The sequence below is a fragment of the Phoenix dactylifera genome, chromosome 4, assembly GCF_051530095.1.
Source record: "Phoenix dactylifera cultivar Ajwa chromosome 4, Ajwa_hap1_PhDact_Kaust_v1.1, whole genome shotgun sequence".
NCBI lineage: Eukaryota > Viridiplantae > Streptophyta > Magnoliopsida > Arecales > Arecaceae > Phoenix > Phoenix dactylifera.
The window spans coordinates 47,329,384-47,434,626 of record NC_143193.1 but is presented as its reverse complement, the minus strand read 5'-3'; the positions used below and the strand labels follow the sequence as shown (position 1 = coordinate 47,434,626).

The window sequence follows — 105,243 nt, the reverse complement described above, 5'->3', positions numbered from 1 at the left end:
TGCTCGATCATGTAAGTCAATGTCATCATCGCAGGAGGTTAGGCCGGAGCCTAAGTCAATCATGGAGTCATGCCGTCATTTATGGGCGCGTGAGTTTGCCGTGAAAGGCTGGACGTCCGTAGGCGGTGGAAGCCATACGCCTTAATTGTTGAGTAAGCTGAGGGCCTGTGAATGCCATGCGTTTTAATTGTCGAGTAACCTGGAAGTCTGCACGACTCGTATACATCGGTTGTTGGAGAAGTCAACACGTAATCTCCCAACTAAGCTGTGGGAGGATGTGGCCTTAGGATATGGTTCGGGCATCCTTGGGTTGGCCAAGTGCTGCTGGGTCAGGTCCCGCCCAGGGGTCCGCTCGGCCGGCTCCTGGTCGGAGGAATGCGCTCGGCCGGCTCCTGGTCGGAGGAATGCGCTCGGCCGGCTCCTGGTCGCCTAGCTATAGCGGTTTTTCCCTTAACACTACCCCCCGACTTCCGAGCTCGAGCTGCTCGGGAGTTCGAGCGCGGGAAGTAGAAATATGTTTAAGAAAATTTTGAATTATCGCGCGCTTCAAGGTGCTTTAAATAGGCGACGACTTCTCTTCCCGAAAACGTTTTATCAAGGTACCCTTCCGCCTTTCAAGGCGTCCTCGCGTTGTGGACTCATAATGAGACTGCACGGCCTGATGAGACGTTTCTGCGTTTGAGACGTCGGTTCGGATTGAGTGCGGCTCTTTAATTTTCAGGCGGACGCGCGTCATGATCTGAACGGGGAGCAGCGCTCTGCTCCGCAAATCTGGTTCGTCGGAAGGGGCTATATATACACACTCGTTTCTCTTTCTTCCTGCTTTCTTCCTGTTTTCCTCCCAGTCCGAAATAATCGTTCTCCGGCGAACTTCCGACAGGTCCTTTGTTTGCTCGTCTTTCCTCCTCTTCTTTTCCTTCCTAATGGGGTCCGGTCCAAATGATTTTGGGTCCACCATGACTGAGGTCGAGGTCGGGATAGTCGAGGAATGGTTTTTTCCTCGGCGGGGGTTCCGCTTGGAACCCGCCGGACCGGAGGATCGAGTATCGAACCCTCCGAAAGGCCGGATCGGAGTGTATCGTGAGGCACTCTGGGCCGGCCTACGGTTCCCTCTCCACGGATTCTTGAACCAGCTGCTTGCGGAGTACCAGTTGGTTCCGGGGCAGCTCGCTCCGAATGCGTGGAGGACGATCGTCGGATTCCTATCGCTGTGCTTGGCGCATGGGATCCTGACATCGGTCAATGTCTTCCGGCGGCTTTTCGTGTTAAAGTCGAACCCGGGAGACGGGGAGTGGCTCTACGTCGCCCTCCGGGCGGGTCGGCCGCTCTTCCACGGTGCTCCCTCGTCCATTCACGACTGGAAGAAAAAGTTTTTCTTTCTGGCCTCTGAGCGGACGTGGGGGTTCGACCCCAGGTGGAGGCCGTACCGACTCAGGGCCGCTAATAAAATCCCCAGGCTCTCCACGCGCGAGCAAGAAGCCCTCGACTTCATTCGCGGTCTCGGGGACGGAATTCTCCTAAACGGCCTCATAAGCGAGGACGCTTTGGTGAACGTGGGCCTGAGCTCGGCGCGTCCTCATGGTAAGGGCAAGAGTAGAAAGCCTTTATTTTTTGTCTTTTGATACTTCGGATCCCTTAGGGTTTTTTCTCTTTCTTTTTTTTTTTGCAGACGTCGCGAAGATGGTTACCAAAAGCGAAGTTATGTACGCTCGGTACAGGAAGAGGGCGGCCGAGCTTGGAGGGGAGCCGCTCGAGTCCAAAAAGAAGGAGAAGGTCGCTCCCCAAGTCAACCCTCCCGAGGTCGCCAAGGGGGGATGTTCGAGCTCCGAGCCCGGAGGCTCGGGGGAGGCGACCCTGGCGCTCCCGTGTCCGGCGCCCATCCCCCGGGCTCCTGATCGGGTTCCTGTTCGATCCGAGGGCTAGGGGTCCGAGTCGAAGAGCAGCCAAAGGGCTGCAAGACCAGAGGTTGCGGGTGCGAGCCTTCCTGACCCGGCGGGAGACCAAGAGCGGCGATCTTACGTCGTCGAGTGGACATTGTTCGAGGACGACTCAGCCCTCGAAAACATCGAAACGGCGCGTCAACTTTTCCGCGTCGTACTCCTTCCGGCCGACAGAGCGAGGATTCAGGCCATGAGCCAGAATTAGTTCTTGGACTCGGCCCGCTTCTCCGCTGTTCGGGTAAGTCTAGTATTTTCTTCGCACAACTTTTCCTTCTTTTTTCTCTCCCCCCCCCCTTTTTTTTTTAACTTTCATTTTGTTTGCAGCACCTCCACGAGACCGAGACCTTGATCGCTCTCGTCGCAGACTACCGAGATCGGGCCCGTCGGAACTCGCAGGCACGGGAGGCGGCCGAGAAGAGGGCGGAGGAGGCCGAGAAGAAAGCGGCAGAGCTCGAGCTCCATAAAAAGGAGCTCTTGCTTAGGGTGGGCGCTGCGGAAGACGAGGCCAAGCTCCTGACGATGGTGCTGGACGAGGAGAAGGCTACCCACTCTCTGGCCAGGTCAGAGTTGCGGGGGGCCGAGGCTCGTCTGGCCGAGGCACGGTCCTTGCTCACCACGCGTGAGCAGACAATAAAGGAAGTGGAGCTTAAGATCAAGGAGCTTCAGGCTCAGCTCGGAGCCCAGGAGGAAGAGGCCTAGAGGCGGGCGGTTCAGGTCTTCCGGGAGTCGGAGGAGTTCCGGGAGCTGCTCGAGGAGGAAGCCGTGAATGGCCTCGTTCAGGGGTTCACGGACTTCCGCAACCAACTACGCCGGCTCTGTCCCGACTTTGATCTCGACCAGCTTCAGCCCGGAGCCGGGGTCGAGGGCCTCGAGGGGGAGTCGGCCGAGGCAGCCTCGGAGGTCCCTGGGGGAGAGGCAACGTCTTCAGTCCCCGAGACTGCGCCCGAAGGCGATGAGGTCGGCGAGCCCGAAGCTACCGCCGAAAGGGTCGAGGCCGAGGGCACCGAGATCGAGCCCGGGGAGATTCCGGCCGAAGATGCCGCGCTCTAACTAATAATATTTTTTTTTTTTGTAACTCGGGGCCGGTCCGCGCTTGTCGCACGGCCGACCCCCAATTTTGTACCATAGCCTTTGGGCTTTTTCCAATGAATGCGCTTTTTCCCAACTCCCCTTTTTTTCTTTGACTTCTCAAATGTTCGTTCAAACCACCAAGGCATTTTAGGTCGGGCTCGGATTTGCCGAGCTCCTGAGTTTAGATATTCCACGATCGTAGGGCTCGGAGCCTTAGGGAGCGTCTTGCTCTGACCATCGAGCCTCGAGCTCGGCCGCGAAACCGAGCTAAGGTTTAAGTAGACGCGTTTGACTTTTGGCCGAGGACCCCGCTACCAATCGAGGTCAAGGATATAAGAATGAACGGAGCATGCATATCGAACAAGGCGAACGCTATTGGGGCGTACCTTTTCGGGGCTATATGCCCCGTGCTGCGAATTGGTCCCTGGAGAACGGCTCCGAGCTTAGTCCAAGGCACGGGGTCGTCACTTTCGAGCTTGCACACGGAGCAGCTACTCTAGCGCCAGGTTCAGGATTCCTGGATCACTTGAGCCGGCGAGGATAGGCCGAGCATAACGGCTGTGGGGGATCGTGCCGAGCACGATGGCCGATGGAGATCGTGCCGAGCACGATAGGTAATGGAGATCGAGCCGAGCTCGATGCCTGATGGAGATCGAGGCGAGCTCGATGGTCGATGGAGATCGTGGTGAGCACGATAGGTAACGGAGATCGAGCCGAGCTCGAGGCCTGATGGAGATCGAGCTGAGCTCGATGCTTGATGGAGATCGAGCCGAGCTCGATGGTCTATGGAGATCGTGCCGAGCACGATAGGTAACGGAGATCGAGCCGAGCTCGATGGTCGATGGAGATCGTGCCGAGCACGATAGGTAACGGAGATCGAGCCGAGCTCGATGGTCGATGGAGATCGTGCCGAGCACGATAGGTAACGGAGATCGAGCCGAGCTCGATGGTCGATGGAGATCGTGCCGAGCACGATAGGTAACGGAGATCGAGCCGAGCTCGATGGTCGATGGAGATCGTGCCGAGCACGATAGGTAACGGAGATCGAGCCGAGCTCGAGGCCTGATGGAGATCGAGCCGAGCTCGATGCCTGATGGAGATCGAGCCGAGCTCGATGCCTGATGGAGATCGAGCCGAGCTCGATGCCTGATGGGGATCGAGCCGAGCTCGATACCTGATGGAGATCGAGCCGAGCTCGATGGTCGATGGAGATCGTGCCGAGCACGATAGGTAACGGAGATCGAGTCGAGCTCGATGGTCGATGGAGATCGTGCCGAGCACGATAGGTAACGGAGATCGAGCCGAGCTCGAGGCCTGATGGAGATCGAGCCGAGCTCGATGCCTGATGGAGATCGAGCCGAGCTCGATAGTCGATGGAGATCGAGCCGAGCTCGATGCCTGATGGAGATCGAGCCGAGCTCGATGGTCGATGGAGATCGTGCCGAGCACGATAGGTAACGGAGATCGAGCCGAGCTCGAGCCCTGATGGAGATCGAGCCGAGCTCGATGGTCGATGGAGATCGTGCCGAGCACGATAGGTAATGGAGATCGAGCCGAGCTCGATGCCTGATGGAGATCGAGCCGAGCTCGATACCTGATGGAGATCGAGCAAAATGGAGATATCGGCGTTCCGAGTTTTGGTGGCGGTCTCGCCTCGCTCGGTTCTATTTACATCCGAGCAGGGTCGTATACACGAACTGGGCCGGGCCATCTGGGAGCATGTAGGCACCAGGAGAAATTTACCACAGTTAGATAATTGTAAATAAGTCTCAACTTGACAATCGATGTGGGGGGATCCTTCGGGACATCATTGGTAATACACCCGAAGATTTTCGGAGCTCCAGCTCCGAGGGATGGGAGTCCCATCAAGAGATTTTAGCTTGTAAGCTCCGGGTCGCTGGACACGTGCGATCCGGTAGGGTCCTTCCCAGTTCGGGGCCAGCTTCCCCTGCTCGGTCGGTTGGGAGGCCTCCGCCCTTCTGAGGACGAGGTCCCCCTCTCTAAAGGATTTGATCTTGACTCTGGCGTTATAGTACTGCGCCGTCCTTTGCTGGTATTTTGCCATGCGAACTCGGGCGGCCTTTCTTACTTCTTCGACCAAGTCGAGATTATTCCTGAGTTGCAAGGAGCTAGAGCTGGCATCAAAATGCTCTACCCTCGAAGAAGGGAGCCCGACCTCCAGGGGGATGACGGCTTCCGTCCCGTACGTCAGATTGAAGGGAGTTTCGCCGGTGGGCACCCGGAACGTGGTCCTGTAAGCCCAGAGGACGTTGTACAGGTCTTCGACCCATTGTCCTTTGGACCGGTCGAGCCTGGCCTTGAGCCCCTGCAAGATTGTTCGATTTGTTACCTCGGTTTCTCCGTTTGTCTGCGGATGCGCGACCGAGGTGAAACGGTGGTCGATGCCGAGTTCGGAGCAGAACTTCCTGAAGCGGGCGTTGTCGAATTGGCGGCCATTATCTGATATGAGGATGTGGGGGAGCCCGAACCTGCAAATGATCGACTTCCAGACGAAGTCCCGCATCTTCTGCTCGGTGATTCGGGCAAGCGGCTCGGCCTCCACCCACTTCGTGAAATAGTCAATGGCGACAACGATAAATTTTCTTTGTCCAGTCGCCAAAGGGAATGGTCTCAGGATGTCAATCCCCCACTGGGCGAATGACCAGGGGGAACTGATTGAGGTCAGTAGGGCCGAAGGTCGTCGTTGGATGCTGGCGTTCCTCTGGCACCGGTCGCACTTCTGGACGAAGTCCAGGGTGTCCTTCTGGAGTGTAGGCCAGTAATATCCTTGGCGCAGAATCTTGTGCGCTAGTGCTCGTCCCCCCAGATGGCTTCCACAAATCCCTTCATGGACTTCGCGCATTGCATAATCCGCCTCGGACGGGCGGAGGCACCTGAGGAGGGGGGAGGTGAAGGACCTTCGATAGAGATTACCTTCGTACCATATGTACCGGGTGGCCAAGCGCTTGACTCGGCGAGCTTCTCGTTCGTCGCTGGGGAGGACATCATCCCGCAAGTAGCTGATGAGCTCGTCCGTCCAGCTTGGTTCAGCTTCGATGCAAAGGGTCGACTCAGGCTCCTCCGTGCTGGGTCTTTGGAGATACTCCAAGGCCGCTGCCTTCGGGAGTTCGCTCATGCGGGAAGACGCCAGCTTTGAGAGTTGATCTGCTCTGGAGTTTTCCGTTCTAGCGATGTGTTGGATGTGGAAGGAGTTCAGAGCCGAGGTGAGGTCCCGCACCTTCCGGAAGTATTCTTGCATAGTGGGCTCTCTGGCCTCAAAATCACCCAAGATTTGGTTCACGACCAACTGGGAGTCGCTGAAGGCCCTTAGGTCTTTCACCCCCAGCTCCCTGGCCAACTTGAGCCCGGCGACAAGTGCTTCGTACTCTGCTACATTGTTGGAGGTGGAAAATTCGAAGCGCAAGGCCTGCTCGGCGATCACTCCATCTGGACTGGTGAGGACGAGGCCTGCTCCGCTACCCCCCGAGTTCGAGGAGCCATCGACATGTAAAGTCCAGATCGGGCTCGGGGTCTGCTCGGCTGGAGCTGGCCTGGCTTCGGGCTCGTCTGGCACTGTGCACTCGACTATGAAGTCGGCGAGCGTTTGCGCCTTAATCGCTGGCCTGGGTCAGTACTCGATGTCGAACTCCCCAAGCTCGATGGCCCACTTTGTGGTCCGACCGGCGCGATCTGATCGCTGCAGGATCTGCTTCACCGGTTGGTCGGTTAGTACAGCTATAGTGTGGGCTTGAAAGTACGGCCGGAGCCTTCGGGCTGAGACGACCAGGGCGTAAGCGGTCTTTTCCAGCTTGGAATATCGGGTCTCAGCACCCCTCAAGACCCGGCTTGTATAATAAACCGGCTTCTGGAGCTTGCTCTCCTCCCGGACCAGGACTGAGCTTACTGCTACAGGAGAAACAGCTAGGTACAAGTAGAGGAGCTCGCCCTGGTGAGGCTTTGTGAGCAAGGGAGGAGAGGCGAGGAGATGTTTGAGCTCCTCAAAGGCTTGCTGACATTGGGCCGACCATAGGAAGTTTTTGGGCTTCTTGAGGGTCGCAAAGAACGGGAGGCAGCGCTCGGCCGATCGGGAGACGAATCTTCCGAGGGCTGCGACCCGGCCCGTAAGCCGCTGCACTTCCTTCACCGTCCTCGGTGGCGTCATCTCCTGAAGCGCTCGAATCTTCTCGGGATTGGCCTCGATTCCCCGCTGAGAGATCACGAAGCCAAGGAACTTGCCCGAGGTGACTCCGAACGCACATTTGGCCGGGTTGAGCTTCATTTGGTACCTCCGGAGTATGGAGAATATTTCGCTGAGGTCGGTCACATGGTCTTGCGCCACTTTACTTTTTACTAGCATATCATCCACATAAACCTCCATGTTTCGGCCTATCTGATCTTTGAAGATCCGACTGACCAGCCTTTGATAAGTCGCTCCAGCATTTTTTAAGCCGAAGGGCATCACCTTGTAACAGTAGGTGCCCCCATCAGTGATGAAGGCAGTCTTCTCCTCATCCTCTGGTGCCATCCGGATTTGATTGTACCCGGAAAAGGCGTCCATAAATGTCAGCAGCTCGTGCCCCGAGGTGGAGTCCACGAGCCGGTCGATGCTAGGGAGCGGGAAGCTGTCTTTTGGGCAGGCCTTGTTCAGGTCGGTGTAGTCCACGCACATGCGCCATTTCCCGCTAGCCTTTTTGACAATGACCACGTTGGCGAGCCACTCCGGATAGGATATTTCCCGGATGAAGCCAGCCTTGAGGAGCTTATCAACTTCCTCAGCTACCGCCCGCTGCCGCTCTGGGGCGGTGTTACGCTTCTTCTGTCGCACAGGCTTACAAGGCTTCACCTGGAGTCGGTGGACCGCGACCTCTGGATCTATCCCCGGCATGTCTGCCGGCGACCAAGCGAAGACGTCCGCGTTGTCCCGCAGGAAGTTGATGAGGCGATCCCTCTCGCGAGCGTCAAGGCCGGAGCCGACCTGCACGGTTAGCTCGGAAGAATTTTTTTGGAGGGAAACTTGAATGAGGAGCTCACCAGGCTCCACTCGATTCTTCTGCAGGCCGACCCGCGCCTCTAAGGTTTCGGCCGGGGGTTCATCTTTCGCTGTGGTCGACGCCTCGGCCGGCCGCCTCGCCTCATGGGTCGCCACGTAGCACCGTCTAGCTACCATCTGGTCTCCGCGGATTTCGCCGACTCCATGGCTGGTGGGAAACCGCATGAGCAAGTGGCGGGTTGAGACTATGGCTTGGAGAGCGTTGAGTCCTGGTCGCCCAAGGATGACATTATAAGCCGAGGGTAGGCGCACCACGAGAAAATTCATCTTCACGGTGCTCTCTCGGGGGGCGAGTCCGACCGTGACCAGGAGGTCGACCTCGCCCTCTACTGGGACTGAGTCCCCAGTAAAGCCGACCAGCGGGGCGTTCATCCTCCGCAGTTGATTTCCCGTCCTTCCCATTCTGGAATAGGCATTGAAATACAAAACGTTCGCCGAACTTCCATTATCAATCAAAACACGTTTTACATTAAATTTGTTCACAACCATGGAGACGACCACAGCATCGTCATGGGGGGCTTCAACTCCCTTCAGGTCCTCATCTGAGAATGAGATGGCCTCCGAGGCGCGTAAGCGCTTGGGGGCAGTTCCTTCTGGAGCTCCTCCAGCCGAGGCCTCGCCTCGGATGGTGTTGATGGTGCCGGCGATGGGCCTGTTGGCATTTGGATCTTCGGGCTGTGGGGGATTCTCCACGGGCCTTCCTGCGGGCCGGTTCTGCACGAACCGGTCGAGCACTCCTCGGCGAATGAGTGCTTCGATCTCGTCCCGGAGCTGGAAGCATTCCTCCGTGTCGTGGCCGTGGTCCCGGTGGAAGCGGCAATACTTACGGGGGTTGCGCCAGGCCCCGGGATCCCGCCTCGGGGGCGGGGGTCGGAAGTAGTCGCGGCCCTCGATCTCCATGAGGATCTCGGTCCGGGGAGCGGTAAGGGGAGTGTAATTTTCGTACCTCCCGTTGGGTGTGCGGGGCCGTTGTGGTGGCCTCGGGTGAGGAGGGGATCTCTGCCGAGGCGGTCCTTGCAGCCGGGGTAAGTGCTTCAGGCGAGGGGGGCGTTCGGCTTGGTGCGGGGACGGGCTTCTGGGGCGACCGCGGTCCTCGCGACGCCTTTTCTTAGAGGTCTGCTCGGCCCCGCTCCGCCTAGAAGCGACGGCTTCTTCAGCCTTCGCGTACTTTCGCGCCCGAATCAACATCTCCGTGAAATCAGCGGAAAAATTCTTCTCGATGGAGAAGAGAAATCTGTAAGACCGGGCCCCGGTCTTTAATGCCGACATGGCGATCGACTGGTCGAGCTCCCGGACCTCCCACGTTGCAGCAGTGAAACGGTCCAAGTAGTTCCTGAGAGACTCTTCCTCCTTTTGCTTTATGTCAAGGAGGGAGTCGGAGGTCTGCCGTTGGGGTCGGCTAGCGGCGAAAGTGCTGGCGAACTGCCTGCCGAGCTGTTCGAAGGAGGAGACGGTGCTAGGCTTTAGCCCAGTGAACCAGAGCCGGGCTGCTCCTCGGAGTGTTGCTGGGAAGGCTTTACAGAGCAGGGCCCCCGTGGCTCCCTGCAGGGCCATCAAGGCCCGATAGCTTTCCAGGTGGTCAAGAGGGTCGGTCCTGCCACTGTAGGGCTCCACCTGGGGCATCTTGAACTTCGGCGGGACCGGCTCGTCCTCGATTTGCTGGGAGAAGGGGGACCGCGTGCTGAACTCGAAATCACCATTGCGTCCCGTCTTCCTGCCACGGAGCGCCTCAATCTGACGCTCCAGGTTCTCGACCTTCTTGTCAAGCTCATCGCTCGGCGGGATCGCCGCGACGGTGCGCCCTGGCGCAAGTCGTCCTGGGACCGACTCGGCTTCCGACGGTAGTGGCCAGTCTCCGGGGCCCCTTACCGGGTGTTCTCCCCAGGGGGAGACGGGAACACGGTGATCTTGGCCGGGGAGGGGTGGTTCACTCGCAGAGGGCGCCGGTTGAACTGGGGCTGGAGGGGGCGGCATCGTCGGGACGCCCCTGGGCTGCAGGCCTTGGACAACAGCGGCCAAAGCCTGAACCTGCTGTACCAGGGCGTCAAACTGCTCCGGCCGAACTTGGGGAGTTGGGTCAGCCGGAGGTGGCGAGTTCTGGACAGAATGTCCGGGGCTAGGTGGAGGACGTCGGGAGGCATTGGAAGCTCCCTTGCTTCTCAGTCTCATGGTCGCAACTCGGGCCCTTCCTCTAGCGCCAACTGTTGCTGGAAATTGGACCCGGGGGCGACCGTCGTCCGGAAGGGGGAGGCTCCGCCGCCTGAGTGGGGAGTGGCAGTTCGCCGGCGGGTGGCGTCTTCCTGGAGACCTGCAAGAAGCCGGTGGCCGGGCTCTCCGGCACCGGCCCTCCGATGCCTAAGTCAGCACAGGGGGAATATGTGGAGAGAAATGGAATGAGCGAGGGAGAGTCAGAGTTCGAGAGAGAGAAAGAGAGAGAGAGAGCGAGAGCGGAGGGGGTCCCTCCTTCAGTGGAGAAGTGCCTCTCTTATAGGAGGGAGCCAGTCCACCTGTGATGTGATAGAGTTTGCCGTACGATCAGTCTTTTAATGCTCGATCATGTAAGTCAATGTCATCATCGCAGGAGGTTAGGCCGGAGCCTAAGTCAATCATGGAGTCATGCCGTCATTTATGGGCGCGTGAGTTTGCCGTGAAAGGCTGGACGTCCGTAGGCGGTGGAAGCCATACGCCTTAATTGTTGAGTAAGCTGAGGGCCTGTGAATGCCATGCGTTTTAATTGTCGAGTAACCTGGAAGTCTGCACGACTCGTATACATCGGTTGTTGGAGAAGTCAACACGTAATCTCCCAACTAAGCTGTGGGAGGATGTGGCCTTAGGATATGGTTCGGGCATCCTTGGGTTGGCCAAGTGCTGCTGGGTCGGGTCCCGCCCAGGGGTCCGCTCGGCCGGCTCCTGGTCGGAGGAATGCGCTCGGCCGGCTCCTGGTCGCCTAGCTATAACGGTTTTTCCCTTAACAATAATAATAAAATAAAAAAAGCAAAATCTACACTATATATATCATCTAAATTTTTGGAAGCATTTAAAAAGTGCCGCTAAATAATAAATTTATGGCAGCTGCATAATGTCGGAAAAAATAAAAAGAAGTTATTGAAATTTAAATAAAATAGTGGCGGCATTTTGTACAAAAACCAGCAAGTCTATTGTAAAAGTAAATGCCTAATGGAATACATATTTATTGGCACACATAAATATTGTTAATATACAAACTTCGGCCAACATATCCTAATATGTCACACATGATTTATTATCGATATATATAAGTACCGTAAAAATTCAAAAAAAAAGTTTGATTTGAATATTTAAGGGCACTTTTCTATGCCATAGAAAAGCAGATTTGTGTTGGCATTTCTCAAAAATATCAGTAATTAATTGCCGACACCAATGTCACATAGCAAAATGCCACAAAAATGCCCGTAAATATATTTGTGGCATTTTCCCTTGCGGCACTTACAAATGCCCCTAATAAGAATTTTTGTTGTAGTGCTATAGATTGATGGTGATTTATCAGAGAAAGAGTCTATTTACTCTTGTGCATATTCTTCAGCTACAAAAAACAGTAGTGGACTTATTCCCTGTCCTTCAGTAAATATGTATTTGGTGTTGCTTCAATTTTATAAAAAGAGAAGAGAAGCCATAAGCTAGCTAGACTTTCTAGCTCATCCTAAAGTGCTTTTTTGATATTTTCTTCTTGTAGAAGCACTTTCCAGATGATATTACTAAACAATTATTTTTAGAGAAATATTATGTTGCTTTAAAAGCCAGAAAACACTTTTTTTTTGTTTTGAAACAGTACTACTATACCCTAAATAGTTTTATCATTTCCAGAAAAAATGACTAGCTTGTTCTAATTTTTGATTTATTTCAAAAATTTTAACAATCAAATAGAATCGGATATGGCACCTGGCATAGCTATTCCACCTTGTATAGCTTTCCTTGTTTCCATTTTTCTTATGCTTCTACAAAATACAACCTAGAAGCTCACAATTACTCCAGCTAAGCTTGATATATGGACCCAACCCTACTCACTTGCTAAACACTAACCAAAATCCAAAAGTATAGGACAGCAAGCAACCACAACTTTGATTTTTGGAATAATCTTACATATTACAAGGTTGGGATCCTAGATATTATTATACCATCACCTTCCTAGGACTAAAGGAGAAATTTTCATAGACCTTCCTTACCTTGCACTACAGCCAGTTACCCTGGTCAAATATTAACACCGTTATCCTTTTGTGAAAAACAAAACTTTAACAATATATCTGTTAAAATTTTTCTTCTTTAGGCATTTCTAATAATAAATGTCATGAAGAAAATTTATACTTATGCATCTTATGGAATTTAGTTTCCTAATCCTCAAGAACTTACATATTAACTCTTTTTTCTATTAATTTCAATTAATCATCATGGATATCATGTGTTTTTAATGTAATGCAGTTGTGTCATGTATAATATGTGATAAATTTAAGTAATGGTATCCAAGTTCCTCTCATTTCATATGATTATTATGATTATTTTACATATTGTATATTAATCACTCTTCTTATTATGTATGAGGTTTCATTTTGATTTTTTATTCCTTTGCATAGTATTTATATGTTTGCATAACTGTTTCTATCTAGAAGTTTGATGCACCTAAAACTTTATGAGATATTGGAGGAAATTAAACTAAACTTTAAGCCATTAACCATGGGTGATATCAAATTGGAAGAACAAAAGCGGCCTGAGCTACAGATAGGCTGTAGCCTGCAACCTACTGTTTAGCCGTGAGTCTCCAAACAAGCAATTAGCTCGCCCCGCAGGTAAATTTAAAGTGCATCCATCCTTCCTACTATTCTTTCCATTTGAAAGAATGTAAATTGATGGGTCTAGATGGATGAGCAACTTCTCCTTCCAACTCCATCCATTCTTCGACTCCAATCAAACATAAGATTAAGAGAGGATATAAGTATAGCACGGTAACAAAATAATTAAATTATTACTATATTATATTAAGACATAAAATTTCTATAAGATATTAAAAATAAAATTTGTAAATATTTTTGCACTAAAATTAAATAATTATTATACACTGCATCCATTTTAAAAAAGAGGGAAAAAAAATCTGCATGACATTAGTCAAGCACTTAACATTTTCTTTATATCTTTGGAATCAACGTAGCATATTAAAAACTTTTGATGCCAAATTTAAAAAAAAAAAAATTCTGCAGGCACTTGGCCGAGAACTAGCATCTCCGTATCTAGTTTGAGCCCAAATGTTGATCTCAGCAATCAGCCGCCGTTTGATCTCAATTCTCGAACACATTTGACTTGGTTTTGACCTCCTTCAGGAATATCTCATTGAGATTTGTTTACTCTTTTCAACCAACATTAGTGATAGAAACGTTGAATCGGTTAGAGTCCCCATACATCCCAATAAAAAAACCCAAGCTAATGCTTCCAATCATCTGACGCCACATGTCATAGAGGGTTTTTTCTATCATAGCATTGGTTTGCTAAGTTGGGGCCGCATAGAAACAGAAAGAGTACCGTAGTCATAATACCACAACAACACCCACCCGGCGAAGCAAAATAAAGTCCACCGCATGGCCGCATCCGTCCAATTTCAGCAGCTCCATCCCCAAAGTCTTCTCCTCCCCCTTGGTATATATCCATCCTATCCCATTCCTCCATATTTCTTTCACTTAGGTTGATGGATTTGTAGATCATTCAATGCCAAATCCGATCTTTGATCGTCGAGGATGTCCCAGGCGGACGTCGCTTACAGGTTTTCTATTTTTTGTCCCCAATTTCCCACCTCTAATTGAGGGTTTTACTCTGCCTTTTGTCTTCGATTAGGTTGGATTTTGCTTTATTTTTTTTGCTCTATCTGCTTCGAATTTGAGATTTTTATCACCAAAATTCTGATGTAGTTTCATGATTTCCCTGGTCAATGTTGTTTCCTGAAATTTCTTCCAATTTCAGGTAATATACCGTGATATCCAGATATCTATATATCTCTATCTAAGGAGTTTTCATTTGAAATGTTGTATAGTTTAAAATTTTTGGGGATTGTCTTTGTTCTTTTATGGTGCAGTCTAATTGTTTAATTTTGTAAATCTAATGGTGGAAATGGAAGCTATTTGTTTTGTTATTATGTAATGCCATGTCATTCAACTCCTATTTGGTGGGAAAAGAACTGTTGGTTGATCGGTCCAGTCTCTTATTTGACGAATTGTATCACATTGGTTATGTTTGTGCGCCACGCTCAAAGGTAAATTGCTGTTGTAAAAGTTGAAGTGATTTTTGAAGTTATGATAGGAAAAGGTATAGTAATGTGGCTGTGAATTTTAGATACAGAAAAGTGGAGCTCAAATCCGATTTACTATTGCACATCAAATTTAATCAAGTTGCAATTTTGTGTGTATATATTATATATATATAATTGGCAAGTGGTGTTAGACCTTTGAGGAAAGTAGATTCTTAGGTTTGATTGCTTAATGATTCTAGCGGATGTGCACAACATGGGCTAAGATACTAGAAGAATTTCTAGCAATGTATATTGTTTCATGTTGAGTTTCTAAGTGGGTTAGCAAGCAAGGTGTTGGAGCTATTAAGAGCAATCCAGATGAAAAACAAGACCCAGATATTTTGAAGATTCAATCACTTACAATATAACATATGTTACTTCTGATAATACTTGTCTAGCCCAACTTTTAGTCACTCTTAACAAAATTCAAGATGGTGTAAATTTTGGTTCATGTCAAAGCTAAATGTAGTTATCTACAAGGATATAAAATATTCTGACAATGGAAAGACATATGGATATCCAATTTGGGCTAACCAGATAATACCATTGTGGCTATTAATGCCTTTTGGTTCAATCATGTCTTTTGACCCTAGAGTTCATCCTGTTAATAATTTATTAAGTTCAGAAATGAACTCAGGAAGTTTTATCTTTTTCTGTTCATGCATTGCCCCAGACCGGTCAACCTATCAAACAAACCCTTTTTTTTTAATTCCTTAGTTCTTTTTCTTTAACTTGCTTGTTTAACCAAGGAAGTGTTTGGCTGCTAGGTTTGAGCAGCTAAAATTTTCCTCGAAGTACATTTGGTTCTCTTTCATTTCTCAATTCCAAGTCCATGTCATTTCATATCACTTAGCATAAAATGAAATTAAATTTAAACCATGTAAAGTTTCTTATTGTAGCTTATTTTAATTTTTGATGTATTCTTCTTTTGAACACTAAGAACCAACTTTATGGTTTTTGTAGAGCATAGGATTCATATTAGCTATTTTTTTGGCTTAGCATTTGCTTTTTGTAATTTTGCTTAATTTCTTTTGGTGAATGTCATCTTCATATTCCTACTCCTTAGGAGCAGTTGATAAGAAAACATGGAGATAGAAAAATAGAACTGTTGATAGTATTTATTGTAGATACTTCAGCAGAACTTTTGTTTAATCCGATGCATGGCAACATGCAATATGCATGTTGGTTCTTAGCACAAATGTAATTAGATGGTGTTGCATCATATAAAACTTTCATTTTAATTCTTTACTGGCAAATAAACACATTTAAGTTTGCAGATGCTCATCTTTATATATTGAACATCATTAAGTCTTCATATGCATCTTGTTACTCATAATTTGAGTTTAAAGCACATCAAAGCCTGAAAGTTCTTCTTGTTGAATATTATTGTCTTCACAGTGTTTGCAAAACATCTTGGATGATTTTAGTCTGATTTTAAATCACATCAAATTTATTTATTTGTTATTAAATTTTTTAACCATTATTTCATGAGTTACATTATAATATTATGAATCATTTGGTCATCCAACAACTAAGGCTCAATATTTTTTCTATATGCAGTTGTGGATCTTGTGGATATCCTCTGAACTTGACATCTTCTAATAGAATCACATCTGGAATAGGCTCGGACTATCAAAAATCCATCAAGAAGGGTGTGATTTCTTTTATTTCTGTCGATCTCAGTCGATTTACTCAAGTTGATGAGATAAATTGTTTTCCCATCAATCTGGGTCGTTATAGACCGAAAACTAAGCTTCTTTGTCGCAAATGTGGAGCCCTCATTGGCTATGGATATGGTGAGTCAGCTGTTCTCTGTGGCTTTGACTCTGTTGGTTCATCCTCTTCAAGTTGCCAAAAGTACTCAATAAAGATTCGTGCATTACAGCCTTCAGCTTAGAGTTAGTTTTCCTTTGATTTAGTGATGCAAAGAATGGATTATCATTTAAATAATGTCGAGAGCTATCTACCTGATGATTGCTTGCTTATTATTTTTCGGAAGCTTCAAAATATTACTGATCGAAATGCTTTTGGCTTAACATGTCGTCATTGGCTTCATATTCAAAATTTAGCACGCAGATCATTAATCTTTCAGTTCTCTTATAAACCAAATATTTACCAAGGGTATGCTCAATATATACCAAGACTATTGGTCCGCTTCCCCTATCTCAATTCAATATCTCTAGCTGGTTGCACAGAATTACCTGATTCAGCATTGGCTCGACTGAGAGATTCTGGATCAAACCTTCGGTCTCTTTCTTTATATTGTTGTTTTGGCATCACAGATAATGGTCTTACTCAAGTATCTACAGGATGCACTCATTTGGTATCTATTACTCTATATCGTTGTAATATCACAGATGTTGGTTTAGAAAGCCTTGCTGAGTATTGTCGGGCATTGGAGAACATAGATCTTTCCTATTGCATATTGATTTCAGACCGTGGGATTAATGCAATCGCCAAGAGCTGTTTGAAACTTCATACTTTTATGATTTCATATTGCAAGGGCTTAACAGGTATGGGATTCAAAGGATGCTCGTCTACTCTAACTTATTTAGAAGCTGACTCGTGCATGCTTACTTCAGAAGGATTGTTGGAAGCTGTCAGTGGAGGTGGGCTTGAGTATTTAAACGTGTCCAACTTGAGAAACTGGGTTGGCATGGATGGCTTGGGTGGGATTGGTACTGGATCTGCTCCAAGACTTCGATTTTTAAACTTGAGAATGTGTCGTTTTGTTGGTGATGAATCAGTGGCGGCCATAGCCAAGGGCTGTCCATTACTTGAGGAATGGAGTGTTGCCGTCTGTCATGAGATCCGTATTTCTGGATGGTCAGCTATTGGATCAAATTGTGGAAATTTGAAGATTTTACATGTGAATCGGTGCCGAAATCTATGTGACCGAGGATTGCAAGCTCTGCAAGATGGTTGTGGCCGACTTGAACTGTTGTATATGCATGGTTGTCGTAAAGTCACTTACCTGGGATTAGAGACATTCAAAATTCAAAGACAGGATGTACATATCAGAAGAGAGGAACGCGTCTCCATTGGGCCTTATATGGATAGCTTATTTTCATGGTGATATTTTTCAGAATGTAGAGAACTTAAACAACAACAATGATTACATTTCAAAAGCTGCTCATTTCTCCTTGTAATTTGATTTAAAGCTATATCCTCAAAAAAAAATTCAATGACAACTTAGCTTCAAACAAGCTCAGGTTTTTTCAGCTTAATTTGATTTATGTTTTAATATAACTGTTCCATTTTAGATATTGTGGCATGTGACCTCTAACTCAGTGCAATTACTGGTTGGATGTCATGATAAAGTCCATATTTTATTTTGCATACTTGGTAATATAAATGTCAATTTTATTGCCCGCGCCGTAAAGATGTTAGTTCCAAGTTGTTATTCTGCTGATTAAATTGAATAGATTGTTTGAGATTAAAAAAACTTTACCTACTTTCATACATATCTATTTTAAAGGCCCAGCATTAGTTGCCAGACAACTTGATTACAGGGTGATTTCATAGTTATGTACCATTTCTTTGTTTGGTGTTGGTTCAAAGAACTCTATGTTGCCCCAACCAGGGCAGGCTGATAAAATCCGAAATATGCATTTGATCGGCTTCCGCTGGATCTTCTTGTTTGAGTACCAGAGGATACATGTGAATACATTCAGAATATTTAAGCTACAAATATGTCCTTTTTGTATTTGGAGAAGGGCTTGTATATTAGTGCAAGACTGCGGCCATAAATTCATTGCTCACTAGGGCTTTTCAGATTAGTGCTGGGTAGATTCACTTCTTTCATCAGGTATGGTGAACGCATATCAACTTTGGATTTGATGTCAACAGTCCTTTTATTTATGGGTGTATTGGAATTTAAATCTTGGTCTTTATGAATCTAGAGCTTAAGCTGTATCACTTGGCTTTCCAAGTTCTTTTGCAAATTAGCTATGACAAATCGAAAGAAGTGGATTGTTTCATAGTCTGGTGTTACAGATTTCCTCTTTCCAATTTCATATGGGAGGAAACTTTTTGAGATCCTTGCATGTATCATTCCTCATTCTGAATAGATTGCGAGTCCTCAAGTAATCAACAGTTCATTTATCAACCACCTAGATCTGTGCATCTTCTAATATCCTAATGTCAGATATGTCACACATCCAACTTTATATCCTTCTATATCATCTGGGCTTTCAGAAAACATAAAGCATATCTGACAAGCCTCATCAATCCTTGCGCTAGCATTTACATCCTGCAGCTGGCGTTCACCTCAAAAGAGCCCTAAAAAGACCCCCCACTTGCTGAAAAAATAGGGCAAGTGAAATCCAGCTGACTTCATTCACCCTGACTGGGGGAGGAGTCGGTCCTAAAGCACTATGATGATGCATGGTATAGAGTAGTAACATGTTCTTGTAGTACTTGAATGTTCATGGTAGAGTCAAACAAACATTAAATTTATTTTTTGTTCTTATAGTAATTGAATGCTCTTGTATATCCCCCCCCCCCCCCCCCCCCCCCCCCCCCCAAAAAAAAAAAAAAAGAAAAAAGCTTCTCTTCTCTTAAGAACCAACTCCAGCTCTTCCCCTGGACGAATTTATCTCATAACATAAAGTGCTTCAACTAAACCGACCAGGATAAAGGCTATCTATATTGGTGCAAGCAAAAACCTGAAGATGGGGAGAGGTGACAATAAACACCAAGAACACCTCCAATTATCAAAAGACATTGTCGAAGTAAATAAAGTTAGAAAAAAGTTATGTATAATGAGCGAACGAAACAAAATTAACAAGCTGCTGAATTACTTGTGAAGAGCTCAATCATTATAAGTAGTTCAGATAATTGTCTGCCCAATGAAAAATTTAAGTACAGAGAGGAGCTTAATAAATATATGGCACATCCTCCTCGGTTCCACTGATTTCAGCTTACAGAAATGTCATTGTGTTTTGCAATGGGATGCCATTGGTTGGTTTGCATCAGAATAGAAGAAATCAAAAGCAAAATATCCACATGCTGCAAAACTAGAGGATAGAAGGTTTTGGAACGCTGAGATTCACAATTTAAGACATGAAACATAAAAATAGCAAAGCAAAACCCTGATCACAAAATACTGATACGTATTGCCAATCTACAGATTAAGACAGTTTCACATAGTTCCCTCTAGAAATTTATTTTGCAAAATTTATAACCTTCCCCTCATAAACATGGAACCAAGAATTGAAGAAGGTCATGAAGAAAGAGAAAAAAGAAAAACCTTCGTTCTTTTCTTGTATATACACAAACATCACCCACTGTACCAGAGCTGTCGATGCTCTTAATAACCAGTCCGAGATGACAAAACAGCCACAATATGAGATTGCAGGCACCAGCATTACAAAACCCCTTAAATACTGCAACTCCAAGACTTAAAATGAAGAGCGGACTATGACTGGGTCTAGCGGTGCTGATCTTCAACAAGATGAGCCTCTGTCTTGAAGCATGGCTGAGTAGATTTGGGAACATTCAATGAATCTTCTGATGGAGGCAAACACCACTTTGAGAATAAAGTTGCTGTACCTTTTGGCCTGCAGCTCTCGTCTGTCAAAAATGATGAATTTTTTTATCAGCATTTGTTAAGTACAACAAATTTGCCAGCAGCTGCAGAATGAGTGCCAGTTACTAGGTCCTGTATATTGTAATTGCATGAGATCTGGAATTATATGTACAGAGAACTCCTTATACCTGGAGAATTTGACAAGCCAAGCCTATCCAAAACCTCTTTCTTAACCTGTGAAAAATTAAAAATGAATTTATTCTTGTATCATCTTATCTATTTCAGAGCATTGGAGTGGAATTTAGCTCAAAACTATGCCTTTCCTCCTAAAAAACATCATTACAGACCAATTTCAGGTTTCGTATTTCCATAAAAAAGATAATTCAAAGATAATACAACTTACCTGCCAACAATTATCCACAAAATCTGATATCTCACGCACTTTAGTTCTCAAACAGGACTTGGTGCTGGATGGGAATTTGCAGTGCAATAAATCTACCAACTTGCTCATCCCATGAGGGTATGACTGGATGCACTCAACCTGCATGGTCAATGATCTGTCATGCCAAAGGAGAACATTAAAAAAAAGAAACAATCGCAAGCCCAATCACCATTCATTGATTTTTTTTGTTCTTTTATTCTTCTTCAGTTCAGGTCGAAAATAGAAGAAGTTAAGTCGATCCAAGTTGGCAAGGAAGCAAGTTTAATGAGAAAATACAAGCACTGTACATTTATTTGTAGCACACTTACAAATTCTGAGAGGTTTGAATCTGGAATAACTGCTGCATAGACTACAGGTGTTGAGCTGCTCTTACTTTGGGGTCGGCAAATCTCTTGGTCCTTCGATGAATTGTGATTTATTGATTGATCTATGATAGAGCCTCCAGGGCAGGGTTGCATGCATAGTGCTTGCAAACATATCTGCTCAAACTTTGGTGTCCCAACTAGACCCACTGCTGAAATTAGTTCAACTTTTTCATGCATGAGATTTGATATGACGAATGGTTGATTCTTTCGGAGAGCCTGCTCAGTCACAGTACGAAGATACTTCTGATGCCGGAGCGATGCTCTGAATTCCTCACTTTCAATCTCAAGCTTAAAAGAAGATGAGCTTTTGGCCTCATCCTCCATGACATATGATGGGCTGTCAACTCGAACACCCTGCTCGGTCAAAATCAGATTTTATTTTTTAAACCAGCACTGAGTGTGATGCACATGAGTAATTGCGATATCAAGATCAAGATATTTGAAATTTATGTCAGATGGTAGACACACTCCTAAACAAAAGTTGTTAAACAGAGTTTACATAATAGTAGACATAAACAGGATGCCTTATGTAATTTATCTGAGATCAATCACTCACAATCAAACTAACGGCAATTCATTTCATCTCTACATCTAACTTTTTCCAAAGGGAAAAAATCATGATCCATGATGCCTAATTAGAAGTTTCTTTATTGATATTGGAAGAACAAGAATAAAACAATGGAAACAGAATCTTTCAAGCAGGCTTGTCATAACTCTTTTGTTTTTTCTTTTTTTTTTGACCGAGATAATATATATGCAGAAAAATGAAATAAAAAGTATATTTACAAAATGGATTATAATTTTTTATCTAACTGATCAAACCCACTCAAAAAGATAAAATATTGACTTCTGCATGATATTATAGCATTCCAGTCATACGAAATTCGCTGAAACAATGCAAAATTTCACATTGATGGATAGTGGTTTAGATCTAATGAAGATACCTCATCCTCTGAGAGATAACCATCGGGCACAAAGAAGCTGTCTTCATTTTCATCTTCGTCCTCCCTATTTAGGCTTCCTTCATCTAACAGTTCCTCCTCATTGTCCTCGTTGCAATCTGACAGGCTTTCACCCGGATCCTCCTACAAAAAGAAAACAAATCCTAAACCAACTACTGGAAATGATCTAGTTTCATCGAAAGAATAAGATAAATACCTCTTCCCATTCCTCATCACTGTCAATGTCATATTCCAAATCTGGGTCCTTCTTAAAGGGGTGTCGTGGCCCAACAACACTACTAAAATTTGCAGAAAATCAAATATCAATACAAAAACAATCATCAAGTTTGTGATGATAAAAGGAAATCAGATAATATGAGAGCAAAATCAACGACATTGAGCTTGCCTTTTCCTGTGCCATGTACCATAATATGCAGGCCTGGGACTCTTGTCAAACTGCAGTAGCTTTTTGATCATTGACCGGACACAAGTTGGAGCCACATAGCCATCAGTCTGACATGAGATTTCATTTGGGATAGTTTCCTCCCATTTATCAACCAGCATATCCGTGGTTGGTTCACCATTACCGTTCAGTTTATTACAGGCAAGACCCTTATTTGGAGAGGGAACTTTTCCAATGGATGATCCTCGCAGCTTAAGTTCTTTAATCAATTCAACCTTTGGATTTCGCCTTACTCCCCACCGGTTGGATCTATTGGAATAACGTGCTTTCTGCCAGCTAGCAACATGCAACCTGAAATGTGCGACCAAAAAGTCAAATTTTACTGGATCTCTCAAGTCCAAAATTATTCAGAATATCTTTCTTTATGTATTTTTCTAAAAATTATCGACATGGAACTGCTCCTCTTTGTCACACTATTTGGAATGCTCGTCTAGCCCATGCTGGCAAAGCCCTCAAGTCGTATATTCTAATCGTGCAATAGCAGCATGGAAGGTTCCTAGGAAACAGTCCTTCCGAATGTAAACTGGACTGTAAACTGACATAGGCAGATGAAAACAAGGATAGAAAGAGTGACCGGCAAAGATGTGCAGCTTTAGCATTCCAAATTTAGAAATATACAATCCCATATTTTAACAAACCGTAAGTTTCTACTGAAATGGCACATGATATTCCTATTTCCCCTAATATCTATTTTATTGTCTCTGGCGTAAACAAATTCTTGCCTGAACTTACCAAACCTTGACCAAGTTACCCATTTTTACCGAAATCAATTTTCTTTTAAAACTTCATGACCACAGATATCATGAGGGAAAAAAATCAAGAAAAAAATAATCAAGAATGAAAGGAAGAAAGGAAAGCTGCAACTAACTTGCGAAGGCCCTCCACAGTAGGCAGGCTCGCTTCCTCAGAAATGACACGGTCCATCATTTCAACAAGATCTTCAGTTTTACAAGGTGATCCAGATACTGGAGCTTTTTTTGGTGGCACTTTCTTTGAGTTGTCTGAACAATCATTGCTCTTCTTACTTTTAAGAAAGCGATCCATAATTGTAGCTTGCTTTTGTAAGGCAAGTTGCTTTCTCAATTCAGCTTCTTCCTTTTCCCGGCGTCGTTGATTCCTCTCAGCTTCTTCTTTCTGCCTTTTACATTGTTTTCTCAGTTCAGCTTGTTCTTTTTCATGACGTCTTTGCTCTTTTTCAGCTTCTTTTTGTAGCCGCTTAAGTTCCTTTTCCTGCAAAGCAACAATATATATTTAAGGTTGGTGGGATTGCAAGCAAGATAATTCACATATGGTATAAAATACTATCAAGGGCTGCATATGAATTCTTGAACAATTCAAGCTTGGATCTTGGCTTGCCACGAACTTATTTGGGCTCATCCAACAATTACACAGATGAAGCTCAACCTCACTAGACTGATTATTTACGAAGCCAAACTTAAAGAAAACCTAGTTCAGCTCAATTATGTTTGTAGGCTAAACTTGAATTGTATTAACATAAAAAATGAACAATAGAAAATGTTTGGATTTTGATAAAAAATAAGCAAGTTTTAGAGCTCATTATAATCTTTTAATCACTAAACTTGACACTAGAATTAGGAGAGCTAGAATCTAATTCAGTTTCCATACAGAGAGAAGCTTGGTTTTGTATATGTTTAATCCAGTCCAAACTTGTTCACAAGCGCAACCTAGTTTTTTTTTTTATATAGTGCAATCCAGCATCCATTTCTATAAACCATCCATGGATTAACTACTTGAGTTTGGTTTGAGTTGCAGCTGTAACTTTCGGTTTCAATAGTTTCAAATCTAAATTTTAGAGTTTTGGCCAAAATAATTAAAAAACAAAAAAAATAAAATTGTTAGATAACATTTTAAATTATTTTCAATCACATATGTTCTTTATGAGTAGTTTTGGTAGTTTAGGACGAATTTAATATTATATGTAGTAAAATTCATAAAGTATACTAACAATATCATGCTGTAACCGTACATATTATTTACTTATTGCACTTCAATTGTTCAAAACTAAATTGTAAAATTTAAAAGCCAAGTGTATTTTCTTCATCATTATATCGCAGATCTTGAAAAAGTCTTGAATTTAGCATTTCTTTTTTATATTTTGCGGCTAAGAGGCCAGTTAAATAAATTCATGTAATTGCATAAAACTATTATTCATTTTATGTAAAAAAATGTGTTAATTATGGTGAATGATGGTTTCCTGTATTTAGTTGTCCATATTAGTTCTTTCATATTAGTCTCTATAAAATACTATAATGGATCCTGGCTAGCATTTATTAAAAGTTAACATTTATTAGAAAATAAGATAATATTTCTTAAAAAAGGGGTCGTCGTTGGTTTAAACTGAACCCGCCCACGCACCTTTTTTTGAAGGGGGTTGAGTTGTTGACTTCAACTTGCCTCTTCAGAAACTAATAAATTTTGATCAAAACTTCAAACCTTGAAATTATGATAAAACCTCAAACGAGCTTCCTAAAACTAATTTGCCCAATCCTCAGATGCCTTGTTAATTGTTTTATTTGCGTAGTCTAAGCTCATACTACTATTTATCAAGGTTTTTTTGACTCTCTACAGGTTTGCCCAGATTCAGTTGACTTCTACAATTGCAACAAGTTTTGGAAGTTTCAGCCTAAATTGACCAAACCTACTTTTTTTTTTTTTTAGAAAGTATATGTGCTTAAATGTTTTCTTCTGCTCTCTTTTTCTTTGAATTTCATTACTAATTAGATTGTATTATATGTTGCTATATCTCTCTCTTCTTTTTTTTTGACTTGTTTACATGCTTCCGAAAACAAAATGTAATAATGAAATAAAATGGGGTTTTTATTTAGATAGGCTTCTCATGCTTAGTCAGGTCATTAAAATCAAATAGAATAATATATAATCAGACAGATTTTTTTTTCTTGCTTAGATAAGTTATTACAATGAAATAAATTGTAATATGCTTAAATGGGTTATTAAAACGAAATAAAAAGAAATGTGTTTGCATGTCTTTTCCTTGCTTAGATGGACTGCTAATTTTATACTCTTGTGACCATGAATATGTATATACAGATGATTATATGTTCTTTATTTTCAATTGAATGATGTTTGGTATTTAAACTTAACAAATTATTATGTTCATGCCATATACTTAATGCATTAAACCTCAATAGTCAACATAGTTCAATTTAGGACTAAAACTACCTAAACTACAATAAATAACTCAAAATATAATAACAACTATGTGATATAACTTGCCTTAATTTATTTTACCTTTCTCTTAGTTTTTCTATTTTTCTTGACTTTCTTAATTAAAACTCCAAAAGTCGGAGTAAGACTACCATATCCGAAACTCTATCTAGGGGACCAAAAACCGAAACTAAGTTTTAAAACCTTGCTTTATTCACTCAACCCATTGAATCTTTGATTTTTAACTTCATCTATGTGGAAAAATTTATCAACATTGGGATAGTTCCTTATAAAACCTTTCATGACACTGAAGCAGCAAGATCTCACCATCATATTTGTTTTACACAAAAGCAATATACACTTGGTTTCCTTCATCATGGCCTTCTTGCAAGGGTATGAAATCACCTAGGCAGTCCAGGGAAGTAACGTCTTTTAAGGTCTAAGCGGAATGCCTATCCATGTGGATTTTTGGAGAAAACATCATTAAAAATGACAAAAATCAGTTCATTTCATAAATAGAATCATAGATAGCCTTGCATGATCTAATGATATATGTATTGTACATAAACATTGATTAAAGAGCATCGTATTGGTAAATGGTAAGGTCATTAATCACTTAAACTAAGCAATAATGGCATATTTGGTTTATCACAGTGGTTTTATTTACATTAATTTTTTATGAGCGATTCAAATATCTAAAGCTTCCTAGCAACATAGCATTGTCAAGCATCACTTATTGTTTATGGGTACACATTGTAATGCATTTGCTTCTCTCTCTTAAAGTAGATATGTGTTTAATTAGAAAGAGAATGAATCAAAAAACGTAAGGCCCTAATAAATTAAGGAACAATGTGGTTGCTTAAGACAAGGTGGACCCTAGGCAGTCAGGTGCTCTCCTAGGTGCCAAAATATGTGCTCAGATGACAATCTCACTTGAAGACCTAGAAAGTGCTAGTGCCTAAGCAATTGGGTTGCCTAGGCACCTAAGCAACCCCCTTTGACAACCTTGCATTCATGGAGCACAAACAGTAGCTTTTCCTATAGAATTTCTTAAATATTATGTAGGATTTTTCTGACCCAAAAAATGATCTTTTAGATGATGCTTGTTTGTATCCGCAAGACCTCACTAAAAGCAAGACACGGCATTGTATACTAAACACATTTTAAGTCTTCTACTGAGCAAACTACATTTGGACATGGACATGAAACTGCTATGACATAAAGAGATTCCAAGAGAAGCGAATCCTATTTCCTCTTCTAATAAACTTGATGGCCTACTACAATCCTTGCAAGTTATGCAGCGATTACGTGTTGAACTTTTGACTGTTACACAAATTGTAGACTTACCAACATCTTAGAAAATGAAGAAATATAATGTCTTGTTCGGGTCCTAAGCAAAAGTTATCATGACATGGCCATGGCCTCATACAAACTTCAATGGTTAAACTACCCCTTTAACAAGCTGGGAGAACATCTTCATAGCTGTATGGCATTATATTGCACCAGTCATGCTACTTTAGACATTATTGCAAACAAGTACTGAAATCCCAGTCCCAATGCCTGTAAATTGGACATCTGGTTGGCATCATACTGGAATGCCCACATGTTGACATCGTACACTAGCATCCCTACCAGGATCGCTTTCTTTCCCTTTTTTCATTTATCTGATGTTTGTTAATGTTATTTAGGGTTTTTATTGTTTGTTTAGGTTATGTGAGGTTTTTGAGTTTTTAGTGTTAATACTGATCCTAGCACAATTTGGCCTGGATTATTTTTTAGGTGTTCTTTTTATGGTGCTTTAATTATAGCTAAGCTACTCTATGAAAACATAGTCATAAGCTAACTTTGGCATTCCCGAAACTAACCTTTTTCCTTCTTCTTCCTCTCTTTCCACCATCTTTTCTCCTCGCACTCAAATGCAAAACAAAGGAAAAAGCCAGCCTGACATTTTTTGATTGCATCCTGGAAGTTCTCGAGACGAACCAGCTAGTCCTGCTTCTTTTCCCACTTGGTACCAAGTGAGGCAGGACTATACCAGCCAATCCTAAGTTTTCAATGTCCCAGACTCATCCCACGAAGTGGTCAATCACTAATCTATCCAATTTGTATGGTATGGCAAAATATCAACTAGGACATAAATCCATGGTTGCAAATAACGGCCAGTTGAAAGGGGAGCTTCGTCACTAAACTTGCAAATGTTTTTACTAGACCTCTTGAAAGATACATTTCAGCAAATCATCAACTTGATGGGCATCTAGAACCTTAATGCTCCAACTTGAGAGAGACATAAAGAAGACTGACAGCTTTCTTCTTATTTTAGCTTGCAGATAATCAGGCTCAAATGATGGCTCTCCTTTTCACCTTCACTGTCCATTCTTGTCAGAAAGGAAAAAGTTTTAGGTTGCCATATTTGGAATCTCCATGGAAAATTTAGTAGGGAATGGGGGTCTGCAGATTAGATCTCATGCCCCCTGCCAACATGGGTATTGCTTGTTCCCTGCTTAAGATAAGGAAAGTTGAGACAAATAGGAGAAGTCAAAAGGTGGGGATCGGCAGGTCAGGTCGATCTCAGGTTGGGCTGATTTCATGTATCAAGTCCCTAAGGGCCTGTCCCACAACCAACCCGCAGTCAACCCACCTAACTCGCATCTAACCTGCTAACCCATTTAACCAATTCAGGTTTATTTAATAACTTTTTATTGTATCTCCATGCTATTTATTTTTCACAATTTCCAGGGTTATTCATGCTACAAATTATTTCAAAATCCTCTTTTGCTATATCAAATAATCAAGTGATTTCAAAATGCTGATGTTGCAGGTTGTTCTTATCCTAGAACATATTGGGGGAAACCCCTGCATCTACCAAAAGAATATATTTTTTTGCAATTAACAAATAAAATCATATTAAAGATACAAATAATGGTTCATGTCATTCAGTACATGAAAATTAAAATATATAATAAAAATATAATGACATAAATTCCTCATGACATGATAGATTGAGGGGTCTTGACCCAAATCTGAGCCGTTGGGGATTCGGGGTTGGCAAATGCATACCTGACTCACAAACCCAATGGGTTGGACTAGCCGGGTCTTGGGTTCGCCATCAGGTCTAGGACAGGTCAGGTTAGGTAAAGGGATCCAGGTCAAGATTGCCACCCCTAGATCTGATCCAATAGTTTTAGTCACCTATTATGGAAACCTCATTGTTTCCTATTAGAAAAGCACGTTATGTACAAACCCAATCATCTTCGTATGATTACCAGCAATCTTTGAAAACTTCTCATACTATTGGGAATCCATTCAGTAAGAACTTGCATCTACATACATAGGATCAATATGAATGAATACCCAGGAATTATAGCTGAAAGCCTGAAACTTTGTTCTAAACAAGTTAGTCAAGCTTAGGTAATGCTTGAGACAAAGGCGAGCTCAATTTGGGTTCAACCAGATGAAGCTTAATGAATTTGATACTCAGCTCAGCTGGTTTGCATCCCTTATACCATAATGCTCAAAATCAGCAAGTTAATTAAGATTTTTTTTCTTTTTTTTTCGCTTATGTAGTTATTTAAGAAAATTAACTGCCTAAGCAACCAATAAGCAGTACCTCATGTTTAAAAAGTAAAACATCTGACAATTCTGACCAACTACTTGGTTGTACAAACAGTTCGTGCCAGGGCATGTTATTTCAAGTAAAAATATCTTGGGTTGCCTGTTAGTGCACATGAAAAGTTTAGGTCCAGATAATGCTGACATGGCAACTAAGCATTCAACCAACCCCCCATCTATGCACCAACTCCTAGCACTAATCCCCTCATGTCATGTGGCAGAGAAAACTTTTTGGGTGCATAAAACCAGTGCCCCCAGCACTGTTGGATAAATTCTCAGGTACAAGAAAGTAGCAACATCTTAAAGCAGATTAGTTATATGTATTCCCATGGAAGAAGGCAGTGAACTTTAATCACATGTCAGCATATACAAGAAATTTGTAAGCTTGGAGGGTTACAGGCCCTGATAGAAGTAGGCTTCCTAACTATTACACATAAATCTTCTCTGAAAATTTTGATATACACATAACTCAGTAAACATATGATATCAATATAACATCACATCAGTGAACTTAACACTTACAGCTTGACACTTCTCCTTCTGAAGTTCACGATCCACTCTTTTCTTCTCATTCTTAGGGTCAAAATCCTTGATTAACACCTCGTTTGGCTTGGCTTCTCTCACACACCTAATAACAAGTGGATTTTGCATTCAGTGGTTTAAATATCCGTCCAAGGAATATAAAGCAAGAAAAAAATTAAGGAAAACTTGTCACAAACACGCATACATGTCAGTAACATTCTTTTGTTTCAACCTTTCAACCAGTGACCTGATTCCCATTCCATTTATTGCTTTTCCAAGCTTTTCCAATGCTTTCAAAAGCTCAGTTTTATAATTTTCATGGCTTTCTGGAATGGACAATGCTGACAGTGTTGCTGCAATAAGAGAAACATTATTAATACCCAGAGCTGAAAATTACAAAGGGAAGCTCTTTGTATGCATAGAAGGCAATATTACATTTTCAGCAAACAACCATGTCCCCAGAATCTATTAGTGAAGTACAGGAGGAAAATGAACAACAGAGATCTGCCATCTTTCTGTTAAGGGAAAAAAAGATGAGAGAAAAGGCACAGGGTATGAAATGAAAATGCTATTGAAATCATAAAATATTCAAGGCATCTATATCAGTTATTTGGCAACAAATTGTGATTTGTATTGCATCAATATGCCTTACATAAATGATACAAACCTTATAAAAATATAATTTACCCAACTATTAGAAGGAAATCACTCTAAGCCAAATAGATAAGTGGGAAAAAGTGGGAGAAAATGGCACTGGAAAGTTCATAGTGTGCATGTAAATATATCTGTTAAAGGATAGCATTATCACACCTGCTCCATTATTTCAGTCATTAAGTGCAAATAAACCAGAATTATAGACATTGTTTTCCACAACAAAATGCAGAATAACTAAGTCACCAGTTTAGCAAAATATTGTAAGCCCTAAACTCCTTGCCATTGTTGAAATCTGGTAGAGGAAAAAGGCAGATGATGAATCATGTTTAAGAATTTAGAATCAGATTTGGTGCCATGAGGTTTCATTTAGACTCACTTCAGCGAGAAGCAATATCTTGACCAGGACAGGTTCTTACCTGAAAGAGCAGAAATCCTCTCATGAATTTTCTCCCGACCTATGCGCCGAATGCTCAAAATCCAATGATGAGACATGGGAAGCAGCTTCATATCTCTTGTCTGAATGGTTAAGGGCATCAAGAAAAAGAGTAAGAAGAACAGTGTTTCATGCCGGTCAATATCAACCAAAATAGAAGATAAAAAAATCAACCAATAGTTGAGAAAAAAATGATCAGTGGTATGACCTCCCAACACCAGAGGCACAGCTGAGATTCATCTTCTAATACATCAGCATCAGGATTGGCAATCCCATACATCACTCTCTGCCCAATGAAAAGCACTGTACTACGGACTGATGCCAATGTAATCCCCTCCCAATTCCCCCCTCTTGCCTTCAACTTAACATAAATCTCATCCACCAACTTGGAAAAGGGGAGACTGCTCTCCTCCAGCAAGCAGGCAACCACTGAATTGTTCGACAACAGAGCATAATCATCCAAATGCAACTTATAAGACGAAACCTCATTGTAGTACTCGAACAGCTCCTCAAGCTCCTGGCGATATTTTGTGATCAAAGACTCCTTATCTGCACCAATCACATTCTCCTCGACTGAAGCTCTTTTCCGTTTTAAAGGTTTCTTAGCCCCCTTCTCTTGATTTATTGCTGTATCTTGCAACTGTTTAAATCTCCCAGAGGGAGATTTATCAAAACCATGTTCTCTCATCAATTTGAGGCCCATTCGAGCATTCCACTTCACAACTATTTGATACAATCTCAGCCGTTAAAAGCTTTTAAAGTTTCTCTACCAGAAGCAAAACAAGACATGGTGGCAAAGAGAAATGAAGCAGAAACGTAGAAGACTTCAAATTTGTATGTTTTCTTCTTATAATATGTGGAAAAATGAAATCTTTACCCCATTTCTCCCCAGGGAACAACAGCACTGACACGAAAAAGGGCTTCTTTCCCAGAATCTAAGTATTCATACGGGTTTAGCGATCTCTGCTCTTCCCCACTCACCCCCAGCAACCACATCTTCAGTACCTGCACCAAGAACAGATTAAATCCAAAACACAACAAAAAACAACATGAAACAAAAACAAGGACAGATCAAATGAATAAAATTAGGAAAAAAATCAAATATCACTTCAAAAAATCGAAGAATACAACCATTCAAGACCTCATTTCCCCCGTTTTCAGCGATTGTTTTCACCAAAAAAACAACGTCTTATTGGAAGCTTTACCTCGACATTTAAACCCCGAACCGATCGGAAATCCGAACCCAGCGACGCTGACGTTTCGACTACCACTGTGTCGAATTTTTCCCCCTCCCCCTTCTCTTTTTTTCCCTTCCCTTTTCACACGTCGCTCGGTTTAGTGGGAACGAGCAACGATGCCGAATAAAACTCTAACGGCGTTAGCCTGATCGGCTTCTGTTTGGATCGTACGGCTCTTGCTTCTCCAAGACCGCTTGATCTCCAGATGAGGAATTTCAACCGTCGGATTCAATCCGCGGGCGTGTGAATCCAGACAAGGGTAAGAAAACCCCTTCCCGCCAATTGGACTCGTTTTTATTCGCCCAGCGACCAGAATACGAAACGACGGTTAAATGTCCTCGCGGAGTTGTTTGCTTAGATCGTGACAACCCCAAAAGTCAGACGATCCTGACCGTTAATTTCAGGAAGTGACTGTTGATGTGATGTTGGAAGAGCATGGAGATGCGGGCCAGTGGGATACACTATGGAGAGCACATTAATGGCAGGATCGTTGGATCAATGCATCTGGACCGTCTGACATTGCAGGTGACCGGGAGATAATGATTATAATGGTATGGTGGTGATTGTTGCAATTGATGGGTGTTTTAAAAAGTAAATGAATTTCATTTTTTTATTATGACACTAATAATGATACATTAAATGCTATAAAATTTCAATCGTATAAGGGTTACGATAGAAACTCAATTACAACAACATCCTTCCAAACTGATATTGTATTGTAAAATGGGTGGTGGGATTTTAGAATATTTTTTTGTAATTTATCTGATAATATTTCATTAAAAACACCATGCAGTCATGGCCAGGTTATATCTAGCTTATCCATACATGCTATGAGTATGCACAAAAATAAATATGAATTATAATTCCAATCTACATCCATTGATTTTTCTTTCTTTCTATCCTACCAGATCTATTCAGGTTATGAATTTTCTTCTATTTTTCCAATCCATCCTCCCAAGATAATTTTTTGGCAGCATCTAGAAATCCACATGAATTCATTTAGGTCATGGATGGGTCTCCTCCCCTCTCTGTCCTTCACAATTCGTTGTTGAAGATAAATTTTCAGTACATGTTTAACTTTGTAAATTTCCTTTCCAAATTTGGTGTCTTTTTAAACTTGAAAAATATTAAAAATTTGAAAAAAATTGGATATGGATGTTCTTTTTTTTTTTTTGTTATCTTATACATCATATTTTATTTTTATAATTGTATATATATATATATAGATATTTATATATATTTATATATTATTTTGTTTCTTTTTATATAGTTTAGTATTTAAGTTTATATTTATATTTTATTATTTAATATGCATTGCACCTTCTTTTTGTTAAGAAGAGATCTCCTGTTCAAAATAAAGAGATGTTGTCCTAAGTATAAGACATTAGTCATTTCTTTTCTAGCATGGCACTCTCATTAACAATTCTCAAATGAGGAAAAAACTTAATTTTGTTTATATTTATATGCAACTGTAAAAGAATTAACTTGATTTTATTGTCAACTTCTAAGAGGGCGTAACCATTATTGCTTTAAGAATCAGCCTAAGAAATCAATTACAATTTTGCAAAGTCAAGTTGAGATATAGAAAACCAAATTGAATCTAAGTTCACCTTGTCTTTTATACGCATCTCGGAATTATTAGACTGTTGCACGTGTGATGCATGTAATTCAAATCCATTGAAACCTGAAAATGAAAAGCGTAAAAGAGAAAAATTAGCCAACCATGAATGGCAACCAGGTAGAAATGGTGAAATATATGCAAATAGATTAATATGTCCCATAAACCGTTATGAGAAGGTTTGCATCATTCAACAAAATAGATGCCAGAATAATCAAAAACATTTCCTGTTTCGGCCTTGATTGAATAGCTCCAATTCTACCATCACGACCATCCATACATCACATGATGATTGTGATTTGATGAGTCCTAGTACCATACATGAGATAGCATGCTTTAGGTGCAGCAAAAGATGTAAATATGTTCAAATTTAATTACAAATACTAAGATCAACTCGTGGTCAAAAGACTAGTCCACATAGGTTATAGACTATGTCTGTTCTGACACTATTTGTAATAACTTAAGATTTCATCTAAAAAATTTAATTAGAAAGTATTATTTAGGTTGTATAAATATTCAAGATCTATCCAATACAGAGACCAAACACATGTGTGTATGACCTTCACGGTATTGTGAATAAACATGGTCTTGTGAGGTTTCTTTTCCAATAATCAGTCAAGGCTGACTTGGATCATGGTCCAGCAAAATCAAACATAAATTGGCATGCTGATGGATTTTTAATCCGAACCAATAGCGATCTCAATCTCGATAGCTCGAGTACTAGGCTTGGCCATGAACTTGTTTCTTAGGTTTCATGAAGTGCTTGGGATGAAAATCCTTTAGGTATACTTTAAATGCCCATGAAAACTCATGCAAGTTTGGCGTACTTCAACAACTTTGTCACACTAATTTTCGTAATTTACACCAATCATTTTATGCCACAAGGAAGGAGAATATTTCATGCGCATGAATTAGGTTCCACCCACAGCGTGATAATTGATAGGGTCGACACGGTATGTTAGTTGTGTATATTAAACACCCTCGGCCCGTAATCATGTCCACACATCAAGCAATTCTCTCGGTGTAGAGCTGTAAAGCGAAACCGTGTTGTATTCCTGCAAATTATAAAACTAAATAGATTAGCTTCGATATTGGTACAAAAATTTATTTATTCTCTATATTTATTCTTTAGTCAACATAACCTTGTCTATTAGTGCATACATGCACCCAAATTTAGGGCTTCAACCTGAACCAGTTTAGTCTAGATTGGCCGAAACCCCTAAAAATCAGGGGATATCAACAAGGTGGGCCAACTCTCTCTCTGAGTGGGCCAGGCTTGATGTCAAGACCATAGGCCAGACTTAAATGCTCAATATTTGCCCAAAGAAATCATGAATCTCCAATACTGGATAGATGTTCAAAACTTAGAGCATGCAAAGGTAACAACCTTCAATCTTTTCGCAGAAAAAACAAAAAATATCCCATATTTGATTATTTTTTTAAAAAATAAAAAATAGCATTTTTATGAAAATAAGATTTTCATATCTTGTAAAAAAGAAAAATCTATATAGGATATGGAAGATCATCAAATTGTCAGCATTTGAAAATTAAGATTTTTTTCTTTCAAATATATCTTTTAGCTTTTAAATAGAATGTGATAAGGTTTTTTCCTTTATTCAATGCATAATAGATATTTTACACAATTTTTTCGGTAAAATAGATGCTTAGTCACTTTGAAATGTATCACTTTTTCATTGTCAACTAAACATATAAAAACTATTTTTCTAGGTATCATATATCCAGATATTAGCTTTTCAAAAAGAATATTTTAGGACAGAAAATTCTTTTCGAGAACCAAATGAGTTCTATTTTTTTTTCTTCTTATCTCAATTTTAATAAAAAAATCACTATACATACCAAAAAAAATTCTACTCCATGGTTCATTAACCACCTATTCTTCCCACAACCAACAGTGATTTTCAATAGAACTTTTTATAAATGTTCACTTGAAGCATCAGTGACAAAGGAAATAGGCAGGAAAAAAGATTAATGGTCTTCAATAGTATGTAAATTAGTGGAGTAACCCAAACGAAACACACACACACACACACACACAACTGCAGTTATTTTTCGAAACTTGGTTTGGAGATCAAATGAACCAATAAGTACACTCTCATATTTTTCTTCTGTCCAAATAAAAAGGATAAGTTCTTTCTACATCAAGTTCTCATGAAGAAATGAAAGGAAGCTCCATTTGGAGTGATCCGGCAATTACATGCTCATTTCAAGGAGAAATAAAAAAGAGATACCGCAGTATCCGTCGAAACTTCAAACTCAAAAGCAAAGAACTACTCTTCTCCAGCCATTACCATCCTGCGGAGAGGACTGGGCCCAAGTTTTTTCCTTCTCATGGCATTCCTCTTCCTCACAAATTCCATCTGGTTCCTCCTCCTCAGCTGCATCATTGCTTCCTCTTCAACCACAAATCTTCTCATCAAGATGTCGTCGGTTAACGACTTACCCCTGAACACCCTCCGCCCTTCCACCGAGGTTCTTGTGTTCATGACTCTATCAGGTGCCACAAAAGATTTTGATCTCGATAAGCCGTAGCTTCTTCGCGGTGGGACGGCGGCTCGAAACACCTCATTGTAGGAAGAGATGGGAGCACAGAGACATGCTCGAGTGAACGAAGAGGCCACCTTTAGAGAAGTGCATTTCCTAAGCTTTGGCTTGTTGGAGTTTGCTGGAGTTGCATCAGATTTTGTTATTGGAGACTTTGCTGCAGGCTTCAATAGAATCACAATCTCCATCACCCTTTGGTACCACGGTTTGCTGAAACATGAGCATCTCAATGATCAAATGAACCCAAGCACGGAAACATAAAACACTTGAAGACTCTTTTAAATTCATTCAGTAGATCAGAGCAAGGATAGAGACTTTCATGATAGTTGCAGACAACTGGAGAAGTCGTACGTCTTGTTTCGACCACAGAGAAAAAAATCTTTATCATGTTAGTTCTATGAACAAAATTTAGAAAACTATAGGCATTATGTTTCTAATCTAAATCATGGAAAAAACACAAACATATACAGGAGAAGAGTAGATAGTGGGGACTTTATCTTGCCTTGTTTGTGGGATCTTTTGATCTTGCATGAACAAGGAGTGGAGAAACATGGGAAGAGTTGATGGGAATGATGGAGTTCATCTGTGGAGTAGGGTGGTGTGGGAGCTAGAATTTGTGAAGTATTTCTAGAGTGGCATTGTGGTCCTTTCCCTTTTCTTACTTTCTTTTCTTTATTGTAGGATGCTTTTGCTTTGGCAGGATTCCTTGCAAGTTGCAACGGAGATAGAGCTAACTATTGAAAACTGAATTTGAACACCACCAGAAAAGCTGAATGCCCTCCTCAGCTCCTTTAGATATAAACCATGATAATAGGACCCTTTAACAGCCATCTAGGCCCCATAATCTTATATAACAAAGCTAATGTGGGTCAAATCTAATGACCCCAGTGGTCCATGCTGTCGGTGTAACCACAAACACTAAAGATCGACATATTGTAGACAAAAAAATTGGCCCGTGACCATTGGTTGTGACCGAAATATTCGATCAAGGCAAGCTATATAACTGTGGAGAAAAACAAATAGAAAAAGAAGGTCAAGGTGATAATTCATATAAAGTACTATGGTTACTTTGTGTAAATGCTGAAACAAAAGGAGCCTCCTGTTGTTGAAGAAGAAGAATAGCACTTCTTAATAATTGAAGTATTTTCACATAAAGAATCAAAAGCTTGCTGCTATTCAACATTAAAAAAGAAAAAAAGAATCAAAAGCTTCACCCATCATCTTCCTTCTCTTGTTAGATGGGGAGCATTCTCATTGCCTTGGTAGGATGTATGGAGAGGTGAAATGCATCATAAAGGCAGCACACCACACAGTGATTAAATATGTGTATCTTAGACATTGATAAATGCCAATGGATGGCATCATGATTCCCTTCTTGGTGATGTTATCTCTAAAGGCTAAAAAAAAAGTGGAGAAAGGAAGGAAGGGGACATTATTATTTAGACTCGGGTCTTTAGGACACTCAAGATCTCCATATGATGTTTAATCCTCAAAGAATATATCTAAAAAGTCCGACGAGCAGCACGCCAAGATCTTAAAGAATGGATTTAGTTGGCCAATATCATGGGTAGAGATTGAAAACTCATTAAGTAAAATGTTGGTAATTCCAAAATACGATTGAAAGATCCTATGAACACTTTTGGTTTGTGAATTGCGATGTTCCTATTATTTTAGATGGATTGCCCACAAAGTTTGGACATGTTTTAAAGAACCTAAGGCCACACATATGGATCAAAATTAGGGGCAAGCTCTATGCCTCTATCTTAGCTGATAGCCTGATATATATCTTGAGCAAGAACTCAGCTGACACCAAACCTGGTTTGATTGCTAAGACCAATCCATGTCAACAGATTTTACTTCATGCCCGACCAACAGACCAAGTATGTGCCCAAATTGACCAGTTTTATAAACCCTGTCTCGGCCTTGATTTTGTGACCTCATCACCATGGCTCTGGTGGGCTCCAAAAGAAGACTACGAAGACAACCATCTATGTGAACTTCAAAGTTCAAACATATCAGAGCTCATGGTGAGGTCGAAAAAACAGGATCCAAGGATTTGCTTTGGGGACTACTTGAGCTGCTTAATTGCTTTACAATGGTCTTTGTGTTGCACAGCATAGTCAAGTTCTAATCATATGGGTACAAAATTCTTGGGGCATCCAGTTAATGACCACTATCAATTTTGCCTAAGGTTTTCAAAGAATGCAAGATAAGAATAGGATGATTTTTTTTTTTTATATATATATAAAGTTAAGAAACTTGATGGATTATCTTTAATCAACACATGGTGATAATATAATTCTAGTATTATTGTTATCTCATTTCAAAATTTAGAACGAATTTGTAACTAATGTAATTACTAGTCAAATTAAATTACAAAAGATAATAAGGCATGGTATCTGTATTGGTTCATACAACCATTTCATGATAATATAGTGATTTTTACTATATTTACAATCTACTTTTTTCAGTTATATATATATGTATATATGAATGTGCATATTGATATATTTGATTTTTGGGATTTTATTTGAGTATGTCAAAATCCAGGTACAAGGAGATTCTGTAAAATTATAAGATTTTGCTGCATTTTGATTCAAATCCTCAAGCACAATCCTACTGAATTAGTTTATTGGAGTATGTATTGCACCTAAACATTTATGCATTTGAGCCAAATTATGTGCAGAATCCACCGAGGACATCAGGGGAACTCCATCACAACTTGGATATGCAACCAAGAATATCACAACTATGAATGATGAGGATAAGAATGTGCGATGAGGAGGAGGAAGATGATGATGATGAGTGCTGTTCGTTCTAAAAATTATTTGAATAATGTTTTTAGACTGTGGAGTTCGAAATGTTCAGAGAAACCAACAATTTTAGGATATAGTACTATATGCTAGATTGATGTTAAAATTTAGATTTTTTAATATTATGCAAGGTCCTTGAATTATTTCATTCATTTTGCAATTAGGGTAGCTAAGTTAGCATAGAGGAGGTGTGGATTCTTCACAAGAGTCTAGAGATTGGAGGAGAATACGTATAGCTACGAGTTTGTTGCAAAAGCATGTAAACATCACTAATCTTTGCTTACAAATTGGTGGCTGGGGTGGATGGATAATCTCTTCTTTTCGTCCATCATTTCTAAGATTTTTTTGAACCAAATGGTGCATAGAGGCCATCCATTTAACCCCATTCATCCTCTCTTTCCTGACCCCAACCAAACACAAGATAAAGGTGGTAGAAGAGAGCACAACAACCTCCTCGGCTGCGATGTAGATATCACCTTGACTTGCTTGCAAACCCTAGCTTGGGATCTTTGGCAATGATTAACACAGATGAGAGACAGCCAATACTCAGCTTTAATAAGGAACAACTATTGTGCTCTCAATGGACAAGCTTTGTTTAGGCTGGTTGGGTTGCTATAACAGAGAAGCACTACACTATTTGGTTGGTTTCATGGCCAAAACAACCAACAAGGCCTAGGTGGCAACACCATATTGCTACCACTAGTTGTATTTTTGGCAGTTAAGCACAATATGCAAGTTATGTCTTTGAATGGTCTAGGTTCCAATTGCTTTGTTGGCATTCTATCATTATAGAAAGAAGGTTTATGTATCCAATGCATGATGTCATAATTACAACTAAGGAAGCTAGATCCATGTTTAAAATTTTGAAGCACCTCAACAAGACTAGAACATCATACCTCCTAAATGGGAAGACATACCTGCCACTCTTATAACTTAATTTCCAACCACAGTCTAATGGAGTGAGAGAAAGAGAACATCTATGATAATCTGTCGGACATAAAAAATATATTTATTCTACTATTAAAAGCCATATTCTGTCACGCCCAGAACTCAACATCCAAGTTCGACCATGTGACATGGCTACACACTCCCTAGAGCTCTAGGATGGTCGTGTCACGTGGTCGGACCCGGGTGTTGGGTTCGGAGCATGACAGAAATGGTATCAAAGCATAAATTTAAGATCCCTAGGAATTGTGACAGAAATGTATCAGAGCTTAAGGTTTAAGATCATTAAGGATGTGGCTTGAGTGACATTAAATTTTTGGTTTAAGATCACTAGAGGTTATGACATATATGATATCAGAGCTTAGATTTAAGATCATTCGAGATTATAACAAAATTAGAATCAGAGTATAGGTTTAAAATTACTAGGGATCGTGACAAATATGCTATCAGAGCTTAGGTTTAAGATTATTGGGGATTGTGATTGAATTGGTATTAGAGCATAGGTTTAAAATCACTAAGAATTGTGACAGAAATATATCGGATCTTGAGGTTATAATCACTTGAGACATGACAAAAGTTGCAGAAATAAATTCACTACTTAGGTGTAAGTTCACTAGGCATTGTGATAAAATGTATGTATTAGGTTTGGTATTCGATGAGTACAGAAGGACTGGATGATTTATCTCTGATCATGATAAGAGAGGTTTGACCTAAGATAAGTGTAGGATGGTTAACCATGGCATACCATATTAGTTTATATTATACCATGTTTATTTGTTCAGATGTTGTTTAAATGAGTTAGAAGTTCAAACTTGATATCGGTGTAGATATATGTGATAACACTTTTATTTTTGCTGCTAATTATTAGAATATAAATTGTGCTTGGATCTATCATATTATTGGAGTGAGCTAAGAAAAAATTTTCATAGTCTTATAAAAAAATGTTCTTCGAGGTTAAATCTATATATGGATTATATTTGGAATTGGCATGTTTGGATACTGCAAATAGGTATATTTATATTGGTGGATTTAATTGTATATCTAAGGCCATAGAGTATGCATATTGATCGAAAATTCTAGTGATTTGAATTCTAGTGTTTTTCATAACTGTTGGAGACTATTGGATGTATTAACTTAAACTTAAGTCTAGGTTTATGATTTAAGTAAGGATCTTTTGTCATTGTTGATGAAACTACTAGTAAAATATCATATTGAGTAGAGATGCTTACATGAGTTATCACATATAGCACTACTGATAGATATTCAGAATTTTGGTGAAGATAGATTTGGAGGTTAATAGAGTTTATTCTACTTATGGTGATATTGGCTCAAAGACTTCTAACCCATTGAATTTGAAGTAAATCCTCTTGGAAGGAAGATCAATCTAGAATATCTACTTTAAACTAAATCTAGATATTTTGGGTTCTAGAAAAATTGTGGAGATCATGCAATGACCTTAAACTTGACTAATGACTTGAGGCTTAGTTATGATAAGTACACACTACATAAATTGACGGCAAGGAGATTTCAAGGTTCTGCTCTAGTTCTGCTTAAAATTTTGAAATTTAGATTTTCTTAGTCCCAATGCAAAGATATATTTTGGTCAGAACTTATTTTATGGCCGCAGAGTATTTGTTGGGTTAGATCGGAGTAGAAATATGGTGGTTTGAGTTACTTTAAAACTGGTTAGAAATAATGATACTTTGATCCGAAAGGTATTATGATAGAAGACTTGAGTTACGAAAGGAGAATATCGTAAATCTTTGGCTATGGAAGGTAGTTATGCAATTTTTATCAATGGGTTCTTCTATAGTTGACAACTCTTGAGAGAATTTTTGATCATTTCAAATTTAGCGTTAATAGATTGATGGTTCCATAGTTAAGCTTAGATGTGGAATGTTTTAACATAGATCTCTCTCTTTTTAGCTCTAATATGGTTACTTCATCAATTTGAAGAGGTTTGAGGTTTTCCTAGAATAAAAATCTAATTATTAAATCATGTCGACGTTAAGAGAAGAAAGAGGATTATAGATTATGAAGAGCATTTGATGCTAAAGCTTTCTCGTATTTCTGTTAAGTCGATTATGATTTATGTGTGGAATTAATTAAGAGCAATTAATTTCTTGGGCAAAGAATTATAGCATTTAAATCCAAGGTTGGGAGGTTGGCATTCTTTTGAAAGAGATCAAAAGAACCTGCTATGTATTATAGATAGGAAGAATCAAGTTTTGAGATGCCATGATTTTGCATGTTATAATTCTTTATGTCAAAATTTTGTGCACAGGCACTTTGAGAGGAAGACTGTTAGGAGCTCAAGGATGATATTATGGTTGTATACTTTTAAAGTCTGAAACTTCAGGTGTATTAATTTTGAGGATGAAATTTTTAAGGGAGAGGGAATGTAAGGACCCAAAATTTTGTTGGGCCTGGGCCGACTGCTGGGCCACATCACGTGCTCAACACATGTGGCAAGGAGGAAGACTTCAGATTGAAGTATTCCTCTTCTCCAGTTCTGATTCCTCCCTTCGATTCCGCCGGGAGAAGGAGTCTAAGGGGACCAAATCCTACCATATTAGGGCCAAGTTTCATCTATAAAAGGACCTCTCTCCTTCTCCTTTAGCATCAACCTTGGGAGCTCTTCCAATTGAAGCTTAAAACTCTAAGTTTTTCATGGGAGATACTCGAGGTTTCGCCGTCAATCCGACCGGAGGAAGTCGTCGAAGGCAAGGTAAGCTTTCTCTCTCCACTCTTCGATCTTGGGGGCCACTATTCCACCTTGAATCTGGCTGGCAAGTCGTTGGATTAGTGATAAATAGGGACTCCCTTGTTTCTTTTTTTTCCCTCTCATTTTGGCCGGTCGTCTCTGTGCGTGGCACACCTCCGACATCGCCATGGGCTGTCGACTGCTGGAGGTCGCCGACAACAAGCGGCTATTGTCACCGAACACCTCCACCGCTCGGGAAGAAGAAGAGAGAGAGAGAGACTCATGGTTCTCTCTTCTCTTATTTCCTCTCTCCTCTCTCTTCTCTCTAGTTTCTCTCTCTCTTTATGCTTTTAAGTGGACCAATAGAAAATCCTTCTCTCCTTTGTTCCTCTTCATGCTCTTTGGTCAACCCCGTAGAGGATTTTGGATAAACATCATTATGATCATCCTGAGTAGCCATGCAGCATATTGGCCCTCACCAGAGCACTTACCGAGTACGTTTGAATTTCATCATCATCAATCTTTATTGAGCTATCTATACTGTAGCCTGACTCTTATTCTTGATTTGACTTATTAGACTACCTGGATCCGATCAATCTAAGCACCTGGATGTTACTACCTGGTTGACCCCAGTAGAGGGTCCTAGTCTAGTATTGCTGCGACTACCCATCACTCTAACTTTAGCATGACCATCACCAAGTATTGTTGGACTCTATCATCATAAATTCCTATTGTGTTACCTATACCATGGTCTGATTCCTTTTTTATGAGTTGACTGATTTGATTAGCCAAGATAGTCCGTCCGACATCCGACTATTGCCAGCTACCATTGAACCCATAATTGATAACCCCTAATCTATTACCTTTTTCTTAATTGGGATATATGTTTCTTGATCAGATGGATTGAGTTGCGTTGTGCCGACCGATTTGAACAATTGAGTGTTGTTATCTAGTTGGTCTCATATATTTTTCCATATAAGTCTATTTTCATAGTCACCCTCGTTTTGTAGGCTATAGTCATCCGAAAAGGAAAAAGCCCAACGAGATTCTATACTTTAGTTTCTAAATTCAGGTAAGGCCTTAACCCTTTATTTTAATTAAAAAAGAGCAGAGAATATGGGTAATTCAAATATTAGAACTCTAAAATTAGGTAATTATTGAATAATTAATTCATTAATATAGCGAGTAATTGATAGGGATAAGTTGGTATTATATTGATATTAAATTGACTGCACATGTTAGGTGTGAATTGGTAGTGTTGTAGCTGTGTTGGATTGCGATAAAGGTAAGAATCCCTATACTCGGTCACCAATTATTTATCTCTCTATATATATATATGTGTGTGTGTGTGTGTGTGTGTGTTTATTAGTTTGTACCATTGGATTTGCATCGTGAGATTTACATTGATAAATTTGATTTAACGTGTGATGACATATTTTACATAATTTCTAGTACAAATATATTTGTATGGTTATTGTACGTATCAGATATTCAAAATATGAATATGTGAACAAAAATACCTCGAATTTGAGTGAAATTCATTATATAAGTGGAAACTGATTTGACAATAGTAACGTGTAAATCAAATAAATAAGATATGATTTGGACTAATCTCATCATGGGATAGTCTCCACGAGCTTATGCATAGGATAGCCTCCATAGATTTATGCGTGGGATAGCTTCTGCAGATTTACACGTGGGATAGCCTTTACAAGTTTATGAGTAGGATAACCTCCACGGGCTTATGTGTGGGATAGCCTCTATGAGCTTATACGTAGAATAGCCTCCACGGGCTTATGCGTGAGATTTTGTCAGTCTTGGACTGGGTCATGATCTTGGTTCGTCCAAAGCCGAAAGTTAATTAATAGAAACATGAAAATCAAGTTAATAAGAAACAGATGATATGACATAAAAAACTGTTGTTGAATAATTAGATACATTGATATATATATATATATACACACACACACACATATGCCTTTATAATAAAATGATGATGTGCATATTATTTGTATGAGTTTTTCGAGTATTGATATGATATTCATTTTATCTGGTATTGCTAATTGATTATTTTCTTATTACTTATGGTGTAGTGATTTAGGATTTTTACTAGGTCGTAAAGCTCACAACCCTCTTTTTCTTTTTCTTTTCAGAGTTGCAGAGTACAACTAGCTTAATACTTGGCTATGGTTGAGATTATATGGTAAAGAGATGAATTGATAGAGTATCACTAATACTGGTTGAATAATTAAATTTTGTAATTTGATCATTTTTATTGTTATGAATTGAGATCATTATTGTTCACGGATATTGAGGTTGTGACAAATTTTTCAGGCCTAGCATATTCTCTAAGGCTCTGCTCTAGGAAGTATACGGTCGTGTCATGTAGTTGGCACAGGTGATGGATCTGGGGCGTGACAAATGAGATTGCATATCTCCATGCATTGCACATAGCAAATTCTAGTTGGTTCATAACACGCGTAATTTAAGCCTTTACTAATGATGCTAGACCCTTCAAATTCTTGTGGGAAGGACCTCGCATCTTAAAAAAAATGAAGATTGAGCCTTTTAGTCAGGAAACGTGGATCGATTCTTTTTTTCGATGGAAAGGAAATATTGCTAGATATGGCTCCCTAAATTGTTTTGTTCATATCAATAGCATCTTACTTAGTCCAGTGTTTCTTTATCATAGTGCAACAAGAGGAATGCACCAACTAGAATTCAAAACTTGTTGAACAACATTGGAAACTTTGGTGTTAATGCTTCCTCTTATGAAGAGGCAAGCGAGGTGGCCGTTTTTTTTTTCTTTCAGCAGGACTGCAACTTTTCCCAATGAACCGCAAACAAAGCTCATGTGATTAGCTGGTCAAAAAGCCTTGAGAGGAAAACAAGTCGGTTCGGCTGAGCCTTTTCCTTTTCCTTGAACTCAGACACACAGAGAGAGAGAGTGAGACCATGGCATGATTAGGTCCACCAACAGCTCCAGGCTCCAGGCTCCATCCATCATCACAGGTAGGTCCGAGTTGCCGCACGTGCAGACTGGCACTCCACTTCCACTCTCTACTGTAGCTCGCACGTGCGCGTGCGGGGTGGTAATTGATGGCGGACCCCTGGAGAGACGAAGTTGCTGTGGGTCCGGGTGTTGGCCGCTGGACCTGAACTGCACCCCATTTGGAGAGCTAGCTGAAGCAGAGAAGCTGGTGGCACTGGCAGGAATGTTTCAAGGCCAGCCCTTCCTACTGAACATAATGAAGCACAGCACTCAGTGCATGAACAAGACTTCTGACCTTGGCATATCTAGTGGTGTTATCTGATTGCTAAGCAGAGGACTATGACCATTGACCGAAAAGCCAAGCCACACCAATGGCATGCAATGTGGCATGAGAGGATTGATACAAATCATGGTGAAACACCAACCTTTTACTATGAGGGATGTCATGTTGCCACCTAAGTATGGTATTTTTCTTGCAGTAAACTACTAGCAGGTTTGCACCTCGCAGCAATTCTCTTGTTGATGTACAAGTTTATGGGTTGTTTAAATAGAAATTGCTGTTAGAACAGGAAAAGGAGACTGCGTCCCCACAGGAGGTGTTGTCCGCTCTGAGGCAGGGTACGACATAGGTCTGCCTCCCTCATGGCTTTGCCCTTTAAAAGAGTCTCTTGAGGGAAGGGTAATCGAACCTTCCATTTAAGGTACAATCCTTTCCGCTACTTAATCGATGTGGGATTAAAGTCTCGGGTCCCCCATTCGCCCCCCAACACTACCCCCTGAGTGGAAAGGATTCGTGCAGAGTCCAGCCCCAACACGACCACCCGAGAGGATTCGTGCGAGGAAGTTACGGCAGAACCCTTCCTCTAGCGCCATCTATTAGAGCAGGAAAATGAGCCTACATCTCCATAGGAGGTATTGTCCGCTTTGGGGCAGGGTACGACACAGGTCGGCCTCCCTCACGGCTTTGCCCTTTAAAAGGCACCTCCCTAGGAAAAATCGAGCCCTCCATTTAAGGCACAATCCTTTCCGCTACTTAACCGATGTGGGACTAAAGTTCCGGGTCCTCCATCTGCCCCCCAACAATTGCTATTGGCTCATTATTCTATCATAACAGCCATGTTATATGATATATTTATACTGTTCATTGTGTTTTTCTACTGATACAATGAATTAAGATAATGCCTTTAATTTAATATTTTAATATCTTTACCATGTTTAAATTTTATTTATGCTTCAAAGTATTCTTAAAAAAGATAGATATGGAATGTATAGGCTGATTCAAGACTCCATCATAATAAAATGTCTTTTAACTGGGGGTAATGAAGCAGATCAACTCCTCTCCTCTCACACACTCCAGCCATATATGATCAAATCTATAAACATTCACCACCAACTATGAGACACTCCCAAGCTCATGTCTGTGTAACAATGCAATGGGAAGTTTCCTGCATCTGCATGAATGAGTTGGCCACAACAAACTCGATGGGTGAATCTAGTTCCTTCTTTATCCTCTGAGACTAATCTATTGAAGTTAATCACTCTGGCAGAAGGCATGCCCAAGAAACACATGGGGTGAGATTGGTTCGCTTGGCCAGGGTTGTCCTACAGCCCTTGTATTGGTGATTAAATTCCCTTACATTGTTCATTTGTGGCTAATTTTGTTGCTTTAGCTAAAAACAGAAGAAGTATGCCACTATGTTGAGTTAATAAAGTCTTTTGTTTTTTTTAATATTTTTCAGAGAGATTAAAAGGATAGGGAGAGTCAATGAAGTCACTAGATAGGCAAAATGCCCAACCAAAATAGGGATTAGGGTTGGATGGAGGCCAACACACTGGTTTATAACACCTAATGAGCCCAATATCAACACTTACACAGTTGAGTCAGCGTGCTGAGCCCAATTTTTTTTTCTGATTTTGATTAGAATTTGTCCCAACCTTGTTCTTTAATAAAAGAACAACAACAGCAGCAACAGTAGCATCATCAACAACAACACAACTTTCTACCTACTACTGCTATGAAGCATCATTAAGCACCAAATTGTCAACTACTCTTCAATTTAACCCTCTTTCACTAATCGAGTCCACACTTTCATTTATCCATCTAAGATGTTTGCATGGACAATTTAGCGACTCTAATTGTTTCATAGATTTTTAATTTTTTAGTGCCAAAACTCTCATTTATTTAATATCTAAATACTACAAGATACAAAGGTGTATGCTCATTATAATTAGCGGATCAAATAATAAGGTAATGCATTCCGAAAATACTAGCTTGCAATCTAGTTGGCAGCTCTACCAATGCATATAAAGTGAAAATTTTGATTATTTTTTAGTACAGAATCATGCTTGTGTGCACTGTATGAATAGAGTAGTATCACACTTGCTAGATGATTAGTATTATCCTTAAATTAATATCTTTACAACGCAGCTCACCATTTTAGCACCTGCTGCCTCTTTCTCCTTTTTCCGCTTTCGGCTCTTCCAACTGCCAAGCCGCCGGGGTCCCCAACAACCACCGGTAATCTATAGCCGCAGGATGAATGTAAGCACAATATTAATTATATATCCACAGTGTACTCTCTCTCTCTCTCTCTCTCTCTCTCTCTCTCTCTCTCTCTCTCTCTATATATATATATATATATAAAGGTGGCATTAATTTTTAATAGTTATGGCTTGTGATTATTTAAAATAATAATTATTAGGTGGCCCAGATTTGAAATGCACGGACGTCGATTAAATTCGAGGACCGGATGCCCTACATTTGGACGCTGCCGGTGGAAGCGCTACTGGTTCTCTGGTACCAAGGTGGCGCTAGGGTAATATACTCACACATGAATGATGAGCCCAGTGAGGGGAGCCCATAGGTCGGAAAGGGTACGCGTAAATTTGCGGCCTGTATTGAATATTCCCTAGCGGAAGGGGGGCCCAAAGAGGGCTGCTACGCGGGTGAGGTTCGCCTCTTCCCTCTCCTATTTTCTTGCCAAAATAATAATAATAATAATAACTATTATTATTATTATAACAATAGTTATAAATAAATTATAATGAAAAATGATGGTCTATAAAATAATAATAATAATAATAACAACCTAACTTATTTTTAAAGTCATTGTTCATGATTCTCTAAAATTTTTTTATTAGAAAATAATATAAATATCATTTATTACTTTTGTTATATAACAACCATTATAATGAAACAAATGGTCAAGAAAATAATTATTAGGAGTACGCATGTAGTAACAGCCTAACAGGTACCCTCTGAAACTGTCTCTCGTTATTTTAAACCATGATATATATTTTCTCTTTTCACAAAAGGCATTGCGAAGCCTGGAAGGAGAGAAACGTTTGATCTTTAGCACATCCGCGCGGCACCAGAACTTGCCCCGCCCCACGCGGCTAAAGTAGTCCTCAGAAAAAATTGCAGCCTATAATACCGAATGGTGGCATTTCTAGAATTTTCATATAAATTGAGGGGATTCCGTAACCCCACTCTTATAAATAGGCTCCGTCTCCGTCTGCCCCCTCGGTCTTTTTTGAACTTTCTCTCGCTCGCTCCCTCCAAAGCCGGCCGTGTTCTCGCCTGCTTCCTTCGGGCGGTGGATCGGTTAGAAGATCAAAATCCAAGAAATCCCGCATCCGAAACCCTAGAAACCACCGTCTCGAAACCCTAGAATTCGGTGCTCTCGGATCTTTTTGGCGAGAATGGTGGAATTCTGGCTGGATTTCCTCTTCCCCTCATGGTGGGAGGTCGAGATCACCGTCGCCGCAGCGCTCTTTGTGGTCGCTGTCGGGGGTTTGATATCCGGAGCTGGTGGAGGCCAAGGCGACCGGCGTCGCGGTGGCCATGGTCCGGCGGTGGCCAAGGAGCCTCTTGTTCTTGAAACAGAGGACAGGAACAAGGTTAGATGCGTCATAATGTCATTATCTTGGAATTGTTTTCGTTCGATCTTATTCGGATATTCTCTAGAAGGAAAGGAGTGTTTTGGGATTTTTTAGACAATTAGATTACTTCATGAGTTTCAAGAAGTGTTCATAAGTAGATGGTGATTAGAGAAGGGAGCTTAGTAAAAACACCTTAGAGAGAAATCATCAAAATTTGGCCAGAATTAGAAATAGAATCCATTTTCTTGAAGTTATGTTCATTATATGAGTGACGAGTCCAATTTATAAATTACACTATTTATTTGATTAATTCGAGTGTTTTACTTACTTAGACTTTTTTGATCTCACATACAAATTAGTTTAACGAAATCAAGAACTTGAAAATTTAAAACCCATCCCTTTTTATGATTCAAAGGAAGTTATCAAAAAATGGGTTCATTTAAATTTGAACCAAATTTGAGGCTTATAATGACAAAAAATCATGGATGTTTAATAACATGGATCATTGTTTATATTACAGTAGTAGTTTAAATCAATTGTTAAATTCTTAATGTAGCTGCATGAAAAATGACATATATGTCTCAAGATCCATCACTTTGGACAAAACTTTGCTCTCTCCTTTTCGGAGGGTGGAATGGTGGTTAAAGCTTGAGGATGCAGCTTGCTAGACGTCCGAGGAACTGTAAAATTTAAGCAATTTTAGATTGTGGTCAGTTAGGAAGTGTATTAGCTCGATAGGGGCCTAGGACCAGGATTGAGTATGGGAAAAAAATATCCTCTTTGAATAATTTCAGGTATTAGGCATAGTTTTAATAAATTGCTCCTTTTTCACATTTCATTGGAGAAGAATACCATGTTGGCGGGAGATTGACAATTTCAGTGAAATGCAGATTATTGATGGCAAGATGCTATCAATTCCTTGAATTATAATGATGGGATGTTTCTTCTTTAGATCTGGAATTTCCTGTCAGTGAACTTAATTCACTGATATTTCTTTATTTTTGATTTCGAAGTAACTCTTGAGGTTGTCTTGCATCACCTGTAGGCTGGTTCTTTTCTGATCCAGAATAACATAATTTTTGTTGGAGTCAAAGTGAAGAAAACTGCATCGTATCCCAAAAATGGTTCTCAAATAATTACAGATAGCTAAAAAGATTGCCAATCTCTAGGGATTTGTACTCATTCCTCCTGAAGCTGCATTGCAGCATTGTGGTTCTCTGCAGCTGTTGGCTTAATAGAAGCCTGTCTTTACCCTCATTGTTTAAACGAATTTTTCTTAACTTGCAAACCCATCTGAGACATTTATTTCTTTTTAAAAAATAAATGTTCCAAACTAACAGCGAATAGCTGAGAATTATAATTATTTTAGCTACTGCTGATGTCTATGAAATTTTTATGTAAACAGATCTATCTACCCCTTTGTGAGGCATGATGGTATAAGCAGATTATCAAGCTATCAAGCTGTTTGGTTTTCTGAGTATTTTGTGGGATGCTACGACTTTCTATTGCATTTTTCACTTTATGATTGCTTAACTTGTTATTGATGCCATGGAATAATTTCCGTATTTGTTTGACATGCAGTCATCCACTTATTTTGTAAATGATCCAGTTAAAAAAGATGACCCTCAAGACACCTCTGTTTATGTAATTGAGGTATTCTTTTTTTGTCTTGTTGCATTTGCAGTAATTTCTTGAATAACTTGAGAATTGGTGCACTTTAAAGCACATATCTTGCTTCTCAACCTTTTCTCAATTTTACACTGGAAAAGTTTTGATGTTTTTAGGATCGCATTTAACCTTTTTAAAAAGTAATATGTCTGGCTGTGTTATTGTATTACAGTTGGAACTACTAGCTGCCAAAAATCTAGTTGGTGCAAACTTGAATGGCACATCAGATCCCTATGCTGTAATTGCTTGCGGTGCACAAAAACAATTTAGGTGACCAACTATTACTTTTCTTCATGATGATTTGTTCAGAAACTTTCTATTACTTTGTGCTCCATTATTTATTCATAAAACTTTAATTTGCCTCATGTTTTTTAATATTTTAGTGCATGTTGTTCTGATAGAACTTTAGGTCTATTGCTTGTAGATGTATAAAAATAACAAGGACACATGAAATCACAAGGGCAAAATTGAAGCTGAAAATAAAGATTTCAGAAGTAGAGGCTCTGCCCGTCCTTTTGTTTTTTTTTTTTTTTTTTTTTGCTAAAGAAGGGAAAGATCATAAATGTAGTTTGTGAAACTTTTTTTTTTAATAGCGAAGTGGGCACTATTTATTAAAATACAATAATTTGCAGTACTAGAACCCAAAAATTTTGACAAGCAGTAGTACATGCTATGGGTAATTTGTCCTATTATCATGGATCCCTTCATATTCTAACAATTAGGCAGTCTTTTGGATTGAATGATTGGCCAATATAAGCAGGTGCAAGCATGCATTTATGAGCATTCTTCCTGCTGGTGTTTTTATCCGCACTTACATACTTGAAGACATGCAGATGAAATATGCAAGCAAATAGTTGTTGAATTTAGCTTGTTCAGAAAATGTTTCAAACTTTGATGAAATGAACCTTGATCTTTACATGTATCTCATAATAATGAGTCAAGGATGTTAGTAAAGTTTGATATTTCATTTTAGTAGTGAATGATGGCCAATTTGTTGTTCTTTCTAGAATTTTTTACATGGATTTGTATAATTAGCTGCTCTAATCACATTAATAGATGTTAGATATTTCTTGTTTTAGTTCATTATTTGTTGGCTTATTAATTTTAATTGCTCTGGATATTAAAGGTTATCATTAATTTTTGCACTTCTAGCACTAATAGTAATTCGATTCTGAATGAAGTCTCTTTTTAAATTTAAGCTGTCATCTTGAATTATGTTGGAATAGAACTTATTAGTCAAATTCTGTTGGAAACTTTTGCTCGTCAGATTTTTGTTTTGGTCCTAGATACTGAGTAGTGAATTGACCCTTTTTTTTCAAAAAAAAAATCATGCTGATGCAGCTCGATGGTTCCTTGTTCAAGAAACCCTTTGTGGGGAGAAACATTTCATTTCTTTGTTGATGACCTCCCTGCCCAGGTTATCTCTGGCTCCATTTCTTTAACTTATTTTGTGTAAATGTGGAATATGTGGACCTTCAAAAAATTTGTACTCATTTTTAGAATACAATAAGTTCATATCAACCTTGAACTATATTATGCTTATTTCTTTAAAGTGCTGCAAAAATGCAGCCCACCTCTTCTTTTCCTGTCCCATGGTCTTCATAGCTATCTACTCTTCTTGCAGATGCATTTAATTGGAAAAGTTATTGGTTTCTCATCTATTTTAGTTGCATAAAATTAAAAAGGACTATCTTTTAAAGTCGCTATTAACAAATGGCATTGCTATGAAGTGCTGAAATAGATCCACATAGCATATCTTTTTATTCTGCCATGCTGTCTGTAGTAACCATATTGCACCATGATCAACACATTTTTAATTCGTATTAAGCCATTTCATAGTAGGGTTATTCACATTGCTTGTTATATTTGTCATATAAAGTGTGTTGGTTATGCCAAAAAATTGAAATATCGAGTAGTTCGTCACGTACTGAGACCTCTGATACGGGGAGGCTCAGTTTGGATAAAAGTGACTGTGAAGTGATATGCTTGCGTAGTGGTCGAGAAGTGGAATAAGGGTGATTCCTTCTTGTTTTCCATCATTTAAAATTAGAAATGAGAGGAAGAAAGAGGGAACAAGCTGCTACAATGTCATTGCACTGGATTGACCAGTCCAAGATCATTTTTGCACTAGTGATGGCACATATACCCAGAATTTAATTCAAAGTTGGTGTGATATGGCATGCTCAGGTTCCATCCAAACGAAGGTCCAGAGTTTATAAATTTCAAATTTATCATCTAGATTTGATTAATTAAAAAAATGTATATATATGTGTAAAAGATGTTGTCAGATAACCCAAAAAGGAGATAAACTAATGCGAACAGATAAGATGAATGCTTTGAGAAACTGCATTCAACAAATTTGCATTTCAAGGCATCCTATAAAAAAAATTGAGTATATAAAAATTAATTAAAAATATGGATAGGTAAGCTAGTGCCTAGTACATGATCATTGATAATAGAGGTGATCATTTGAATGATTGTAGATTGCAGTTGTTACTATTGTTACATATTATTATAAATATACTCTTTCTTTGTTTACTTGCGTTTGAATTGCAATTTTAACTCAAATGTCTTCTAAATATATTTTAGTTTGCAAGTTATGTAATGTTATGTCTATGCATGTTGATGATTTGAGCATTTAGAGAGGACCTTAATTAAGGAATTTAGCTCTATTCTCCTTTTTTTTCCAACAATATAGCACTTAGACAAGGGAACATGATGAAAAATTCAAAATCAATGTTTGGAGACCAGGAAGGGCCATATCAAGGGTTTTTGGGATGTACCATAACCATTGACACCTTTTGTTGATGCTATCCTTGATATGGTGCATTCTATACCCACCCTTCGTTGATAGTGTATCAATCTTGGGTATTCTGAACCTTGATTGTAGGTTGCATTTGTTACTATTGTTACATATTATTTAAATATACTCTTTCTTTGTTTACTTGCATTTGAATTGCAAATTTTAACTCAAATGTCTTCTAAATGTATTTGAGTTTGCAAGTTATGTAATGTTATGTCTATGCATGTTAATGATTTGAGTATTCAGAGAGGACCTTGATTAAGGAATTTAGATCGATTCTCCTATTTTATTTTTTGCAACAATATAGCATTTAGACAAATGAACATGGTGAAAAATTCAAAATCAATATTTGGAGGCCAGGAAGGGCCATATCAAGGATTTTTGGGATGTGCCATACCCATTGACACCTTTTGTTGATGCTGTCCTTGATATGGCGCATTCCATACCCACCCTTGGTTGATAGTGTATCAGCCTTGGGTATTTTGAACCTTGATTATGCCATACAACATACTGAGACCATCATGTAAAGTTGTAAGCACATCATTAAGACTTATGTTAGGGTTGTTGATGGGCAGGGCTGTCCCTAGCAATCTGAGGACCTTACCTAGAAAGAAAACCGAGCCAATACAGATGTTTGTAACCCTAAACCCAATCAAGCCCAGAAACTAGGGGGCATTTTTTGGGCTGGGCTGAATCTTGAATTTCTAGGACATATGAATTGGGCGCTCAAACTAGGGGGCATTTTTTGGGCTGGGCTGAATCTTGAATTTCTAGGACATATGAATTGAGCCCTCATTCAAGCTCGGCCTAACCTGAATCATGGCCTTGTTTCAGGCTGGGCCAAGCTCCGGGCTCGAAGTTTTAGCTGTGGGCCAAATATGCTTTGCTTGACTCAGCCTGACACCCCTGCCTTGATGCTTTGGTCAGATCTCCTGTCAATGGAGGTGATTGAATACGAGATTAGGTTGCAAAACTCATATCTTCAGTGTTGAATCTTTGGTACTATGTTGTAGTTGAATTTTCTGCAGCAACATGGTCCCCCGAGCAGATATATTATCCTTATGTGTATCTCTCTATCTATATCTATAAATATGATCATCTTTGAGGGCATGAATGCTTTATAAGGTTCCCATAAATGGTCTGTCATACATGGCCTGTTAACAAAAATTATGGAAGCCATTATGAGTCATAGAACTGATTAGGTAGAAGCAAGCTTAAAACCTGGTAATGCCAGTAGAACAACAAATTAACCAAGACAATTATATTAGAAGTGCTTCAAGTGGAAGATAACTGCTCAAGTCATTTTTACTATTGCCATCTAACAAACCAAGATAGTTATATCAAAAATCCTTCAATTGAAAGACAACCGTTCGTGTGATTTTTAATCTTTTAATCTAATATGTAGTTTTGTAATGGTGCTTTGTAGAATTCTTTATATCTTCAACAAAATCTTGAATTCAAGGATTGCGGAACTATCCCAAGCCGCACGGTTCGGGGCATACCGAGCCATGCCGACAGCGGACCGGGATGGTTCCGCCATTCAAAATGAGAAACTGGTAGGAGGGGGAGAGAGAAGAAAAGAGAGAAAGGGAGAGGGAGATGGAGAGGGAGGGAGGGCCGTCGGAGGCCTCCATACGGTGCCGGAGGGCTGGAGCAAAGGCTCCGCCCTCCAAGCCCGTATTTTGTTCAAAATAGGAGTCTATCGGGACTCCTTTTTTTATTTTAAAACATTTAAGTGAAATCAGCCTTAAAATTTTTAAAATAAAAAAGGGCGCAAATTTTTAGTAAAGTCGGCAAATCACTTAAAATTTCTAAAATAAAAAAGGGGCCTTGATGGACCCCTGTTTCAAACAAAACAGGGGACTAGAGGGTGGAGCCCCTGCTCCGGCCCTTTGCGGCCCTCCGAAGGCCTCAGTGGCTCTCCCTTCCTCTCCCTCTCCCTTCCCCCCCTCTCTCTTTTCCTCTCTCTCATTCTTCCTCTCCCTCTCCCTCACTCTCTTTGCTATGTCGGTATGGGCCCAGCATGGAACAATACTGTGGCATATCGAACTGTGCCACCAGCCGACCGGTACGGGCTCTGGTACCAGCACGACGAACCTTGCTTGAATTTGTTGAGGCTGTCATAGTTGGACTGAGCTTGAAAGAATGATCTAGCAGATTTTCTTCTTTGTGACTTGTGAGATGGTGAAAGAACTTCTTTGTATGTGGGGGATATCCTTCCTTTATCACTAAATGCATCAGATTTGAAATTCAAAATTCCGCTGTATCTTTGGTCTAATATTTCTAAGATACTCCTACTACGACATATCAAATTAGAAGGGGGTTCAATGTAGAAAGAAAAATAGAAAGAAGAGAAAAGGAAACAAAAAAGAAATGGAAACAGAAACTTGGTTTAATTCAGTTTAGATCCTAGCAACTGAAGTGTAAGTCACTAGATCAGATAGACATATCTAGATTTTAAAGCAGTCTCCACATTGGACCTTCTAGTGACATATTCTACTTCCTAGGCAATAAGACACCTTTTTTTTTCAAAAAAAATAATACTTAACTTTCTGTATGATATTGCTATCAGGCAAAATTTGTGTTTGTCTGCTAGCAATGAGTCATCAAGTACCAATGAAAACGTACATGTAAGTATGAACTTCCATGTTTCTCTCTATACCTAGTAGTCTGAGGGCATTTACATGACTTCTTCTGTAATTTCTAATGTTGGTAGTCAACCCCATAATATGTTGACTGACACGAAAACCACATTTAGTCTTCCTCATGAAGATATGGTACTTGGTGCCTGAACAGATAGGTCATTTGTTCTCTTCTCATTTAAGGTTTGGAAATCTGCTTCATGTAAATGTTCAATACTTTAATTGTTTCCAAAATATTGTGCTACTTCTTTCTTTTTCTTTTTTCCTTTAGATTTCTGTAACAATTTATGACTGGGATATAATATGGAAAAGCAAAATTCTTGGATCCGTGGTAGTTCGAGTCGAAGGAGAAAGCCAAAGTGGAGCCCTCTGGTATACTTTGGATAACACACCAGGACAGGTGCCACATTAGTTCATGCTGTCTTCTCTATGATAAACAAGAAACTATAATAGGTTTGCTTTAAATTTGCATTTTTTCTTTTCTCAGGTCTGTCTTCATATTAGTTCCTACATACTACCTGCAGTTTCATCTAGGTAATTTCTTGCTTTGGTACTTTGTAGTTTTGGACCTTTTTCCTTTGATGATTTTAATCTCAAGTCCGTGTTTATAAAGCTGAAAGTTCTAAAGCTTATCGCATTTAAACTTGGAACATATTTTTGCTTAGGCTGGTTCATGTATGTCTGGCTTGAACACAGATATTCTCTTTATCTCATGCTTTTTTTTTTTTATTTCCCATATTTTTCTTTATCTTATGTCTGCATGTGTACATTCATCTATGCACATCCTTTTTCTGAAAACTCCAAGTTGATTGCAAATATATCTCAAGGAAATAAAAAAATTAGCCAACCAAGAGAGCTAGGCACATGCATTTAAGCTTATATGTCCTATGGCTGAATCAGTTAATGGAGTGCACTGAAGAATATTCATTGAGCACGAGATGTTGGGGGTAAGAATTTGTGAAGATTGAGAAATTCCAAAATATATCTTCAAATCCTACAATGTTTGTACGTCACAGTAGAGACAAAATAATGTACTTTTAGGAAATTTTTTAGAAAAAAAGGTTCTGGCTTCATATGCTCACTTCAAAAAAATCATACCCTATTGACAGAATGCCATTACTTGAGGTACATGGAAGAATCAATGCCATTATGCTCAAAAAATTCATTGGAAGGTATGTGAAAACTCAGACTCCTGTTGCTTGAACGGTTAAATGGGGCCACGTATGTCTTCTTCAAACTTCTTCATTTCAAAAGTACTTGTTTTGGGGTCCTTCTGGTTTATGTTACAAATTTTACCAAATCAAGGGAGAGATTTACTTAGAGCTTGGCAATATCCATGATGATTGAGAGAATCAAGGTGGATCCCTTACAAGAGACAACAACTTGTGGTACTGGCTCTTTTAAGTCTATAATATGTGAATTCTTGTTTTAACTAGATGAATGATCAGATATGCTGCAATTATTTTGGAATATAGCAATGCTTACTCTTTTTGTTTGGGTAGGATATCAAGAAAGCCCTAGCTTTGTTGAATTATTGCTCAACCATTTGTTGGTGACTCTTAAACAAAGGGTTGGTTGGGGATCAAGTATGCCCCTAGGTCATATATTATGGTGATTGGTAGGGAAACACATGCTTACAGGCATACAGATAAAAAAAATCGTGGCAGGCAAACTTTCAAATCTAAAGAAAAGGAGCATGCAACTTCATAGGGCTATTAGGAAAAATCTGATATCTGCATCTACTATCAACAGGCTTTGATGGGCTTGAGATCTCTTGGTTTGGGTTGTACATTTGTCTTTTCTGGAGTTGCACCTATTTTTTTTTTCTTACTGAATCAAACAAAAGGGTGAATACTGTACTTTACATACTAAAGTAAGAGTTTACTCATGCAGATGCATGAACCAAATTTTGTAAGCATTCATATATGTTTTTGGAATTCCAAGCTGACAAACTTTTGAATCCCATTAGAATCTGCTTAGTGGCTTCCATCGTTACCCCTAACGTGGTGTAGAGAGAGAGAGAGGTGGGGAGGGGGGTGCTAGGGGTCATGGGACAATCAAATATCAGCTTGGAGGATTGCTTTATGTTATATATCATCAAACCTTGGTTATTGCGTGATGATACCTGATAATTCATTGCTTCTCAAGATAATATTGAGTATGAAGTTTAGTATAACAAAAGAAATTGCTTAGGGGTTAACTCTTTTGATGTTGATGAAGTGCTTGATTTGGAGTTCACTTATCATTCCCCAATTAGGATGTTTTGCAGTAAGTTGGGACCAAAATAGCGAATTGAACTTTTCAAACCCATGCACTTTATCATATTGATTGTGGTCTAGGAGGAGAAGAGGCCGAGTTGTAGGAAGTGGAAGGAAGTCAAAACTAGGAATGCATATAGACTCCACCTAATCTAGACCCAGCCAAATTGGACCTATCTGGACTCAAAGTTATGCAACCTATAGGAAGTGGAAGAAAGTCAAAACTAGCAATGCACATAAACTCCACCCAATACATACCCAGCTTAACTAGACCTATCTAGATCAAAATCATGCAACTTGACTGATTGATGGCAACTTATGGCACAACTTGACTGACTTGTCCAAGTGGACCTAGTCGAAGTATATTCAACCCCCCGTCCAAGTGAAAAATGGTTTTAAAAACTGCTAAAATGGGATGGTATGACTAGTACCATACCATTTTGACACAACATTCGCACCGGATGGATGCTGGGATGCCGAAATAACTGTACCAATATGTAACAAGTTAACAACTATATCGCTCTTTACTAGTCCATGTTGGTGCATAGCAGCAGTATCACACTGGTCGTGCCGATGAGTACGACGGTCTTCAATTTTTTAGAATATGTCAGTTTTAGTATGTATCCTTAGTACTAATATCATTCCAATACCACCATTCTAATGGATAAACTGTACAGGTTTGGTGTCGGTTAGGGTTGGTGGAACCATCCCAAACCAGACGGTTCCAGCCGTTTCGAGTCGTACCGGTGGCTCACCGGTATGGTTCTAACAAAGGAAACGAAACCCGTTATCGGAGCCGAAGGAGAAGAAAAGAGAGAGCAAGCGGGAGAGGGAAGAAGAGGGAGAGGGCAGGAGGCTAGCGGAGGGCTGGCGGAGGTTGCAGGAGGCGAAGCCACGGTCGGTTCCTCTGTTTCAAACGAAACAGGGGTTTGGCTGCGGCTTTGCTTCCTGCGGCTCCGCCAGCTCTCCGCCGGCATCCACTACCCTCTATCAACCTCCCTTCCTCCCCCTTCTCTCTCTCTCTTTTTCTCTCTCCCACGGTTTGCGTGCCTTTTCCTCCATCGGTATAGGCCTGGCATGGCCCGTACCGACTCATGCCACCAGAGAACCGGTACGGTGCTCGGTACCGGTTTCGCTGACCTTGGTACCGGTATTTAAAACCTTAAAGTGAACCGAACTTGAGCTAACAAGATTTGATCTGAAGCAAGCCAAATCTATTTTGGTGTCATAACCATTTCAAAACTGATAATATAGCTACAAGCCTACAACTGTAATTCCAGTTCTAGTGACTTATATTATGATAGACACTAGCCATGAAGCTGCAATTTTTCCAACTCTAGTTATGCTGTGTATGAAAATTACATGAAATGTTGAGTGTATAACATTTCAAATGTCATTGTTTTCATACGATTATATAATTTCATAATAAGAACTTTTCTATTGGATAACTCGTACATCATGATTTATGTAATTTTTATCATTAATCAGTCATAAAAAGTTGGTTATTACTTAGTAGTGCAACTTTAATTAATTATTTCAAGAATTGTCTAAAAGGATATGTTAAGGGTAACACATTCTTTGAGCTCTATGTTACCTTCTTTTTTTCTTCCTTTTGATGATCTTTTAGCGGTTTGATTTGGTTAATTTTACGATCTATGTGTTTGAGGCACCTTTATTATTTCTTAAACAAAGCTGCAAATCCTAAAATATCAGAAGAAGAAACTTATTTCTACACAGCTTTCCAAAATGTCTTAAGTCAATCAATTTTTTGATTTCTGTTACTATTGGTGGCTTTTTGCTGTCGTCCTTATCCATTATTTCATGCCTACTTGCAAATACAGTGCATGCCCACATACCTGACATCTGACACAATGCACATACTTGTCAGGTTATATGTAATGACTTTGCTAGGTGAGTCCAAGCACCTGAATGCGTCTAAGTTTCTTCCCACACTGCTAATAATTTACTTCAGAAATCATCCTTTCTAGTGCAATATGATGCTCTCTTAAATTTGTTCTATGTGATCAAGCATGAGATATTAATATTTTTTTAAATTAAATATGAAGTACACCTTTCTGAAATTAGGTCATTTGCTTGTTTTGTAGGACACTCAATGCTTTTACTGGAGCCTCTGCTCGGAAAAGTATTTTGCCAGACAACCAAGGCCTGTTGCTGGTTAATAAAAAACCTGGGCCTCTGCAGACCTTATTTAACCTTCCTCTAGATGAGGCAAGTCACTCCATTTTGTCAAAATTATTCACTTGGAATTCATGCATTAAAAGATTATTTGAGTTATATTATGACTATCTTTCTAAGCATATTTTTTTTTTCAGGTTGTTTTTCACAGTTATTCGTGTGCTCTTGAAAGATCTTTTTTGTACCATGGGCGCATGTATGTTTCTGCGTGGCACATTTGCTTCCATTCTAATGTTTTTTCTAAGCAACTTAAGGTTATGTTAATCCTTCTTCTTGTAGGCTCACTACTTGTACTTTATGGCATCTTTTTTTTTGAATAATCTTTAAACTTTAAAATTTGAGAAAACTAAAACATTCAGATACATAATTTATTGTCAAAACAAACTGTCAATTTCGGGTTAGCCAATTGTTATCTTTTTTTGAAATTTTTCTTTGATGTTAAATCTTAAAATTATTTCCATCGACATTCCATGCAATAGATTACATATATAGCTAATACTGCAATATATATTTTAGTTAATATAGAGATACAAATACCAGATGAGCAAAAAATGGATTTAGGATAAACATATGTTTGGTTTTCCTCCTTGTATAGAGGAGCAGGACCCATATAAAATATTTGGAGGATAGCCAATGATAATTTCCTCCGTACAATTTCTTTCATTTTTTATACTTGGAAAGTTGCAGGCCATGTTTTATATGACTGGTATCAGCAAGCAAAAGGCAAATTTCGAATGTGTTAGCAAAAAGTAAGTTCGAAAGTATTGGCAAAAAGCAAATTTTAATGTGCCGATATAACTAGGTTTGGAATTGGGCTTAGACTGGCTCAAGGCTTGTCGGGCCAGGCTAGCTTTGGTTCTACTTGATCATCTTCTTTTTGAGCTTGAGCCTAAAAATCAAGCTTGATTAAATTTTGGACCAGGCTCGGGTCAATGCTTGGTTTGGCTCAGGCCTAGGCCTAGCCTAAATCTTGAGTTCAACACCAGGATTGACCCAAGCCTAATGCCACCTTAACTCCACTGTTCTGCCGGTACCCCTCTCCTCTCTTTCTCCCTCCCAGTTTGCCCACTTCTCCTATCTATCTCTCGACCTATCTCCTCTCTCTCTCTCTCTTAATTTATCTCTCCTTTCTTTCTATTAATCTCTCTTCTTTATGGATCACATCCCCTGTCTCTTGTTTTGTGATGGAGATGGAGGCACTCTCTTTAGACCTCGAAAGGTCTGATTGGGCTTCAAGCCGGTCTTGGGTTTGCAATAAATTACAGAAAAATTTCAGGCCTAGGCCCCATCTAAGGCCTGAAAAATTTTTACTAGTCAGGCCCGGTTGCAAGCCTAGCCTTGGCTTGTTTTGGAAGCTTAAGATAACCTATCTCTAGTCCTAGGTTTTGTGCTGGCTTGTGAACGTTGTTGCATACCTTGTTGGACTAGTCCTTGTGCTGGGTTGGCATAGCACCCCTTAGATCTTTTTCTAAATATTTATAATTAAGATAGGATTTTTATGTCTATAAAATATTTTTTTAATTTCAGCATGGCATATCATTTGCATAGGCACAACAAAACACTTGTCTAGGCATGGCATGGTATGACATGCAAGCAAGCCAAGTAGTGCTTGACATGCAACATGCTTGTGGCACTTAAATCCTAGCTTTATTTTGTAGTGATTCTTTGCCTCCCTTAAAGGATTTCCATGGGACAAGGAAAAAGCGAAGAGTATCTAAAAATGCTATCTTTCGAGTATGTGGCGCTTATGAAGGAGAAAAGCAAGAGAAGGGAGTGCTATTAGATTTATGAAGCCTTGCCCACAAGTCCATCTTAGGGTTTCCAACATTTCTAGGATGTGTTCTCTTTAAGTTACTACGCTCTAGTTGGCCTAACAAGGCCAATTGTTCTCCACCAATGGATTTTCTAATTAAAATTCTTATACTTCACCCCTTTTTTTATTGTTTGTGGTTATTGTGCATTCATTATGCATTCTAGGAAAGTGATTGGATTTTGTTGCTCTAGCTTTAGCCCTGAGGTGCACAAGTTTCCACTTTACTCATAAGTTTTGCTTTAGGTACACAAGTTTGCCCTTCTATGTGCACATGTTTGGTGCTCAAGTGCACTACTTCATCCTTCTATGTGCTTTTACTTGCACTATCGTGTGCCCAACTATTAGCCTAAAGCATATATTTGACTAAAGTTGAGTTGGTTTTTTATGGACACGAACACTAGAATCGGATTTAGAAATGTGTCCAAGTGCTTCACTTGACAAGAGGAAAAAGGGGAAATAGAAAAATAATTACAAATAAAAATATATCATATAAAAGCCAATATTAAAAAAATATTGTTTGTTAAGGTTTCCTAATGTATATTCTGATGTAGCATAGGGTGTAGCCAGCATGTACCTATCATAGTAAAAATGATACTCTCTCATTTAAACTTCCCAATTAGCCTAAGAATTTTAGTAAACATGATATTTTCCAAAATATTATTAATAAACTTTAAAAACGAAAAAAATATCTCACTTTAAATATTATTCTAGTGGGTTGACCACATTGTTGGAAGAATCCAATTCTTTACCAATTCCTAAAAGCTGCAATCAAAGTGATTTGATGAGCATCCAAGTGTCTAAATTATATTCATTTTGGATAAGCATCTGACATGTAATCTAGGAGCTAGGCATGAGTGTCCGGTAACACATCAAATAGGTTGTATCAAACCATAAGTTGTGCTCCTACTGTAATGCGAGGAAGTAAAGGTGAGTGCAAGTTGTATGATCAGTTTTTAGCATAAGTATTGGAACAAAATGGAAACATAGAATGGAAAACAGACATACCATGGAAAAGAGAAAAGGTATCTAATCCAATTATTTTTTTGCCCCTATCCGCTCTGTAAACACAAAAATGTGGGATGGGTGATGGGGATATGTTTAAGGACATGCCTTGTGATGACTAGGAATAGCTTGACTAGAATGGGAAAAAAGGCATTTTATTGTCTTCCACAAAATATTTTTTGGGTGAAATCACATGATTTCCAATTTTAAGAAGAAATGGTTAATTTCAATGTATCTACGAATGCAAAGTAAACATATTCTAAATGAATTTTTGAACTTTTATTTTTCATCAATTTATCTAATATGCTAATTTGTATTTTGCAAGTTTGCATAATCACATACTTGCAGACATGAAACTTCACAATTTACATACTCTAAAAAAGGGTTTTGTTGAATGAATATTAGCCTTGTTTTTCACAGAAGAAATGTTTTGTGCTGCATTGAATTCTATTTTCTTTTCAAAATATTCTTTGCATTTGTTCCTAAATTACCATTGCCTTGATTATTTGGCATTCTCCTAACTATAAGGAGTCAACATTTTTTGTTCCTGTTTATTATTTTGCAATGATTTGGATTAACATTTTTGAATCTTTAACATGGACCATATTTTAAGTTCAAATCTATGTTATACTAATGGCAAAACTTCTATTAAATAGCTCTTATGGATTCCTTTTCTAAGCATAATTTTATTTCAATTTTATAGGTTATTGTTCCTTTTGGAGATATACATGAGGTATGTCGACTTTTTTCGGCTTCCCCCAATCCTATTAGCTTTTAGTCCCAAATTTGATCATGTGGGTTTATGTGAATAGCTTGTCACTTGACGTTATTGAAGTGTTCTATGTTTAGCGATACAGTTCAAAAGGAGCCGACATGCTTTTATCAACCCTGCGATTACGATAATGCTTCAAATGGGATCTGGTGGTCATGGTGTGCCTCCTTTAGGAAGCCCAGATGGTAAGTCATTCATAAAATTTATGCAATATCTCAAAATATTATGTCTAGATCTGGTTTTGACGTATTACTTTTTAATGCATCACAAAACATCTCATATTTTTATTCTTGAAAATTAAGTTTGAGAGTTGACGATACTAGAGTTATGACATTTAAACAACTGAACACAAGAGCCTTGGATGCTCAAGATTATCTAGAAGTTATAGCACTTATATAATGTATACACACATACAAACACATCTACAACATGCATGTATGTATTTATTCAGTCTTGAGGCAAGGTTGGATTAGTTGCAAGCTGCAACAATGCTATATGCTGCTATGCTAGGGTAAATAGACAAAGGCCCTATATACATGTATAATCGGTTGCCATGTACAAGATAAGGAGATATTGCTTTTTCCCAAAAGAAAAAAAGAGTTGTAGGTAGAAAAAAGATGTGTAGAAACAGTGAGAAAATAGAAGAAAGGAAATAAAACATACTGAAATATCATAAAAACTAGAAAAAAGACAAAAATATTGAGAAAAAAAAAAAGATGAAGGGGAGAGGAAAGGGGGGAAAAGAAGAGGATATTAAAAATGTCTTCCTAAAGAGAAGGAAGAACATGAGAAATGTGAAAAGAAAAGAAGGGACAAAGAGGAGAAAAGAAAAGATGAAAGGAAGAAATGGAAGTATGGGGAAGAAAATGCACAACATACTTTGGGAGGCCTTTGGATGACTACTGATGGTTGGTTGAGATGATAGAGAGTTTCCCACTGATGGTGCATTAGTAGAGAGTTGACAATTATTGGTGGAGCGCTGCAACTTGCCCTAGTGATGGTGAGATGAGGGAAGCATCGGATTGAGTCCAAGGGTGGGCACATGGATGAGATGGGTGATTCTGATGCTAGATGATAACATAAGCTGTTATTGCCTCTTCAAATTATTAAAAAAACTGTTTCTGAAAAAAGTTACATAAGCAACTCATTTAAGTCAGAAAATAACACATGGTAGTAGTGTATAAGAAAAATAAAGTACAAATTTCACGGAATAATAGAGGACCTAGTTGGGTTGTGTATGCGGTTTGGCCTTTTTGAGTGCCTAGGTGGATTGCCAAGCGCTAGATGTCCATATTGGGCGACAATATAGATATGCTTGTAAGGTCTGCACCTGACAAGAGTTGAGTAAGGATTATACTAAACATGATGTGTAAAGTGTGAATAAACTCAACATAGTTGATGAGGCATGGAGTCAAAGGTGTAACACTCTCGAAAGGTGAGCTTGTGCCCTTGCAGCATCTCCTTTATCTCTGGTTTGTAGGGACAGAACTACTAAAGAATATGGTCAATGTGATGTCATATATCATATGGCATGCATCAAAGATTTAAAATGCAAGGCTTTAGGACAAATTGGATAGGGCTACAGATAAGCATCATATATCAGAATCCCTTAAGTGTTAGAATAAATAAGGTCAAGTTTAATTAAAGACATTTGTTTCACTTATAAATTAACGCCATAAACATGCCTGCACTATTAAGGGTTATCAAGTTTTGTGTATCATGTTGAAACTTGGAACACATTGACATATAAAGATACTCAATTCTGTAATTCATAATTGGCACACGAACTTGCTACTTTGTTTTACTTATTTTCAAATAAAACCAACCTTTGTTGCTCTTTTTACAATTTTATAGATGTGTTTTAAACAAATAATTACAGATCTTAGCTAATTTATAAAAAATCTAGTATTATAAATCAACTAGTTTATATGTCGAAAAACTTTACATGTGCATTGCATGGCTTCAAAGTTCAAATGATTTGTTATACAAATCAAGGTTTCAAGTACCAACCTGTACCTGCTGGTATGGGGTGTCTTGTGTGCAGTATGGGTGCTTGCTATGCCCCCATGCCAACACATGGCACAGGTGCTATGCCGATTCCAATTCCAACAAGATACCATATGTCAATATGGAGCATTACCATACCATACCACCTCTATCCATAATGTAATGCTATGTGTTCGGTGCTGAGACTTATAAAAATCGTAAGAATCAACATTATACAACTATTTTACAAATTAACAAAATGAATAAGTTCAAAATCCATGATGATAACTAGGGGGGTGAGGGACTATCTCTATGGACACATATTGTTATGCAAACATTACTGTTCATCTATATAAATTCATTCTTATGTATGACTGTCAGATATCGTCATTGCATTTTCTGTACCTGCATCATCATAATCCATCCAGCCCTTGCACATCGAGTTACAAATGACATGTCCTAGTTCATGCTCCAATTTTAATCTGTAAAGGTTATTCGATTGGATCAATACTGTGACTACATCAGATGATCATCTGAAAGTCACAGCAGATGGAAGATGATAAGAAGTCTGCATCTTAAGCATTCTATCATAATCTTATTATTTGATGCCTTCTAGTATTTTAATTCTGGATGTACAAATATGTGCACTAGGGCAAAAACAAGTGAAACTTTCCAATGGTTCAAAACTTGGACCTTATGGTAGATTTTTTCCCCTTAATGAGATCTTGAATCCTTAACCAAATATTCCATTTGTCCACCATTCAGGGAGAGTTAGATATAAATTTGCATCATTCTGGAAAAGAAATCATTCACTGAGAGTTTTACAACGTGCTTTTAAGAGATACCGAGCCATGTTAGAAGCTGAGAAGCAGGTTAGTCCCTATTGTCAGTTATTTTGATTTTTGAGTAGTATTTCATGCTTGCATAATTTTTTTTGGCTGTTTTATTGCTCCTACTTAAGTGGTGTAACTGCATTCTACTGATTATTTTACATTGGTAATGATCTCAGTTTGGCTGCCATACCTTCAATCCAAATAATGTTGATAAATCAGTTGCTGAACTGCTTGAAACTAACTCATGTATATTGGACCTAGTTTATAGCCCAAAATTGAAAATCACATCTTTTTTTATTTTTCTAATTATAGGAGAGGGCACAGTTGGCATTGTATGTAGATAGTAGCTCCATCAAGGGTTGTAAAGAGCAGACAAAAATTCCTGAAGAAACTATTGTCAGCACTAGAACGTACCAGGCTTTCATCAATGAACGAGTTCTAGTTGGTGTGGTCAATGTAAGAATCAGATTCTTCTTCAAGGTTAATTTCTGAGATTCATTAGTTTATTACCTCTCAATTAAATGTCTAGCAACCGCAGGAGATTTTCTCATGTACAGCTGAGGAGTTCTTTACCATGCTACTGAGCAATGATTCAAAGTTTATTGAGGAGTACAGATCAGCAAGAAATGATACTAATCTCAATGTAAGTTTTATATGAGAATGCAATATTATTCTTGTAGAAATAATGTCAAGAACTGCATCAGCTAAGATGCATCACATTTGCCTTCTTATTCAAATCTGTCTAGTTATATGTTGATCAAGGATTAAAAGTTCAAACCCTTATACTAACTTGCAAAAATTATTTATTGATCCTTTTTTATGGTTTTTAGCTGGTTATTTGCTGTTTGTACAGCTTTACTACACCTATGTTTCCTATCATTTAGTTTTAGACTTCTCTTAGGCTTTACTATTATAGTCCTTAGTTTCCAAATTCGGGAGTGGATGTGGGAATGTGTACAGGTGGTGAAGGGAAGTGGATTTTTGATCACTTGAACTTACGAAGCACTTAGGGAATGGATGCAGATTTGTGTTTATAAGAATGTAAGAGGTGGGTATATTACTTTGGTAGAAGTTTCCTGCTACTAAGATGTAGTTAAATACTTATAGAATACTAGTGACCATCTGCAAAGGGAGAATTCTGGTTGTTTTGTCCACCCCATGGTGGCATATGCTGTAGTTCAAGAATGTAATTTTAGGACTTTTTTATGAATATAATGTGAGGTTAGTACCACCCAAAATTTATTAAGATAATGAAAGAGTGAAACAAAGGTCAAATAACGGAAGAAGAATACAAGAAAGAAGAAAGGCGAAGAGGCAAGATAGAAGAGAAAAGGGTATAAGAGGGGAGGATGGGAGTTTGAACATGAGAGATAAGAGAAGCAAATTTGTCAGGTAGGACACTAACCGAGAAACAAAAGAGAGATCTGATTTATTCACAATATCATTAACTAAGAAAGTTATGTACTATTATACCTAGACTCATCAACTAACATCGACATACCCTTGTTGAGACAATACAATATATGGGGGGTATGGGCCTGGGATATGAGTTAGACCCACGGCAAATACCTGCGGACTTAGGCGCTAAAAGTTCAAGAGTAAGGATGGAGAGGTAAGGATTGAGGACCAGAGGAAGTGGTTGCAGAGCACCCACCTATGATGAGAAGGGCTGCCACTGGGCTTGATTAGGCTGATGGGGTCATCAGTGAACAAAGGAGAAGATTGATGGACCGGTTGGCATGGTGAAGAGAATCTCATAGTCAGATGTCGTAGAGGTCGCTGTCAAGTTGAGGCCATCAAGCGAGATGAGAAAGTGAAAAGGCGCATGGTTAGGGTTTTTATTATTGTGCCAGTGACACTTCCGCTACATGTAGATCGTTAAAGAGAGGAGAATATGACAGATGGCTGTGATCTCATCTACTTAAAGAGAAAAATTAAGTTTAGTTATTATTTCACGTTCAATCTACTTTTTAGATCTTATTAACACTACATCTACCATTTGGTTCTCATTTTGATAAAAAAATTATTTATGAGTTCTTAATTTGTGTATAAAACTACATGATAAAATAGAAAAATTATATGCACAAGAAGCATTAGTATACATCACGGACTAAAATAACATAATTGACGTAGCCTATCCAGGTACCTGTATCCAATTTTAGATCCTCTTTTATCCGGGTCTCTATATCCTAAGTGTTGGGGATAAGATGGATTTGACCCATAGAGGCATACTTATACCCGACACCCAAATTTGAACCTATATAGCATACATTATGTTATCGAAGTTTCAGTTACTTTTTTCAAGCCAAATTTTCTAGCAGATAGCAAGTACTAGTAGACTTCAAACCAAGGATTTAAGTCATGCCAAATTAGTACCATCATACCATACCATTCCAACAGGAAATCGAGATCATGATATTTGCATGACACAAGTACATTAATGAACCAGGATTCCCGATCTTTCCGATCAAAGACGAACGAGACTAGCTAGTAGCAAGGCTAGTTCGATTGATACAACATGCGACCCAACTAGGCCATTTGATTTTAAAATAAAGAAGAGAAAGAGGTAGTGAGGGCCATGCCTTTTTTCATTTTGACTACTCAGTGGTTTGATTGGTACCAAGTGCGACCCAACTAGACCATTTGATTTTAAATAAAGAAGAGAAAGAGGTAGTGGGACCATGCCTTGTTTTCTCTTTGACTTAGTTAGTTGGGGGCAGTCCGAAAGGACCGAGAAAGAGAGAGGGAGAGATAAAAGAGGGAAAGGACAGATCTGGCCTCTCATAACAATATAGATAAACCTGGAGCTGGGCCAACCCATGGCTTGCTTGACTCAAACCGTGTTATAAAAGGCTGGGCCAAATATTTTTGAGTTTGGCTAAGCTAGGGTTACAAACCTTTGGCCCAATTTAAAGTTGGACAAGTTTGGCCGATGATTTATAAGCCCAATAACCCAACTAAGCCTAGCACAATACTTATATTTATATCATGGATTGTCATACTGCCTCGTGCCACCCAATACATGGATACCATACCATACTAGGGGGGAACTGGTATGAAACTCAAGTTTGGGTCTATACAGACTTCGTACTGCCCTATACCATCTTGTACCGTCTTGTATCGAAGCATACCAAGGCATACCAAGATGTACACCGACCTATACTGAGACATACCGAGGTAAAAAATGAGAAAAATGATTGGAGGGATGTTTCGGTACGGGGTGCATACGGTACTGTACCATTCCATACCGTACCAAACTGGTAAAGTATTGATACAGTATCCGATATCGAGATTACAGACCTTGATTTATATAGCATGTACATATATATATATATATATATATATATATATATATGTGTGTGTGTGTGTGTGTGTGTGTGTTTCACAAATATAGTAAAACTATAATGCTAAAAATTCTGTGATATAGGTAAAGATACTAGTCATTTAAAGAATTATTCTTCTAATCAAGGATTGTACATAGATTGCCAATATATATTTGGAATTATAAACATGGTTATAAAGGGAGAATAGAAGCGTTCTGTCTTTGGAATTTTCATTTGTTACTAGTTTGGCTTGGCCCAATTTTAATTTGAGCTCACTTATACCTTATTGGGCTGAACTTGAATGCATGCATAGTGGGCTAAGCATGGGCTTGGTTGATCTTGGGCCAAGTATCTAGTATCCCAGTCTGAGCTTGAGACCACCTATAGCCCGACCTAACCCGCCTGATATGCATCAGTACTTGACAATGATTCAGCCTCCTCGACGCCAAGAACCTCCTCCAAAAATATTAATATTTACTCAAATACTTATTTAGGATAAAAAATTTATAAAAAATAAATAAATTTAATGTGCTGGTGCGGTACCAGTATGCCAGACTATCTCAAGAGTCAAGATAGTAGCATGCTGATACCCTCCTGACTCAGACCAAAACTAGTACAAAGCTTGGTATTTAAACCTTGATCCAATTTATCTAGACTGATGGCACTAAGCTTGGATGATCTTAGGATTGTTGCCTAAAAGCTTGTCAAATAGACCTAGAGTATTGATAACTTACCAACTCATAGCAAGTGCTCTTAGTAGCTTTCTAGTAAAGAGGGAAATAGTAGTAACAAATTGCTTTTCATGATGTTCTATTCAGCATGTATTTTATTGTTAATTTCCAACCAGAGGAAGATTTTGGCTTTAAGAGCAACTGATGATCTCTATAAGGGATTATTTGATGTAATTGGAACTCTTGATCAACCAAGCAAGTTGTGTAGTAAAATTCGATGGTGAAAGAGTTGGAATTATTCTATCCCTAAGCACAGAAATCAGGGCCCTTGTAAGCTTGGTGGAATATAGGAGGCTTAATAGCTGCATGTATTTTTCAATGAAGTTGAGATCTAAAACTCTGGAAGAAAGGCTGCCAATTTGGACAAGATGAGGAAAGGGATAAATCAGCAGTGTTAATCATGTTATGATTACATATCATGCCATACCAGCCATGTTCAAGGACCCATTACAGAAAATAGGAGTTAATATCAGTCCATACCAATTATGCTAATGGCCTTTTTCAGAAAACAGGAATCAGTATCAGTCTGGGGTTGGGCCGTGTACATTGAGGGATAAAAAAGTCACAGCTATTTATTCTCTAATACAATGTTAACTAACCACTTTATACAAAAGGTTAAGCTATTAGGGAATGGTTAAATAATGTATATCAAGTTTAACAAGAAGTATTGATTAGAAATTCTGTGCTATGCTTAACTAACCTTGCAATTTCCTATCCATCATAACTTGATTTTTTTGTTTTTTATTTAGTGTGTTGGTTGGGGGGTGTTGGAGCTGTGAATGTCAGTAACTGATGCAGCTTCTGCATGATATTGATGCATATGGAAGCAGCTAGGAATATTTTGAGCAGTGGTAGAATTACAATCAAGCATAGAGCATACATAATTCAATGACTTGATAATGATGATGGTCAAAAGATATCTAGAGTGGTATGTAATAATCTCCAGTTGGGTGCTCTTTCCAGTTGAGCCAGTGGCACGTTGCTGATGAATATGATGGTCAAGTCCGTGAAGTGACCTTCAGATCATTATGTCACAGTCCCTTGTGTCCTCCAGACACTGCTGTGATGGAGCGACAACATGCTATTCTTTCAAGTGACAAGAGAACCTTGGTATGATCAAGTTACTTAACAAACAGCTATCGACTGTAGTCTGTTCCAATTAACGTATCATGATTTTTCACAATTTCTTGCATATATTCCAATGCAAATTACCAATTTCTTTCCCAAATATTCTTATTTCAGGTCTACGAGACAGTGCAACAGGCACATGATGTTCCATTTGGTTCCTATTTTGAGGTATTTAATAATTCACAGGCATGCTTTGTACAACATATTGCTGTGCAATTGATTGGTGCTGCTGTCTAATTTTAATGCCCATCTTCATTTAACCTGGAAATATAGAAATGAAAACTGAGCTTACCCTTGATATGGATGAATTGCAAAAAATGTTTTATAAATCTGTCCCCAAATTTATGTTAAGCTTCCACTGTAGGTGCTAATCTTGAGTTTTTCAAGGTATACTTAAGAAGAGTTTGGCATTCCATCTCATCTTGAGATCTACTGGGGTCTCAGCACCAAGTAATTAGGTTGTTGTAGGGTCACTACCAAGCAAGCAGTGGAGTAACAGTAGTTGCTTCTCATACAGAAGAAACTATTCACCAACAAATTTTTGTAATCCTTAATGAGCATAAACTTGGTTTTTGTAGATTTTATACTTTCAGGACTTAACGCGTTTCTTATGACCGCAAATGAACCAATTGTAAACATCAAAAACAGTCTACAACAAAACAACTACAAATATTTGGATCTCTCTAAACCTGTTATAGCATGTTTAGTTTCTATGAACTTAGATAAAGCTTTTCTTTGGAAATTTTAACACTAAAAGGAGATTTGTTTCTTTGAACTTATTCAAACCACATAATCAATAATGTCAAATTGGTCTTACAAATCATAAATTGTAGCGCTCCAAAGATTTGTCGATGTATAATTATGATAATTTTCTTACTACATACAGGTTCTATATCCATTAAAAAGAATTTGCAGAAGCTCCTTACAGAATCTTCAGTTGAAATATCTTAGGAATAGTTGTTGATTGCTCATGTTAAATATTAAAATTTACTTGCTCCTATCACTTGGGCTCGATAGTTGTTGTGTAATGGATAAACACATGTTTGAACTTGTGTGATGCTAACTTCTCATGCTGATTGGTCAAGCATTATGAATTCCTATTAAATTTTGACTTCTTATAGTCTATCATGATCCATTACTATTTTTTGCTTGTATTATTAAGAATCTAGTTACAATTCTATGAGGTGAATCCATGAACTTTTTATTTGATATAAAAGAGTAGTCCATAAAATATGGAATCAGAGATTTTGGTGTCAAGTAGATTTTTTGGAGTCATATTGGCCCTCATTATTCCCTCCCTTGTTAATCCTTTTTCAGCAGCCAAAATCATCTCCAGATATTTAAATTTTGAAAGTTCCAAAGACTTCAATTTGTAATATCTAAATTCCAAAACACATTAAGATTTCTCATGGTTAAATATGTGAATATGGCAAAAGATTTGGTTTGATGAAAGGAAATTGTAATTAATTCATTTGTTACAGATTCACTCCAAGTGGTCGCTGAAAACAAATTCTGAGACTGCCTGTTTGTTGGATGTAAGAATTGGTAAGTTATGTATGCATCCTTTTCTTTGTCTTAATAACTTTTTCTTGCAGATCATTCGTTATACTTTTGGGTTCTAGTCTTTCATAGGGTCTATTTTGATGCTTTACTGAATTATGGGCATTTTGCAGGTGTAAATTTCAAGAAATGGTGCATTATACAGTCTAAGATAAAGTCTGGAGCCACTGAAGAGGTGTGCATCTCTTATGCTACTTCCTCTTCATTCTGTCTCTCTTGCAACTCTGCTCGCAGGATGCACATGAACTGCAGTCTCATTGTTTTTCAACAAATATCATTTTAACATATTCAAATTTCCATAACATATGGTGCATTGTAGAATAAGTGGTGCTGATTAGCACATAACGGGCTCTCTTTTCTAGTTTTTTTAAATGTTTAATTCTGGGCTGACATCTCAAGTGTCTTGGCTGCAGTACAGGAGAGAAGTGGGGCAGATGTTGGAAGCAGCTCGTGCATATATTCTGAAGTACAAGGATTGCGTCATTGAGATGCATGAGGCATCAGATTCTCCTCCCTCGATTCAGGGTAGCTGAAGACCGCCACTGCGTTCCATCTTCTCATCATTTACCATTCCTTTCATCTTCCAGTCTAAGAGTTGATATGTTCCTATTATCTCAAGCTGTTTTCTTTAACCAGAGCAGATATATAAATTGCTCTCATAGTGGTGTTGCACCGTCAACCAGTGTTCACATGAGAATGCCAGTAGTTTGTTTTTATGCCTGTACAGTGCCTTCAAATATTTATGTATAACAAGTTGCTTCAAATAAAAAACAAGTCCCACACGGAGATCCCCCACACCAGCCAACAAACTAAGGAACAAAATTTGTAGATCTATCATACGATTGTAGAAAGAATGTTTCAACTTTTGTAGGTCATTCATTTCATTTAATATATTGGTAAGGTAAATGTAAATGGCTCCTTAGCTGATGCCGTTTACCTACCTTTTGTACAGCGCTATTTGCGCAATTTCTAGCGATCATAATTTGAATGGGACTTTTCATGTTGATTCTCTCTTATTTGATATCAATCAAGCGTAGCGGCTAAGCATTAGATGGTTTTTAATTTTTTAATTAATTTTCCAATCTTTTACTTCATTTGTGGGCTATTTCTGTTGGTGCTAGTCATTTGGCAGAATGGCAGATTAAATTGAAGAAAAAAAACACTAAAACATTGGTATTTCAAACTAAGTCTATTTTAGTTCGAGAAGATCATTGTGCTCAATATCTTGCTAAATGGACCCAAGTTGGACTTGTAGGGTTTCGGGTCAAAAAATAAATGCATGCGCTACTTGGCTTGACTTGTCTTGCACGGCTAGCTGGCTAACCAAACACATGTATGATGTAGTTTTTGGTCAAGTTTTCTATATATGTGTTTTAACTCTTGGACTAATGCAAGTTTAATTGGATGAACTCAGAGCATTAGTAGGTTTGTGTGGTTTCCAACTGTAGAAGAGGTGCAGCTAACCAAACACATGTTTGATGCACTTTTTGGTCAATTTTTCTTATTTACGTTATTTTACTCTTGGACTGATGCAAATTTAATTGGATGATAAATAGAACATTAATAGGTTTGTCTATTTTTTAATTGTAGAAGAGGTAGTTACTAAAAATTCAACCTACGGCTCTACTCCTTTGTTGCAATTACTATGAGCTTCGCTCTTTTTTTTCCTCTCTCTACCTTTTTAGTTTATTTTAATCAAGTCTACTGCTTTCAATGTTCTACTATGAATAGCTAAAAAGAGTTATCAAATCATTCTACTTCCATGTGCTTGCAGTACGTCAGGAGGCATCTGAACTGCGCCAGAGATTTTTTGCTCCCTAGGAATGTACTCACAGATTACCTATATGAGAGGATCGATATTGCTTTCAGGAAGTATATAACATATCCTTAGCCCATGCATATTTTCTTAATTTTTGATTTTAAAAATTTGTTTAAAAGTTCCAAAATGTTCTACTAACCTTATTAGAATATGATTTCTAAATTACTTTCATATATTTTTCTTAATTTTATAGGTATTTATCATCAATGCTAGGTACTTGATATATAGATACGCATGCACATGCGTACTAATTTTTGAACATTAAATGAGGCTCAAGGACAGGTGCTAAGATTTGTATTAAAAGAATCAAGAATGATGAAGTAGGTTTTGCCTCCTTGATCGTACCTCTCTAATTGAGCATCTCTAGAAGAATTTGGGGCGGTGCATCTTCAAGTATTAGAACTTTAAGTAATTATAGCGTGAGCAAATTTTTCTTTTCAAAAAAAAAAAAAAAAACAAGAACAACAACTTCCGCATTCCCATTAATAAAATTACCTAAGATTACCTAGAGAAGTCTGCAGTGACCGAATTCATAAAGCTTGACAGTTATGATTATGATTTTTTGTTAACATCCTGTAAAATGTGCTTTCCAAGGACCAAGGTACATCTTTCTGCAAAATCTGATGCTTTTTCTTCTTTCCGGATGTTGTGTTGCAGCCTTGCAGGAGTTTGGATCCTTTCCAATATGGACCTGAGCTGGCGTCATCCATGATTTGCACAATAGCCTTGATTGTATAGGCCTTTCACATACAGTATACACAGACAAGAAAACGGAGCATGGAATCATTCAAGATACCAAAATTTTAATATCCACAGACAGGAAAAGTGATGGAGTCGTTCAGGACACCAAAATTTTAATCTCATGGATATTGAGAATCTACTGTATGCGTCCAATGCTTCAGCCCATGAATAATTTTTAACGGTTAGTCAGATTTTGTTGAAGCAATGGTGGAGCAGGTTGGTAGATCGTGCTGATAACAAGGTGAGTGAAAGTGTTCGAAATCAGATGAGGTAGTTCTTAAAGCTCCAAACTAAAGGATCATTTCTCTGATCATTTGGGTCAAGAGCAATTTGTAAGCATTTTTTTCTCCGCCAGGTGCCTCATATAAGCGGAAGAGCAGACTGAATCAGATTGTTCATGGGATAGGAGCAGCTGATTCTTCCAGTGTAAGCAGTGAATTAGCATTCAGTATTCTCCTATAGAGTTATACATATTAGTGAAGCTAGTCTTAAATCTTGTGGTATTTTGTTTGCGTTTGTGCTTTTACTCAATTTTAGTTATGGACAATGCTCTGTATGGGCATGAATCACACGGCATCTCCAGAAACTTGTTAGATTTCTCTCTTTTTGCCTATGTATCCGTAATGGGATTTTCAGAGATGAAAATTGCTGAAATTAGAGTTGATCATGGGCTAGGCCTCAGGCCTAAATTCTATTTATTTTTAATCGGTCTTATATAAAATTTAATATTTTTTATGTCCAAATCTGACCCATAATCAGCTTTAACAGAAATCATGTTTGTGTGCAATTTTTCAGCTCTCTCTATGTACCACGCACGGCCGGGGCTACCATGTCCCTCGTTTTTTTTTTTTACTTTTTTGTTTTTGATTTTGGGAGGCTAAGCCACCCGACTTCCAAATTCTGCAGTATACGATCGGTAGGGCCAAACTAGGAATGAGACTTCCACTTTATGGAGTATTATTATTGTTAAATAATGAAAAAGTTACGGCCAGGTATTAATGATAACATTATTCCAATATTAGCAGATGTTCATTGAAATCATTATTACCTGGTTACAACAACAGTTATTCGCCCCAAAAGGATACTCTTTCAAAATCTTTAGTGTCAAATTAAATCACTATCGTAATGGCCATTATAGTGATGCTATAACAAAAAGAAACAGGCCATAAGAGACGGTGTGGTTTTTCAATCATTGTTTATGTGATAAAAAATAAACTACAGATGGAAAGATTTGCTATTATTTTTGTTATAATGGTCATATAATGCTAAATAATTTATTATAATGGCTGTTATATTTTCCTCGTTAATATATGTAATAATGCTGCAGAGGTGGGACCAAAACCATTATAACAACTGTTGTTTTGAACCTTGGTTTCGAGGATTAGCCTTTTGATTATTCTTCTACCCAGCATATATCAGGGTTCAGAGACCCTTCTCCAGGAGCTTATTAGGGTACCCCTTCATCAGGTTAAGGCTAAGTAGCTCATATAACTTGCAAGTACAAGGGTCACTTTCTTTATTTCTGTCCCTACGTAAGATCATTGTCCCTGTTTTTACTGTGGCTTTATGCTGGAATAGGCCAAGCCAAGGTGTCTCTTTGTACCAAGCGTTTGAGGCTCAACTTCCTTGAGGTCGCATCAGAAATATGAGGCAGAGATTAGAGAGAGAGATCACCGAAGTAGACTAATTACCTGACCACAGCATGAAAATGAAATATATCTGTAAATTACCAAAAATTTTCACATAATTACCTCGTGCTGATAGATAATTTGTAGCAGTGTCTCTCTCCTCAATTAGCTCTAGAGATGTTTCTTTTCCCCAGAGAGAGAGAGAGAGTCTCCTAAAGATGCCTGTAGAACAAATGGGCTTGTTTTCAAGTAAAATTTATAAACAGATTGGATCTAATGAAGAGCAAAAGGAAACAAGATTACTTCCGAACCCCTGGAAAAAAATTTTATTAGAATCAAATAAACCTGTAGTAGTACAAAGGGAGAGAGTTGCCCACTGCCTAGGCTTAAAAGGAGAGTTTTATAAACAAATTCCTGGTGCTTCTAACTAGTCTTAGAAGAGCATCAGTTTCCTAGAAGGTAAATTTGATTGATCTTTCTCGCCTGAACAGCTGGAAGATTTCTTCTTCTGGAGTTGATCTCACGTTTGCCTATTCTTTCTCGAAATCTGATTTCTTCTCCATTTAGTCCAAAGGGAGAGCAGGGTGGAGGGCCTTCCTTTCACATCAAAACAATCTTTTACTGAGCACCAAACGAATTTAGCAAAATGGCAGTGCAATAGCAGGTGATTAATGGATTCAGAACTGCAATCCCAGAGGCAGCCACCACCACTCACTTGCCAGCCTCCTTTTCGCAAGCACCTTTTTAGCATGCAATCAATTTTCAGGGCCAACCACGTGGATTTTGATCTTCTTACGTGCTTCCAACTTCCATAGAGCTTTGAAGAAAGGCCAAAGAAGTCCCCCAGCATTTATGAACTCACCATGAAGGAATTAGCTGCTGTGAGATGCGTATCTGCTACTCTAGGTCTCATGGATGATACAGAGTGCTTGAAGCTTTTGGAGCTTTTCTTCTTCTTCCCTTCCCAGGCTGCCTTGTAATCTACTGTCCTCCAATCAGAGAATCTCCATCTGCACTTAGAAGTAACGGTAACATCATGCTTTAGTAGTAATGAGTACAGCTTAGGGAAGAGTGATCCTAGGAACTTTAATAATTAAATTTGAGATAATGGTATTTCAAGATAGACTATAATCTTAAATCATGAATTAAGAATCTAGTCGCATAAATAAACTAGAGCACTGCTTGCTCACATTTGTTTACTTGCCAACTAGATATGTTAGATTCCCTTGTTAAAGTTTGGTCGAAAAGATTTTGCTCAGAAGAGCATTAATACATACATATACATATCAAGTATCACTGTGCTGAAACCAGGGCCCTGCCGGTTGCATGGCAGCATATTTCGGTATGCTCCCATGTCGTTTTGTGCCAAGCGTATAAAACATTGCAGAGAGGGTGGGGGGGGGGGAGAGAATGGGAGAGAGAAAAAGAGAGAGAGAGGGGGAGGGGAGGGAAGAAGGGATTAAAAAGGCCAACAGAGGCCAATGGAGCGCGGCCTGACATGGCAAAGAGGGCGGGGTAGAGGGAGAATGGGAGAGAGAAAAAGAAAGAGGGGAGGGAGGGAGCGGGAGGAAGAGAGGGAGAGAGATGGAGGGTGATAGACCGCCAACGAAGGGCCGCAAAGGACCAAGGAGGGGCGTGAAGGTGCGGAATAGGGGCTCTGCCCTCCGGTTCCCTTGGAACGAAACAGGAGACCCAGAAAGGGACCCCTCCTCGGCCCTGCGCCGGTTGTCCGCCACCCTCCCTCTCACTTTGTCACTCTCCCTCTCCCTCCCTTTTCCCCTCTCTCTCTTTTCCTTTTTTGCTTCTCCTTCTCCTCTTTTTGTCGGTTTATCAATTTGAAGACTGGAACCATTCCAGTCCGCTGCTGGTATGGCTCAGTACACCCCCAAACTGAATGCTTCGAGACAGTCACGCCGACCTTGAGATATACATATATGTATATGTATAATTTTATGTACCTTGATGTATCAGAAAGAAGATAACAAATACGTGACCTTTCACCTAAAATAGCTCAAGAGAAGATGGCATGTAGAAACTTCAGTCAAAATCCATCACTTATAATTTGATCGACCATCTAGCAGAGGAAACCCAAAATATTATTATTCTATCAGCCTTCAGCCCTTCCATCGCAATCAACGTGTTATTGATTCCTTTGGACACAAGTCTTATTCTTCGAAATTGTTTTACTTAAATTATGAAGGTACACTATGATGCTAACAAGATCAAAAAATTATTCATTTTTAAAGTAAAGCAAACTGGTGGAGCTAGATTCCCATCAAACTGGCAAGCGTATTCAAGAATGATCCTTGTATACTATTACATCCTCAAAAGTCATCCAAATCAAGGTCTTCAGTTCATTGGTAGGACATGGAAAACTCATGGAGGGGCAAAAAAGTCAAGATGTCCTTCCCCCGTTAAACAACATTATTATCCATTGAGATCATTCATTAAGATCTTCAAGGCCTTGGAAACAGAGCCCTTTTTTAATTAGAAGGGAGAAAAAAAATAATGCCCTAAGCTCCAATATAAAGCTGCTACAGCTTAATCCAAGGATTTCTTGGCTGTAACTTGTTCAGCATGCTAAGCTAAAAAAATTGCTTGGATGCTCCACAATATATGATAGGCAACAAGTCTGTTTAGTAAAATTGTGAATAGGCAAATCCATCTATACACCTACTGCCTTCACAAAAAGAAACTTACATATTCAATTATCAAATCCTGACTCAATATTTTATAAAACAATATTAAGCTCTTCTCCTTCTAAAGGCCTCGTTTGATTTCTGTTGCTATACCACAATCTAGGTTGTGCTCCCATCACTCTAATCTCAATAAGTTTGATTCTTATCATTGTCAATGTATTGTAACCTTTTTCTCTGTTATTTACCATACATCCACCTAAATTTTCTGATATGTTCAATGCCCATCTTGTTTGTCTGCACCATCAAAATTTCCAACTTCCGAATCCATAGCAAATTGCTGGCTTCAATGCTTCATCAAATGGAAAATTTTCCAAATTTATACAGAAAGAGTGGTTGTAACCACAATATAGCTGATGAGCAATATTCCACTTAATTCTATCATAACTTAGCATGTGCCGATCTCTGGATTCTTTTATACAAAAATAAGAGCATAATTTCAAAAATTCTGCACAAGAGCTAACAACAACGATAGCAGCACAACTACAAAAAAAATGACATACAACTTAAGGATTTCTGAAGTACAAAGGGAAACGGTGCCAATAGAAAAAAATAGTCAAAAGCTAAAGCCATAACAAAAACAAAATTTCAAAACTACAGATGACCAAAACATAAAGTTCCACACACATTTTACCCCTTCATCTGATAAAGAGAGGTATGTCTATCTTTGCACTCCTCAATATACTAATAGAAGATTCCAAAAGAATAGAGATCATAACAACACACCAAAAGCAATATCATGACTACGATGAAATCGAATTTGTAACTTAAGGATTAACTCGGTAAAGGGGACAACAGATTCCAAAGTAAGACAAGACATCACCCTTTGACTGGTAGTAGCAAAGAAGAACATGGTTGTCGCAAATGTTAGTTCCTGTCAGATTTCCACTTATAAAGATCTGTAGGTTTGCCACCTTCCTACCCTTTTGGCTTTATACGTACAGAAGGGACTTGGTTTTACCAGGTAGCAAAACCAATTATAAGTTCTATTTAGCAATCTTACTTAAGCACAAAATTCTTTAATGATGTGTAATCCAGAACTAATGATGCGTAATCCAGAAATATAAGGTTTTATTGGTTTGCTCCAGAGAAACTGCTCAGCCAACTTATAGTATCTCTCTATGCCCAAATGGCATAGTTCACTAAACCTTGAATACCGAAAGGAGTCACCAGGCTCTTTTAAATTACATTACGCCTGGAGCTATGTTACGGCCTCAGAACCTCATCAAGGTTACTATTCATTTGGTTCAACAAATCAAATTCCTCTTTGACATAAGCTCCTCCTTTCATCATCTGATCACCACCAGCATTTCCCTCCCAGTTTTGAGTAATTTTCCTGTCACCTAACCAACTTGGTTGTTCTTCAAATGCACAATCCCCTTTAGCTTTCAGACCTAAATTTTTGTCGGCAAATTTCTGGGGAAGTATTTACAGAGCAATAGTCATACATTTGTCTGAGGATAACAATAAAATTATCAGAAAAGAGACTCATGTTAAAACATAATGTTAAAGGTTTCTCCTCTTTTTCATTATAAAAAAAGATTTCTCCTCTTTTATAAGCAAAATCCTAAGATGCGAGACATAATTTAAATCAAAGTGACACCGGAGCTCCAAGGGCACACATGCTGCTGCATGGGTTGCAGGTCCCGGCCGTACAGGTCTCAGAACCCAACATGCGTTTAGTATTTGATGTTAGTTTTGATTTTTGTGAACTTTCTTTTTAAGAATTTTTGATGTTATTAGGAAAGTTAGTAGTTAGGTTTTTTTAAGTTAGAATAGGACTTGGACTCCCACATATGAAGGTTGAAGAAAAAAATCTCCTTGTACTACTTATAAATACCCCTATTGGGATTCCTTTTGTAATCATACTTGAGAACCTTGAGTAGTAAAAATTCTATTATACTACTTATTCTTCTCTTGTCTTCTCTATATTCTCTCTCTCCTTCCTTTTATTGTATCCTTGGAGTGGCCGACCAAGGGGGTGTTTTTTGGCCTTGGAAGAGAGTGATCCATCCATGCTCCTCTTCCATCTACCCTCCACCCTTGTTAGAGCCTGCTGGCTTATGAGTCACTGCTGCCTTTAGGTTTAATATCTTATGAGTCACTGCTGGCTTATGAGTCACTGCTGGCTTATGAGTCACTGCTGCCTTTGTGTCGTATTAGGATTTCTGCGTAGCCATAATCGGTTGCGACGACATACCCTTTCCTCCTTTGAATTTTCGGTCCAAATTCAACACCTTCCTGCCATCAGTTGGTATCAGAGCATGGTTTCAAGATGCCGCCCTACCCCAACAACATCAGAGAGCCTGTTGAATGTGAGCAAGATCTACGAGACATCGGATTAAATGAATTGCGCTGCTCGCTTGAACAACTCCAATAAGAAAATCAGCGATTTCATCAACAGTAGGAGCAATATGAACACCGACATCACCAGGATTCCAATCATTACTCTGATAGAGAGCCCTTTGATGATGAAAGTGATTGCTCCAATGAAAAAGTGGAAGATATCAATCCGTTCTGCAATAGAAGAGCATCTCAAGCGAAAAAATATATCCATCGCCAATGCGAATGAAGATCACATCACAACCATCATGACTTTGGTATCAAAATAGACATCCCTAACTTGGAAGGATACTTGCAGCCTAATGAGTTCGTTCATTGGCTCCACACCACTGAACAAGTTTTTGAGCTTAACCAAGTTTCCGACAATCGACACGTGAAGCTAGTTACTATCAAGCTTGAGAAGTACACATCAATTTGGTGGAAAAATCTAAGATGATGATGTGAGCATAAAGGATGTGGTAAGATCCGAACATGGGATAAGATGCGCCATAAACTCAAAAGTAAGTTCCTACTCAAAGATTAGCATCAGAATAAATTCTTTAAGCTCCACAATCTTTGGCAGCATAATATAACCGGAGAAGAGTATACAATAAAATTCGAGTAACTCCTCATAGCGTGCAACATTAAGAAGTTCGAAGAGCAAAATATAGCGCGATATCTTGGAGGATTGAAGCCAAAAATTAAGCAAATCGTGCAACTCCAACCCTATTGCACGTTGAACGACATGATATGATTGGCAATAAAAGTTGAGAAGTAGCAACTAAGAACAAATAATTTGTGCTTTCCAAGGTACATAGATGAAGCGTCTAATCAGAAGAGTCCGTGTCGAAAATATCGGCATCCTCCAAAGCTAGCACATCCTAACCCCCTCAAAAGAAGGACAAGGGCATCCTCAGCAACCTCAGCCATTCCAACGCCATTGTCTCTAATCCTCGCAAGTATTTTAAGTACCAAGAGCTTGAGCATATTGCAGCCAACTGCCCAAATAAAAAGCTCGTCTCTTTGGTGAAAGAAAAATCATGCGCAAAAGAGAAGAAGATCAGCCGGTCAAGTGGGATAAGGAAGGCTCGAGCGAGGAAGAGCTAATGCATGCAGATCAAGGTGAAGCTTTGTTGCCATGCTGATGGTCGATAAGCTGAAATTCCTTACCAAAGATCACCCTTGTCCTTACAAATTGCAGTGGCTAAGGAAAGGAACGAAGTAAAGGTAACAAAGTATTGTTTGGTGCAATTATCCATCAAAAAATGATATCAAGATGAGGCATGTTGTAATGTTATTTCTATGGACGCATGTCATATATTGTTCAAACGTCCATGGCAATATGATCACAGAGCTATTCAATACCAATACCTTTGAGAAGAATGGCATGAAGATCACCCTAGTACCCTTGAAGATGGATCGTCGCCCCAAGCCCCCATGATCCGATTGAGGAGAAGAAAGATTTTCTTCAATCCGCTCAACTTGAATCTCTCAAAAAATAACTAGAAGATAGAAGAATTGCGAAAGTAAAGCTTAAGTCCCCTTTTCTTTCATTGATGATAAAATAACGAGGTACATAGCCTCTACTTATAATAGTAAGGTCCGTCCTTATACAATTTGGGTCGGATTTCTCTTTCTAATTCTAGTATAACTCTCTTTTCTAAAATAGACACCACTAGCAAAAATCTTTTAGAAAAAGCTAAAATTCTTGAGGAGGTAGGTCTCGACTTTTACATCAACTCTGCCTTCTATCACTTTGCCTGATTCTTCTCGAATAGAGAGCTATGCTCGGTCAAACAATAAAATAATAGTGTCACGCCAACAAACATAGGAAACCTATCGTCTTTGAAGAATGTGACCTTATTTGGGTGCACTTAAGGAAAGAGTAATTTCCTTCCAAGAATGCCAAGTTATCTCCTCGAGTAGATGGCCCTTTCAAAATTCTGAAACACATCAATAACAATGCCTACAAAATTAAACTTTCTGAAGATTATGGAGTATCTACAACATTCAACATAATTGGCCTATCACCTTATATGAAGACCAAGAAGATCTAGACTCAATGGCGAATTTTTACCAGCCTGAGGAGTATGACATTGGAGCACCTAGGGCGCACATGCTGCCACACAGGTCATGGGTCTTGACAACACGGGTCATGTATCCCAGCGCGTATAGGTCCCAGGACCTAGCATGAGTTTAGTCTCATTAGAAAAGTTTGATGTTAGTTTTGATTTTTGTGAACTTCCTTTTTGAGAACTTTTGATATTATTAGACAAGTTAGCAATTAGAATTTTTTGTGTTGGAATAGGACTTGGAATCCCACATTAGAAGGTTAAAAAAAAGAGTCCCCTTGTACTACTTATAAATACCCTTATTGGGGCTACTCTTGTAATCATATTTGAGATCCATGAGTGGTGGAAATTCTATTTTGGAAATTATTCTTCCCTTGCCTTCTCTCTATTCTCTCTCTCCTTCCTTGTGGTGGATTCTTAGAGTTTGTGAGCATGTGAGAGTTGTATCCTTGGAGTGACCGGCCAAGATGGTGTTTTTTGGCCTTGGAAGAGAGTGAGCCACCCTGCTCCTCTTTCATCAACCCTCCATCCCTGTTAGACCCTATTGGCTTGTGAGTCACCATTGCCCTTAGGTTCTAATCTCTTATGTCGTTCGTGCCATAGTGAAGTTTCTGCCTCGCCACAATCGGTTGCAACGACATCCCCTTTCCTCATTCAAATTTTCAGTCCAAGTTCAACACCTTCCCGACGTCACAAAAGAATGCATAAGTCACTATAGGGAGAGATGGCATAATAAGAAAAAGCAACAGTACGAATTGCACTAGGCTAGATGAAAATAAGAGAATAAAGCAATGTTATCATAGCCATTCAATAAATGGAACCAATTTTTAATGATGAAAACCTGACAAAACTAAGTAGAAACAGTGGTGATACATAATTGTGTAAAAGTACTGTAGAAGAGATTGTATAGGATCCAGCTTGTATACCAGACAGAAAGAACTTTGCATTTACCATAGTTGCAATGCCTTGTGAACAAACAAAAATACAGTAAGTGTGTTGAGTGATTTTTCCTGTGCAAACTTGCAGAACCCACATAAAGACCATGTAAAGAGAGGTGATTCAAGAGGACCTCTGCATCATTACCTGATATTATCTCCACAGCATTCAGTTAACTTTCTAAGTCTTGGAGTAAGTCTTGTTGGCCCTCTCTGTTTATTTCAGACATCCCATACCTTCAAAGTTCAAAGTAATAGGAGATTTGTACCTTCCAAATAAACTTTCTTGTCCGACTCAACCATTCCCTTTTCTATTTTGAAAACAAAGAAAACTAATGAGAATCTCATGACTTTTATCAATGCTATGCACATAAATACATGTATTGTTTCATGTGGCTACCAAGTGTAAAATTAAATGAAGTGCCTAATGCAGCAACCTTCCAAAGAACTTAAATAGAAAGAATTCCACACAGTACAAATAAATATACAATTACTAATATGTAAGTATATGTCAATGTAATAAAATATTATACTAAATTAACTAGATAATACTTAATGCTAAAAAAAGCTTCCTGTCATATTATATGACAAAAAAAGACGAAAAGTTGCAACACGATAGGACAAGTATCAACAATATAATCAATCTACTTGAAACTTCACAGGACACTATAAAATTATTAATTATATTCCAAGTGTAGACAGTTCAGGAAAAATGTTAACAACGCACTCCATTTCTGGAGTAACGAGGAGTGTTATGTTGTGTTCAATAATTAAAACGTTAAGAGTTATAAAATTTCCAAAAATTAAGTGTCCAATATTAGGAAGCTTGGTTCTTGCAGAATCATGGGATCCTGCTGTTCATTGAAAACATAAGTAACTATGATAGCTTATGCTGTTCTCAAAGCATGCGCAATAAGCATTCAGTAAGCTCTGCAAAAAAGCCCTCACAGCATGCAAAGATCCATCATGATCTATCCTACAAAAGACTGCAAGAAACAAATCATGCCAAAAGTTGAGAATCAAAGGTTACCAGGATCTCCTAACAGGATATGCATACTTACAGACCTGTGAAGAATTACATTTGAAAGACATCTTGCAGTAACATCTATAAAATATAAACTAATAATCAGTTTTTTTAAAATAGAAATAATTATCCTGGAAGGGTTCCAGATTTCGCTATCCATGTAGCCAGTTAATAACAAAAGGGATATACATTGCGTAGAATTTTGCTTTGAACTTAGGGTTGTGGATCATTGTATTGTTTACTATATGCATGGCTTCTATATAATTCATTGTCAGTGCAGCTATGTGATGAGACCACATATAACTTGCTAGAACTTTCAGATGTCAAGACATCCCTTATATATTTTTTTGAAATTCCCTTATCACATAAGAAAAGGTGTAATTGGTTTATATACAGGGTTATAGATCATTTTATTGTTAATATATACATGAATCTTCTATATAATATGTTGATGGTATAGGTGTTTAGCTATGTGATGAAACTACAGGTAACTTGCTGGAACTTTCAAAGGCCAAGGCATCCAATGCATGCTTACACAAAGTCCCCAAGCACATAGCAAAACGGTAAAATAAAAGTGCATGTAAAAAGACACTGTGACAGCCCCAAATCAAGTAATTTATCATGCAAGGGTAGTTTGGGTCACTTAATAAGACATTTAACAATTACTAAATATATCTGGAGAATTAGAACCCCAGACCAAATAATAATTTTGATATTCCTTATTTTTGCTTTTTCTAACCTTATTGGTGCAAAGGAATTTTGTGCCACTATTCAACTACTACTAGGCACCAGCCAACTTAACTAAGGACACGCTTGTAAGGAAGTCAGGCCATACATATAAATTTTGAGTGATCAAAATCAATATTGTTCTGTTTTTAGTAGAAAGAGGCCCATAGACAAGGCTTGCACAGAGGGGGTAGCCCTCTCTCAAGTATACCCCTAACTCATCCGACCCAGGTGTAGGTAGGATTTGAACCTAGATCTCAAGCACAACCACCAAAGAGACTTTAGCAGCATGTTAAGGTGGTACCAAGAGACTTGATAGAGGTCTCCAACCCTTGATGTTCTAGAATATATTGAGAAGCTAGCAATCATACCTTGAGATAATTGACAAGCATACCTGGGTGACGTTACCTGTTCTTGATTCCTCAGATAATCGACAAGCAGTCATAATTCTTGAAATACTTTTACTCCAATGCCCAGATAAGATAACCCAGTATAAAGATAAGCTTGCATAAGTGAAACATTTGGTAGCATCATCGAATCCATGGTCATTGAGAGATATGGTTGTGACAATAATTTTGTGCAAGCAGATTGACACTGCTTTAAATATTAAAACATCACAAACTCAAATAACTTTGGAGATTCTTTTTTATGTTGCTTGTTTGCCAGCATACTTAATATGCATATTTGTAAGGAAAATTTTCCACATGCACTTCGTTGACTAAATTATAAAAAGTTCTAACTATTAGTTTAGAAACACAAAAGAAGGATTAGTCCATGCTGCAAGCCAGTTGCATGACACAGTACCATAGCCATTCACCAAAGACATCTGCCAACACTACTTAACAAATTGTATAGGTATTTTCTTCCCATGTAAAATAAAAAGAAACACATTTAGCAAGACTATTGATGCGAATTTATCACTTGATGCCAGTAACAGTAAACAGGTCTGACTTCTAAGGTGTGATTCTAGCAGAGTATTGCTACCTCACCTAGCTCCACTACCTACTCAGTTAGCAGGACCCATATGACAGTCACAGACTGCTACAGTACACTGAGGTTAGGTGGATGTTAAATGAGGCCCAGGTGCAGTTTATTTAGCCATTACATAAGTGCCACGACAACATGGGTAACTTAGAGGGTAGTGGAGCAGGGATATTTAGCTTTTTCCGTGCTAGCAATGCATGTCAGCAATAGTATTTAAGATAACATTCTGACAGTGAAGAGCTTCAAGAAAAAGGTTTCTATCCTTCAATATGCGAACATAGTTAACCAGAAGTGAAGTCACATAATGGCTTCATTAGCTATGAAGAGCAAAGCTTAAATGTGCAGGATTTCCAATCAGATACCATGGGTTCTACAGTCACATACATCCAATTCTCATCCAGATACAATGAAGTATATATATGAAATTCGAATTCAAACTAAGCAGCCTCCATATCGATGTGATTAAACTAAAAGTATCTGGCAAGGCACACAAAAGTAAGTCTACAAACTGATTTTTAAAATGAGATTTTTCATGTTTGCATTTGTAGACATCTAACCTTAGTAGCTGGAATCTTTTACCTAATGTAATGCACTTGCTTCAAAATCTTCTCAGACTTTTGAACCCGCTCCAGCTTCCTAAGAGTTCTTAAAAAATTGTTTCTAAAGTATCCACTTTCCAGCAGCCACACCACGACACACTCCAGCACCCATTCCTGATTTTGGCAACCAAGCATCTAATACGGCTGGAGCAAGGGGCAATTGAAAGTTGCAGAGAAAAAATGCACAAGATGGAAAGTTCAAAATACTTACATTGGTAACTGTGTATAGGATACTGAAAGTGCTAGTTGCGTACAAGACATAGCAAGTAGCTTGTTAATTATCCTGCCAACCAATACCCACAATATCTATTCCTACATCTACAACATGTACACATGTTCCTTTGCAGTATAGATCCCCTAACGAGCCCTCCCTACTTCTAGACAAGTATCCCAAGTTATCCACCCAACAAAACTCAGAAAGACTGATGCACCATCATTTAAATGCATGCTCCTATCTCTTTAAGGCCTTATGGCTCCATTAGCAGGCTATTACTACTTGCTGAGCTGCCAATAACACAAGGAACATCTCGAACTTGAAGCTTTACACTATGGGATCCAACATACTCTAATACCTCAACACACTCCTGCAGATCAGAGTCACTTGCCAATATCACCCACTCTTCCTCATCATCCATATACTTGAGCTGGAATGTCCCAGCCAACAATTTGAATCTCTTTCCAACTTCCTCAAACAAATGGTTGCAACCCATTGATGGTAAGAGCTTAAACCTCACAGTGTCATCTTTATAAGTAGCCTTTACTGTGATAACTGGCCCACTTTTTTCAGTAACAGCTGCCTTACTTTTTGACCTTTTGTTGAATGTTGGACAACTTGACGCACTACCACTGGAAGAGTCTGTCATGCTGGAAGAAGAAGGATGGCTGTGTTCTATGATTCCATCATCAGCATTTACTTTACCATTCATTTCATCCATTGGTGTCATACAACCTGAGCCCCTTGACATAATCTGACACTCAAGGCTCTGTAAACTCAAGTCACCCTTGCCAAATGCGCGTTGGCAGCCTGTTTCTTTGGTAAGATAAGAACTATGGAAAATATCTTTGGAATATATTGGCCATGATGGTGTACCTTCAATGTTGGCCTGCTGTAATAGTCCTCCACTGGCAGAAGTGAACTTGCACTCATTGCTGCAGCCATCTGGGGGAACAGGGAATTCATCCTTTTCACATTTGTGCATATTAGTGAATTTTAATTGGCCCGAAGTCTCTCGTTGGTGAACATCAACGGAAGAGTAGTTCGGTTCTGATTTCCCAATAGATTGTTCAGTTTCAACATGAGCAGAAGACACAGGCATATAAGCTCGGCCAGATGACTCTGACGTCTTCATTGCTGGTTTTTCAGGTGAAGAGACTGCAGCAACAAGACACCCAGACGCAGGATCATACCTTAATGCTCCCTCCACTCCCTGCACAGAGTTAATCACAGTTTGGATCTTCTTCAGTGAACGGTTGACCTTGTTAATCTTACGAGACGGCCACCTTGAAATCCCATGCTGTCTGCATATCCTTTTCAGTGTTGTTGGACAAACTGCCACAATGATGATCAAAATATATTAATGAGAATGTCTCCAATAAACATAAGCATCACCATTATTTTAATTCAACTAATAAATCTGTAGTTAATTTTCTCCATCTATAAGAGATTATATTAGCAAAGAGATCATATTTTTAGCTTTATGCTGAAGACTATTATGAGCTATGAACATATTTTCTGTTAGGAGACTAAGTAATACATTAACAAAAATGGACAGATAAGAACTAACCTCCAATGCTTTTTGCAGCATCCTTAAGACTACCAGAAAAGTATTGCTGAAGAACACTTAAGCTGATATTTTTCTCAGCCGTACTGCACTTTTTTTCCTTATGTCTCATTGAGCTAGACTTTGACTGCAATATGGAATTGAGATGCTGTAATAGAATCATATGGAAAAAATAATCTAAAATTATAACTATAATATCAGATGCTACCAATGGAATGAGCAACTGCCTTGGTATATTTTCTTCGACTTATCATTGATCTTAACCAAATCATAGAAGTAACACAAAACAAATTTAATTGTCCATACCAAATATGCTACTGAAGGGTAATGTTACTCATCCTACAACCACAATTTCACCATTTTAAAGATAAAAAATAACGAAAAACAAAACAATCATGTCCATCAGCAGTATATTGGTTAACAATTGTATCGTAGTATGCAACATATAAAAAGATGCCAGAGTAGAGCATCAAATATGTTTGGAGCTATTTGGACCTAATCACTGTGCTCTTATATTTCAAATCTTTAAAACTTACCAAGCAGCAATGTCTGTTAATGAATATAAAGTTGTCCACTTCCAATGACACACTTTAACAAGAGATCATTAAAAAGGTTGCAGCATCAACACATTATATATTTGCATAAAGTTATTTGTTTTGAGATGATATCTTAAGAAACAGTTTTTTTTTTAATTTAACAGCCAGGAAAGTAAGGATTTGAAACTAATAGCTAGCATTTTGATAGGTTTAGGCAAATTATGGTAAAAGGATTCAAATGAATATTGTTTCTAAGCTTTTTGAGTGGATCACAATCATAGGAAGAATTTGAAGAAATTTCATAATTAAGCTTCAACGATAGTATCACAACAATTATTGTTATAATGTAAAGAAATTTTGGAAGAATGACTATCCGGATGAATCTGACTTGCTAAGATTAAAGTAAAATGATGATAGAAGAAGATATAACTATTCCTACTTCTGTTGCTTCTTCCTCACATCCTTCCAAACACTGTCTCCTTTCATCTCTTACTTGGAATTGATGGAGCAAGTGTTTAAGCAAATACATTTTTAACAAAAACATTAAGCCAATTATATACATATTAATAAGTGCAAGTGTTGAATTATCTAAAGCCTTCACACAAACTAACACAACAAATAAATGGATAATCATAAAAAATAGCTGATAAAAATTATAAAACAATATGTGCCATAAATGTATATGTCATATATTAGGCTCTATCAGTTATAAAAAATCTACATAATACAAATGGTTTATCCTTTTTTCCTTCTAAAATCATTATGAAAGAAATATATCATCACTAAATCCTCGGGAAAAAAAAATATCAATATGAAGTCAAAAAAATATGCACTTGCATGCATACATTTCACATAAGCCATACATCATCAAGCTGCTGAGTATTGAAAAATCTAAGAACTGACAAAGTATCTGATACCATCTATCATACCAAAATACCCAAGGTAGCTTGGTTCCTCTTCCTTCATTGATCTCTCAAATATTCCACATTAGCTTGCTTAGTGTCTTAATCTATCATACACACGATTCCTTATTCTGCCTCATTTGCTTTTGTGCTAGTAAGCCAGTAATCAAAAAATCAGAATTTTACAATCTCAAAGCCACTTTGCTAGCCTAAGGTTCCAGACATTTCACCTAAAATAAAACATATCAGTTGAATCTTCATGGATTGGATTAATTCCAACCACTTCGATCTGGACTTCACCAGACATACATTTTGACTGAAACAATTAGTGGGTCATGCATATGTTTGAACCAACTATGATCGCATGTTTCAGATCTAAGTTATAACTGCCTACGATAACAGAGGAAACATGTATACTTTTTCTTTTGAAATCAGGAGGGGCTAACCCCCACCTTCTACCTTATACCCACCACAACCCTCTAGGGTGGACGCCAAGCAAATCGAAACCCTCTCCCCTTGCTCAAGTGCCAAGGAGTGGTGATACCATCCGAGCAAGCATTCAGTCATGGAAACATGTATCCTACAAATTTTAATAGTAATAAACCATCAAGAGTGTAAATGGTCATAAGAACTAAGAAACAACAAGTCCTCTAGCAAAAAATATGTTATATGTTAATGATAACAGAGTGAATATATTTTGCGATAAGTTTGTTCCTACATACACCTCATAAGGCTTCCATTTATTGCTAGAACGCATTATCCATGCAGGTATGGTGCCTATGTGTTGCAGGGAAATTAAACCAGAAATCTAAGGAATGGAGATGGTTGAAACCGAACTGCTCATCGACACTTTGGGAAAACATGACAAGAAGAAGAAGATTAACACAAAGACCAACACCTGCTCGTGATGAGAATCTCCTCCTTGCTCGTTAGATCCCATGTTTTGATTTTCAAAATGCTTCACAGTTGTTAGTTCATTATCACCGTCCACTAGTTGAGAGCACTTCGCAGAGACATCAGTTGAGGAGGAGCCTATTCCTTTTCCGCCATTAATGCCTACTTTGGTTACATCAGCTCCAAATATTTCAGCATCTGAGACAGTTCTCAAACTCTTACAAATTCTCTGCATGGTACATGAGAGGTTGTTTAATAAAAGCTGTTGTTCTTCGCTACCTCTGCAACTGACTGGAAGAAAGAACTCAAGTATGTAATCATCATTTCCAGTATATGTGCTCCTGAGCCTGATTGCAACAGCAGCATGCAAACCATATTTACGAGCATGATGTGCTAGGGGATACCCACGTATGTCATAACCTTTTACATCAGGAGAGAAAAAGGGGTGGTTTGATTGAAGTGCTTTTCCAGCAATTCCCTGTCCTTTCTCAAGGCAACATTCGGCACATGCATGAAGAAAACCCTGCATTCTTGTATCATTGACATAACAGGCTGATTCCTGGATGCAGAGCATACTTTTTTCTCTCAAACTTGACTGTACCTCCTTAACATCATCTTTTATGCATTCATTCATGCTACCACAATCATAGGAAAAGGGAATCCATGTAAGTGCCAAAGGTAACATGTGTGCATGACAAACAGATCTCAGAACATCCAGTATCTCTGTGAATGCGGATTTCTGATTTTTTGTGAGGTTCTGCAAATTAAGTAAAACATTCTAAGAAAACAGAGAATCATAACAGTTAAAAAGCAATAACTGAAAAAAAGGCTTTCTTTTCTATCTTAATATAAATATGATTATGACATGGAATTAGTTTGCACCTGTTGATGAGCCTGGACTTTTGTGGTCTTTAAACTTACAGCCTGCAATATGTGATAAAAGAAGGAATATCAGATATGACTATGCATTTGTACACATACATGTTAAGCTATGCAAATATGCTTCCGTTCATCAATCTCAACACTTGTAGATCTGAGTAGAAGTACTTAAATAGAGATAGGCATATCCTTGTATGGGCATTGTTATTAGCAACACACTATGAGGAGATACACCTAGGAAACCTATCTGCCACTATTTTTGCTACAGTGAAAACATGAAATTGACAGAGTAAAACACCATCAGTAATTAACAACAAAACCTCCACTTCACCCTTTATTGGCCAAAAATATGAATTCATGTGTCCACAACTCCACATGCTAACATCTATCAGGTACAAGATCCTGTATCCACCTAAGTGTTACCAATATGACTTGTGATATGTGATATTCCATATACCATAGAAAACCTGCAGCATGTTGGATGCGGACAAACATGTCGCTGACATGATTCCAACAGGAATACATTTGTGAGCGTACTCTATCCACCTGAGACTAAAATATAGACAGAAAAATAATGTTTAAGAATGAGAAACCAGCACTGACCTCTAAGGCACGGCAAACCTTGTCCATCTCCATATCGAAATTGGATTTCTCCCTTGTCAAAACAAGCTCAAGCACTGCACAACACGAACCTTTAGAGGGATCAAAAACTGGCACTGCAAGCGATCCACGGACTCCATGACTAACCGCATGATCCAACCTCAAGTACTCCAGCTTATTATAACAGGCGACGTTTGAGGACCACTCTGGCATTCTGGATATGAATACACGTCCAGGAAGCCCAAGAAACAAGCCAGGCACTTCCTCTGCTGAAAATGTAAATTGCCTTGAAATTTCACGATAGCCAACAAGACTTTGGTCCAGCAGAAAGGGCTGCTCAGAGGTACTTAACATGTACTGATCACCTTGTTTGATGGGCATCCAAACTTGAGCGAGAATTCCACCACATGAAGAATCCTTAAACAAGGACAGTGCTTTGAGCATCCTCTCAGGAAGTGAAAAATCTGCTATGGGCCTGGGAACAAAACTGGCTCCCTCATCGGAAATGTCATCTGAAGCAAAATAACTATTGTTCCTGTTGATTCCCTCCATCCCCGAAGAATTCGGGGAGAACGCAAACTGCATACTAGTCCTTGGGGAAGCCACCTTCTCCCTGTTGCTAGAGAAAGCGGCAGCTGACACGTTGACATCCCCAGTCAAGGCATCCCTTCTCCGTGCCGCGAAGATGTTAGGCGATCCAGTGGAGGTCCAATTCCCAGGCATCAACTGAGCAGCAGCTGAGTAGCTCAAGGCAGAGTAAATCTGGTCTGCAGTCGAAGGACTGAAAGGTTCGTCAAAACCATCAAAGTTCATGAGTGCTGAAAGATTAAATGAATCCTCTGCACTCCCATTTCCGCAATCCATAGGTGAAAAACCATCCATCTCCGCTTGCTCGTAAACTAAATGAGCAATTTTTCACTCCTCTGGGCTACTGTTGGTATAGTAATCAACGCAAAATGAAATATTTCTTCTTCAGAACAGGGATTTCCATCCAAAGAGCCGGATTCCCTCGTGTTAAGAGCTTAACAGAAGAAATCCCAGGTCAACTTTTCCTCAAAAACCCCTCCAACTGGGCGGTAGAGATCAATTCACACAGAGAAGGGAATCTTCCTCGTTGAAGACGCTGAGACCACCGCTCTGTTGGCCCGGCCGTTCCGAAACCCACCAAACCCTCCATTTTCAAATCCTCGGACCATTTTCCAGGCTAAAAACCAAATCTTTGCAATCAAAACGAGCTTTTTCTTGCTGAAACAAACCCTGGAACACCAAACCGACAGTGGCAGCTCGATCCTATCCACGAAACGAGCCGCAGAGCCCCCAAATTTCTCGGAGCTCGACCTCCAAGCTAACCACCGCTGATCCGGGGACTGAAAGCGAAACCCTAGCTGGTCGCAGAGGTGAAGCAGTGGAAGAACTGAGGAGCTAGCCAGAGGAAGGATCCGGAGCGAGAACGCCTCCTTCGGCGGTGGATTTCTCTCTCTTCCTTTCTTGGCAATGGATTCCCCTCTCTCCGTTAGCTTTCGGCTCCGAGGAAGTAATTATTTACACCCCCGCCCCCGCCCCCTCGACGACCAAAAAAAAACTTCCGGGAAAAAAAAAAGCGAAAAAAAAACCCTACATTATATGAATTTGCAATTAACTCCCTTAGTTTCTAAAATATCACCCTTTTCATTTTTCATATTATTCCAATATGGCTAATCCTCCTCTTAATTGGAGTTAAGAGTTGTCAATTGAGGTTGATGTAGTTCATCGGAAGTATCTCCCTGTCAAATGATATAGAGGTAATTATATAGATATGGAACTGTTATCATCATCACCTCCAAAAACAAAACCTACTTCCAAACTCTAACCCTAATCTCATCCCCTCCTCCAATCTTAACTCACAACGCTCCTCCCCCAACACGGTGATGCAACCCCCTCTGTCACCGCTGCTCCGTTCATGGCTAGGATTTCTACAGATTTTTTATCATGAAAGCACGTTTGGATTTACCGAAAACAAATTATTTTGAGGGGCGGGAGTCAAGAAAGTTAGTCGGAATGGAATAGAAATTGCCAAAATCGACAAGGCAATGAGTTGCCTTATTGGAAGATACCTAAAAACAAATTTGGTCTTTAAAAGATCATTTTTTTGGAGGTTTGGAATCAAGAAAGTAGGTTGCAATGAAGAGAAAAATGTCGAAACTAGCAAGCGAATTTGAACTTTAAAAGATTTAAAGGTCAGCTATTTTACAAGAGATAACAGAAAGAATAAATTTGATCTTAGTAAATGACCAGAAGCTACAAATCATATAAGTCTCTCTGCAAGTATCTCAATGGCTTTTTTTATAATTATACTATGTTGTATCGATCCGAACTAGGCGGTATGGAGTGTACCGTACTGCATCGGTTCAATATCAATATTCGATACGAATGGCATACCAACATTCAGTATACAAAAAAATTCGTACCATACCATATCGATATTGTGCTAGTATAGCATCGGTACAGAGGCCAGTATTGAGACAATGAACATTGCTTATGACCATTATAACTAATATGTTTGTCACTCTGTGTTTATGTTTCTTTATTTGTCTCTTTGTTTCTTTCCTTGTAGCCATGATTGGCAGCCAAGACTAGCAGTCAAGATTGATATGGTGGCATTGTGAAAGTAAATGGTATTCTGTATTATTTTAATATTTACTGAAATAGTATCTTTTCCCTCATGAATTGAAAAATATTGTTTCCTTGTGGTACGGGCATAATTGTGGCACTAATGTTGTTGATGTAACATTACATAGTCTATTTTTGGTCATTACATCATCTTTGGTTCCAACACAAATGCTTGATGTAACATAAATAGAGGAAATAATTTCGATTCGAACATATCAACTTTCAAATTGTACATGATCTTGGTAAAGAGGTTCATTTTTGTTAGTTTACAATAATTTGAAATGAATTTATTGGTTAGTATCCTATCCTTTTCTACAATTCCTAACTCCTAAGCATGGATTAGATTTTTTTTATCTCAACATGGAGAATTCTTAACCACACTACGATAGAATAAATAAATAAATAAATAAAAATCTTGATATCTCCTCTAATAAATGGACTATATTTAGAAATTGATCAAACTTAGCACTAAACATCCACTAGAGACATAACTATACTTGTACTTGTGGATAAAAGAAAATGAACTTTTTTTTCAAAAAAATATCCATAATGGTGGGCAAATCTTAAGTGCTAATATCTTGCACAAAACTATTTAGTACCAAACTACATCCACCTCCATTTCTTAGCGAGTCATTTCTCTAGCAGTGAAAACGAGCATCATTTCACTCAGGTAGCACCCTGCGGGCTGAAGCTGGAGAGTTGCTCCTAGCACTCCGTAGTATTTTGTTTTTCAATTTTATTAGGTGCAACCATACTCGTCAGGTATGATCCACCCGCTTTAGCAAAAAAAAAATAAAAATAACGAGCATCATTCCTTCCTTGCATTGGCAAAAGGAATTTGATAGCTCCCAAAAAATTATGTACATTCAAAAAAAATAATTAGGTTATTATCTCTCACAAAAAAAAAAAAACTTACGCTTTGATGATATTGTAATGACAACATCATGTATGATCAGTTACATTTACTCACAGTCTAGATTTTGGACTTCATAATTCATTATATCTCAAGAGTATATAAGTATTTTGAAATGTCTATACATGCAAAATGAGTATCTGGTATTATTTGCCCAAATAACCCAATGTTTAGTTGTCACTATATGGCTCGCTAACTAAATCACTAGAACAGTCTGCTCCGAGAAATAATGCTCGACTTAAAACCTAAGTAGATTCAAGCGATAGTCCACATATAAGCAATATATGCATCTTGTATATACAATTGCTGAAAGAATAACTCTTGAATAAAGTCTCTTCAGATGCAACAAAAGAAACACACAAATTCAAATCTTAGTTTTCATGAATTTTGTTACATAAACTAGCGTAATCTAGTGATAAATTGAAGTATTTAGATGAGTGGATGAAAGTTAAAGGGGACCGCATGAGTTTTGTTTCAAGTTGTGAAAAACAGACAAAATGATGGTTCTTTTTTCCATCGTTTTGAACAGAACTTGTTGGACAAATTCCATCGTTTGATTATGATTATAAAACACCGCATAGCCATATGTTGAATCCACCAATTTGACTGACCAAATGTTCTATTCAAAAAGGACATCAACATCTCCATTGTTTGCTGGTCCAGCATTTATTAGGATGAGGAAAACCTAGAAATTTTGACCACCAAGAGGCTCAAAAGACACCCAATAAAACAAAAAACACTCATTTTCTTGTGGAAATTAGTACATCGACTCCAAGACAATAGGTTTGTTAATGATAAACTTGTACCATATGCAATTTGTTTTCAAGAAAAAAAAATATTTGATGGATGGGCAAAACAAAAGATATCTACTCATATTAAACCATCATCGCATAATTAACTCGAGTCATGCTCCATAATTAACTCTAGTTATACATAAATTCTTACAAATGATGATCGTAATGATTGTCTTGCAACAATTATCGTTTTATTTAGTGTACAATCTTCGTTGTGTTTTTTTTTTTATTGCTCCATAAGATTGAATTAATTAATAAAAAAAGCCCTTACTTAATTGAATTTTATTTTTTTAATTTTCCAATAAATATTATTATATCGTAAAGATTTATCAAAATATAAAACCTCAAGGGACATGTGGCTATACTATTAACTACGTGCAATTTGCTAATTAACTAACAAAAACCCTATTGTCAAGATGTTTATTTTATTATTATTATTAAATTATAAATTATATTTTAAATTTTACAATAAATAATACGATATCGTAACTTCAGGCTTCAAGGAGTTTAATTAATTCACTTGCAACTTGCTAACTAACTAATAGAGACCTTTATTTATTTATTTTTTTTTTACAAGTTGGAGGCATAGCCTGAAAATAACTTTATGTCTTATACAAGTTGCACCATAAGCATTTGACATCAAAATACAACCAAGATCAAAAGGAGCTTGATGGTTTCCATCCATTTCAAAATAACCAATGGAGATTCCACTATCAAGATGTTTAGTAGCAAACCATCTTCAAACCATCATATAGCCCAGGAAATGTGACAGATAGATAAAAAAAATTCCTTTCTCAAGGAAGACACGCATAAATGTGAGAGCACAAGAGGGGGGAAAAAAATAGAAGCAAAAATAATGAAGGGTCAAGGGGGTAACTTGGTCATATCAAAAAGATCGCGTCATGGCGCATCCCCGAGGCTTTTTTTTTTTTGCTCAAGGAAAGGTGCATCTTAGGCGAGGAATTAGATGCACCGATAGGGTACCAGACACGTGTCGAACAGAGGATGATCGGTTGTGGGGTTGAATCTGGAATCTGGAATCTCGAGCACAAGATTTCAAGCGAGCTTTCGGTGGCTGCGTTCTCTCCCCCGTGAAGTCCCAGCTGTCACCACGCCTTGTCCCCCATTCCCCTCAAACTCTCTATCAATTATTTGTGTAGGAGAATAGTAAAACATTTTATATTTAATTCTAATTATTTGTGAAGCGCCGTCTTTTATACGACATGCACCATATGGTCATGCATCATGCAAATCACCTTGCCTCCTTCTTATGGGTCTTATTCATCGTGTGTTTGTTTCGATATTGATCTACAGAGAGGACACGAGCTATTTGACATGGTGCATATGGTGTAAGATAGAATTTACCCTCTATCAAGGCTCAATCCACACTCCTTAAAATAAAAGTATGAGAGGGACCTCGTGCTAGCGAGTGGAAGTTGGACTTTTGCTGCGCACATTTCGGCGTCATCAGGGGGGTATTAAGAATTGATGCTTGTATTAAGTACTTCAATTCATTTAATCTTAAGACACCAAGATAAAAGATAGGAAACTCCAAGAGTTCAAGTAACAATATTAGAATGTTTCGATAAACCTATAATGGGTTTGGGATGTGTTGTTTAGTTGTATAATATATTATATGTATCATTTTTTTAAATAAAATAAATTTTAATAATAATAATTTTGCATTAAATTGCCTTTCAAAAGAGATCATACGGTCTAAAAATAATACTTTTATCAAGTGGTGAACCATAATATTGAGCGAAAAAATACCTTTTTTTCTATTAGTGGCTATTCATTTTGTTGTTGTAAAAATAATTATTTTAACACTAAAAAAATAAAATAGTATAATTCTGTAACCCAATAATGATCATTATGACCATTATAACAAACAATAACGATTTTGGCGAAGGCTCGCTCGAACAGAACAATATTATTTTTTCTAAGGACCCGTTTGGTTCACAAGAAAAGAAGGAGAAAAAATATGGTCAATGAAATGAAGAAAGGTTTCTTGTTTGGTTAGAGTTTTTAAAGAAGAAAAATATGAAAGTAGTATTCTTATGGGAATAAGATTTCCTTGTTCAATAGCACAAAAAATTCTTGAGAGACAGAAAAAGCTACTTTTCCACTGATTGAAAATTGAGATTTTTTTGTTAAAGCTATCTTTAAGCCATCAAAATTAATAGATAAAGTCTTTCCCTTTATTAAGAGTATAATAGATATTTCACCCAAGTTTTTCAGAAAAATAGATGCTCAACCAAATGTAAACCACTCTAAAATAACCATATTTTTATAGTCAACCAAACATACCAAAATCATTTTTGTAGACGTCATATTCTCAGGTATCATGTTTACAAGAATCAACTTTGTAGAAAAAATATTTTAATAAAATAAAATTCTTTCCACAAACCAAATGAGTTCTAAGATTAGAAGGGCCTAATCCTTACCATTTGAGTCATGCCTCTATTGAAACCTTAGAGAGCTCTTCCTTGATATTTCCCAACTTTACTCCACTAGCCTCTAGATCGATCCTAGTTACTTAGAGCTGGCAATTGACCAAGTTCGAGGGGTTTGTGTTGGGTTAGACATGGTTCAGGATAAAAATCTCTCGCATGAAGTTTGACATGATTAACGAACTAAGCACATATAAGCAAACCAAACCCAATTACTACAAGTAAAGCGGCAAGAATAAATTAGAACATAAATCTTCAAACTAGGTTTGAAATATTCAGCAAGATATTTTTATAATAAGTGGAAACAAGTACATCTGACAGGATCTGACTGTCATATTGTGGACAGGTGATGGGTACGCTTTTACAGCTTTGCGGCACCTACGTACCCCTTAGAAATTAGCATGAAGTGACGTGCTTTGGAAAGAGTAGACTCCTAAAGCTAAGAAAAAGCGTAGACTCCTCGAAAACTGGAATTGCTTGGAGGGCTACGGAATGTCTTTGAATGGTAGGCAAGACTGAGCTTGATAAGCACCAATTATTGAACCCGTATCAAACTTCCCTATTTTGATGCGCACATATTTCGATGGACATTACTGATGTCGTATGGATTCATTGATGATTGCTTATTTGAGCAGTCAATCAAGCTACTAATCTGAGTACGCGACCGAGCTGCTAATTTAAGATTGTTAAAATTCATTAAAGAGATAGTTATGATCCTATGTCAATTATGGCTCGTATGATTGAAAGATTTTTACATAATTTGCACAATTAAGCCCCGCGATGCATGTAATATATGAGCCGCTATTACCCGCCGAGCAATTGAGGCTCATGTCCATCTTTTTTAGTAACCGATACTGATCTTCTATATAATCGATACCCAAGGGACCTCTAGATATGCGGTATACGCTCTCTTGCGGACACTTTTACTTTTACTATTCTCAAATCTCTTTCATTCCTCAAAATCTCTATTTAACTTAGGCATCCCGCACAAAATCCAGTGATCTTTGGTGTTATTTCTCTTGCTTTCATATCAGATTCTTAGCAAACCTCTTCATCGAAGCTCAACCACAACCGACCACTCGTATTTACCAGCTCGTCCGATCTCTCTAACTCCGAGCTCATCCAATATCTCCAGCTCGAAGTTCATCCGATCTCTTCAGCTCAAATTTTGGTGGCAATAATTACTATATACAAAGTTGAAACTTGCATAAGAAACATCTTTGTTTTGCTAAATAATGCATATATAACATCGTTACTGAACAACAGAAAATGTTTATGACAGTGTTACCTGGTCACTATAAGTCCCTTTTTTTTTGAATAATTGGTCATTATAACTTATTGTGATAGAACATAAATGTTGTGAGGCAATCATGGATAATTTTTTCATTTATAGAAGTCAAGCTTTTATCCTCCGTGAAGAAATTGTTACAACCATGACAACAAATTGTACCAGTTTTAGGAAATAATCATTATAGGTCCATGACAAGCACTATCAAAACCTTGGGTCCAACATCTATTTGTTGAAGTGTATAATGCTTGCACCACTTGCTCATTTGTGTTTGTATAAGGCTTGTTCAAGATTACTTCGTATTTTATCTTACATTGGATGGTGAACCAGAATCTAAATAATCCACAAAGTCATCCCAAAATAATATATATGGGCCTACATATATAAAAGCTAACCCAATCTTTTCTTTCCTAATGGCATAAAGATTCTAAAACTTTATCACGGAAGGTCAATTCAACACTAAAATTTCAATTTCATATAATATAGAGATAAAATAATAAATGTCTAGGATAAGAATTAAGAAGATTTTTTTTCTGGATGCGCGATGGTAGTATAATTACAGAGTACGATAAAAAAAAGTCAGATTTTTTTTTTTTTTTGCGAAGCGATGTAGGGATGGATGCATAGGAGTCTTAGATCACGGAGCTTGCATGGTCGGCGATGAAGAAGACTGCCCATCTACTGCACTAATTGCCTTTCAATAGATATATGTAGCTTAAAACGTCTTAAAGAAGCACTAATCTTCCAAATATCACATAAGAGTGGGTGAGATCCCTTGGACCAAACTCTAGAGCATCAATCACCCGACTACGATCTTGGAATCTCCCTTAATCATGACCTTGTTAGCCACTTCACACCTTCTCGACGTTCTCGTGCCCTTCTCAACTTTAATATTGGCGCCAAAATATCATACAAATGGGAGCCACCCACCGCAATTAAGGAGGAATTGGGTCTTTTAATAACGAAGCCTGCACTGCCGCTGATGTTGCCATTGGGAATCAGTCCAGCCCAGACACCAAGTTGGTGGGGGTTGTTGAAGATCTTGGCTTGTCTCCCATCCAAAATAAAGAGATCGGACAAGATCATTGCATGCCTTTACAACAATGTTCCGGTAGCCGCTGCATTCAATCAGCGGTGATCCTGATACCGAGCACCCGCAAGTCGACATTGGACAGTGGATGAACGTTTTCGGATGGCGCTAACTCCCATCTGAAATAGTAGAAACAAAGAAGTCCACCTGTTAGAATGTGTTCGGCGAAGGATTCTTCGATGCCTAAGTTAGATACAACTCTCAAAGAACAGGAAGAGACCTAAGAGAGATAGAAGAGTGCGCAAGAGAGTCGAAAAAGAATTTACCTAGAGGACCTCTAGAAATGCAATATATAGGCAAGGGCTGGAATCCATCGTCGAATACTTTGGAGCTATATGCTAGTTGATAAGGTAGCATACCGTCCATCCCATTCATAAATCTCTCTCACATTTCTCGATAGCGAGATTTGCTTTGGTACCACATTTGCTGGGAAATAGTTAGCGATATGTTCGAGTTGTTGCCACTTGTATAGAAAATTTGAAATATAGAGGACTCTCTACATGCTATTTGGATAGGCCACGTAGTAAGTTTGGATGATAAGCTTGAGGCTAGGTAGCAAGCTTTCATTGGCAGGTTCGTCTTGTCAGCATAAGCCAGTTTGGAGAGATATTAGATGGTACCCTCCACTCATTCTACTACCATCAAAGTTCATCTTAAGGGAGCAAAGGAGTGAAGGTTCCCATGTAAAATGGGCTATGTAAGAAGATGCAAAAGTTGCAAGAGAGGAGCTCTAGGTTTTCTTTGCTGGCAAAGATCCCTCCAAGATGGGAGAGCAAATAAATTTATTTGATTGGATAATTGTCCTCATGAAGACCATTTGGAGACTGCATGTTGCTTTCAAAAGTACGATATCCATAGCTCCCCGTAGATGATAAGCAATATAACATGCTAAAATGGCATGATTAAAAGGTGCACCATATTGCAACTATGTAGGAGGCC

At 38.9% G+C, this 105,243-nt stretch overlaps 5 protein-coding genes and 1 long non-coding RNA gene across 26 annotated transcripts; 3 read left to right on the top strand and 3 right to left on the bottom strand.

Moving 5' to 3' along the window:
- The first annotated feature begins 16,260 nt into the window (after positions 1–16,260).
- On the top strand, positions 16,261–17,755 carry LOC103714985 (RNI-like superfamily protein). Its single transcript, XM_008802486.6, has one exon. It carries the CDS (start codon positions 16,290–16,292, stop codon positions 17,442–17,444), a length of 1,155 nt encoding a protein of 384 aa, XP_008800708.1. The 5' UTR covers positions 16,261–16,289; the 3' UTR covers positions 17,445–17,755.
- Positions 17,756–19,462: 1,707 nt separating this feature from the next.
- On the bottom strand, positions 19,463–31,820 carry LOC103714967 (chromatin assembly factor 1 subunit FSM-like). Of its 9 annotated transcripts, XM_088720203.1 has the most exons (14): positions 31,645–31,699; positions 31,391–31,518; positions 30,722–31,153; positions 30,497–30,596; positions 29,632–29,779; positions 29,427–29,532; positions 22,978–23,339; positions 22,053–22,400; positions 21,864–21,945; positions 21,650–21,790; positions 20,649–21,059; positions 20,302–20,439; positions 20,087–20,132; positions 19,463–19,942 (listed from the first exon to the last, which is right to left on the bottom strand). In XM_088720203.1, the coding sequence occupies exons 3-14, from the start codon at positions 30,791–30,793 to the stop codon at positions 19,800–19,802; spliced, it is 2,097 nt and encodes a 698-aa protein (XP_088576329.1). In that variant the 5' UTR covers positions 30,794–31,153; positions 31,391–31,518; positions 31,645–31,699; the 3' UTR covers positions 19,463–19,799. The 9 variants fall into 9 exon arrangements, 8 of the variants coding, with proteins under 8 accessions (XP_088576329.1, XP_088576323.1, XP_038989589.2 ...); XR_005514868.2 differs by lacking the exon at positions 31,645–31,699 and adding an exon at positions 31,719–31,820 and having other exon boundaries at positions 20,302–20,455; positions 30,722–31,518; XM_088720197.1 differs by lacking the exon at positions 31,645–31,699 and adding an exon at positions 31,719–31,820 and having other exon boundaries at positions 30,722–31,518.
- A 3,430-nt stretch (positions 31,821–35,250) lies between these two features.
- On the bottom strand, positions 35,251–36,681 carry LOC103716000 (uncharacterized). Its single transcript, XM_026807310.4, has 2 exons — positions 36,434–36,681; positions 35,251–36,141 (listed from the first exon to the last, which is right to left on the bottom strand). The coding sequence occupies exons 1-2, from the start codon at positions 36,481–36,483 to the stop codon at positions 35,658–35,660; spliced, it is 534 nt and encodes a 177-aa protein (XP_026663111.4). The 5' UTR covers positions 36,484–36,681; the 3' UTR covers positions 35,251–35,657.
- Positions 36,682–48,812: 12,131 nt separating this feature from the next.
- LOC103715994 (BAG-associated GRAM protein 1) lies at positions 48,813–76,643 on the top strand. 6 transcript variants are annotated; one of them, XM_088720195.2, is made up of 20 exons: positions 48,813–49,285; positions 50,849–50,920; positions 51,108–51,205; positions 52,277–52,352; positions 56,652–56,780; positions 56,868–56,914; positions 60,744–60,867; positions 60,972–61,088; positions 64,353–64,382; positions 64,507–64,606; positions 67,173–67,279; positions 67,553–67,696; positions 67,779–67,883; positions 72,258–72,404; positions 72,537–72,590; positions 73,904–73,967; positions 74,096–74,157; positions 74,396–74,507; positions 75,757–75,854; positions 76,467–76,607. In XM_088720195.2, exons 1-19 carry the CDS (start codon positions 49,088–49,090, stop codon positions 75,801–75,803), a joined length of 1,833 nt encoding a protein of 610 aa, XP_088576321.2. In that variant the 5' UTR covers positions 48,813–49,087; the 3' UTR covers positions 75,804–75,854; positions 76,467–76,607. The 6 variants fall into 6 exon arrangements, with proteins under 6 accessions (XP_088576321.2, XP_089786337.1, XP_089786340.1 ...); XM_089930211.1 differs by lacking the exon at positions 75,757–75,854 and having other exon boundaries at positions 48,905–49,285; positions 76,467–76,643; XM_089930214.1 differs by lacking the exon at positions 60,972–61,088 and having other exon boundaries at positions 48,905–49,285.
- A 5-nt stretch (positions 76,644–76,648) lies between these two features.
- On the top strand, positions 76,649–77,038 carry LOC148714118 (uncharacterized). Its single transcript, XR_015977273.2, has 2 exons — positions 76,649–76,783; positions 76,898–77,038. It is a non-coding gene; the product is annotated as an uncharacterized LOC148714118 (long non-coding RNA).
- Positions 77,039–78,469: 1,431 nt separating this feature from the next.
- On the bottom strand, positions 78,470–96,686 carry LOC103714958 (protein NLP2-like). 8 transcript variants are annotated; one of them, XM_088720190.2, is made up of 8 exons: positions 95,124–96,686; positions 94,524–94,565; positions 93,646–94,398; positions 91,313–91,436; positions 89,740–91,077; positions 89,487–89,642; positions 86,344–86,506; positions 78,470–79,180 (listed from the first exon to the last, which is right to left on the bottom strand). In XM_088720190.2, the coding sequence occupies exons 1-5, from the start codon at positions 96,000–96,002 to the stop codon at positions 89,996–89,998; spliced, it is 2,880 nt and encodes a 959-aa protein (XP_088576316.2). In that variant the 5' UTR covers positions 96,003–96,686; the 3' UTR covers positions 78,470–79,180; positions 86,344–86,506; positions 89,487–89,642; positions 89,740–89,995. The 8 variants fall into 8 exon arrangements, with proteins under 8 accessions (XP_088576316.2, XP_038989599.2, XP_089786336.1 ...); XM_039133671.3 differs by having other exon boundaries at positions 89,509–89,642; XM_089930210.1 differs by having other exon boundaries at positions 89,487–89,663; positions 89,763–91,077.
- Positions 96,687–105,243: the final 8,557 nt, after the last annotated feature.

Bases quoted from the DNA above. Each gene is read 5' to 3' on its own strand.
- LOC103716000 (XM_026807310.4), bottom strand. From the start codon at position 36,483: ATGTTTCTCCACTCCTTGTTCATGCAAGATCAAAAGATCCCACAAACA. The intron at 36,142-36,433 runs GCAAGATAAAGT...CTCATGTTTCAG, and splicing joins CAAAAGATCCCACAAACAAG to CAAACCGTGGTACCAAAGGG.
- LOC103714985 (XM_008802486.6), top strand. From the start codon at position 16,290: ATGCAAAGAATGGATTATCATTTAAATAATGTCGAGAGCTATCTACCT.
- LOC103714958 (XM_039133668.3), bottom strand. From the start codon at position 96,002: ATGGATGGTTTTTCACCTATGGATTGCGGAAATGGGAGTGCAGAGGAT. The intron at 94,399-94,523 runs GTGCAAACTAAT...CTTAATTTGCAG, and splicing joins AAGTCCAGGCTCATCAACAG to AACCTCACAAAAAATCAGAA. The intron at 91,437-93,645 runs GTGTTGGTCTTT...TCCATATTGCAG, and splicing joins GAGATTCTCATCACGAGCAG to TCAAAGTCTAGCTCAATGAG.
- LOC103715994 (XM_089930211.1), top strand. From the start codon at position 49,088: ATGGTGGAATTCTGGCTGGATTTCCTCTTCCCCTCATGGTGGGAGGTC. The intron at 49,286-50,848 runs GTTAGATGCGTC...TTTGACATGCAG, and splicing joins AAACAGAGGACAGGAACAAG to TCATCCACTTATTTTGTAAA. The intron at 74,158-74,395 runs GTGTGCATCTCT...TCTTGGCTGCAG, and splicing joins AGTCTGGAGCCACTGAAGAG to TACAGGAGAGAAGTGGGGCA.
- LOC103714967 (XM_088720197.1), bottom strand. From the start codon at position 31,216: ATGGGCCTCAAATTGATGAGAGAACATGGTTTTGATAAATCTCCCTCT. The intron at 21,946-22,052 runs GCAAGCTCAATG...TGCAAATTTTAG, and splicing joins GGTACATGGCACAGGAAAAG to TAGTGTTGTTGGGCCACGAC. The intron at 20,133-20,301 runs GTAAGTTGTATT...AATTTTTCACAG, and splicing joins TTGTGGATAATTGTTGGCAG to GTTAAGAAAGAGGTTTTGGA.